The sequence below is a fragment of the Peromyscus californicus genome, unplaced genomic scaffold (genome assembly GCF_007827085.1).
Source record: "Peromyscus californicus insignis strain IS unplaced genomic scaffold, ASM782708v3 Scaffold_8__1_contigs__length_139910024, whole genome shotgun sequence".
NCBI classification, from domain to species: domain Eukaryota; kingdom Metazoa; phylum Chordata; class Mammalia; order Rodentia; family Cricetidae; genus Peromyscus; species Peromyscus californicus.
This window is the reverse complement of record NW_026294606.1, coordinates 57013507-57157284: the sequence shown is the minus strand read 5'-3', so window position 1 is coordinate 57157284 and position 143778 is coordinate 57013507. Positions and strand designations below refer to the sequence as shown.

At 43.8% G+C, this 143778-nt stretch overlaps 6 protein-coding genes across 8 annotated transcripts; 3 read left to right on the top strand and 3 right to left on the bottom strand.

Annotated features, from left to right (window-relative positions):
* Nucleotides 1–8095: 8095 nt before the first annotated feature.
* LOC128104137 (calmodulin-like protein 3) lies at nucleotides 8096–10347 on the bottom strand. Its single transcript, XM_052728898.1, has one exon. The coding sequence runs from the start codon at nucleotides 9242–9244 to the stop codon at nucleotides 8795–8797; it is 450 nt and encodes a 149-aa protein (XP_052584858.1). The 5' UTR covers nucleotides 9245–10347; the 3' UTR covers nucleotides 8096–8794.
* Nucleotides 10348–37724: 27377 nt separating this feature from the next.
* On the top strand, nucleotides 37725–38171 carry Calml5 (calmodulin like 5). 2 transcript variants are annotated; one of them, XM_052727069.1, is made up of 2 exons: nucleotides 37725–37751; nucleotides 37791–38171. In XM_052727069.1, exons 1-2 carry the CDS (start codon nucleotides 37725–37727, stop codon nucleotides 38169–38171), a joined length of 408 nt encoding a protein of 135 aa, XP_052583029.1. The 2 variants fall into 2 exon arrangements, with proteins under 2 accessions (XP_052583029.1, XP_052583027.1); XM_052727067.1 differs by having other exon boundaries at nucleotides 37725–38171.
* A 30246-nt stretch (nucleotides 38172–68417) lies between these two features.
* On the bottom strand, nucleotides 68418–102876 carry Net1 (neuroepithelial cell transforming 1). Of its 2 annotated transcripts, XM_052728612.1 has the most exons (12): nucleotides 102617–102876; nucleotides 94090–94156; nucleotides 89531–89590; nucleotides 73399–73506; nucleotides 72839–73006; nucleotides 72407–72469; nucleotides 72018–72114; nucleotides 71816–71892; nucleotides 71023–71280; nucleotides 70534–70704; nucleotides 69474–69660; nucleotides 68418–68938 (listed from the first exon to the last, which is right to left on the bottom strand). In XM_052728612.1, exons 1-12 carry the CDS (start codon nucleotides 102742–102744, stop codon nucleotides 68535–68537), a joined length of 1788 nt encoding a protein of 595 aa, XP_052584572.1. In that variant the 5' UTR covers nucleotides 102745–102876; the 3' UTR covers nucleotides 68418–68534. The 2 variants fall into 2 exon arrangements, with proteins under 2 accessions (XP_052584572.1, XP_052584573.1); XM_052728613.1 differs by lacking the exons at nucleotides 89531–89590; nucleotides 94090–94156; nucleotides 102617–102876 and adding an exon at nucleotides 77906–78260.
* Nucleotides 86728–87577, top strand: LOC128103927 (COMM domain-containing protein 6-like). The gene has a single exon (XM_052728614.1). The coding sequence runs from the start codon at nucleotides 86854–86856 to the stop codon at nucleotides 87019–87021; it is 168 nt and encodes a 55-aa protein (XP_052584574.1). The 5' UTR covers nucleotides 86728–86853; the 3' UTR covers nucleotides 87022–87577.
* Nucleotides 102877–113975: 11099 nt separating the features above from the next.
* Nucleotides 113976–118520, top strand: Tubal3 (tubulin alpha like 3). Its single transcript, XM_052729169.1, has 3 exons — nucleotides 113976–114078; nucleotides 116000–116100; nucleotides 117576–118520. Exons 1-3 carry the CDS (start codon nucleotides 113976–113978, stop codon nucleotides 118518–118520), a joined length of 1149 nt encoding a protein of 382 aa, XP_052585129.1.
* An 8502-nt stretch (nucleotides 118521–127022) lies between these two features.
* Nucleotides 127023–134558, bottom strand: Ucn3 (urocortin 3). Its single transcript, XM_052729643.1, has 2 exons — nucleotides 134417–134558; nucleotides 127023–127843 (listed from the first exon to the last, which is right to left on the bottom strand). The coding sequence occupies exon 2, from the start codon at nucleotides 127835–127837 to the stop codon at nucleotides 127346–127348; it is 492 nt and encodes a 163-aa protein (XP_052585603.1). The 5' UTR covers nucleotides 127838–127843; nucleotides 134417–134558; the 3' UTR covers nucleotides 127023–127345.
* Between the last annotated feature and the right edge of the window lie 9220 nt (nucleotides 134559–143778).

Below are 143778 nucleotides of genomic sequence, written 5' to 3'. Positions count from 1 at the left end.
CATGGACCTCTGAGTCTTGCAAATGGCAGGGCAAGCTCTTCCTGAGCTTTCACATGCCCACCTTACCATCATCACCACTGACATCTCTAAATAGATCATACTTGGGTGTTCCGTTTGCCTCAACCAGCTTACTTATTTTTTTAATAACAACTCTAAGCTGGGTTCTTTGCTGCTTATTTGGCTGTGAAGATGACTAACCAGAGAAGTAAATGATTTAGAGGAAAGGAAGATGTTAAACATACAGATCATAGAAATGGGATAAAGTGTGGAGTTTATGAAAAGTATGAAAATGTAGGGAGGGTCTCTAATCTAGCCTGGGGCTGAAGTTGGGGCCATTGGAAAGTCAACTGAAGTTCTCAGTACTTCCAACATCAGAATTAGATGCATAAGGATTCGGAGAAAGTGACCACCAGAAAGACAGCTCTGTACCTCTGAATTTTCATGTCTTGTTTGTTTTGCTTAGACCATCCCTGACTACCTTATCTGCTTGGCTGCCTTCAAGACATAGGTTTAGAATCACCTCTGGAGAGACCTTCTCATTTTGTGAGCTGGCACATCTTCCTCTCTGCTTCCAATGCATTCCTCTTTCCTTCTTGCTTCTTACAGCTACTTTCCTATTGCGTTTTCCATTGTATCCTGTATATTTTTTATTGTTTGAATATGAAATGTCCCATCACAGGTCGATGTGCCTAAACAGTTGGTCCCTATATCGTGGCACTGTTTGGGGAAGGCTGTGGAACCTTTGGTACATGGGGCTGACTGGCAGAGGTGAGTCATTGGGGGCAAGTCTTTAAGGGTAATAGCTGGATTCTACTTCTGATCCTATTCTCTGTATCCAGGCCGCCACTAAAAGATGAACAAGTCTCTGCCACATGTTCCTGCTGCCACCGAGCCTTTCCGCCATGCCTTCCCCACCATGATGGACTGAAATCCCCATAAAACCATGAGGCAAAATAGATTTTTCATCCAGTGCATTCCTTTGTTGGCTCTTCCATGAAAGCAGTGAGAAGACTGCTGATAGGATCTTATCTTTATGTCTTCTAAAAGCCTAGCATGTGTATGCATACGGTGCTTGACAATATTTGCTGAGTAAATGCCATATCATTTGAGCACAAGTCTGTGTTGAACCAGTAGTCTTATTCTTTAAAGTACCATGTTCAGGACACGGAGGAGATGTTCTTTCACTATGGATATTGGTTGGATTTTGCTGGGGATCTGGAATCTATCATCATGGAAGATTTTGGAAAGCTGACAGTGTCCAGAGCTGAGCAAGAATCATAGTGAGAGGGCCTGAGGATGGGTCGCATAAGACAGTCTTGAGCGACTGAATGCTCTTCAGCCTGGAGAAAATGGAGTGGGAGGCACAGAATCATCTACAATACTAGAGATGCTGTCGTATGGCTAAGGAGTTCTTCTCTTTTTGGATGCTCTACATTCTATCTAGAATGTGGAAAGAAGGAAAAGTTGGCTAGGTGAAGTCACATGAAGGCATATTTCAGACTAATCAAGGGAAAAATCTTTCTAAGGATAAGAATTATCCACCACTGGGATGGACACTTGATATCACTGAACTCTCTATAATGGTTAGATGAATTCTCTCTCAAGGATATTGTTGCTCTTAAGCTTTTTTTTTTAATCTATGGTGGGAAATTGAACCAAATGACCTTTATAATGTACAGTTCTAAGACTCTATAAGCCTGAATTTTAAATCTCAACCCGATTTTCATCCAAGCTCAGGTTCTGTGATCATAAGGCCAAGGTGCCTGTTTGTGTGAGGAAGAAGAGTGTATCCCCAACTGCTGCACTCTGTATGCTCAGCAGACTTGACTACCCTGGCACTCCCTCAGAAGCAATGATGAAGGGAGAGCTCAGGTTCTCTCAGGGTTGCTAAATGGGTCCTCAGTACGGTCAGTCTTCGGATACTCTCTGAAATCTAGAGTCTAGGGAATTTCACTAGAGGTTATCCCAAGTTTCTTCCTGCATAGCAAGGTAAGTCTTTCTTCCCTTCCCTTTGGATAGTCTCTGGAGCCTCGAAGCTATGAATCTCTGCATTATTCATATGAAACCAGAGCTGGACAAAGAAGGACAGCTTTCCAAAGAGTCTCCAGTCACCCCTGTGGGCCTGGGAGTAAAGAAAAATAGACCATGAATATCTCTCAACTCCTCTTGGAGTGAATATGTTTTTTTCTGAGGCTGCTGTATCAAAGTGCTGTAGGTTGGGCTTCTTAAAAAAAAAAAGGAAAAATGTACTTTTACAGTTCTAGAGTCTAGATGTCTGAGATTTCTTGGGGAGGGGCTTCCTCCTGGGAACTGTAAGGGAGAATCTACTATAAGCTTTTCTCTTTGCCTTATAGCTAGTCAACTTCTTGCATCTTTGCAATGTCTTCTCGGAATGCATGCATTTGTCTAGATTTTTCTTGTTTATACGGACTCCATTAATATCGGATTAGGACTAATTCTAATGACTTCATTTCATTACTTCTGCACAGACCCTACCACCAAAGGCACTCTACAGTGTTGTCAATAGAACTCCAACATACAATGTTTGGAGAGCAGCTCCATTGAAATGGGAACAGGTCCATTATCTGGACCCTCATGATGTATATTTTGTGGGAGTCAGATTCTTCTTTCTGCTGTGGAATCTGAGAAGCTAAGAAGCCTCCCAGTTGCTTGGCAACAATAACAATGGCTTATATTTTTCTCTAGCTCTTCTCTGCTCTCTGATCACAGACCTTTCTGTGGAGGTCTCCTCTGTGGTGCTCTTATTTGAGCTCACAGCCTCTGTTAGATCTGATACACTTGCTCTCGGGCTGCTTGTTCTCAGAACTTCTTTTTGGCACAATGGGTAGGATATGAACATGGGAACCAGTCTGATGTAGGGTCAATCACTAGCTTAAGCTGCTCGACTTTTATGAAACTTATTTAAAGTCTTAAAGTCTCGATTTTCTTTAAAATGAGTGACTGAAAGTAGCTGCCATATCAAGTTATTTGAGGATTTGGTGGTGAGTGGTTTGTGTCAGTGTGCCCCAGTAAAAGCTCAACTTCTATCACGGGAGACTGCAGGCCAGAGTCTTTGGGGCTTTTTGTGGGCTATAAATGACATTAGTGACTATGGGAGGTGAGTGTCTCCTGTGGACTGGTACAGCTACACATGGTCGGATTTCCACAGCCCATCCCTAGACAACCAGCCCCTCTGGTGTGCAGCCTGGGCTGTAAAACACCCCGGGCCTACCTCATATTTAATTTTCAGACACTTATGTGTATAACACTCAGCTCCTTCGCTTAAGTGGGCAGTACTAAGTGATCTAGGAAGAAGTGAAGGATCTGGTGAGGGTGTATAGGAACCGTTGATTGTTTCCATATTATTTCTTCTGATATGGAAGTTCTGTCATCATTCCTAGGCCCACTTCAAGGCCCTTCTCTTCCATGCAGGAGCTGAGCTAGCCTATCCCACACCCAGAACCTGTCAACCAGACTTGTACTTCATTACAGAGTGGATTAGAGGAGTTTCCCAGGCTCCGTGATCAACCCCCTGCCTTCCCTTGTCCAGTTCAGAGTCCTTGCTGAGGACTTGCTCTGGAAACAATCATCAGAAAAGCAGAATGATGGAGAGGTTGACATGTGGGTTGGGTTCCAAACCTTTCTCAGAAACAGTTTTAAATTTTGTATTGTTTTATTTTGCCTTTCTTCTCTCTTTTCTACCTCCCTCCCCCCACCTCTCCCTTCCTTAAAACAAACAAACAAACAAGACATCATTTTCATCCATTGCTTCATTCTACATAGAACTCTTTCATCCAGTATGTGAGTTTTCGTGTTATATTTCTCTAGCAGGAACAATGGGCCATTTTTAGCTAGCTGGTTCTTAGAGTCTTTGAACTGGCCTCTGGAATCTGTAAGGATAAACAGGAGCCAGAGAGGCTGGCCTGTGTTTGATTTAAAATTGGAAACCCAGCAGTCAGAGGCGAGCTTTATATATCTGGGAGTGTGGGAGCCTCGAGTCCTGATTTATGAGGGAGCTCAGTGAAAGCACATGAAAGTCGAGGTAATATTTATAAATTCTTTCCTCCAAAGATAGATGGAATGTTCTGCCAAGCTGGAGTTATATAGCACCTTTTTTGGGGGGTGAAGGGAGGTTGTTTAAATCTGATTATTCAATGTCTGAAAGGAAAGGGGGATGTCAGAGGCACGGCACCTGCTTCAGAGCCTGTAAAGAAGAAACAGGACCGAGCCCTCTCTTGCTCCTTGCATGCTAGCAACATTTGGTGGCTCCTTCCTGTTGCTCCAGACACTGACCTCTCTTTGCCTTTACTCAGTGGGCAAAATCCTACTCTCAATTTGCTGATCACACTGCAGTAAAATAAGTAAAAAGAACTGTGTTGTCTTGTTTCCTTAAACAAACAACAAACAGCATTCCCCTCATTGCTATGTGTAATTAGACAGGATTCTTTGGGGGTCCTAGCCATGGTGGGGAGGAAGAGGGGAAAAGAAGATGAAGTTGTGGAAGTGAGGAGAAGGATGATGATGGACCTTGGGTGCCTTAGATGCTAAGGTTACTGTGTTATGGGTACATTGTTCTGGATAAACTGAGTCAGAGTAGCTGATGCCTAGCTGTAGAGATTAGCATTACCAGGCCTGGTAAGAGGCTTGGGATCCACCAGACAGTTCAGGGGAGTCACAAGCTATCAGGGCTCTTTCAGTGAGGGACAGACCAGAGCAGCAGCCTGGGCTTTGTCTATCTGCTGTGGAATTGTGTCCTCTGAGTAGAACAGCCATCAAGATGATCACAGCGGCTGTTGGTGTCTGCAAGAAACCTTCAAGACTGGATCCGGTGGTGTTTCTCATTGAAGTGTGTGTGTGTGTGTGTGTGTGTGTGTGTGTGTGTGTGTGTGTGTGTGTGTGTGTAGGGGTGCAGGGGTGTCAATAGACCCTCATCTGAAATCTCAGCAACTCCTTCTTGCATCCGTCTCCTAGCTGTATGTAATTCTGTCTCACGGCACATAGTCCTAGGAGGTGCTGGAGTATATAGAAGGAGGACCTCTGTGTATGTAGCTAAGGGGAAATGTTATCTATGCTGGGACGCAACTTTTCAGAGATGTGCCTGAAAGGTTTGGGGTCACGCATGCTCCTTTAAGTAATCCCTCACCCATGCTCCTATCAGTCCAATAACCTCATTGGTTCACCAAGCCAGACTTGGGTGAAATTGTTAATCGGTCTGTCATTGGTGCTCTATTTGGAGTGAGTAGACTTTGGTCACCTCTCCCCAGGAAATGTAGATACAACACTATTTCTCACTCTAAACTGAACAGGTTAGAAAGCGGGGCCAGCCATAGGCCCAAGCAGCAGGTGCTCACTGCTAAATAACCCTGAGTCTCCAAGTAAGGAGGCTGCAAAAACAGTTTTAGTACATTGTATTTGGGAAAGTAAATATGAATCGGGCAGGACCAGGCACAGCCAGCTTGTCATAGGGCTAGCTGGCTTTGACCTTGATGCCTCAGAGCTTCCAGGACAGGAGGAAGCAACACCCCCCTGCCCCTCCCCCCCCCACAATTTTAATTACCACTCTGCTTCTGAGTGATCCGCCTGCTGGGAAGCTCCGGGCCTGTCAGTTCTTGGCTGAGAGCAAGCAGGGGCCTTTCTATTTTACCTGCCAGCTCCTGCCCTAGCAAAAGAGTTCTACATGAAAGGCTCCCAGGCCTGAAAAACGTAAGCATGAGTAGTTTCAGGGCGGTGCGTGGATCACAAATAGAAGGGTTGCTTTAGCTGCCTTGCCAGGAACCGGCACAGAAATGTAAAAAGAGCCCCTCCTAGCTGAACTCTTAGCGCGTATTTTAAGTACCTCACATTACTTACAACGCAGGGTGTTAGGATTCTATGTCAGTGCCCCAGCCAGGTTATCTACAGGGCACAGAAAGACAACCCCTGGAGACCTCTGCTTCTCCCATGGGAGACAGAATACTTGGAGATCTGCATTATGTTTGCCTCTGCAGGGGATGTTGCTTTCTTTGGCAGATGGCTCTGGGATCCATATCCACACGTCAGTCTCAGCTCTCCTGTTTCAGTGACTCCAGGGAGCTGCTATCCGGCCACCTCTGGATGCTGGGTCCCTGGTACTTCTGAGACTCATCCCCAAATCCCTACATGGAAATGTGCAGCCACACCTGACTCTTAGCAAAGTTAGAGGTTAGTCAGCCCAGTCTGAAACTTTCTCCTGCTCTACCGATGGGTGGATTGACAGTGATCCCGGTACCACCGCGAATTCTTACCTGAGATTCAGCAAGATGGCCCAGAAAGTCTTTTCTCGCCTTTTCTCAGCCTTTGTCCCTTGGGGCATTTTGAAGAAGGCAAGCCTTGTTGACTACTGGTGCTAGAAGGGACCCTTAACTGTGGTAGTAACAGTACCTAAGTTTATCAAGGGGCCTCCACTCGTACTTAGGGACCTACTCCATGACAGGTGTGTTGAGAATATTGTTATTGGCCGATGAGATGGCTCAGCAAGTAAAGGGCTTGCCCTGTGGTCCTGACGACCTGCATTCCATCCCTGGAGAATGAGAGAAGTGAGTCCATAGAGCTGTCCTCTGACCTCCACATGTGCGCTGTGACACATGTACTCTCCTATAAACATCATGCACACAGAAGAACAACAAAATTTAAAAATAGTATTTGTGGGCTGAGAACATAGCTCAGTGGTAGAGTGCTTGCCTAGCGTGTATAAGGCCCTGGTTCAATCACCAGTATAGAAAGAAAGAAAGAGAGAAAGAAAGAAAGAAAGAAAGAAAGAAAGAAAGAAAGAAAGAAAGAAAGAAAAGAAGGAAGGAAGAGAATCCCATTCTTATAATCCTTGCCAATGTGGAGAAAGGCCACTATTGTCACAGTGGAGGCAAAGGGGTCGTGCCCAGCCAAGAAGGAGATCAAGCCTAAGATGTGCACTCAGTTGTAAGATGAGAAGCCAAGAACAGTGGCTGCCCCACAGGATGGTAGCGAGTTCCTATACAGACTCAGCACTGTCACTTAGCAAAGACAATGTGTGGGTCCCGATGTCATGAAGGGCACAGCCGTGGAAATAATAGAAGGGCAGGGTTGCAGCCCTAGGCTGTCCCACTGCAGAGCATACCCTCACTGTTTTACAAATGAGGAAACAATGGGGGAGGTGGGGGGCCAAGAAAGAGCAACCTTTTTGATGAGCCCCAGTCCAGGGTCCACCTCACAAAACATTAAACTTCTACTTCCCTTGACACTCAAGTGTTGACTGAAGAGGCCCCTCAGCCTCTGGACAACCTGATCCAAGCTCTGGGCATGGCCGATGTGGACAGGACTAACAGTCTGAATTGCTATGGCACCTTGGCTGGAGCCATCTTGCAGTTAGAATCTCTAACCCTTCCAAACCTTCTAATTACCGGATACTTGACAACAGAGTGGACATAGGGGACTAGGAGTCAATAATAACTGGAGATCCTTCTCTGCTGTGATTGACGCAGGCCTTTTAGCAGCTTTACATATATTTCTTCCTTTTTCTAAAACTAGCGTTTCCAGCACAGGTTGGCCTCTGACTCCTAAGGACAACCTTGAACTGCTGATCCTGCTGCTTCTACTGCCTGAATGCTGGCATCATGCCACTAGGCCCAGTTAACATGGTATTTCTTGAGAACCCAGGGCCTCATGCATGTTAGGCAAGCATTCTATCAGCCTTCTCTCTATGTCCAGCCCTTTACTGAGATGTCTCATTGTTCTTTGCTACCAACTTGGTCGTTACACTGGAAGACTTTTATCCAAACTTGTTCTATATGCACCAATGCAAGAATTTATTGCGTTTACACAAAACAAACAAAAAATGACAGTTGTAGGAAATAGTGTTTTAGTTAGAAGCAGAAAAGGCAACAAAATAGGAACATGGGTGACTTATTCATTCCCTCTCTCTTTCATTCAAATTTCTCCCCTTCTCCTTCCAGATGGATACAAACATGTTACAACTGACCTCCAGCTTTACACCCAGCTCCCCCGCCCCCCCCCCCCCCCCCCCCAAATAAAAGGAATCCCAGAGAAAGAGGAACAAGCCAGAGCTTCACGGAAGGGAACTGATGTTTTCCAGATGGCCTGACCTCAGTCATTGAAGTCTCTATCACTGCCCTTCATTCCAATGTCCAGATGACATCTTCCCAGTCCAACAGCTGATGAAGTCTTTTCTTTGCTCTAAGGTGCTCCAGGAACTATGGTGTGGACTGATGGCTACAGGCCACCTTGATGCCAAGCATTGGGTGCCTGGTAGGACCCTACCCAGGAGGTTCTGAGGTATTACTAGGTTAAGAAGACCTCTTCATTTTTGACACACACATACACACACACACACACACACACACACACACAAATAGAGATTCCAGCCTGGTTTAAACCATGGAGTTAATGATCATTTCTGTTGGAAACAGAAAACAAAAACAAAAAAAGGAAGAAACAAACAAATGGGAGCATGGGTCCTTGGCTCATTGTCCGTGCAGAGATGGGACATTCTGCTTCAGCTCTTGAGGCCTGGGAGGAGTTGATGCGCGTCTCAGCCTGAGGCGATCTCTGTCAAGGGGGTGGGAGCAGGTGGGAAGCTGGCAGGAAAAGAGAGGCAGAAAGTGAAAGTGGCTACAGTCCACTTTGCCTGAGACACAGCAGAGCCCAGAGGAAGCTGAGAAACAGAGAAAGACATCCAAGGCCTGGGTAGGATTCTCACCACAGTGAGGGTAGCCTTTGTCCAGCAAAGCTTGCAGCCCAGGAGCCTCATGGGCACCTGGCTAGAGCAGCCTCTGGTGCAGCTTCACTTGGACACCAGCATGTGGACAAACTCCTCATAGTTCACTTGCCCATCACCGTCTATATCTGCTGCCCGTATCATTTCCTCCACCTCCTCATCACTCAGCTTCTCCCCGAGCCTGGTCATCACGTGCCTCAGCTCAGCAGCGCTGACATAGCCATTGCCATCCTTGTCGAACACTCGGAAGGCCTCCCGGATCTCCTCCTCGCTGTCAGTGTCTTTCATCTTCCTGGACATCATGCTCAGAAACTCGGGGAAGTCCACGGTGCCATTTCCATCCTTGTCAGTTTCATTCACCATGCCCTGGAGCTCAGCCTCCGTGGGGTTCTGACCCAGGGACCGCATGACTGTGCCCAGTTCCTGGGTGGTGATGCAGCCATCCCCATCCTTGTCAAACAGAGAGAAGGCCTCCTTGAACTCAGCGATTTGCTCCTCAGTCAGCTGGTTGGCCATGCTGGCAGGTCTTGGGTGATGTGGCAGAGGTGGCCAGGCTGGTCTCTGCTCCCAAGCACTAACTGTGGGCTGGGCTCCTCTCCCCAGATTTGTAAGGACAGGTGGAGACTTCAAGGGGCGGCTGTCTGTCTGGCTTTCTAGCCCTGGCTTGACTGGCTGGAGCTTAAGAAGGAGCAGGGTCCTCCCCCCGTCATTGGTCTGGCAGGATTGGGCTGCCAGCCACAGACACCCCCGCCCCTGTGGTTGCCTGAAGGCCAGGTCCTGTTTAGACAAGAGTCCAAGAGCAGCAACCAGGCTGGCCTGCTAATTGAGCTGATGCCAGCCCTTGTGTGTGAAAGGCAGCTTTCCTCGTCAAATACCATCAGGGCCGGCAGCAGCCACGGCAACACCTTCATCCAGGTGTAGGGAAAACCTTTTTGAAACACAGACGTGGTCTTCTGCCTCGTGCTTCCCATTTCCTGTTGTTTTCTCAATTTTGCGTGTCCCCCACCCCCACCCAATCTTTTACTCGCCTCTCAATAAAATAACTATTTCCCTTTCTTCCATGGAGCTGAAGTTTTCTGTACACGAAAAGTAGAACTTGCCTGTACGTTCTTTGTCTTTGATTTCCAAACCTGGTGATTTCCTTGGGTTTTCAGACAGGAATGATTTTTTGTTTTTCTTCAGGTAAAAGCAGGGTTCTCTTGTCTTTGGGAATGAATGCCATGGATGGAGAAGAATTTCCTCCAATGTGTTTATTTTCTCACTCACAGCTATTTACCGAGTCCCTTGTGTGTGCAGATGCTGTTGGAGGGTAAGAATACGGGATGAATACAGCATGGGGTCCTGGTCTCCCTCAAGTTCATGTTCAAACTGTGACTGGGTTGTCAAGAGAACTAACAGATAAGCCCAAACAAGGTCACTGCGTGGTTTTGACACTTGCTACAAAGGAAATGAAAGGCAGTGATAGAGAGGACAGGAGGGAGTGGTGGTTTGTGATCAAGGACAAGTCTTCTGCAGAAAGACTCTTGGAAGTGACCTAGGGAAGGGGAGCGCACGGTGGGACCAAGAGAAGGCAAGGCAGTCAGTCTGACTGCGGTCTAGTGAATGAAGGGGAGGCAGGCAGGAAAAACAGATGAGAACTTTGCAGGAACCGGCAAGGATTTCCTCCTCGGGAGCTTTCAGCAAGCACTTGCCTGAGCACTGGACGGAATGAAGCCAGAGTAGAAGGTGGGAGAATCTCCAGGAGGCAACACAGTCAAGAAGGACCCCAGCTCCTTACCTTCTGGGGTGGGAGTGGAGGCTAGGAAAATGACCTTCCTAAGTAAGAGGGATCCAACCAGATCCCTTTTGGGAGAGAAGTACAGAGTTGGCCCTTTTTTCTGTTCCTGGACGGGCAGGCACAGGGCCAGGACTGGGCATAGAGAAGATATTACACTTATGAAGATCTACAGTTATTGAGGAGAGAACATGCCAGACCACCGCTTGGCTGTTAATCGCTCCCTCTTTTAATTTCTCTCCCTCTTCCACGGTGGTATTTATAATACCAATGCAACCGTTTTCTTTGTTCAAGTAGATGATGGCTTTGCTTTTGTTGTCTGGAGGGAGTTTGTCTTCAGGAAAGAATAGGAGTTGCCTATTTGCCAGATAATTTACTTCCTCCTCAAAGGGTCCAACCAAGCCTAGGCTTTAAATGAGTGAGAAGAAGAAAGAAGGAAGGTGTTCACCATGGGAGAAGTGAGGAGGTAACATACTTTTTCCACATGCCATAAGGTAAACACGAGGCCAGCAGGATCTAGACATGGGGTGGCTACGGAGACCCAGGGGTGTAATGAAAGAAATAAGATGGTGGGCATCTTAGAAGCCATGGTGTAGACAACCACTCCATCAGTGTTCAGAACCCACTCTCCTCTCCTCCACATTCCTAAGTGATTGGTGGTATGGGAATGAGGTGCTAGCTAGGAACCCCCAGGGTGCATTTTTTCTTTCTTCATGGACAGAGAAGGGTTGAACATGAAACAGAATAGAATAAAATTAGGTGGCTTAGAGACGATGAGAAGATACCATTAGTTCCTAGGCTGAAATTCATATTCTCTCCTGACAGCCTCCCTTATTGATACTCATTTTCTGCATTAGTTACTCATCTTGTTGCTATAGCAAAATAGTTGACAAAGGTAATTTGGAGGAGATGGCGCAGTGGGTAAAGGCACTTCTTGGTCAGCCTAAGGATGTGAGTTCAGATCACCAGGACCCACATGATGAAAAGAGGAAACAGTTCCATAGATGTTCTCTGATCTCTACATGTATACTACAGTGGTACACACACACACACACACACACACACACACACACACACACACACACACACACACACAAAATCCCCAACAAAAAACCAAAACAAAAAAACCTCTGCACACTAGGAAAATGTAATAAAATTAGTATATATGTATATATTTGTACATTTAAACTTTTCATTAAACCATGTCTTCCTGTTGTCAAGGGAAATGAATGAATAAAGATTGAAAAGCCATTGCTAATAAAATTTATGTTTTATTTTTCATTTGTTCAAGATTTATTTAATTTTATCTATTGGAATTCATTGCATGCACATTTGTATGGACACGGTGTGTGTGCCTGAGGAAGTCAGAAGAAAGTGTCAGTTCCCCTGGAACTCAGGATCTGGAGGCACAGATGCTGAGCCATCACGTGGGTTCTGGGAGCTGAACTCAAGTGTTCTTAACTGTTAAGCCATTACTCCAGCCCTATTTTATTCATTTATTATGATTATTATTTGTGTGTGGTGGGGGGTGCACGTGCCCCAGCACATGTGTAGAGATCAGAGGACAATTTTATAGCATTGGCTCTCTCCTTTCCCCTTTAGATGGGCCCCAGGGATCAAGTTCCAGTTGCAAGGCTTGCAATGCAATCGCCTTTATCCACTGACTCATCTTGCCAGTCCCACCCTTTGTTGAACTGCATATTCTCTTCTTTTTCTGAGGTTAGTTAGGAATTCGGAGAACTAGGTAATCTGAGCAACTTTCCATTTTGGAGGTTATGAGAATATGGTGAGCTGTTGTTATGAAGTAGAAAAAGCAGGAAAAAAAATGATAATCAGTAACCTCCCTGCTCAGTTGATGGCCATGGCAAGGATCTGCTTGAAGAGAGGCTGCTGAGTATCTCCCCTCCTGCATCACTACCTGGCTGCTGCAGAGGGACCAGACTGTACCTGGACATGTGGCCAACTGCCTCCTGGAGAACCAGGGCTGACATCACTGGCAAACAATTAACCCGTGGCAAACAGTCCCAGGGAAGATGAGAGTCATGGTTGGGCAGGGCAATTCTGCTCACTTCAAGAGGAGGACACAGGTAGCTGCGGGGGTTCTGGCTTCTGGGGCATGTTTTTGTGGGTCAAACGTCCAGTCTGCCTCCTTGTTTTACAAAAAAGGCACATTGAAAGAGAACCCAGGAAACACATTAAACAGAACTACTTAGTACCATGACTCACAAAGGGCTGCCTTGTGATGGCCACACTGCTGCAATTCACAAGTTGGGAAACTATGGCAGAGGGAACGTTTCCCATTTCATGACTTAATTCTCTCCTTGTAGTCTCTCACCCCATACACTGGCTCCTTTCTCTCCAGAAAAAAAATTATTTGTGATGCTCTAGACCAGTAGTTCTCAAACTTCCTAATGATGCGACCCTTTAATACGGTTCCTCATCTTGTGGTGACCCCCAACCATAAAATTATTTTTGTTGCTACTTCATAGCTGTAATTTTGCTACTGTTGTGAATCATAATGTCTGTGTTTTCTGATGGTCTTAGGCCACTCCCATGAAAGGGTTGATTGATCCCAAAGGGGTTGCAACCCAAAGGTTAAGAACCACTGCTATAGACACTTAAAAGTGACTGAGAAATGTATTATCTACATGCATGAAGGTATTATTTTTGACCCCATTGTTGTGTATAATTAGTATATAAATAAAATATTAAAAAGGGAGTTGGGAGACCAATTAGTGTGTAAAGAACTTGGCACTTAAGTATAAGGATCTGAGTTTGGATCTCCAGAACCCATGGAAAGCTAGATGCAGCACTGCAAGCCTATAATCCCCACAGTCCTACAGCAAGGCAGAAGGCAGAGTGGAGACTCCAGAAGCTCGAGGGCCAGCTAGCCAGGTATATGCTACCACAAACAACATGAAAGACCTTGTCTCAAGCAAAGTGGATCGCAAGGACCAACACCTGATGTTGCCCTCTGATTTCCTCATGTATGGTCGGCACGTGTGTGTCTCACTCACAACATGAATACACACACACACACACACACACACACACACACACACACACACACACACTTTTAAAAAAATTATGTCTGTGGGTGTTTTGCCTGCATGTGTGTCTGTGTACCACATTTGTGCAGTGCCCACAGGGGCCAGAAGAGGACGTCAAGTCCCCTGGAACTGGAGTTACAGATGGTTGTGAGTCCCCATGTGGATGCTGGGAATTGAACCCAGGTCCTCTGGAAGAGCAGCCAGTGCTTTTAACATCTGAGACATCTCTCCAGCTCCAACAAAGATTTCTTTTATAAAGTATATCTAAAAAGTCATCAAGAACATCAAGGAGCTTGTGGCTATGTGTGGAGATATGTATATCTATCTATCTATCTATCTATCTATCTATCTATCTATCTATCTACACACATACTGTATTTGAAGGTAAAACTGTGAAATATTTATATATATATATATGACACAGAAAATTAAAATACAAAGAAAAATCCCATGACTTGTTCACATAAGTAATATCTTTTTATAAAAAACAAAAACCAAAAAACTTCTTTCTCCAAGAATGAAACTAGGGAAAGGAGTGGCATTCTGAAGAGGAGTTCTATGGGTCTCCTCAATGCCCAACTTTCCACAGTAGATGCCCATCTGGATCAGTCTGTGGCAAATGTTATTCTGAAGCAAATGATGACCCAGCTTCACACAGACAGGCAGATGGGGAGGGGTGGAACATTTCAATGGCTTTTGGTTTTCTTTTCAGAAAGTTGAGTTATTTTTCTTTGATGTCATATCAAAATCTGACAACTGGCTGTTGCTTAAACATCATTTGCAGTGTGGAATCTGAGAACGCATCCATGAAATGTTCATGGTCTCACGTAAAAGTCTGTTGGTCTTGCTCACACTCTAAAATGGTACCCATATGTGATTTTATAATGCTATGCATTGGTTGCTTGGAAAATTTGGGCTCACTAGTTCTGTGGGACTTTTAAATATGAAACCACTAAGTATATAACACAAAAAAACTCAGAATAATAAATGTTACCACCAACCCAATGGAAAAAATTTAAAGCATTGAAGAATCTCAAATTCACAATGGCAAATATCAACAATCCAAACTTTCAATTTTCATTTGGAAGCTCAAATTTTATTGTCAGCAAATACCACCTATTGTTTTCTTTGAAGTGGCAGGCTTACTTTCATTGCTTTTGAGAAAATGTCTGGCAAATGTCAAATCTGGTAACCTTGGCTTGCCTGCTGCTCTTCCAATAAAAATGATTCTATGAGGAGACTAGAAACATCACCTTGGACTCTTGCAGTCAACCACACAAATGTTTTTGTCATGGCAACTGTCATTCATGTTCAGCAGACACTAAAGATGTGTGTACAAAGCTGGGCAGTGTTGGCGCATGCCTTTAAATCCCGGTACTTTGGAGGCAGAGGCAGGAGGATATCTGTGTGTTCCAAGATAGCCAGAGCTACATAGAGAGACCCTGTCTCAAAACACCAAAAACAACAACAACAACAACAAAAAGTGTATGCAAGAATATAAAGCAGCCGGGTGGTGGTGGCGCACGCCTTTAATCCCAGCACTCGGGAGGCAGAGCCAGGCGGATCTCTGTGAGTTCGAGGCCAGCCTGGGCTACCAAGTGAGTTCCAGGAAAGGCGCAAAGCTACACAGAGAAACCCTGTCTCGAAAAAAAACCAAAAAAAAAAAAAAAAAAAAAAAAAAAGAATATAAAGCAAATGTATAATTATCAGCCCTTCAAATAAGACTGACTTTTCTTTCTTAATGAAACATTTAATAATCCAAAATACAGTCATTTGATTCATGCAAAGAGGCTATTTCCCCATGATTGCTTTTGACCTCAGTGTAAATGTCAGGACATTGTAAACAGAAAGATACTGGAATTGTTAGAAAAATAGCTCCCCCATTCCACCCCAGGCACACACAGGTCTTCTCAAAGGGCCTTGAGGTCATCCCCCATGCCTTGTAAAGGTCCATGAAACAAACATGAAGAGCCGTTGCCATGGAGTGCTGAGGAGCAGAGCTCGGAACAGTGTGTCAAATCCTCTGGGCTGCAGGGTCACATACTAAGGATCCTGCACTCACCATGGGATAATTTTGGCCATGTAGAGTATTGTATTGATGAAGACTGGGTAAGCAATCAAAGGTATTCACCTGCTGTAATTACTTCCTTTGGAGAGTAGGAATTGGAAAGTTAAGAGACTCAAGGTATTGTGCCTTGGCAGCCTGAATTAGGATTAGAAATGACTTTTGTTAAAAAGAATGCGTTAAGTGCCTTTGTCAATGTAGCTCTCCCTTAGGGAGCTACAGAAGGAGATTTGGATCAGGAAGTTGCAATTTTCAGTATTCCATTCCTGATATGGAGCTAGAAAGGGTGCATAAGTGACCATGGGACTCTTCTTCCCTTTTCTTCTTCTTCTTCTTCTTCTTCTTCTTCTTCTTCTTCTTCTTCTTCTTCTTCTTCTTCTTCTTCTTCTTCTCCTTCTTTTTTTGGTGGGTTCATACATACATATTTATTTAAAATTTAGCTCTTATACCTGAATTAAAAAGATAAATTCATCATCATCATCTACATTAGTGTGGTGAGATAAATTTACCCCAGCTTATAGTCTTGATCTTGTTTGAATAAGGATTTTAAGAATAGCATAAGAAAATGCCTTATTTTCAGGTTTTTCTGACTATATATCTCATTTAATATAAACTATAAAATTATGAGAAAGAGAATGCTTTTTTATTTTAATGGAGTATGTGTTCTATTCCTGAATTTATACTACTGTAACAAATATAAAATGCCTTCAGCAATTTAATTCTGGTATACTCAACCTATTTCTTAAAATATTATTTTTTTCATTTTTCTTTATTAAGAAATTTTCTACTCACTCCACATACCATCCACAGATCCCCCTCCTCCTTCCTTCCACCCCCCAGCCCTCTTTCCCAAGTCACCCCACATCCCCACATCCCCCAAATCAAGGTCTCCCATGGGGAGTCAGCAGAGCCCAGCACATTGAGCCTAGGCAGGTCCAAGCTCCTTCCCACTGCACCAAGGCTGTGCAAGGTGTCACACCACAGGCACCGGATTCCCAGAAGTCTGCCCATAGACCAGGAAAAGATCCCGATCCCCCTGCCTGGGTGCCCCCCAAACAGTTTGAGCCAAACAACTGTCTTCCATATCCAGAGGGCCTAGATGTGAGGAAAGGGATGGCCAGACTGCAACCTCCCTTTTCTTCTTGATAAAACTCCCCACCTGGTTAACATTTCTCATGGTCTTCCTTTTCCTGTAATAGAAACATCAAAACCTCTATCATGAAATACTTAGGGATTTACTTTCCCATCCATTGAGCAATCACTTCTATCTGCATATTGCTATGTCTCAATATGACAGGTAAGAAGTATGAATTAGAGTTAGACAACTGGCTGGTTGAAGACTTGGACTGGAATCGAGACCTTGTCATTCCTAACCCCCTTACTCAGCATCCTATCTCATTGTCTTTGTATTTATTACCAACTTCCGGCTGCAGATATTTTGCCCAGCGGCTACAAAAGACACTGATAAGCATAGCTGTCTTTGGTGCAGGTAAATGGCAAGTCATTTTTGTTAGTTCAGTATGCCTTTAGCCTGTTTATCCACCAAGCAGCAGTCACCACCTTCATAGGTCCATTACTGTGTTTAATTAGCACCTAACCGTTAACATGACCGAGGGAGGAATGGTTCCTCGTTCCTCACCAGATCTGTTTCTTCTCCAATCTCCCAATCTCTCTTGAAAACAGTTCAGTCAGATATTCAGAGCAAAACCCAAGAGCCACATTTAATTCTTCCCTTCCTCTTATACCACATCCAGTCTTTCAGCTCTACCTCCAAGATGAGTCCCAATGCATCCAGCTCACCAGCCTCACCATCTTGAAGCAACACAGATCAATATTCTTAAAGCAAATCTCCCTTCTCTTTAGCCATTTGCTGACTACCGTGTCTTTTTCATACCCTTATAAGGACATATCTTTGGCTTTCCTGTAAAATCCATACTCCCAACAGTGGGCAGTTACCTCTGTCTTCCATGACCACTTCCTGTCTTCTTGGTTGTCTCTATATCACTGACCTCCATCAACAGGTCTACTTCCTGTTCCTTCAACACTTCTACCCTGATTCCTACTTTGACATCTTTGTACAATGTGTTCCATCTGTCCCCAGCCCTTAGGCAGATGGCTCCTTCTCTTCTCAGTAGAAAATCGGATGCTACTTCCAGGTGAGGGCTCCTCAGAACCTGCTTTAAACTGACCCTGACTCATCACTTCCCCCATTCATTTGTTTTCTTCAGATTTATCATTTCTTACTTTATATTGGTCGTTTGTTTTCTTGCTTATTTTGTTTCTTCCAATAGATAAGGCTGTTGCTGATTTCTTTTCTCATGCTACTCTGTGAGGTAGGACAGGCCCTCTGCCTAGCAATGAGTCAGTCAATGTTTGCTGACTGACACAAGAAGGCTACATCATAAACAGCAACTTTGCTTCCAGCTACATGAGAAGGGTTGCTTCAGCCTTATCTTCCATTCAAGTTATGGTTCAAAAATCTCTGTGGTATGCCTCAAATTGTCTTTCCAAAATGTCAGTTGTATTCATCTTACAAAGTCTGATAGTTTGTCCTTTTTTTAAAAAAAAATTTTTATTTTATAATTAATTTAATTTTACATATCAGCCACAGATTCCCCTGTCCTCCCTCCTCCCACCCTCAGCCTTCCTCTCCCAATCCACTCCCCATTCCCATCTCCTCCAGGGCAAGATCTCCCCTGGGGAGTCAGTCCAGCCTGGTAGATTCAGTTGGGGCAGGTCCAGTCCTTCCTCCCTACACCAACGCTAAGCAAAGTGTCTCAGCATAGGCCCTAGGTTCCAAAAGGCCAGCTCATGCACCAAGGACAGGTTCCAGTTCCACTGCCTGGGGGCCTCCTAAACAGTTCAAGCTAATCAACTGTCTCACTTATCCAGAGGGCCTGGTCCAGTTCCATGGGGGCTCCTCAGCTATTGGTTCACAGTTTATGTGTATCCACTAGTTTGGCTATTTGTCCCTGTGCTTTTTCCAATTATGGTCTCAATATCTCTTGCTCACATAATCCCTCCTCTCTCTCACCAATTGGACTCCTAGAGCTCCACCTGGGGCTTGTCCTCTTTTGTTTGTAAGTTTGTGTATGGCTCCATGGTAATGAGTGACCTCTGTGTCAATCCTTGGGAGCAGCTGATGATGCCGCACACCTGTACACATCTGCCCCAAGGCTTTTCCTGTTGCAAATTTCTGCAATGACGAAAGAAAACCCTTCCCCCATAGAACACATCCTACCTGCAGCCTAAACTCAAGACTTAGATTTATTCTCCCAGCTTCTTGTAAGCACTCTGGTCATGTGGTGCTTTTGTTGGCCTAGTTTTTTATTCTGGTTCCTACCCAAGTAATCTGGCATTGAGTCTCTAAGGACAGATCAGGGACAATTGAAGTGATAAGTGCTGACAGATTTATGTTTGAGGTAGGAGTTTCCTCCTTAATAAAAAAAAATCCATAGAGACGATAGAGACTCCAGGCACAAAGCAGAATTTGAAAGGTAGGTTGATGGGCCAAGCGGAATGGATATAGAGTGCCTTGGTGGAGAAGTAGTGAGGGGGATCCAGAATTGTAGGTAAAAGAACTGAGGATCTGGCCTGGTATATATTGGTAGTGTTCTTTCCTACCATGCTTGAATCCCTGACTTTAATTCCCAGACAATAAAACTGGGCATGGTAGTGAATGCCGCTAACAGCAGCATTTGGAAGGTGGAGGCAGGGGGATCAAAAACTCAAGATTGTCCTCAGTAACATTATAAATTTGAGGCCAACCAGGGATACGTAAAACTCCGTCTCAAACAAAACAAAAAGAACAAAAACAACAAAGAATTGAGTGAGGAGAGGGCCTTGTGAGGTCTACAGAGCACTGGATTCCAAGCTTTACCCATAGTGAGTTGGACACTCCTTGAATGATGATGGGGAACTAGTGAGTACAGTTAAGAAGGGACGTTTCTGAGCCTCTCTGATTCTCAGCCATATGTCATAGAGTAAGTTCTTTGGTTACCTCTTGCATGGGACTGCCTTCTTACTTGGTACATGGCATGGGGAGACCTTGAGGATTTTTGTCTTCAGTCCTCCAAATTTTTATCAGTAACTGTCCATCAGAACATGCCTGTAAGTATTCCTTAAGTAATCAGGCAAGATTGAATTCAGGCAAGATTGAATTTGTAGGGGATGTATGATTTTTTATGTTGATTTGGGTGATCTTTGGGTGACTTTTTGTCATTCTAGTCCAAATAATCAAGACTCCTATAGGGCTACAGGATGGGCTAAGATGGAGACCCAATGAGATTGATGTATGGAATCAAGTTGTAATGGGTGTGACTGAAATTGTATAAGTAGCCAGGTAGAGCATCTTTTAGGATTCAAAGGAGAATGACTTCCCCATAGCTTGAAGGCTTCTGCTGGTCATAAGGTAAAGTTCACTGAGTGCAGAAGAAATAAACAACTTGGTTGTGTTAAGAGAATCCAGGTCTTCTTAGATGGAGGCCCACATGTCAAGTCCTACTGTTTTCTCCAGGAGGCTGGTTTATGTCAGCACCAGGCTGCTCTGCCTAATACTAAGGCTACCTTCTCAGCAATCAAGTTCATTAGGCTACTGGATTGCTGAGGTTATCTCCCAGAGCACCTGAGGTGCATGTTACAGGGAATTATAAGGGACACCAAAGTGGAATATGTCTAATTTATAAGAACAGGTTTGAATAAATTAGAAATGATCATGGATGGGTGATATTGTTCTGTATGCTGTGAATATGTATTGCTCTGAATGGTTGATAAATAAAGCTGTTTGGTCAATGGTGAGGCAGAATAGGGTTAGGCAGGACATTCTAATTAGAGAGGAGGAAGGAGAAAGGCAGAACAGAAGGAACGCCAGCCCACCGTCCAGGAAGCAGCATGTAATGGCACACAGGTAAAGCCATGGAACACATGGCAACATATAGATTAACAGAAAGTTTAAGTGTAAGAGCTAGTCAGTAGTAAGCCTGAGCTAATGGCTGAGCAGTTTTAATTAATATAAGCCTCTGTGTGTTTACTTGGGTCTGAGCGGCTGTGGACTGAGCAGGGCACAGGAAAACTTTCAGCTACAGATCACTCCAAACACAAGCAAATTAGTAGTAAGTATCATGTAAAAACAGCCAAATAAGTAAAAAATCTAATCTCAGACCTCTTACTTTCCCTGGAAAAGGCTGTTTCTTTTATGATATTTGTGAGAGTTGCAACTTTTTTAGGTAAATTGATATGAGCTTACTTGCTGTCTTCTTCTGGGCAAGATGATGAATAAAAGCTGATGTGTGGACAGATGGGGGTGAAGTCAGAGGAAGCAGAGACATGGCAGGCCTTGGCAGTATTACACATGTACTAACTACTAGCCTTTTAAAACTGATGTTGGAGATTTTGAAAAAAAGAAAAGCAAGAAAAGAAATATTAAATAGAATATATTATTGAGCTTTGGGGCTACTACAAATCTCTTTTTACCAAAGTGTGTTCTTTCATTTGTTGTAGGGTCTCATGTAGCCTAGTCTAGCTTTGAACTCTCAGTAAACTGAAGATGATCTTGAACTCCTAATCCTCCTTCCTTTAACCTTCTGATTTCTAAGATTATAAGTAATACTACATCCAGGTGTTAGGGATTAACCCCAGGACTTTCTGCATGCTAGGCAAGCACTCTACCAACTGAGCTGCACGCCCAGCTCCTGATGCATTTGATAATTGGGATAAGTGGCATTGCCCATTGATGTAAGCCTCTATAGCCAAAGATAATTGCACCAAGAAAACAAGTTGATCTTCCCTGAGGCAGAGAGCTCATTAAGAGCTCTTGGTCAAGGCTCCAAGTCTTTGAAGTTTATGGTTGTGATAAATGCTTTAGCATTTAGTTCAAGAATCTGTGTGCGTACATGAGCATCTGGATGTGCACATGTATGCATATGTGCACGTGTGTGCAATCCTGTGTGGCTCAACTATCCATTTGCAAACATGTTTCCTGGAGGTAAACATGTTGATGTGGGCATAAACCAGGAGCATGTAGGGCACAAACTCCTTGCCTTGGTGAGGGGTATAAAGGAAGCGAAGTGATTCAACAAGGTGCCCCATTTTACCAGCACTCACTCTAGTCATTTATCCAGCAGTTTTCAACCATGTTCTTTGACACCATGGACCTCAATAGAGATCCTTTAATAAGGACAGGAGCCAAAGGTTCACTCCACTTCTTTCCTCTCCTCACAAGCACCCCAGTGAAGCTCTGATCTTCATATGTGCCTCAGAATCTTCACGTAAGTAACACAGTCACAAAGGTAGCATACAGGCCACAAGGTAATGTGTACTGAGGCATGGAACTCAGAAAAGCATCTGAGTTACTAGCACAGCAAGAGCTCAAGGAATATGAATTATTGTTTTCAAGTGCTATTGGTCCATTTTAACATAAAGAACTATTTTCAAAGAGCCACACTTTCCTGATTTTATCTCATCCTAATATGATTTCTCAAAGGACTCATTTGTGAATACCTTTACCTTAAGTATTAGGGTTTTGCCATATGGTTTTATGGGAGGTACAATCTAGCCCCTAGTGTCCATAGAAAACTCATAGGAATTTCTGTATGTGTTTGTAAAGTAGAGACAGCAGACAATTTATGACTTCATCTCTGAAGCAATATGGAGGTGATGGAAAGGGCCCCACCCAAGACCGAACATTATATGCTGACAAGAGGCCGAATTTGGTGATTCAGAGAAGGGATGCCCCTGGGGGTGCAGTTACTCAAGTGGTGGAAAGGGCAGAGGCCGGGAAGGAGGGGAAAATGGCCTGAGAAAGGCTTGGAGGCAGGAGTAGGGAGTGGACCCTGAGAGGAGAGAGTATAGAGGGAGGGAAGAGAGTAAGGGTTCAATCTCACTTCTTGGTAGTCCAAGGGAACACAGTGAAGTAATACAAGGTGATAGAGCTTGGGGAAATGAGGGTATCTGGGGTGCAGACACCTGAGATGTATCCTTAGATTGGTCAAGAGCATGCCATGGTGTGTCTCAGCAGCAGGAGAGGTTGGGGAGGAGGGGTAAGATCGAATGAGAAGGAAAGGAGGAAAGAGAAAGGGAGGAAGGGAACCAAGTTTGTCTGAAGGAGCTATTCACACTGTCTCCTGTAATGTCTTCCTCATGGGGGCAGATGAGGAACGAAGAGAAACCACACACTGCTTTTCTAAGAATAAGGAACTAGTGACATGTCCACGGAGACTCTACCATGAATTTCACTGAGATGGATCCAGGCCTAGACTCACATCACATTCTTGGAAAAGACAGAGAACTTGCTACTCACAAAGGAATTAGGTTGGGTGAAAAAGGACTCAATACATCAGAACTTTGTATTAACTCATTCATTCATTCATTCACCTGTCTATCCATATTCATGGCCATTCATCAGCTCACTTTATACTGTGAGACTTTGGCCACCTTCATTCCTGTTCTCAGGATATCCAGGTGGTTTCAGCAAAGCTCCCACTATCAAGAAGCTGAGGCTAGCTAGCCCACAGTGCCCACAAAAACTGTGGGTGCACAGGAAGGGGGTTGACACTGCGGAGGAGCCAGGAAAAGGAACTCACATTTGAGTTCTGCAGAGTACTAACAGATCCCCATTCATGAGGTCTCTGTGTAACAAGATGGAATGCGTCTGCTGGAAGCTGGTGTGTCTTCCCCACACGCTCTGCAGAGCAGCCTATGAAGCTGGCCTGTGCTCAGTTCCTGACTCCTCCACCAGACAGGGAGAAGCAGTTACTGTCTCTTCCAGAGGAAGGACTCACAGAGACGATCCTGATGCTATCGTCAGGAGATGACATGGAAAATGTAGGACAGGTCAAAGCTGGGTTTGAGCTCATTACACTGCCCTTCCCTCCAAATGCCTTTCATTAAGCAAGTAGGAACCTGCAAGCCTGGGGATCCTATCTCTATAAAGAACACTTTGAGGAAGGCATTGCACATGCTTCTTAGGGGGAAAACCTCATGACCGTGAATCCAGATATTTCAAATTGATTTAGAAGACTCACGTTGTAAAAGCTTATTTCCCTATAAATGACAACAGCTTGGAATGCATTGGCAAAGGGGAATTGTACTGGAATGAATCATGGGGTTTATTGGGAAGAAAAAAAGAACATATCAAGAGTAAAAGCAGGACATCTGTCTGATCAGGGGACAGACATAGAATGGAGTTGATGTTTAGAGTTGGGGCTAGGGTGTGGTGGGGTGGGATGGGGTTGAGGAAGATGTGAAAATTCCCATCATATTAGGAAGCTATTAAAACAGAAGACCAACTCTTCCTGAAGGAGAGCTGGGCAAAACCAAGGTGGTATATACCCATGATCCTGACCCATGAGAAGCAGAGGCAGGAGCATCAAGTTCATCTGAAGCCACAGAGCAAATTCAAGGCAACCTTGGGCTATGGCACCTTGTCTCAAAGAAGAGGAGAAGGAGAAAAATTGCCGTCTTTTAAGATACAGAAAAATCTGTCTTAAAGAATAAGTTCTGGGCTGGAGAGATGGCTCAGTGGTTAAGAGCAGGTGTTGCTCTTGCAGAGGACCCAGGTTTGGTTCCCAGCACCCACATGTCGGCTCACAACCATCCCTCACTGCAGTTCCAGGGGATCTGATGCCTTCTTCTGAACTCCCAAGGCAACAGGCACTTGAGTGGTACACTTATATACATGCAGGCAAGACACAGGTACACATAAAACAAAGTAAATAAATCTAAAAAATTTTAACCGAACAAGAAAAAAGAAGTTCCAAAGATCTCCAGGAATCAATTACTATTTCTACATGTTTCACAGCACAGACACTGAGAAACAAAAGTGAAGAATCTGGAACAAAATTAAAGTGAAAAATAAATCAAAGTGATTTGTAACCTAGCACGGGCTAAGTTGTCAAGAAGAGAAAATCCAATAAGAATCCGAGGTAGTTTCTCACAGTATGTTCTAGATTGTATACATTCAGAGATGACAGTTGACAAAGTGATATCACAAACTTTTTATTTCTCAAAAAAGCTATTTTAGGAGACAAGCTCTCACTGTGTAATACTGGCAGGCCTGGAATTCATTATCTAGACCGGGCTGGCCTCAGGCTCACAGGGATTTGCCTGCCTCTACCTCCTAGTGCTGGGACTAAAGGCGTGTGCCATGGCATCCAGGCAATGATGCAGATCTTGATGATAATGCCTCCAAAGACTGCATAGAGATGTTTTGAGAACCTTCTACCTAAGGACTATATTTGCCAGCTCATTGAATTTAAACTATGAAACTGGCTCTAAGCATTAATTACGTTGCCAAAGCCATGTAAGTACTGGTCAGGAGGCAAAGCTGAGACCACATGGCCATCTCCACATCTTACCATCTTACCATCAATCAACAACCATCTTCTGCAAGTTTCTGACCAGTGCCAGGACCCTGATTAGAGCTATGGAGGTGTATTGACTAAGGGACAGTATCCACTGTGTGTCAGGGCAGGAAGCTCTGTTGCCAAGTCTTATCAAGTCTCCAGGTGTGTCTTGCCTGTCTTCAGTGGGTTAGGAAGGAAGCTGAAGTTATAAGATGAACAGGTTATGCTGCCACACACAAGAGATTGGATTCAGTTCCCCAGGTTACCACAAACTAGTTTTGTGACATCAGTAAGCCTCAATAGCTTAGCCTGTAAAACAAGAATAAATGAGGAGGACACAGTGGGGTCATACATAAAGTGCTTAGCATGGCAGCTGGCACAGAGAGGGTGCATTCATTTCACCCCTCTCTCGGGTAAATGGGACAGCAGTGACATCAGTGTGGCCCTGCCCAGCTCAGTCAATGAGGTGTTGCCAGGCTGGAATGGATGTTTAGGTAAAGGATAAAGCTGGTGGCAATTCAAATTCTGGAACTCAGGCTCAAAAGATTTCCAGAAACCCCCTACAAAGGGTACTGAGAATACTAGGGACCATGTTTACATGAGGCACAGAATTGTTCTGCAGCTGGTATGAAAACATCAATGTCACTTATTTATCACAAGCTAGTTAAAGTTGACACGAAGCTCCAGAGCAGGCAAGAGTCACTTCCCCCAAGAAGGAAGCCGGGAAGGAGAACAACTGATTGTGGCTGGCTCGGCAAAACTGTGGGGTGACAGGGAGGCTAGCCAAGGAGTCACAGCAAGAACTTTGAGTTTTATCATGTGGGGAAAGGAAAAAGCAATCTGATCAACTTCGCCAATAAAGTTCAGATCCTCTGGGCATAAGACATGGGAACAGTCTTGAAAGTGTAAACTGGTTAAGAAGAGAAACAGGAGCCGGGTGGTGGTGGCGCACACCTTTAATCCCAGCACTCGGGAGGCAGAGCCAGGCAGATCTCTGTGAATTTGAGGCCAGCCTGGGCTACCAAGTGAGTTCTAGGAAAGGTGCAAAGCTACACATAGAAACCTTGTCTCGAAAAAAAAAAAAAACCCAAAAAACAAAAAAAGAAGAAGAGAAGCAGGCAAAGTGTGGGTGGCAAGCAAGGACAAAATGGATGGATGGTGACAATGGACATTTGGATTTTTTAAAAGATTTTTTTAAAATTATTATTTGTAGTGTGGTAGTGTGTGTGTGTGTTCAGGCGTCCATGGAGTCAGAAGAAAGCATTGGATCACCTGGAGCTAGAGTCACAGGGGGCTGTGAGTTGCCTGACATCATGGAGAGCAACAAACATTCTTATCTTTGGAGCCATCTTTCCAACAACTGACATTTGGATTTGTAAGAAAGTGACACAGGGCTCTTTGGAAAATTTGAGTTGTGGGTAAAAATTGGCAAACGTGTGGCATATTGTTTATGATTGTTCTAGTTTGGTTTCTGTTGCTGTGATAAAACATGGACCACCTTGGGGAGGGGAGGTTTTATTTGGCTTACAGGTTATAGTCCATTGTCAAGGAAAACCAGGGCCAGAACTAGAGCAGAGACGACAGAGCGGTGCTTCTTACTGGCTTACTTCTCCAAGGTGTGCTCAGCCTACTTTCTTCTACAACCCATGACCACCAGCCCAGGGTGGTCCTGCAGTGGGCTGGGCCCTCCCACATCAATCACTAATCCAGAAACTTCCCTAGACATGGTTACAGAACCCTCTGATGGAGGCACTTCCTCCTCGGTTAAGGTTCCCTCTCCCCTGGTGACTCTAGTTTGTGTCAATTTGACAAAAACTAACCAGCACAGTTATTAATAAACATCTCTCCAACACTGTGGAAAATCTAAAAGACCTGGGGGCAGAAATGTACAAAAGATTACAGTCTTCTGAAATAGTACATTACAGAAGCCCACAGCAATGGTCGTTAATGTTGGGAATAATAAGTGGGGGGAGATGCGAGTCCAGAGAACCATCTAATATCTGGGTAGGGACAGGAGCCATGAGCCATGAGAAAGTTATACCCAACAGGGACTTTGGCATCTAACAAATGTAAGTTTGCATCATACATATTTAAATTATGACTTCCTCCTTGAGGAGTGACTTTTTTCCCCCCAGTTTCTCAATTTTTGAAATGGGGCTAATCATAACTACCACCCTGGATCTGGAGGAAAGGCTCATTCACAAAGGGGCATTAGGCATGACCTTATGAAGTTAGGGACCAAAAAACAGATTCCTCCCCTCCAACCCAGCCATTGCAAAGAGTGAAGAAAGGATGGGGATCTTGACACACCATGGATTGGGAATCCTTAGCTGTAAAGAAGAGGCCCATTTTCTGATGGGTTTTTCTTGCTGCTAGCCCTAGAACTGAAGGCTCAGTTCCACCAAGTTGAGGTGCAGCTGCCCCTGTGAGGCTTAGGCATGTTGGCAAAGGGATGGCTCTGCCTTGAATCAGGTTAGGTTACTTGGTCAATTGATTTGATCCTCTGAGCATCATCCATGACAAGGCCAGCCCCAGCTACATTAACAGGATTGCGAAGGTAGTGCCCATCTGTCACGGGTATCTTCCTGCGTACTTCACACCCAATTTGAGCCCCTACCTTGCAATGAACACGTCTGCTCAACTCAAACCTGGTCTGTACATGGATGCTTAGACAGGAAATGAGGCAGAAATGTCTTGGGAAAGACTTGGAAGCAGAAATAGGGTTTCAGTTCCATCGGCAGGGAGGGGATACAGGGAGGAGACGGAACAGAGGCGGGGGAGGTGATGGAGAACTGGCTTTTAGAGGCAACAGGTTTCTTTCTTTAGGATGGGTCTAGTCTTTGTATCCTTACAGGAGGTCATCACAGGCTTGGCCTAAGCTAATTGGCCTCCTGTTGGAGCCCATTTTTACTCTGGTTCATGAACCTACAAACTTGTGGCCACACCTGTTAACTATCTCTGTTTCTTGGTTCTAGGCTGATCTCAGAGAGAAATCTTTAAGGCCGATGTACATCCCTTTTCTCCCTGTCCTCTGGGGTAGCCCATCTCCCCTATCTAGGGAAGACTGGACTAGCTAGCAGTCACAGAACCTGCCCTTCTCTGAGTCCCCTAGGGAACAGACACCCAAGTTAGGAGCATGTGGTGTCTACTGAATGGGCTCAGAAGGTTTGCATAGGAACATTTTCTATACCAGTCACTTCCTCCATTGTGGGTGCCCTGGTTATAACCACCCCTCTCCCATCCCTCTCAGATCACATGACCATGCTCTTTCTCATTTTCCTGAACCAGTACCAAACCTCAGGATCAGTCTCTCTTTGCTTTGCACTGTCCATGTTAGAACCCAGGACCAGGCAGAGATCAGTACAGCCTCCGATACATACTCATTCAATCCTGGTCAACTTGCAGCTCTTCTTAGCAGCTGTTGAGAGGAAGGAAGGTCTACAGAGGTTTGGTCTGCAGATGAAGATGGTAAGTCACCCTTTCATTTTTGTTCCATGAATTACAGCTATAAAGAGTTGCCATACTCACCCTTCCAATTCACTTTTCACAGTGGCCCCATAATTGATAAAGGCTGGAGCTTATTGGCCTCTTTTTCAGTTGCCATAACTAAGGTTCCAAGAACTATCATTTTTCAAAAGGCCTAACTCTGCTTAGGCCTGAGGCTAAATCATCATCGAATTACTCTGCCTCTTGGTTAGGGTCTGTCTTTCTTGGAGACTCGGGAAATGGCTCAGTAAACTGCTTGCCACACAGGCATGAAGACCTGAGTTTAAAAAAACTTCCAGAGCTGGTGGCACGTGCTTGTAATCCCAGCACTAGGGAGAGGAAGGCAGACTGATCCTTGGGCAGGCTGGCTAGCCAGCCTAGCTGAATTTGCAATGAGGCTACCCCAGCCTGTCTCAGACAACAAGGTGTGATAGCTCCTGAGGAATGATACCTAAGATTTTCCTCTGGCCTCTGCATGCACAAATATGTGCACGTGCACCTCCCCAACACATATATGTACTTAAATACACATATAAACATACACAAAATAACAAACATCTTTCTCTGGGACCCAAAGTTCAGGCAGTTTAGCTTCTTGGTCACCTCCTACTCTCCTTTCTCAAACTTTATTCTCTTTGGGGAAAGTCAGTAGGTACCTTCTTCGATGGTTCCTGCTGTACTTCTTTGGCTGTGAGCGAGTTTCTTGGTCAGAGGTAATGCTATGTGCAATAGCAAGCAGACCTGCCTTCAAGTGCCTGCCTTGAATTCCCCCAGTGATGTACTGTGACCTGGAACAGTAAGTTCAATGAACCCTTCCCCGCTTCAGATGCACTTTGGTCAGGGAATTTGACACTAGAATAGACATTGTTCTGTCCTCTTTTCTGGGGGACAGGGCCTGTTTCCTGTTCTTCTTGTTTGAACAAGTAAAGGTTCAGAAGTCTCCACCCCAGTTGGGCTAGGAGTATAGCAAAAGGGAAGGCCATGGAAAGACTTCTCAGAGTCCTGTCACATCAACACTAAGGGTAAAAAAAATTAGCTGCCACCCCCCAACTTAACTGAGTTATTTTTAATATGGAGCTTTAAAAAATGCCTCATCTCTGAGGCCCCCTCTTCTTTCCACAGCTGCTCCATACCTCAACCACACAGTCTCATCTCAGCTAAGCCTTGACTCCATCCTAGCAGATACACAGCCAAGCCAGCATGGTGCCATTTTATGGAAATTTGTATGTTTTTCTAAGCTGGGCTCATGAATTCTGAATCCTTGGGAATGTGACAAAATTGTGGGGTCACCATGTCATTACAGGCCTGGAAAACCAGACAACTTCCCACATGCCAGTGTAGGCTACACATAGTCTATACTTTGCCCCTTTAACAGACCAAGAATTTTCCCAAAGTGAGTCTATTGTCTGACTTAACTTTTGGGACACTTTCAGGACATGCTTTGTTTTTTAAAATATGTAATAAAAATTGCTAAAATTGCCTTAGTATACATAGAAGATTGGTTCTGGGACTGCCTATCACAAGATACCAAAATACAACAATGATTATGTGCTATATGCAAAACGGTGTTGGATGCATATATAATTTAGGTGTGTCTCCTGTATTTTTGTTTAGGTTTTTAAAGAGAGGGATTTACTATGTAGCTACAGCTGGCTCAAAACTCACTATGAAGGTCAAGCTGGCTTCAAACTTGTAGGCCCTCCTGATTCTGCCTCCAAAGTGTCTGTCCGATATGACACTCCTATGCACTTCCAATCATTTCAGATTTACTTATCATACATAAGACAATGTCAACTTGCTATGGGGGCCAGCTGTGTAGAGTTAAATGTGTTAATAGTTGTTATCCCTCATTGTTTGGGGAACAAGGACAAGGGGAAAAAACATCTGGTCAGTACAGATGTGCTTTTTAAAGAAATGTTTCTTGGCCAGGGGTGGAGGTGGGTGATAAAGGATGCCTCGTTTAGGGCTGAGCCCTAAGTCTTTAGGTACTTTGGCCAGTTCTGTGTCTGCATTGACTATTGTCCATAGCTTCTTACAGGGAGCCAGTGGCATTTGAGAGCTGCTGGGGGAGGGAAAAAGTCACTCTTTTTTAATTGTGTTCCCACCGGCAGTTCCTGGGCTCCAGTCTCTGGCCCCACACCATGCATACAGGGATGGCACTATCTAGACTTAGTAGGTTATACATTTTTTCATACACACACACACACACACACACACACACACACACACACACACACACACACAAATGATAAATTTAGGAAGGAAACATGTTGAGGAGATATTGGGGGACTTGGAGGTGGGAAATGGGGGTAGTGGATATGGTCATATTTCATTGTGAATATATATAGGAAATTCTTAAGAATAAGGAAAAAATTACAATTAAGAAACATTTCCTCCCTGTAGTTGGTTGACTTCTTGATCCTAGGAGTCACAGGTGAGATGAGCCAGTTAAGTAGGGCAGATGTTGTAAACTTTTCTTTTATAACTTCTAAGTTCCCGGTTACTTAAGTCTATTCCCTGCTTACACTTGACTTTAGATGTCTGTCTACTTGCATTTAGTTATTCAGATTCCAACTCCCCCAAAGGACTTTTGTGTCTATGTCACAGTAACCAGGATGCTGTGGGCATCCCCATTTTTCTCCAGTGTGCTGGCTCATGTGTTCCTAGATGGAAGTAGCTGATGTTCAAATTGTTTACCTGGAACTTTGCTTTGAGCTCCATCACTGGAAACTGGGAGCCGAGAACACAAGGCTCACAGAGAGAAGGCCGGGGAAGAGGGGCAGCTACCCTCATGACAGCAGGTGACAACAATCACTCGGAAATAGGACAGCAGACTAGGACTGTCCCGGGTGTGGCGGAAGGACGCCGCCAAAGTCTGTGCACAACTCTGCGGTGGGACAGGACTGAGCACGGCTTAGCTCCTGGGGTGCTGATCCACCTGATTCACTTGAAATGACAGGGCATGGAGCACAGGATCCACCTCAGAGAGAGTTACTCTAGATGATTAGATAAAACACTTCAGTTCTGAGGGAAAACCCTGCACTTGGGGCTGGGAGTGAGGCTCAGCTGACAGAGCATTTGCCTAGCAGTCATGAAGCTCTGAATTCAGTCCTCAGCAATGAACAGACCAGATCTGGTGGTGGAGACCTAAGACTAATATTCGGAAAGCAGAGGCAGGGGGATGAGACATTCAGTGTCATTCTAGTGAGTTTGAGGCCAACATGTGTACGCAGGATCCTGTGTCAAAATGAATAAGTAAAATTATGTAAAATATACTAACAAATAAATATATATTTTATAGATCTCTCCAGAATCTTCTCACAGAAACTCCTGGGTGATCAGGGACTGTGCTTGTGGGAGGGGAGCCGATACATGGGCCCTGGGTTTGGGACACAAAGCAGTGTGTGTCCTGCCAAGTTCCCAGGTATGTCAATGATGGTTAAGAGCGGGAAGGACTGCTCTTGCCAACTAACCCAACAAGTCCAGGCAAACCTCAAGGACTGAATAAATAGCAGCCCTTACCAGCCCAAGGCTTCTCCTCCTCACCTCAGAACCCTAGGCTTAAGCTCCGTGAGAGCAGGGCCTCAGCACTCTTCCCAGGGGACTCTAGGTGACATACTGGTGTAGCTCAAGAGTTCACTGTTGGTTGGACAGTCACCGACAATGCAGCAGGGAATCCAGCTTCTGAGCCTTCACCTTGACATCATTTCCTGTCATCTGCCCAATCCATTCAACACATACATAGCAGGACTGTGGCAGACTCTGGGAACGAGGCAGGAAGCACTATCCTTTTTTTTTTTTTTTTTTTCCCAGAGCTGAGGACCGAACCCAGGGCCTTGTGCTTGCTAGGCAAGCGCTCTACTGCTGAGCTAAATCCCCAACCCCGCTTTTTTTAATTAAGATTTTTAAAATTTATTTTTACATACCAACCACAGACCCCCTTCTCATCCTTCTTCCCACTCCCCCACAGCCTTCCCCCACCAACCCACTCCCTCATCTCCTCCTCCAAAAAGGTAAGGCCTCCCATGGGGAGTTAGCCAAGCCCCTCCCCTACCCCTGCATCAAGGCTGTGCAAGGTGTCCTACCATAGGGAATGGGCTCCAAAAAGCCAGCTCATGCACCAGGGATGGGTCCTGATCCCACCACCATCCTTATTATCCGTGAAATCAGTGCTTAAGAAAACTGATGGTGATTGAGCTATGGAAGCTGTGCCCAGTTCTCTACCATAGATCACATCCCAGATAGATGAGGTGACTCCACCCAGACTCCTTAGTTCCCTGGAAGAGAGCCTGTTGTGTCCACTCCATAGAGGCTGAGGTATGAGGAGGGTGAAATCAGGTTCCTGAAAGTCCCAGGACGCAGAGGAGTCTCTACTGTGGTCTATGTTTCCCAACCTGTTAGACTGGTTTCTGTGGAGTGTTTCACACACAGAAGCCAAATAATCATGGAAGGATTGGGTATTTTGTGTATCTGCTCCTAGGATAAAGCCCTGTGGATGCAGGAGTCAGCTTTAACCATTTGTCCTGAATACCTGAGCAGGAATATAGCTATTCACATACCTCCTCCCAATACCTGTACACACACCACACATGCAAATACAAACTCATATGTGTATGTGTAAGTAAGCACACATGTATGTATACAAGGCACATATATGAATACACTGCATACATACTGTTCTGGTTTGCTTTCTCTTGCTATGATAAAGACTGTGATCAAAAACAACTTGGGGAGGAAAAGATTTATTTTAGCTTATAGTTTCTAGACCATCTTGGAGGGAAGTCAGAGTGGAACTCAGGGCAGAAACCGAAGCAGAGGCCGTGGATGACAGCTGCTTACTAGCTTGCTCCCAGTGGCTTGCTCAGTTTATATCCTTATACCTCCCAGGACCACCTGCCCAGGGATGGCACTTCCCCCAGTGTGCTGGGACCTCCAACATCAACCATTCATCAAGAAAAGCCTCTCGCGCAAACACACAGATTTTCCTGCAGGTTAATCCAGTGGAGGCTTTTCTCAACCGAGTTTCCTCTTCCCAAAAAAATTCTAGTGTCAAGTTGACAACAAAACAAAACAAACCCCCAAATGAAAACTAACCCGGATGCATAACTACACATATGTACATACAGATGCAGATGCACACATAAACGAACACACGTACATACTGGCAGTCAGTGCACATATATACATGTGCATCTATACACACGAGCACAGGAACACATGCCTGTGCACAGGTACACTTACGTGCACAGTCTTTTTGCACAGCATTGTCCCATGGCTACTTATTCTCTCTTCCCGCCCTCAGGGCCTGGTCCAGCAGCTTTGGGGAGGTTTTCATCTCTCCTCTGCCACCTGCAGAGGTCTTCTGTCAGCCTCAATGAAGGGCTCACTACTTATCCAGGGCCATGGTCATTCGCACTTGGAAGAGTCCCTATGTTCTTGAGGCTATGAGCTGAGGGGACACGAAAGAGGACATACTTCAGGCCAGAGCTCACCTCCCATACCCAAGCCCAAAGGCTCAAGCCTGCCTGCGCACCTGCTCCAGTCCCTCCCTCTGCTGACTACAGCCTTTCTCCTTCCTCACTTGATTCCAGATGTTTCTTATCAGCAAATCCCACTTGCTCAGGTTCAGTTCCTTCCCCCTTAATGCATGCCCTGTGTCACTCACTAGGGCCAGCCACCCGCGTCACTCACTCAGCCACCATACCTGGAATATCGGGGGCTAGCTTTCCTTCTCTTGATGGTGAGTCTCCTTCTCATACGTCCCCCAGCTGTGGGACAAGGAGTAAGCCTTGTAGCCTTCAGGTACTCATGAATCAACAATTCTCATTGTTTCTTTATTACACGGGTGTCTCATGTGAGGTGCAGGTGTCTTGGCAATCACTGAACCATGGCATTTCTAGCCTCCACTGCTCCTTCCTACAAAAACCCACCACAGAGCCCGGTTGGTGTATTAAACCAGCCAATGAAGATTGGCCTTGATTAAAGTGGGTTTGGGCAGCAAATGACACATTGTCCCTGATCTCAATCTCTAGTTTGACTCTATGAGGTTCCTGTGGCATGGCTGTCACTGATGACTTCCACCCTTGGAAGTTAAGCCATACAGTTGACAACTCACTTACTGAGTCAGGAGACTGGGTGGGAAGGGGTAAAGAAACCATTTCAGTGTTTATGCACGTTGAAGCATGGCCTATGAGAGGAAGCAGAGCCCACATGGCAGAAGGAGGAGGGAGAAGCCTCTCCTATGACTCCCAAGGAGTCATAGGTCCTTCTTCTAAAGATCCCATTACTTCATCTGGAATATGGAATGTGGGCTTCACAAAATGATTGCCTTTTCGGTGCTAAGGCATTACTCACTAGATGTGTGTGTGTGTGTGTGTGTGTGTGTGTGTGTGTGTGTTACTGGGGATGGGAGTCAGGGCCTTATGCAAACTAGGTTTATCCCCAGATTTATCTACCACTGAACTTTATCCCCAGCCCAGCTAGATTCCTTCCTTCCTCCTGCCCCCAACCTCTTCTTTCTGTGTATGTTGTGTGTGTGTGTGTGTGTGCGCGCGCACATGTGTAGTCATTCATGTGAAGGGCAGGGGTTGATGCCAAGTGTCTTCCTCTATTCTCTATTGCTTCCTCTATTGTCTTGTTGTTCAAGGCAGGGTCTCTCGATGAACCTGGTGCTCATGGATTTGACTATACTCGCTGTTCAATGAGCCCTAGTGATGCTCTATCCCTTCCTCTCAACAGTGGGACTAGAAACATGTACCTTTTTACAAGGGTCCTGTGCTTTCATGGCAAGCACTTTGACAATGGAGCCATCTTCCCAGCTTCGTGGATTCCTTTCTAAATAGAGTTCCCATTTTACATGAAATGGCATTGGTTAGCTGAGTGGTGGTGGCACACGCCTTTAATCCCAGCACTCAGGAAGCAGAAGCAGGCAGATCTCTGAGTTGGAGGCCAGCCTGGTATACAAAGCAAGTTCCAGGATAGCCAGGGCTACACAGAGAGATCTAGTCTTGAAAAACAAACAAACAAACAAACAAAAAACCCAAAAACAAACAGAAGAAATGGCATTGGTTGATGCTCAAAATCTGCTAACATTCAGAGACTTGGCCTGTTTGATTTATCTACAGCCTCAAAGTAGATGTAAGTTTTGGCGTTTTTGTTGTGGTTCAAACAAGAAAGGTCTGATGATGAAACAGAGAGGCTCTCCATTCGAGTAGCTATTATTGGAGGCTTCCACCAAAGATAAACCAGCTTGTCCTTGAACGTGAGGTTTATCATAGAGTCAGAAGCATCTTCTGTTGGTCTGAACTTTTTACTTTGCTCTTAATTAATCCCCATGTATACGGGTAGATGCATCCTCTTTGCTTATAGATGAAAACATTGGGACATATTTGACCAGATCAGCAATGAATCCAGAACCAGGAACAGAAAATCTCCTAACATTGAATGCAAAGTATTACTTAACCAAAGGAACATAATAATACAATAATTATTAAGTATTTGGATTTTAATCACAGGCTCTACTAAGAAGATGAGAAGAAAAAGACATTTCAAATATAGATGGATATCTTCAAATATTCTTTAAAAAAATAAACAATGGAACTGGATTGAAGCATGTTATTAAAAGCCCCACCTTTCCTGTATCTCTCACCAAGCAGGATGCCTCCTTACTCTGCTGTCCAGGTTGGAATGACATTCTCCACCCAGAACTGTTTGTCAGCTTCATTGAGAAACTGGTTGCTTAATATTTATTGAGGTCTTTGTATTTTTCCAGCACAAAGATGAGATAGCAATCCTTCAAGAGGTTTTGGGGAAATAAACCATCTACCTGAAGCCTTTCTCTTTCCTGCTCTCTCTCCATCTGAGGCTTCCTGGACATAGGGTGGGAATTGGGGTGGGGTGCCAAAGGGTCTCAGTATTTGTCTGGCTTCACTTCAGAGATGAAGGGAGTGCTTGGTCCATTCAACTGGTTGAACCAGAGACAAGTGGAATTTGTTAAGTTTCTCAGGAAGAAAATGATTAAGTTTATTCCTATGGTTCAGGCAAAGGTGGAGGAGAGGAGGGGAACCTTTAGAGATCAAAAAGGCGCTCACTTGAAATTCATCTTGGGCACTCCATGGCAAGTGTCCACTCACATGTCCACCCACCATTGAAGAGTCTAAGGGACTACCCCATAGTGTTGAGATCTTGCTCTGAATCCTACTGCTCCAGATGAGTTTCCTTCCAGAAGGCAGACCATACACAGAAGGCCATGGGTAGGGGTGTCCCAAGTGGATTAGTAAGCTTAAGGCTGACACAGGAAATCCCCTGGCTGGACTTTGCTGACCACACATTGCCTTCCAGAGCCCAAGCAGCATCCCGGCAAGATGCTCCAGTCTCAGTTGTTTCCCACCCTGTGCATGGAATGACCATCTCTCATCTCCAATAGAGACGGCCCGGAGAACACTGGACTTGGCTGTGGAGTTGTAGGACTCACTATGGGAGATAAAAAGCCTTTCCTTTCACCTCTAAAATCACACTTCACATTTTTTTTTTAAATAAACAATGCCTCTGCAGTAGAATGCAACCCGATCAGATCCTTCCCTTCTAGACGCTAAAGACGGAGAGTCCCATCCTCTCTCCTTGCCCTGGACTGCCCTGGAAAGAAGGCCGTGGCTAAATTTAGGAAGCCTTGGTGCTTCTACCTCCCTGTTTCCATTAACCTCACCCTTAGGACAAGCTTGAGAGGAGAAGTCCTAAGCTGAATCCCCACTAAGGACTGCTGAGCCTCTGAAGGCAGCTTCTTCAATACCTGTGCCTCTTTCCAGTAAGTCTCTGTGAAGCTGGGGAAGCATTTTTGAAACCACCAACTTGGTCAAAGCCTCTAGGGGAAGTATATCCTAGACAGATGTCCATATAGTGGGGTGATCTGCCCTTAGGGCAAAGAGAGGCTGGTAGTCTCTGACCCATTGCCCCCATGCCACTTCCCATCAATTTACCCATGGGTCTTTCCATCCATCCCGATTACTTCATTCCTTGTCTGCAGCTGATCTGTCCCTCCCTGGGAGGAGCATCTTGCCTGAGGGCAGGTAGAGGGTGGGGAGCCTCCTCCCTTTGCTCCAATTGCAGAAAAGGAGGGGATTCTCATGCCAGGGCAAGGCTACCTATAGCTCAGCTCTCCAACAGACACGGCCTCAGATCCCAGCAGCAGCCCTGAACGCTGGACCACAAACCCCAGGAGCAGTAGACTGACATCTGGTTGACAGCAAGCTCAGAAGCTCTGTGAGGTACAGAGGACACAGCCATGTCTCACGGGTTTGCTAAGGAGCAGGTGGACGAGTTCCATGCAGCCTTTGATAGATTTGACAAGAATAAGGACGGCCACATCAGTGTCCAGGAACTGGGTGATGTGATGAAGCAGCTGGGTAAGAACCTCTCAGAGGAAGAACTGAAGGCACTCATCTCCAAGGTGGACACAGACCAAGATGGCACCATCAGCTTTGACGAATTCTTGGCAGCAATGGCCAAGTATAAGAGAGGGAGCACCGAGCAGGAGCTGCGGGCTGTGTTCAGTGTCTTTGACAAGAATGGTGATGGCCACATCACTGTGGATGAGCTCAAGCAGGCCATGGATCAGCTGGGAGAGAAGCTTTCACAGGAGGAGCTGGATGCCATGATCCGTGAGGCTGATGCGGACCAGGATGGGAGGGTGAACTATGATGAGTTTGTGCGCATCTTCCTTGAGAAGTGAGACGGCCAGGCTGCAAGCCTAGCCTGGTCTCTATCTGCCTGACTCAGGCCGGACAGGCACTGTGCCTTCTTTCAGGGCTCCGCTTCTGTGTTGGGGTTATAAAGGAAAAGTCTGTGTTGGTGTGTGGGAAACTACCTCATGAATGAGGAAGACTTTACTGGTCCTGGATGCTGTGCCATCCGGGGCTTCAAACTAGTCTTCCTCTCTGCCTGCTGAGACTCTGGGCAAAGGATAGTCTCCTTGGGCTGGTCCCTCCTCTTCCTCCCGCTGTGGACTGGGTGCTTTCTATCTCTCAGGGCTCTCATAATGGTTTAAATAAAAGGAGTGCAAATTCTGCGTGCTTGGTGTTTGATTAAATAGGGAATTCCCAAGGGCTTCCAAAAATACATTCTTTGGAGCTACAATCCCTTTCATAGAACTGGTGGGAGAGCTGATCCGAGAAGCTTTTTGGTTTACCTCTTGCCTTGCCTACTTCCTAAGGAGGAGGAAAGGTGAGTGGTGGTGGTGGTGGTGGTGGTGGGGGGGGGGGTAGGTCAGATGGAGGAAGCGGGTGTTTTGAGCTTTAAGGTGTGCCTGAGCCCCTGGGTACCAGTGCCTGGCCTAGGATGGGCAGACCAACTGCACTCCCACCAAGGAAAGACATTCCTCTTCTCACACAGCCTGCTGTGCATTAACGTTGCATAAAAAAGTGGTGAGAATTGTCTCTATATTTGTGTCTCTGTTCATGTCTATGTCTGTCTGCATAAGCCTGTCTATGTGTAGTGTGTATGTATGTGTTTGTCTATATTATCCATGTATGTTGACATGGGCCTGGGTGTGTATAAGTGTACACGTAGATGCATGCATGTGTCCCCGTGTGTATCTGTATCTGCATGTGATTTTGTGTGTGCATGTATTCTGAAATACATCATCCTATAATTATTTTTAAAAGAGGTGGCCTTAGTAATGGGATCCACTTTACAAAATCTACAGGCATGTAGCCGGATGAGAAGTGGTCAGGGCACATACACGATGGACAAAGCGTGGGAAGTGGTACTGGACAGGGAGGTGATGGCAGCTCCATGCTGAAGGCAGAAATAGCACAGAGGGCTTTCCAAAGCCGGTAGCAGGACATTCGTGTTTCCTCAGGAAGAAAGACTGAGGGCTGCAAGGGCTCCCTCATCCACACCTGAGACAAAGAAGGTCACTATGTGAACTTGGGTGGGGATACTGCTGCCTAGTTTGGAACACTACACTAAGAGTCTTGCTTGCTGTTTAATAAGCTGGGCGCCTGCTTCCTCCTCCATGAAATGGGATTTCTCTCTCTCTGTCTCTCTCTCTTTCTCTCTCTCCTCCTTTGTCTAGTGAAATTTAAGTTCACATCACCTATGATATTGCTCTTATCTTGTCCCAGCTGTGCCAAGTCAATGGCTTTCATCCAAGGTGGGGAGAGAGACAGAGCTAGCTTCTCTGAAGAGCTGTTGCAAAATACTTCAGCCCAGCCCGCCCCTCCACCCCCTCACTCTGGCACACCTGTGGTGGATGTGCACCTGTGGAGAGTATGCATGCACCTGTGGTGGTGAGTGGCCGCGCCTGTCTTCTGTAGCCCTACTTGGGCACAGAGCTCAGTGGAGTGAGGAACTGGTCGAGTTCACTAAGGGAAATCTGCCGTATCTGTGAGATACATTTATGTCTCCCCAGTGGGTTTACTCTGGGGTTACTCCAGTCTCTTTGGTCCTTATACACTGCTACTTTGTCCCTCACTACTCTGTCATCAGATATCTGGCCCCTTTGGATACCTTCTAGCCTGCTGGGTGGAGGCCTGGTTTGCAGGGAGGGAAAGGCCTGGGGCTGGAGTGCGGTGGTGCCCTGTGGGTGGAGTGGGCAGGAGAGGTCTGGAAACTGACTCCAGGCTCCCCCAACTGAGCATGGGAGGGAAGCAGCATGGACCAAAGGGCAGGCAGAAGCTCTAGGGGAAGGATGAGAAGATGAGGGGCGGGGGAGATCGGGCAGAGAGAGAGCCATAGGTTCAAGTGTCTAAAGTACGGATTACTCCAGGGTCAAAGATTGCAAGGTTTCTGTGGCAAGATAAAAATATATGTAGACAAAATAGGCTGCAAATGTACTTTTCAGGAAAGTACATCTGTGTAATATGTAGGAAGCATTGGTTTTGATTCCCAGCACTCAATAAAATCCTGTGTGGTGGTATAGGCTTGGGAGGCAGATGCAGGAGGATTAAAAATTCAGAGTCAGCGGGGCGGTGGTGGCCCACGCCTTTAATCCCCCCAGCACTCGGGAGGCAGAGCCAGGCGGATCTTTGTGAGTTTGAGGCCAGCCTGGTATACAGAGTGAGATTCAGGACAGACACCAAAACAAAAAACACAGAGAAACTCTGTCTTGGGGGAAAAAAAAAATTCAGAGTCATCCCTGGCTCCATAGTGAGTTTGAGGCCAACTTGGGCTATATGAGACTCTGTTTCAAAATAAACAAAACAAGAAGCTGGGGAAAGACTTTACATTCATTTTTGTTGCTCTGCTACTCCTGTGCTTGCAGTGTTGAATGTCTTTCTGTCAGGAAGCTATCATGATAGCCGAGGGTCATTTGGGGTTTGGGTTGGGTTTCTCGTGTCTCCAAATCTACTTTGAATGTTATTGATCCATGAAATCTAAACATCTGATAACAACTGCTTGAATCTAAGGAGGACAAAAAATCGATTTTCTAAAAAGAAAAAAAAAAGTCCCCCTTTATCTCTCAAGTGTGAATATTTTTGTCTAGTGGGAACAATAAACACAAAATTTGGTAGCTCCTTCTAGAGGGAGGGAGTGCCTCGGAGAAGGAATGAGAGAAGCCTCAAGGGTCTCCTTAATGTGCTCTCTTTTCCAGGTCTGGCTGTAGGCTACATGGATGTCAACTGTTTTATTCTCTAGATGTTAGTTTATTTTAGACTACAAAAATACCTACAGATTATAGAAGATTAGAAATTACAGAGGGGCCCTTAGAAGGAAATCATTCTCCAGCCTGAACCACACCCAGAAAGAATTAGATGGCATATCTTATTTTATTTTATTTTGCTGACTATTCAAGCTCTCTCTGGCTCTCACAGTGGGAAAGCTAAGTTAATTCTCCAACTCTGAATTTATGACCTGTTGGATGACTGGGGATAAAAGAGATGGATTTAACCAACTAGGCATCTAATCTTTGCCAACTTTATCATAGAAGAGCTGGAGACAAAATATCAAGGCATTTTCTACAGCATTCTACCAACCACAGGGCATGTGGTTCCCAGGTTAAATCTAATTTTTCTTTCCAATAGTAACCCAAGGTCCCAGCATTTTACCATGAAAACACATTGGAACTGAAATTCGTGTGTCTTGGAAGGGAGAGCCTAACCCATGCTGGAATTGTACATGTGCACCACCACACACCATTTATACAATGCTGTGGATCAAACCCTGAGCCCTGTGCATGCAAGCCAAATGAGTTATGCCCCCAGCCTTTCTACACTTTAACATGTAATCTGTGTTATATAGGAGAAAACATTTCCCTTCTCAGCTTCAGTGACTGGAGTTTACAAATTAAATCAACAGAAGACAGATTAATTGGAAAGGAAGTTTACTTTGCATCTATACAGAAGAGTCACATAAAAGAAGTAAAAATCCAAAGAAATGCCTAAGTTTGAGAGCCTATATACCATCTTAACAAAGGGCTGTATATTGTGGTAAAAATGACAAGACAAAGGATACAAAGTTTGGGCTTCTGGGGACAGTAGATAGTGGGATGGTGTGTATATGGGAGAGTCAGTTGAGGTACGTTATGCCATTCAAAGCCCACTCTTCGGCATTGTGACCTAGAGTTGGATTAGCCTGGGTCTTAGATGAGCAATGGTGAGTGTTCCCTCACAAGCCTGGAGTGACACACAAGTGATCTTGCACCATCTCTGCCTTGTGGTGAGTAAGTGCTAAGGACTAGCAGTGAGTGTTTATCTAAGTCCCTCAACTGCAATAGTGCCTTGGGTGTGGTTAGTGTTATGATGGTAACAAAAGACCTGTGACAACCAGCTTAATGGAGACAATCGAATTAAAAGAGGAACGGTTTGTTTTGTTTATAGTTTCAGAGTTTTCAGTCCATGCTCTCTGGGCCACCTCTCTGTGTGCCTGGAGTTGCACATCACGGCCACTTCCCTTACTACAGCCTTGGAGCAAATAATGAACTAGAGGAAGAGGTGAGGGTTGAGATACCCCCTCCAGGGGCACATTCCCAGTGATCTAACTTCCTTCCACTAAGCCCCACCTTTAAAGAGGGAACCACCTTCAGGCAGTCCCTTTAGTGCATGAATGTTTGGGGAAGACATTTAAATTCTAAACCATAAGAATGGAAGTGAGGTGTGCATAAATCCCCAGATCTCTCTGTCCCTACCACAGTGGATTGTTTCTTTTTCCTCCCTCCCTCCCTCCCTTCCTCCCTCCCTCCCTCCTTCCCTTCCTCCCTCCCTCTTTTTTTTTTCAGAGACAGGGTTTCTTTGTGTGGCACTGACTGTCTTGGAACTCGCTCTGTTGATCAGGCTTGCCTTGAACCCACAGAGATCCTCCTGCCTCTGGCTCCTGAGTGTTGGGATCAAAGGTGTGTATCATCACCATCCAGCTCACATGGATCATTTCCTAGGAGTTAATTTGAATTCCCAGAGCCCCAGCCTCCTCCAGTCTGCTATCTGGTACTAGAGAGGCCTGGTGGCCACATGAAGGCTGTGTCCTTGCAGCTGGAGCAGTGGAGGGGTAAGGCCCAGTTCACACTGGTTATCCCAGCACTCAGAAGGCGGAGGGAGAAGAATCGGAAGTTTGAGGTAACCTCAGCTACACAGTGACTTCAAGGCCATAAAAATAACATCCTAAACGAGGCAGTGGTGGCACACTCCTTTAATCCCACCACTTGGGAGGCAGAGGCAGGTGGATCTTCAAGTTTGAGGCCAGCCTGGTCTACAGAGAGTTCCAGGACAGCAAGGGCTACACAGAGAAACCATGTCTTAGGGAAAAAAAAGATACAAAGGAATGATAAAATTCATCTTAGATGAGTAATTCTGACAGTGTTTGTAAATTTCTTTGGAGTTTTATTTATCCAGGTTAGGTTTTTGGGTTGAGCTTAGTAAATTATTTTAATTGTAGTCAACTCACATAACTATTGTAGCACGACCCAACTGAAATTAAAGTTCTCTGGGTTTTTATTTGTTTTTATACTTTGGATCTATGATTTGGGCAAAGGAGAGCTGCTGGCTCATTTCAATTGACTTTCAGTCTTCCTGCCTTTGACTTCTGAATGCTGGAATTGCAGGCATGTACCAGCCTACCCAGTTCTTAGTGCTTCTCTTAATTTGCAGGTTTTTTTTTTAACCTCCTTGGTCAGTAGGCATTTTTCATGCATTTTAATTATTTGGTAGGTTCTCAGTGTCTGAGATATGAATCACACATGCACCACTGACATTTAGCTGAGCAGAACTGACCTGAACATTCTACTGGAATTGTCTCTAGTGAAACAGCTGTGATGAAAACGAAACTAATTAAACTGAAAAAATTTCCCCAAATCTTCCAAGTCACTAATTAGTAAACTGATTTGAGGTGAATGATTCTGCATGTTTTGAACTCTATGTGTGCTGTTTTCATTGGATTACCCCATAATTATTTAGTCCTCATTTTTACGTTCATTCCCCTCCCCACATTCAGGGTGTTATATAGTCTAAGCTGGTTTCTAATGTAGTTTAAGATAATCCTCTTGCCTCTGCCTCCCAAAGGCTAGGACTGTAGGTGTGCTACACCACACCAAGTTTATGCAGTGTTGAGATGAACCCAGGGTTTTGTGCATGCTAGGCAAGCACTCTACAACTAACTGGGCTATACCTCTAGTGTCTACATCCATTCTTGACAGGTCTGGTGACTCAATCCCCATTCAAAGTCCCTGTCTCACATCTCCTCCTGGCAGCCTTTCCAAGCTGCGTCTGGCACACATTCGGTCCTGAGTGAGGTCTTTCTGAATGGATTCTCTGGTTCTTTGCACACTTCTTAGCCAAGTGTACCTGTATCATAATTTCTGCTTCCTCCAAGTAAGAAAGCTCCTCAAGCCTAACCTAGATCATGAGCTCTCCAGCATGCTTGCTGTAAAGCGTAGCCTTCTCAGTACACGTACTGTTACCGCAGGTCCCCCTGGGCTCTAGTACCCATTGGCATGCTCTCTAGTCTGATAGGGATGGTTTTCAGAATCTTGTCAAGGTTAAAAGGGATGGTGACACAGCCATACTCAGCAAGGAGGAGAATTTGAGGTGAGACCAGAGAAAGGGGTTTCTTTCTTACACTCTACTCTCTGGGAACCATGGCTCTCATCCTTGTGTAAACCTCCATTTCCAGCAAGTCACTCCTCCGTTTAGAAATGTGGAGATTCTCCACTATGTGGGACAGATAAGATTCAGACGTCAAACAGGCAGGATGTGGTTGTGCAAGCCTGAATTCCAGCACACTGGTAGTTGAGGCAGGAGGACTGAGAATCTGAGATCAGCCTAAGACTACACACAGGGAGTATCTAAGAAAATATAAAAGAGAGGGAGGGCCCGCCAGACGGCTCAGTGGTGGAGGTACTTGCCGGCGAGGCTGACAAGCTGAGTTAGAGCCATGGCGTCTACAGAGAGGTGGGAGAACAGCTTCCTCTGTTGTCCTCTGTCCTCCACTCACATGCTGTGACACGGGGACACTCTCCCGATAAATACATGTGAACTACAAACACACATAATAAATCATACAGATTGGACTCCTTGGACTGGTTTATAGAATTTCAGGCTGTGGTGTTCACCCCACCACCCTGGCGATTCTTTGTGTGTGTATAGGCATACACATGATACTTGTGTTTGTCATATATGTGCATTTGTGTGAATGTGTGTGAGTACCTGTGAGTTCCTGCAGAGGCCAGAGGAGGGGATCAGAAGTCCCCTTCTATCATTTCCATCTTGTCCCTCTGAGGCAGAGTCCCTCCCTCAATGTGGAGCTTTCTTTCTTTAGCTAAGCTGGCGGCCGGCCATCGAGCCCTAGTGATCTTGTCTCCACTGCCCTCAATGCTAAGGTTATAGGCAGGAGGGGGATGATGTGCAAGTTTTGTGTTGACGCTGGAGTCTGACCTCTGGTCTTCACACTTGGGCAGCAAACATTGCTAACTACTGAGACTTCTCTCCAGCCTCTGAATTATTATTTTTAAATGTGTTATTTATTTATTTATTTATTTATTCATTCATTTATTCATTTATTTATTTATTTATTTATTTATTTATTGTGTGTGTGTGTGTGTGTGCATGTGTTTATGCCATGTGCAGGTGCCTGTAGGGGCCAGAAGACGATGATGGATCCCCTGAAGTTGGAGTTATAGGCCACTGTGAGTGGCCTCTGTGGGTGCTGGGAATTCACGTGCGCTCCTCTGGAAGAGCACCACACCGTCTAACACAATCGCTCCAGCCCCTCGCCCCCAGTAGACGTTCCAGATTTTCAGAAACAACCTAAACAAAATATTTTTTTCATTTCCTCTGAAATTGTAAGGCCATTAGATGTGGCTGTCATAACCCTCCATTCGCTAAGAGCAGACTCAGTTGTCCTGTAGGAGGCGAAGATGGAGTCTTTTCCGAAGTCTCCACCCTGCTCAGCCCACAGATGACCTCACCTTGCCCCTCCCTAGGTTTCTCTCTGTCTTGACAATGATCTGGGAAAGGGTCCAAAGGCCACTTCTGCAAACAAGTTCTTGCTTATCTATAGGTGTTTACTATCTCCGGGATGTACAGCTGCTGCCCCACACTGACCTCTACATTGGGGATTAGCATCTGCTTCCCATTTCAGCTCTGCTTTCCCAGTGACTCCCGCCATGTGCTACATTGACTTAACAGCATCACGACGGTCTTGGTGGTCAGGGGAAGAAATCTGAAATTCTCAAATCCTGGTGAAGCTATTCCCTAGCTGGCAACTTTGAGTAAGTCTGTGAGACTTGTGTGCCTCAGTTTACTCACCTGTAAAACAGGGTAAATGTCATGGGCCTTAATGTTGTGAGGACAGCAGGAGTGTTTTAAGACTTGTCAGTACTGCGTACACGGAAACACCCAGAAGCTTTTGGAAATTGCCACCCGTGTGCCCACCCCTGTGCTGACCCCCCCAAACAGTGGGTATGGGAGAGGCTTGGGTGTGGTTGTCTTTTTTAACCTCCCGGGTGCTTGCTCAGCCAAGACTGAGAACCTCTGCTCTAACTTGCCCCTGGAAACTCTGACTGTACTAGGCACTCCCCCACACCCAACCTTGCTTTCGGTCCCCTGGGCAGGTTGCCTCCAAGGGGGTGGAAAGAATCTATGGAGCAAGCCTTCAGCTGCGTAGATCTCCATCTCCACTAGTGGGAGGCCTGTGGGTTGGCCAAATACAAGTTTGGGAGCAGGGGGCGTTGTATGGGTGGCCCGTAGCCGATGCCCACTCACCACCTGGAGACAGGTTTGTGCCTGGCACTTTTACTAATCCCAGAGCTCTGTCTTCACACCCCAGCAGACTTTCTACCTAAATGGGCATTGACTCTTCCTTTATTATTGGAGCCTTAGATCATGACAGTGTGGCGGAGGTGTTGGTGACCTTCATTCACCTATTCAGTCAACCCACAAGTGATTTCTTGGGTGCTCTACATTCTTGTGGGACTTGGAGGAAGGTACTACAAAAGCCTGTGCCCTTGAAGGGAGGTGAGATGATTTGTAGCTATGAACAACCACATACGGGGAGGGGATGGAGGTGGGCAGGCACCTGGTTATAGAGTCTGGGGCTGGAAGACTGCTCAGAAGGTGACACCAGTCCTGTGAACTAGAGGTGGGGCAGCTCTGAGCAGGCAAGGGGCATTCTTCCAGGGTCCTGTGTGAATAAAAGCAAACACCCTTTTGAGGGGGTTACAGGACCGAAGAGACGAGGCCCAGGGTGGAAACTACTACAGAGAGTCTCAGCGGTCAGACATGTGGAATTCTTAAATCTGGATAGAGCCATTCACTAGCTGTGTAGCCTTGTGCAGGTCAGTGATACTCACATGCCTCAGTTTACTCAAATGTAAAGTAAGAGATAGGAGTCATAACTGCCTTGACTTTACGAAGAGGAAATAAGCAAAGAGAGGACTGAGGGTGGTGTGTGGAACAGCAGCGCATACTCCACCGAGTTCTGTGAAATGAGACGGTTCAGCGAGTGACGCTTGCTGCCAAGCCTGAAGACCTGAGTTCAATCCTTAGGGCTCATATGGTGGAAGGAAAGAACTGACTTCTGCAGATTGTCCTGGGACCTCGACACCTGCACTATGGTGCACCCCCCCCCCACACACACTGTGCACCCAAAATAAATAAATAAACATGTAATGAAAATCTATAGACGGAGTAAGTAAGAAGCATATCAATCACATTTCTCGTCCTTCTGACAAAATGCACAAAAGAAACAATGTCAGTGATCAAGGATGGCTTTGGGCTCACACTTTTAGAGGGCTGCAGTCCATTATGGAGGGGAAGACAAGAGAAGACTCTGTCCTGTGGTGTGAGCCTAGGGCAGAATGTGGAAGCAGAGAATGCAGGTGGGAAGCAGGGATGTGTGAACCTCCAAAGGCCTGACCTTACAGTCTTACCTCCTAAAGGCTCCACAACCTTCAAAATAATGCTAGAAATTGAAGACTGGGGTTCAGAACGTTAGCTTTGGTGGGGAGTCTAGATTCACGGTAAAACTCAGAACCTTCTGTATGCTGGGTACAAACTCTGTCATTGAGCTGTATCAGCAGGGCTCAGGAGAGGCTTAAGAATACTTTTGTATTAGAAGTATTCATTTCACGTGTATGTGTGTGTGTGTCAGTGTAACACATGTGTAACACAGTGCTCATGTGGAGGTCTGGGAACAACTTGGAGGAGTCGGTTCTCTCCGGTTCTCTCCTGTGTAGCGATCTACCTCGGGTTGTTAGGATTGGCAGTAAGCAGCTTTATCCACTGAGAAGTTTTGCTGTCCCTCAAATAAGGTTTTTAATCAGGGATGTCTGTCACATTTGTTCTTTCAGGGGATGATTCTGGATTGAGGTGTAGGTTGGAGTAAGTAGTGAAGGCAAGCGAGGGCCCCCAGGAGGTGAATGTGATCACTTAGTGTGAACAGATAAACACCTTCTGTAGGCCAGAGGAAGTGAAATACAGCGTGAAGCTAGCCTGGAGAGGGCCTGCTTTAGTAATCTGTGGCTCGGAGAGGAGAGCTGAGGGCTGAGTCAGAGGAAGGGCTTCTAGGAATGGGCGGACTTAGTAATCATCTGAGCCGAAGGAAACCTCTGGAGTTTGGGAGGAGGTGAGTGTGGACTGGGCATTGAGGGACCAGGCTGAGCCTCACCCCTGCACTCACAGCCCAGGTCAGGTGTTAGTGCCGCTGTTTGCTGCCCTGGCTAACACGAGGCCATGTGGGCCTCTTGCCTCATCTGATGGTGAAAGCTTGTCAGAGTTCTCAGAATCCTGTGGCTACTGAGAAGCTAGTGGGTCTCTTGTTCAGTTTTTTGCTAGAAACAGGGCAGAACGTGCTGTTTCTAAGCCCTTGAGTCAAGCCCAGGATTTCCCTGGTGCCTGGACAATGTTGGCCAAGAGCTGAGAGCGTGGGAGGCACATGTTCCTCGTACTCAGTTCAGGGAATCTGGCTATCAGGCCAGCCTGTCTCATCTCTCCCTGCAAGCCCAGGGCTTTCCACCTCCCCATCACATCCCACCCAAGATGAGTTCTGAATCCCACACTCTCCTCCTTCCCCCGACCAAACATCCTTAGAAGGAAAGGGGAGTTTCTGAGATATTACAGGCAACTGTTCTGTGGCAGGCTGACCATGGAGAGCTAAGAGTCAGGCACTTTCCCAAACATGAGGACAGAAAGGGCTGCCCAGTCCAGAGAGGTGAGCTGGTGTGGGAGGGGCAACGACCTCGTCCCTCTCCTCCTCCTCCTCCTCCTCCTCCCTCGGTCCCTTTACTCTACTTCTTTGCTTTTCTTCCCTCAGCAAAGGCTCACCACTACCATGAAAGACAGCCACCTGGTCTTCTAAGAAGAGTGCTAGACCCTGGGGATTCAGGAAGAGCTCTCTACGGGGGAGCTGGACACAGTCCCAATGGCATTACTAAGATAAAAGTTTCAAATTGATACTGCCATTGGGGTGTTGGAGACTCCAGGTGGTTCCAGGCTGGCCTTAAACTTGTCACGTAGCCCAGGATGACTTTGAGCTCCCCACCGCCACCTCTTAAGTGCTGGGATTAAGGTGCCACCATGCCTAATTGATACAGTACTGGGGACTGAACCCGGGGCCTCACCTACACTAGGTGAGTTCTCTAGCAACTGAACTATACGTCTCCAGCCTCTCGGCTAGTTCTTAAAGCATCTAATAGCTTTATAGACCAATTGGGCATTGTTGGCTTAGGGGAGTTGGGAGTTTCTTGGATATTTGGGGCTGCCTTGTACTTTATTTCTATCCAGTCTCTCAGAGAAGATGACCAGGCAGAATGCCGGTGACTTTGAGAAGAATCTCTGGTGGTATGTGGATGGGAATGGAGTTACACTGCCTTTAAGCTACTTAATCCTTTCTTCAAGCTCCTTGAAATTCTAGTCTGAAATTACTATCATTAATGGTATCCAGAGGGCTTTTAAAGATGAACCTCCTTTCCAGGGTGATTATCAGGGCCGGTTTGTGCCTAGCCTTCAGCCCCACCCTTCTGGGTTGATCTTGTAGGGGAGAGGCCAGGCGGGCTGACAATCTGGAGAACTCTCAGCCAGGGTGGCTCAGAGGGTGAGCTAAGTCATCTGGAGCGGAGAGGGTGGGGTGTTCCCTGATGCCTCCGGTTCTCTGTTTTAACCGGCCTCACCACCAGGCTCCTTCTTACCTCCCAGATCTCAGCATAAGTGTCAGCCCCTCTAACAAGAGCCATTAGTCATCGTGTTGCTCTTTAACTCAAGGCCTTACTTAACTCTCTCCCACTCTGCTTTTCTTCCCGTTCCTCATTGACTTTGTCACTCCCACTAGTGTGGGAGCAGTCACAGCAATGGGACAGTTTGTCTTGCTCACTCAGCTTATCCCAACACCAAAGATTCTGCTCTGTATGATAGTTCTCGGTTCTAGGCACAAGTGAGTCTCCGGAGTCTGCCCAGACAAGAATGACAAGAAGACCTACCACGTGAGCAGCAGGGAGATACTGAGAAGTCATTCAGCCAGCTTCGAGAAGACCTGCATAACAGTAATGGAACAGATTGAAGAGCACCTAGCTGCCCTTGAAAGTGATTCCTACCTGCTCCCAGTAGCCTGAAGGCTAAAATAAGGGCTTTGTGTGGAAGCCTCAGGACGCTGCATTTTAACTCAGCAGGACAAGGGGGTGTGGTCTCCTTAGGAGATGGATAGGTGGGAGGCAGGGAGCACACAAAGGAGATGGGGGGGGGGCACATGACTCAGACATCTTTCCTCCTTCTGAGATTCATAGATTATTTCAAGAGCCTTGTTTCACTGGAAATAAAGATTTTGCTATAATTCTCAACATTGGGCACCTGGGTATTTGCAACCATTATAGTTTCTCAGACATGGTCCTCTTCATGATTAATGGATGTTAGAGTGGGATTTTTGTAACTGAAAGCAATGGATTCACACCTCTTAATGGATGCAAAATCAAAATTATGCACAGTCAAGAAAAGTAGAGGGTAATTTATTACCTGTAGCAGGTAAGGAAAACATGGGGCTTATTTCCAAAGCAGTTTTCTCTTTCTCCTCCTCCCGACACCAACTCAGTATCGTGTAAGTCAGGCTGTCCTTAGATGTTCTGTGTACCTGAAGATGCTCTGGAATGATGAGCTTCCCACCTTTACCTTCCTAGGAGTACAGGTACAAGTCACCATGCCTGGTTCATGTGATGGTGGGGACTGACCCAACCGGGGCTTTGGGCATGCTAGGCAAGCACTCTACCAACTGAGCTGTATCCCCAACTGGAATTCTTAGTTTATAGATGAAATATTTTAGATTACTCAACAGATACACTATGTACTCTTTCCATTGGGACTGAAAAGTCCACATCAACTTTGAGAAATTTCAAGATGCCTGTAAACACCACTTAAGGGAATTCTCATACCAGAACAAAACAAAAAAATCATGAAGAATTTTAAATTTGCAGGGCATCTTTCTAAAAGTCACATGTTTGTACAAGATGATGTTAGTTATTTTTCATGCCGTTATGGTTGTTTTTTTCTTTCATAACATCTGCTCTTCCTCTGTCTAACTGAGAACTGAGCTAGACCCCACCATGCCCCCCTTGCTGATGCTCAAGAACAATCATACAGTCTGTCTGTTGTTCTACAGGTCCAATCTAGTGTGGGCAGGGAGGTGACAGAAGGAAGTGACGAGAAAGAGAAATGTTGGATGGGGATAGAGTGGGATGAGGTGTCACCAGCAGACTTCAGTACAGGAGCCAGCTGCCCAGTGTGCTCGGGGCTTGATGCGCTCCAATAAACATTTCTAATGCAAAGGTGTCCAACTGCAAACATGCCCAGAAAATGGAAGAAAACACATATATGTGGTGCTTATGTATCACATGCAATTCAGGGTGAAGTTTGGGGAGAAATAAAAGGCAGAGGTGTGTGTTCTTTCACCAGCACTAGCTTGAAGACAGCTGGATCACCACCATGACTAGCATGAACAAACTGGTCTTGTCATGTGGTCAGGCTCTTGTTGCCTGAGCCCTCTGGTCCAGAAGAGGTGGATGATGATGGTCTCATCCTCTATGATATATCATTCCTATGTTCTTTTTGGTGAGGTCATGGATGCCGGGATAGATGTTTATACGAGTCCCTTTAATAACAACTTTGTGATTCTCATCTTTCTGGTAGTGAGGCTCCCAGAGAAATAATCATCTGCTACATTTTAGAAAGCCTCTTAGTCCATTTGATGTTGCTATCACAAAATATACGAGTGGGTTCTTTATAAGGAAGAGAGGTTTCTGGCATTCATGGATTTGATGGTTGAAAAGGTCAAAGTCAGGCAGCAACTTCTGACGAGGGCCTTGTGCTGCATCATAGTGTGGTAGATGGCATCATGTTGTGGGGGCATGTGGGAAAGCAGTTGGTGATGCCTAAGGAAGATGCTGAACATTTTGTGAGGAAGCCTTTTTTTGTAACAACCCATTCTCAGCAACTGATCCAATCCAAGAGACATAACCCACTCCCTTAGGATGTACATTAATTCCTACTGAGCATGGTAACCCATGACCAAATCAGGCCTTAGGGGTTTTTGTTTGTTTTTGCTTTCTTTTCTGTATGCGTATGTGTACATGGTATATGTACTTGTGTATATTCATGTTGGCATGTCTGTGAACCCACATGTGTGCGGAGGTCAGAAGTTGATGTCAGATGTCTTCACCATCACTCTCTACTGTATTTATTGAAGTAGGCCTCTCACTAACCCTGGACCTCACTGTTAGCCCGCTTCCCTGGGAATTTTCTCTCTCTGTTTTCTAAGTGCTGGCATGACAGGATGTCTTCAAGCCTGCCCAGCTTTGTTCAGATTCTGGGGATCCAAATTCTGGTCCTCACACTTGCACTGCAGGAACTCTATTTACTGATCCTCCACCCCACATTTTAAAGGGCCCATCACCTCTCCACACCATTACTCTGGGGCCATGCTTCTACTACATGAGCTCTGGGGCATAAACTACATCCAAACCATAGTAGAAAGCACTACTTTCACCAGCAGACTTCAGTACAGGAACCAGCTGCCCAGTGTGCTCGGGGCTTGATGCGCTCCAATAAACATTTCTAATGCAAAGGTGTTCAACTGCAACAACTTCCTGCATCCAAATAGGATTCTAGTCTGTGCTGATGGAAAATTTTCACTTATGGGAGCCTGGGTGGAGGCCAGTCACCTCCATTGGGTCTGTTCTGCTTCTTTCTCTGGTTTTCCATGAGGCAGAAGGGGATTTCCTATCAGGAACCACCATGGTATCTGTCTCAGCCAGCAGGAGGGGATTTTGGAAACAGGGTCCTTTATCTCTCTCAAAACACAATGCTGGTCTCTTGTGCTGTGGGCTGGCTGTGGAAAAAAAATAAAGGTTATTTAAAGCGTGCACTTGCAGACCAGGGAATTGTGTTTTTGCATGTGTTATAATTAATGCAGGAAAGTGTCAGGAGCAGCTGGGAAGGAGATCTGAGGGGTGGAATCAAGACGGCAGCTCCAGAAAAGACAGCAGAGTTGTTCAAATGCCGTGTTTTCCAAAACTGGGGACATGTTCTCCTGTGGCATCTGAGATGATTTTAGAGCTCTTGTGGGCAAACAGAAAGAGGAGCGCAGACCTTCCCTATGACGTCAACAAAAGTAGCCAGATCTCATTAACATGATTTTGCTTGCAGTAGCTTATTGTTACTCTTTCCTTCTATTTTCAGCAAAGGAAGCTGGCTTTCCACTTATAACAAAGACATCAAGTGCTCATTTCAAATCCACTTCTTAAAAACGGGAAGTGTAGATTAAAAATGTCAAGGAGATAATGTATTTTAAATGTGAAAGTGTGATTGTGCCACTCCAATAAATGAGAATTTGAAAATAACCCTAATCTCTCATGCTACTGAGAAAGATCAAGGCATGGTGACTGGCCAGGGTCTCCTGGAGATCCATAGTAGAGACAGGATGTAAGTGAACTGGAACAGCTAAGGTCACAAGTTCGCCATTTCTGTTCTTGGTCCTGCACACTGTACGCAGGCTTGGCTCCTGCCTCTCCTCCAGTGAGGAGGTCCCTGAAATGGAACACAACACCACGTGTTTCCCATTGGTTGCTCAAATCCAGACAAGAGGTCATGATGTGTATCAGAGGTGGAAGCTTGGCCCCAGCCACAGAAGGGACTTCCTGAAGTTTCTATAGCATATTTTCTGATTCATTTCACCAAAGCTTTCCCAGAATTTCTTGAGGCCTTAAAATTGCTTTCTTTACTCATCAAGAAAAGTACAGGGAGCCACTTTTTATCTGTGATGTACAGATTTTCAGCATACCCAAAGGGAAGCAGGGACAAAAGGAGACTTTTGGGGCTTGACACTATGTGACCTAAATTTAAAAAGGAGAAACATTTGAGATCCAGGAAAATTTGACTTGAAGTTCAGTTTAACTAAAAGAAGAACCTGGGGTCCATGTTCAATAAATCTCAACAGTAATTGAGTCATCTAGTAATGTGTGTGGGTCCTGAAGCCAGGTGATTAGACTAAATGCCTCCTACAAGTTTATTATACCCTAAAAGTCTCTCAAGAGAGAAGTTTCTGACAGAGGTGGCTGGGGAGATATGTTAGTAAAGTTCTGGCCATGTCGGCATAAGGACCCGAGTTCAGTCTCCAGCCACCGTGTAGTTTAGTAGAAGGCTAGGTGTGATAATATACACATGTAACCTGTGTAGGAAAGGTAGACAGTTGATGCCTGGGGCTCCAGGTCCCAAGGAAAGACACTCTCAAAAAAACAAAGTGGATGGTTATACTAAGGAACACCACCTATGGTTGGCTGAGCACACACACACACACACACACACACACACACACACACACACACACACCTCCTGGGGAAGAATGTGATTTTCCCCAAGGTCAGTCCTTCTCTCTACATCTTATTTTCTGCAGGGGGAGGACTAATGGTCACTCAAGGTATGAGGCCTAGAATAGGGTTCCCCAGGTGCCTTAAGGTAACATTTGTGGAGGACACTAATAGCCACTTTAAGGTGTGAGGCCCACACCCTCTGAAACCTTGAGCCTAGGACAGTGGTTCTCAACCTTCCTAATGCTGAGATCCTTTCATATCGTCCCTCATGTGGTGGTGGCCCTCAACCGTGAAACCTCATGTGGTGACCTCCAACTATAAAATTGCTTCATTGCTACTTCCATAACTGTAATTTTGCTACCGTTATGAATCACAATGTAAATATGCAGGATATCTGATATGTGACCAATGTGAAAGGGGTCGGGACCTCCACCTTGACCTAGGGCCTAGTGAACTGCAAGCTTTCCCAGAGGGATCCTGAAGGACAGGCAAACACAGGGGCCATGACCTTCCCTGGAGGCCTAGGGTCTTCAGATGACAGGAGTCGACAAGCAAGCCAGTGTTTCAGGCCCATATTTAGTTGCATGGATTAATATCTCTAGGGAAAGAGGTTTCTCGGTCAGGGAGGTGGGAGCAGGAAGGGCGTGTGAGGCAGCGGGAATCAGTGAGCCCAGTGAATAGAAGAAACTGAACACACCTCGGGTGATCTGGAGGGGCCAGTGTACAGGAAAAGGCGACCTTGACTGAAATTCTTGCAGTCCTGTCATCTCTCATATGTCACCTGAGCAGCCCAAGAACTTTGCTTAAGCTTTTGTGAATTCCCTTCGTTTTGTATAGACAACTCCCTCCTTCAGATATTAAGCATTTTAGCAGTGGTTCACCTTTTTAAAAAAAAATCAATTAAGGTCTGGTGAGACGGCTCGGAGTAAAGACACCCATTGCCAAGCCCGATGACCTCAGTTCAATTCCCGGGACCTACACGGTGGAAGGAGAAGCAGTTCCTGAAGGTTGACCACGAGTTGTTGTACATCTGCACCCTGCCTCCGCACAATAAATAAAAAATGTTAAAAAAAAAAAATCAAATCATGTGTAGAAGGATCCGGGAAGAAATGGTTAGGGACTGGCCTAAATTTATTCCTAAAATGAACATGAACTTGGAATGAACTGGCTTCGCTGGCCTTCTGCAGACGAGTCATCAGATGAGGCTAAAGGAGTTTCCCCCATAGCTTTTCAACCTGAGGTACCAGTGGGAACTCAGAGTCCCCCTGGCCACCCTGAGTAGGGCTCACAGCATCGGAACTTCAGATTCAAGCTTATATTTGAAACCCCACTTTGCTATCTCTGTCTATGACATCTTGACATGTAAGTCACATGTGTCTCCATCACAGATCCTTGAGGAGGGTGGGGTATGGGGAGTCACTGCCTTTGACATGTCCTGTAGGTACCCTCCTGGTTTCCCAAAGTACATGGCGAGAATATCTCATCTGTGAGTTTAGGTCACATTATTCCAACACTGATTTCAAAGTTCAGAGAAAACAACAACTCTCTTGTGATGTAGTAATAAGGACAATTATACTTATGGATACAAGTAGGCATTTGGGCAATGCATAGAACTAAAATGAGAAATAATGAAAAGGATCACAGGCTCCTACCTGTCATCATGCCCCCAACTTGACCCCCTATGCTCCTTCACTACTACAAATTGTGGGGGAGGGTATCCTGGCAAGCAGTCACCACATCATGGACTCCCTGAAGAGTTGGAGACTTAGTCATGTGAATTGTTGAGGCTTTGCCACAGTAGCCACTGACCGTCTCAGACCAAGACTAGCACCAAGTAGGGCCTTGAAGAGTCTGAGATGACACTGTTGGATCACATTTAGGGTAGCTTATTTCTAACTTCTAGAGTAAACATAGAGTGGGGTGGTTACTTTCAATTATCAACTTTATACAGCCTAGAATCACCCAGGAAGAGAGCCTCAAGAGTTGTTGGAATTTGCTCTGTTAATGACTTTGGGGTATCTGACCTGACAGAGGTGTGGTTTTCTCTGGGTACATGACTGCTTAAAACTGAGGAGGGGGCACATGCTTGGTCTCTCTTGAGGTGGTCGGAAACTGGACGACTGGTTCCATTCACCCCTGGGCAGAATGAAGGACGACGATGGCTGTTTACTTTGCTCTGTATTCTTGAGTGTATTTCTCCCCATGTTATATCTTAGTGAATCCATTGATACCCTTTAACAGACTCTGGTGGATTCACTTAACAGTCCAGGTCAGGGTGGCCTGTGAGTGTGCCTGTAGGGGATTGTCTTGATGACTTTAATTGATATAGGAAGACTCTACCCTACAAATAGAAAGTGCCAGTCCCAGTTTTTTGAGTACTAAGAATGCAAATATTCATTTATCTCTGTATCTGGATGTCACATGGGCTTGATTCCTTGAGTTCCCCACAATTACAGGGCATAACCTGGCATCGTAAGTCAAATCAACCTTTCTCCCCCACGTCGCTTTTTGTTAGAGTATTTTATCACAGAAATGAAACTAGAGCACACGGCTTAGTCGGGTGGGAGTCGGGGTTGATGACTAGGGAGTTTAGGACCTGAAGATGAACGTCAAGGATATCTCTGAGAAGAGTCTCCTCAGTCTTCCCACATGGCCATGTGGCTGCCATTGGCATGATGAGAAAAACTTTGTATTGTTGCTGTGCATTGAGGGCTAGGATGACCAGACTGCTCTGCTTTGGGAGAGAGGTAGACAGCAAAGAAGCAGGGAGGGAGACAGAGGCCTAGGGAGGCAAGGAAGAAAGAAGGTGGGGACAAAGAGGCTCACTGTAATAGGTCGTCGACTTGACACACAACTGAGGCGTTACCTCCATCAGATTGCCCTGCTCGTGTGTCTGTGGGGCATTTACTCAACTGAGGATTGATGTGGGAGGACCCAGCACACTATGGATGGTACCAAACCTGGGCAGGTGGGCCTAGAGTCTACAAGAAAGGTAGCTGAACAAGCCATCGGGAGCAAGTCAGTAAGCAATGTTCCTCCATGTCCTCTGCTTCAGTTCCTGCCTCCAGGTTCCTTCCTGTCTTAAGTTCCTGTTCCGACTTCCTTTCATGATGGACTGACTCCCCAAGCTGCCTTGATCATGGTGTGTAACACAGTAACAGGAAATAGACTAGGACATCCACTCAGCAGGAGCCAGACGCAGCTCCACTGCCCCTCAGGAGCCATATGTGCAGGGACAAACTGACTCCCTTCAAGGTCTGCCCCCTGTTATAAACTGAAGACAGACTGAGTACAATTGGGGAATTTTAGGTCAGATTAATCAGGCTTTAGGCCATGAGCAACACCCAACAGATGTGTCTGTGGCCTGTTCCTCTGTTTTGGGTCTTAGGAGATAAGGCCTCTGTGTCTTGTCCTGAAATTTACTTCTTGTTCATTTCCTCGGGTTTGACTGTATATTAGGGGACTGATGATCTGGCTGTCTACTGTTCTGCCACCACAGGTACAGCCTGGTATGGTCTTTAGGACATGAATTGTTAGCACACACACATATATTATAACCAACATTACAAAAGCTTCATGGCCTAAAGCAAAAATAAACACACTGTTTCTCTAATGCAACAGGGTGAGGTTCCATTTTTTTTTTTTTTTTTTTTTCACTGTGTAGTTTTGGAGCCTGTAGACCAGGCTGGCCTCGAACTCACAAAGATCTGCCTGTCTCTGCCTCCTGAGTGCTGGGATTAAAGACATGCACCACCACCTCAAGGTAATTTCCATTTTAACAGCTTCCATGAGCATCAGCTGAGGCACCAGTGGGTGGGACAACATTGGCTGAAGGCTTGACTGGGTTTCCTCACAGAGGTGTGTACTGGCTGTCTGCTGTAGGCCTTGGTTTCTCCTGACAAAGACCTGTCCATAGGGCAGCTTGAGTGTCTTCATGACATGGTGGCTTCCTTCAGAGTAGAGAATTAAAGCAAGAGTGGCAACATTTTTTTATGACTTGGCCTCAGGAACCACACTATCACTTTACCACGTGCTGTTGGTCTTATTCTAATGTGTTAGCCCCAATGCTTTGTGGGGGTGCACAAGTCTCTGGAGCTGGGGTCCTTGGGTGCCATTGCCTGGCTACATAGGGTCGTCTTAGGTATGAAAGGCTGAGTCTTTGATCAGCTTGCTCTTTACAATAAATATAAACTCCTGTTAAAGCACGCTAACTAACACCATGCAGCCTTTGTGGTTCACTCAAGGAACAATTCTAAACGTATTTTCTAAGTCAGGAAAAATAGTAAGGAGGAGATTCAGAAAGACCTATAAACGTGTAGACTAGTAGAAGCAATACCTTGCCTGAAAAGTAAGATCGAAGGAGTAGCAATGGAGACCATGGCAGGGTGAGAATGGGCGAGCATAGGCAGTGACCAGCTCTGCAGCCCACTCGGGGAAGGCTGCTTCAAAAGAGCACGGGTCAGCTGGGTGCTGAGGGCTGGGCAGATCACTGGACAGTGGGAAGGAGAGAAGTGGCATGAATGGCTTTCCAGCCTGGAGTAACAGAATAAGAAAAACTATAGGACCGTCAACCCCCTGAGCCTGGCTGGAGTTACCAATCTCGGACTCTAGAATCATCTCAAACAATACATTTATCATCCTGTGAAGCCAGCAGCTGCTCTTGTCTGTTATTGCCAACCAGAAATTCATCAGAAAGTTCTGGGGTGATTCCACCATGGTGGACCTGCCTGTCATGTTAGAACAAAAGAGAACGCCAAAAACAGTTTCCATTGTGGAAATGATGGTCTCGTGCTCCTTGGCTGGAGGCAAATGTAATTCCGTAAATTTGGACCCCTCCCTGTTTGCTCTCAGAGAGGGAGTGCATATATGTGTATTTATAGGCCCAAGAATGATTTTCCTTTGTTTTGGAAGAGGCCCCTACCTGCTGGGACCAGAGGCGGTCTGAAAAGAGCATGTGAGGCTCACAGGCCTGCTGGGACCAGAAAGTTTAAAAGCTGTTTTGGGTTTCAGCCACCTCAGAAATGCAATTCCACGTGCCTTTGATTGGCTGGAAAAATGATACATTGTGCTCTCGTTCTAATATTCAGTCTGTGAGCCTGCGTAGCTTGCCCAGTGGCCTGCTTTGTTGCTGCTGTCTTAGCTTACATATTCCTTCAGGGGAGTGACTCCACTAAACCTCTCCCCTCTGTCCCGTGTACAGAGGGCACTTCACACGCATCTGAGATGAGACAGAAAAGGAGAAGTAAATGGAGGCCATGGTCTGCTGCCCCACACCTCCTTCCCTATTGTCTGGAGTCAGCCCAGCCTCACCTGCTTCCCTCTCCCTCATGGCTTATTTACAATGCTCTCCTCCTCCTAATTCCTCACAGAATATCCATGGCCCCCAGGGTGGGGAGCTGAAGAGTTGAGAGCTGAGCTCACACCTGGCAGTACCCCAGGAGAGAGACTTGTTCAGGCCTGAGCCCTGGGTGGGGAGATGCAGGGACCAGCAGGCCTGCACTCCACATGTTGGCAGAGGTAAACAATGTCAGATAACAAACAGCCTCTTTTTTTTTTTTTTTTTTTTTTCCAGCCCTGCAGCACTTTCCAGGTGTCCCGAGAGGCCTGATCCTGATGCCAACCTCCCAAGTCACATTCGACTGACAGGTGAGGTTTGAAGGGCTGAGACAGAGGCCCGGCAAGAAGAGAGATGCATCCCACCACAGACAGGCAGCCTACTGGCTCATGACTTCACCATGGGGGCCTTCGACGGGTGGGGGACAGGGCTGTGCTGTTGATGTAGTCCAGTCCCAAAAGGTGCCCTTGACTTCAGTGAGATGGCTGCCTCCCTCTCCCTCACAGGCAAGGGAGAGGAGGGAGGCATAAAAGCAGACAGACATAAAAGCTGCCAGAACAGGTCAGCCAGAAGCAGCCCCAACTCCTGTCAGCCTTGACTGGTGGAGGACGAAGAGAGTCTTGGGTCTCCTCACCCAGATGGAGACCCAAGACTCTCTTGTTCTGAGACTCTCAGGAAACCTGTCTCTTCCCCTCCCCCGGCTGTTCTGTCCTCTGCCTTGAAGAACAAGTCCAGTCAGATTTCTGCACATGGAAGGATGGCCAGCGCCTGCTGGCTGTTCTATCAGATTCTTTGCCTGGGTTAGGCCCTGGGGCTCTGATCCTCTGGACAGTGTTCGCTTGGGAGCCATGAGAGAGTGAAGGCTGGGACCCAGACATCCAGGACAGGCTCAAATCACCTTGCTGAGCACTGACATTCAGTTTCTGCCTATAGAGTTTATATCGCGTTATTCTAGTTTGTGGGTATTAGTTGAGGGAAAAACACATGGTTTTTGAGTCTGGATCATTTCTTTTGTTAAAAATAGACTATCTTTTGGAGGCTGAGGTGGTGACCCAATGGGTAAACGCTGGGTGTACAAGTCCGAAGACATGAGTTCAGTCTCCAACACCCATGTAAAGCAGGTGACGGCACATGTCTGTAATCCCAGTGCTGGAGGGGCACAGATAGGAAATACATGGGACTTGCTGACATCCCAGACCAACAAGTCAGTGTGCTTCCGGTTCAATGAAAGACCATTTCTCAGAAAATAAGGTGGAGGGATGGAGGAAGGCACTCAGCATCGATCTTTGTACATGGACACACACACACACACACACACACACACACACACACACACACACACACACGATTATGTTTCAAGAACAGGTTTATAATCACAGCTGAATTGTGTACCAAGTATAGGGAATCCCTATATGCTCCTGCCCACATATATGCACAGCCTCCTTGGCACTATGGAAGTATTTGCTTTCACACACAGATTTATCTTATTTCATTATCATTACCTAGAGTCCATGGTTTACATGAGGGTCTACTTGGTGAAGAGTGTTCCATGCGACCAATTAGAGAAGTTCTATATTGACCATTGCAAATGAATCATGTAGAACACTACCACTATCCCATAAATCTCCCATTCTCTGCCTAGTCCCCTTCCCTTTCCAAACAACCGCTAATCTACTGTCTCCATAGTTCTACCTCGTCTGCTGTGTGATACAATTGAAATCTGTCTGTGACCTTTTCCAGTTGGCTTCAGGCCCCTGATAGATCATACAATTTCTGTTTCTTTGTGTGCTTTCTTATCTTGCTAGCTCAGTTCTTTTTAGTGCTGAATAATATTGTCTAGGTGCCCTATAGTTTATGCATTTACTTAATTCATTTGTATTGCTATTACAAAATTCTGGAGACTGGATAATTTATAAAGAACACAGATTTGTTTCTTATCACTCTGGAGGCAGTCGACGAAGTGCAAACAGACCTGATGCTGTGGAGGGCTGCTGTTTGCTTTCAAGATGCTTCCATACGGGAATAAGTACATGGAGGAGTGACAGAGGTAACACACTAACTCCTTCAAGCTGTGTGTGTGTGTGTGTGTGTGTGTGTGTGTGTGTGTGTGTGTGTGTGTGTGTGTGTGTAGGCCAGAAGTCAACTTCAGGTGTTGTCTCTCAGGAACAGTTCACCTTTTTACAAGATAGAGTCTTTCATTGGGACCTGGGAATCACCAGGTAGACTAGGCTGGATCATGGATCCTCCTGTCTCCTCCTTTCCTGTGCTCATCAGTGTTCACCACCACACCTGGCCTTTTTACATGAGCACTGGGGATATGAACTCAGGTCTTCATGCTTGCATGACAAGCACTTTTCTGTCTGATCTATCTTCCTCCCAAACTCTTACTACAAGCTTCTTTTAATTTGAAATTTTAAAAGTGTGCGTGTGTGTGTGTGTGTGTGTGTGTGTGTGTGTGTGTGTGTGCACGTGCTTACTACTTGTGGGAGTGGGTTCTCTTCTACTATGATGGTCTCAGGGATTAAATTCAGCTCAAGATTGGCAGCAGGAGTCTTTGCCCACTGAGCCAGCTCATTGGCTCACAAGCTTTTAAGGAATGACCTGAATCACCTTGTAAAGGCCTTTTTTTCTTAAGGCTATCAAACTGGCCATTAAAGCTTCAGCACATGAATACTAAGAGATAAGTTCACAAAAGGGGCCAAGCAAAGGTGCTGGGGAGGAAGGAGGACTCCGAGAATATGCAGGCACAAAAGACAAGAGGAAATCTTCCCACAAGGGAGCCAGGCATATGCTGCTGGGAGACTGGAGCTGAGGAACTGTCTTTGGAAGGTTGTAGGCTTCTGGAGTGGGAGGCACGGTGAGTTTCCACCGAGTGTAGGAGCGGCTGGAGAGTTGGGATGCAGGAGTTGGGGCACTCAAACACAAGTGGGATGGAAGTGTAGATGTGAGAGCTCAAGACCGCGGGGCTGAGGGAGATGGAAGAGGAAGATGCAGATTTAGGAGGCTAGTCCTCAAGTCCTGAGTGGTGGCAGCAGAGGAGACACAGGGTGGGAAGTTTGCTTGTCTCTAGAGCAGTTCGAGGATGGGGCTCACCGAACAGGCCACTTGCTGGTTATCTATTTGGACTAGTGGAGTAGGGTTGGGAGGAGACCTCACAATGGAAAGTTGCCAGGGACTCTACACAGCGGGACAGGCTGGGGAGAGTGAAGGGTCTGGAGGGATGACAGGGACTCTACACAGCGGGACAGGCTGGGGAGAGTGAAGGGTCTGGAGGGATGACAGGGACTCTACACAGCGGGACAGGCTGGGGAGAGTGCAGGGTCTGGAGGGATGACAGGGACTCTACACAGCGGGACAGGCTGGGGAGAGTGCAGGGTCTGGAGGGATGACAGGGACTCTACACAGCGGGACAGGCTGGGGAGAGTGCAGGGTCTGGAGGGATGACAGGGACTCTACACAGCGGGACAGGCTGGGGAGAGTGCAGGGTCTGGAGGGATGACAGGCAAAGAACTGCGGGGCCCCAATCTTGAGACAGTTTGTTTTCCACCATTGGCCAGTGTGGGACCAGGAAACCACCTTGACAGGCTTGTTGACTCTGACAGTCAAAGACTCTAGGAACCAGTCAAATGGAGAGTGCAGGTGTTGTATTTTAAAATGGGTGGGAGAGAGACCTTGTGGGTTGGAGCTGAGGGGCCCTAGGCCAGTAAGAAATAGACACACCATGTGGCGGTCACAGAGGGCAGGACCTGGGGGAAACACTCACTACACAGGCGGCACTCACATGAACAGTTTTATTATTAAAGGGGATAGGGAGAAGGGAAGAGAGGAAAGAATGGGGAGAGAGAGAGGAGAGAGGAGAGGGGAGGGGAGGGGAGGGGAGGGGAGGGGAGGGGAGGGGAGGGGAGGGAGAGGAGAGAGAGGAGAGAGAGGAGAGAGAGAGAGAGAGAGAGAGAGAGAGAGAGAGAGAGAGAGAGAGAGAGAGAGAGAGGCTTTTCTTAAAGGGGAGTTTACATAGGAGACGCTGGGTGGGCCAAGGTATTACCTGCTTATTGGCCAGGACTCCAAGAAGTGAGCGTGAATGCTAACAACAGGGTCTTACTGAAAGCCCTCAATGCTTCATTTCAGGATCTATCCCTGGTGCACGAGCTGGCTTTTTGGAGTCCATTCCTATGATGGGACGCCTTGCTCAGCCTTGATGCAGTGGGGAGGGCCTTGGTTCTGCCTCAACTGAATGTTCCAGGCTTTGTTGACTCACCATGGGAGGCCTTATCCTTTTGGAGGAGTAGGGGTAGGTGGGAGAGGGGGCACAGGAGGAGGGATGGGAGGGGGATCTGTGGTTGGTATGTAAAATGAATAAAAAATAAAAAAAAGCATATAATAAAAACAAACAATTCGGTTTGTCAGGGTTAGTGGCAGGTGCCTTTACTCACTGGGCCATTTCCTTGGCTTAAAATTCATTTTTGAAAGAATTATAACACTGTGGACATTGACATGTTCTCATCAACGGTAATTTCATCCTAATTGATGCTCAGCTGTACTCAGATCTTTTAAATCAGTTCCTGCTCCATGACAGTTCCTGCTCTTGTAGTTGCCAGACTGTGTCTCGTGGCCAGGGAGAGAATAAGGCTTTCTTCAGATCCACATTTATCACCCCCTGAGCAGTCCATCTTCTGCAAAAGCAGAGGGAGGACATTGGCATCGAATTCAGTTTTACAAAATAAGAAAAATGTATTTTCATGTTATCTTGGAGAAATTTTTATCTAGAACAGTCAAATGTGTTACAAATGACTTAGAAGAGGTTTGACTGTGGAAGATAATAGATTTCAAACAATTATTTACAAAGTGAGGATAGGGCAATGCTTTGATAAACTATGGGCAAGACAAGTCCTTAACTCTAAAGGTTCCCAGAGTCCTACCAGGACAGACATGGGCAGATCTGAATGTGAGTTCAGAGCGAGTTTGGGGCATGCCCAAGGTTCTTAAGTTGTGTGGGTGTGTGCATATGGCTACACGTTTTCCTGGAGAAAGGGTCAAGATAAACAGGTCCTAAGTGATTTTAAGTTATCACTGCATGAGTAACCATGTGCTGGTTAGCTTCTCTCAACTTGACACAAACTAGAGTCACCTGGGAAGAGGGAACCTCAGTTGAAGGATGCCTCCATCAGATTAGCCTGTCCGGCAGCTCTTGATTACTGATTGATGTGGGAGGGCCCAGGCCACTGTGGGTGGTGCTAGCTGAGTAGGTGGCCTGGGTTATGGAAGAGAGCAGGATGAGCAAACCAAGCCAGTGAGTAGCAGTATTCCTCCATGTCTTCTGCTTCAGTACCTGCCTCCAGGTGTGGGCTCCTGCCCTGGCTTTCCATGATGGTGGACTGTGACTTGTAAGGAGCCCCAAGTTGCTTTTGCTTGTGGTGCTGATCATAGGGACAGAGAAGAAAACTAGAACACGGCATGGATGTGAGATCTGTGTCCTGTGGTTGGCTGGAGGTGGCTGAGATATGTAGAAATTAAATCTCTGCATTCAGAAGTTCTAGCCTTCCTTCAGATCTAGGGAGATTCATATTCTAGTACATTCCTCTCAGGGGAACTAGGTTCTCTGGACAAAGGGGCATTAGGTTTGTCGGCAGAGTTATCACCTTGCTTATATATCTGAAAATAAGTATTGTGTTGGATTTGCATACTCAAAACATTAAACACAAAATAGACAGCTAGCACAAAAGTTACCCAACACCCATCAGGTCAGTAGAAGTGTCTTAATTGATTCTTGGGTGTCCTGGTGATGCCATGATCAAAACTACTGCTTGACAACTGGCTTCCCATCAGCACTTTGTGTGCGCACACCCTGGCGGAGCACCGAGCACCTAGGAAGGGATTAGCCTTACAGTTAAGTGAACTCACTGGAAGTAGCTAGGGAAGAAATCAGACCCCTCAGCTTCAATTCTAAACAAGTTAAGGTGATGCAAGAAGACAGATACATTAAGGTATTATTTATCATTCATGTATAGGGATTGGCTAGGTCATCAGAGCATCAGCATTACTAGGAGGGAACATTTGAAAACACATGATCAGAGCTGCGTGTGGTGACATGCACCTATAATCCCAGCACTCGAGGAGAGGCAAAAGGATCAAGCTTAGAAGCAGCAGCATGGGCTACATGGTGAGTTCTTGGCCAGTCAGGGATACCCAGAAAGACTGTCTCAGAAAATCATTACATATACTTGAATGAAAATGGCCTTACGTAACCATAAAAACCCATGGTCAGCTCTCTCTTCTGATATCTGGATCTAGTGAAATGGTGTGAGGGCTAGAGTGAGGCCTAGTCACTTTTATTTCTGAAAGCATCCCTGACTGCTGGTGATGCCCTGACAAGTCTGAGGACTGAGCCGAGGTCATTGAATACTGCCCAACAGAGGCCACTCCTGAGAATCCTCAGCTCATGTTATTACTGTTCCCTTGAGGAAACCAAAGCAAGATACCTTTAGATAAAACATCATTCCATTACACCATCTGAAGCACTTGCTTCTCTAACTCGGGAAGCTGAACAAGGCCACTCGGACAGGAACTAAACTCCATGATACCCTGGATGGGACCAGCGCCTTGTTTTCTGTTGTTACAGACCATACCACAGGTATAAGAGACACTTCTGAATTTGGATTTCCAAAGTGAGGACGTTGAGACACCTACATCAGAATCCAGGATTAACCAAATTAATGAAGACATTTGCTATTTGCTTTACTACTGTATCCAGAAGACGGGCATATGGTCAACTGTCTGAAATACAATGGTGACTTCTGATTCCACTGTGTCCTTTAAGATCACATGACTCACAAGATAAACTACTGTCCTTTCTTACTCATCAACAAATTTCGAAAGGATTTGGTATTTCCTTAACCATTGTAAGTTTTACACAATCTACCCCCTTAGCTAAATCCTCATGTTCCAGTGGACTGACCACCCCCACAAGATATCAACCAGGCAAGAAATGTTTTGGGTTATTATGTGTGTGCTTTTTTTTTAATTGTATAATTCATTTATACAAAGAAATCATTTGATTGATCTATTTACAGCCTTTTCCGATTTTCATTTCCAATGGAGATATATTTCACATGATGGTTAACAATGACTTGAACTGATTGCCAGTGTAAATCTGGGCTAACACGGAACCTCAGTCCCCCTCCCTCCTTTAAAGAGCACGATCCCATTTAAACACAAATACTTTGCAATGAAGAATCACCAGCTTTTTTTTTTTTTAAGTGAAGAAAACCAATCTGGTTTTAACCTAATATGGTCAAATTTCCAACACATTTTACAGTTTCTTTTCCAATTCAGTATTTGCAGGTATGAGAAACCAAAGCAAATACAGTTCACACCCCCCTCTGGCCTTCTTCAACTTCCTACACACCCTCAAGCCAGGCTTTTCCTGTCTCTGCTCCTCTGGTTCAGTCAGACATTTTCACTCTAGGCTAACTCCTTTCCCCTGTCCTTCTCTTCACTATTCCAGTCTCCTGCCTTCTCTCTTGCTTTCCACACAACACCAAAACTTTCACCGAAGTCCTTCTTGTGGTTTCTTTCAGTAGTCTAGAACATACTAAGTCATTTCATGGGTCTTTACTACCCCAACATGATACACCGTAAAAATGCAGTTTTCTTAACTGGCTCAACAGTATGGCTTGGTTTCACTTAGTAAAATTAATACGATTAACACACACACACACACACACACACACACACACACACACACACACACACACACACTTTAATCAGGAGGAAAAACTTTAAGGACATGCCAATTTAAAAAAGGCATCAATGTAAAAAAATAAAAGCAAATACTAAAAACTACTTTACAATAAAAAATTAAATAGTTGGCAGAATAAATGAATGAAAAATGATGAATGTGCAGTGAAAAACTGATAGAAGGCATTCCAGTTGATAAAAATGGAAAACATACCAAGCTGTAGGATTGTTTTCCAAGGAAGCAGTGCTTCACTGTAAATACTCAAATATTTCAAACTCAAAAATCTTCCATGTAGATTGTAGGTGTCATTATTAAAATTTCATTCATCATTTGAGATTTAACAAGGAACACTGATAGAATTTCAGCATTTACAAAACTTAAGTTTGGCAAATACTGTAAATATCACATTTGGTTGGAACTGGAAAGTCATGGTGAACCTCTAGTCAGGCCAACACTAGTTTCATACATATTTCTTCTGATACCAAATACCAGGTTGGTATGTTCCAAATAATCCATGAAAATACCCCTTTGAAGTCCGCAATTTAACAGTAATCTGTGTATCTTTAGCTGCCATTAACAACGAAGACAAGAACAATAACAGGAGGGGAGGGAGGGGGAGAGAGTGAGAGAGAGAAACCCAAACCAAGAACACATCAGAGCTGGCACAGAGTACCCTAGGATGCTCCCATTATAAGACGAAAACTGTACAAATTTATAAATAAACAGCCTCCCACCAGAGAGCACACATTTACACCAGAGTCTCTTTTCTGCCACCGCCTGACTGGGCTCTGTCCCTTGCTCTTCGTAAGCCAGGCTGGCCTCGAGGTGCCTTCACGCTCTTGGTGTCTTCGGCCGTCTGGACACTGGAGCCACATTCCAGCACGCTTTCATCATCTACCTGAGTAAACCCGGGCACCATGGATGACCTTCGCTGGGCTTGGAGATTCCCAACTGATGGGTTGTTCTCCTCACACTCCTCGTGGAGCTCCGGCAGGCCCTGCAGCTCCAGGGGGCTGGCAGCCCGCTGGAAAGGGGTGATGGCGGTCCGGATGCAGTTGACCCATTGCTGCTTATGGAACACGTCGTTGGCTTGTAGTGTGTGGGACTGGCCTGGAGAGGGGTCCCGGAAGCGGACTCGAAAGATGTTTTTAGCTGAAGGGAGAAAAAGGGAGTCAAGACTAAGAAAGTGGTCATGCAGTCTTAAGGAAAGTTCTAGTGTTTATGTGACACACACACTCTTTTTTTTTTTTTTTTTTTTTTTGGTTTTTCGAGACAGGGTTTCTCTGTGTAGCTTTGCGCCTTTCCTGGGACTCACTTGGTAGCCCAGGCTGGCCTCGAACTCACAGAGATCCGCCTGGCTCTGCCTCCCGAGTGCTGGGATTAAAGGTGTGCGCCACCACCGCCCGGCGACACACACACTCTTAAAGACAGCCTCTAGCCAGAGGTCCCTGACCAACTCAATTTTGTGCCAGTACAGGACTGGGGAATGGTTTTATTCTTAAAATTCTTAAGGGTGAAGTCTAATTTCATTTAGGTACATTTGTTTTTTCTCTTTGGTAGTGTTTTTCGAGATGGGTCTCACTCTGTAGCCCAGGTTGGCTTCAAACATGTGGCTGTTCTGCTTCAACCCTCCTCTCCCCATCTAATCCGGCTCCTTTGCGTAACTGTTCTAGAACCTCTAGCTTACCTTTGTCTGAGTTGCCAAAGGCCCCTCGGAAGGAACCACCCATGCGCACATCCCCATCCTGCAGGTCTTCCAGCACCAGCTCCTGCACTGGGATTGGCTGCCGGTAAACCTGGTAGGAGTGACGCTCATTTCGTGTGACAGGCCGAGTCAAAACCAAAATGTCTTGAAACAGGAAAATGTACAGTTTCTGCAGAAAGGAAGAAAAAAACCCAAAACTTCCTAAATAAGGAACCTGATTGTTAAACAACTGGACTTGACATTTAGAGTATTCCGATTTCTCCTTTAAAAATGGTGTCATAAAACAGTGGTCTCAAGGCCATGCAGGCTTTACTTGGAGCACTCAAGCTCAGTCTCCCTAAAGCTCTTTTCTTTCATTGGGCTGCACTAGCAGGTTGGGCAACAGCTGAGTAAACACGATGTATCTCAAAGACCTGGAATCAGCAGAAACAGGTTTGAAACTCCAGTACTGTATGAATGCTGCTACAGTGTTCATGGTTCCGCTCTGTCTACACAAGCTAAGCCTTTATAGAATAATTTGGCCTGTGATAGATATCAGATAGGCTGGATTTCAACTTTTTTTTAAAGAACCCCTAACTTATAAATGCAACTTTTGGAAAGCACATATAAAACAAAAATACCATTCCTGACTTCTTATCCAGAAGGTTCTTTTATAATTAATATTTAAAAAATAAAATTGCTTTTATTTAATCTGCTGCAGAATTTGAGTGGTGCTAAAACTACTAGCATGACTCATTTCCTGAGGTGTGTGTTTATGAAACATTATGAAGCGTGGACAGGAGACGCCAGCCACACACATTGGCTTACAGTTCACAACTGGACACGAAGGATTCCTGGCCGAGGCATTTCAGTCTTATTTATTCTGCAACTACAGAACCAAATGCTTGCTTTACCAAAACTGGTCACATAAACAATCAGGAACCTTCCTGCAAGCAGCAGGTTTATTTTTACAAACCTGCCTCATAATTTATGTGTGAAAATTAAGCAGGCTGGGAAGAGGAAAGTAACGGCTTCCTCCTGGTTCGTACTCGAATCCACTCACATGGCCACTTTTATTCTTCAGCTCCCCATGGCACAGCAGCACTTTGCTAGCTTCAATCCTGGGGTCCTTCTGCTTCTCATCCAGGTACTCCAGCTTGTCGATGTAATACTGACACTCGGATTCACCTTTCTTCAAGTTGATATCAGAAAGAACCCCTTGTATTATCAATACCTAAAAATGATGAAGAAAATGAAACCAGATGGAGCAACTGCTGTATATCAACCTCCCAACCTCCGTCCAGAGCAAACATTCACACAAAAGGACAGGGTCTAAAGTGGGAAGGGACTCGAGAAATCAATCAGTTGGTCTCTTCATTATTCATATGAGGAATTGGTCCCAGCCACACTAGGTGACTAGTTCAAGGCCATCAGACAGTGGAAGGAACCAGAATAAAACTCAAGTCTTTTGATGACATGAGATTTGAGAATACCATGCTATGCTTTCCTAAGGTTATTGATGCTAAACTTGAAATACTCATTTATTACTTACTGCTTCCTCCAGAAGCTGAACATCAGGATGGTCTTTTGGAGTGTGTCTAAGGATTTCTTTTAACAGTAAAGGGTATTTGACAAGGCGACTTCGAGGGATATCTAGGAAACTCCAAAGATCTAGTTTCCGACTGAAGGGAGACTCCAGACAGCGCTGGAGGAAGTCTTGGACTCTTGGGTCTTGTTTCTTCTGATCCAGAAGAGCCTTGGCCGCCAGCTGGTTACTACAGTAGCCTTTGTAGGCATTCAGGCCTGGTAACTGGAGAGCAAAGACAAAGTGTGACACAGTGCCATTAGGACCAGGCGCTTAACAGGCGGTGGCACAAACCACAAAAGACTCAGCTACTACTTCCAAGTCTCACTAAGATGTTAGCTATTTGTGTTCCCAGTCATCCGAGTTGTTTCTATGACACTCCTCACAATCTTGACACTCTATGGGCCTGCTCCTTCTCCTGTGAAGTCATACACGTAGAAACGACCTTTATCACTGAGTCCCCAGGAATCCTCCTTGAACAAGGCCCAGCATACAATAAGCACTCAAGCATGCCCATGAAAGATTGCAACAGATGATAAGCAGCATAGCATTATGGGAATTTTGCTCAATCAGGGATGTTATTTGTAAGCAGGTCTGTAACACAATCAAGCTCTGTATTTTTTACAAGATTATAAACTCTTATCACCACAACTTTGTTGGAGTTTAATGTCTTGTTTTTAGACTCTAGTGGTACGACCAAACTGCTCTGAGTGACGCCACAGGCTGCAGCACTGCTTGTTATATACGATGACTTGCTTACCCAGTTCACGAGAATGTGACCGATCTGTTCCACTGTCCCGTCAGGCTTGGTTGCTTCTCCTATTCTTGCCAACAAATCTGAGTGTACAAGAGCAAAGATACACTTATTGAAAAAGAACTGGTGAGTTCCACATTATTATTAAGTTAAAATTACTTGTGTTAGTTCTATTCAGAGATGAATGGAAATTAAGAGCCAAGCTGACCTTCATGCAGAGGTATGTAAGCATCCAAATCGCCAAATATGTGTGTGAGTTCCTCTTCTGACATGATGGACAACTTTAACATGGGGTCATGGTAGGCCTATCGGAGGGGAAGAAATACATCACACAAAGACTGAGCGAAGAAACCACTTGAACAACCTGTCGTTGAGTGCACCCCAGTAACTACATAGAAGGACACAGATTCTGGAGAGACACTACAGTTACGTTCACCCCTAAAGGTTTACTAGTGGTCACCTTTGAAAAGCTGTGTTTCATTCTCGAGTCAAAGATGTCAAACACTTTTACTTTCTACTTCAAAGGTTAAGAAACTACCCTCTAGAAGCTGTGATATGTCACCTGTAAGGACTGGTGTGTGTAAAGTGACTACTGACCTTTCTAGCAAGCTTGAGATCCTCGATTAAGTCCTGTTCGCCTCGGGACAATTCATATATTGCCTAAAAACATCCAGAAATAGCAGAAGTCAGAAATGAAAATGATGTAATTGACATTTATACTGCTTGATGTTATATCTCTTTTTAAGAGACTTGGTCTGAAAATTCTAATTCAGGATGGACTCTCAAGTACGTTTGCTTTTTTTCCTATCACTTATCTACTAGCTGTTGAATCTGATGAGCACCACCCACTATAAACTGTTATGGACTAGGTGGCTATGAATAATTGCTTAAATTAAAACAAACAAACAAACAAACAAGCAAACTAGCATTAGTTAGTTTCTATTTCTTCTGGCAAGACCTGTATTTAGAAACTTTTTCTTTCCTGGCATAACTCAATAAATACGGTCTGAGTACTGAGAGCCAGCCTACCTCCTGACGTTTGATCTCTCGAGTGGTCAAGGACTCCTTCATACTGATGTCTAGCATCTCCGACCATAGCACACTACTTCTTCTCTTTGTGGGTGTTGGGACTGTAGACCTGCTGAATGACTTCTGGGCAGAAGCTGGAGATCTGTGGTCACCACGAAGGGTAAATGACTTAAAAGAGGCAAATGAAAGAGAAAATGAGATTTGGAGGCTACAACAATTATCTTGTATTAAAAAAAATTATAAAAAAAATTGTAACACATTTTTGAGAATTTCTCAGTATGTAAAACAATCATTTAAGTTTTAATCTAACAGGTAAAACTACTTATCAACTCCATTTAGTTTTGGGGAATGAAATGGTCTAAGAGGAGCCTTTGACAAAGGATCCAAGTGAACACAGCTTATACAAACACTAGTCTGGTAAGATATTCCCCGCCAGCAGATCAAAACCAAACACTGTGGTGTAACAACGCAAACATGTTTGCACAGCTCGGAGGAAAACAAAGTTTAGGCGTCTATAAAAGCGTCCTAAGCACACCCCTCCCACCCACCCCCCTTTTCACCTGTATGGTTTGACCAAAGCGCCTGACTGCTCCATTTCTGACGGGAGAGATTAAGTTTGCCAAGGATGTGACCCGAGCGAGAGGCCGAACTCTTTTATTGCTTGGCTCCTGGGAAAACAAAAGCAGATTACAATACATATGTGTTGAGGTGTAATGATTTCATACAAGCCCAGACAAAATTAAACCCTCTTACAAAACAGTGTTTGTGTAAGACAAGGAGACAGGGAACTAAAAAAATGACTGCTGTTCTTCATGTTAAACTAGAACAATACCAAATAACAACAGCTTAAGGAAATCAACATTTCTTCCCTGTCCCAGGATTATGTGATTCCATTCTTAACTACTTCAGTTGGAGAACAACCTTTAAACATGTCTGACACTGAAATGGGTCAACAAATGCTCAAGCCCAGGCAGAGGGGAGGTTCAAAGGACTCCTAGGCTTGGATAGGCCTAGAATCCTGGCTCCAGCTCTTGTAATGGCACAGCCAGAGCCTCGCTTGTCTGGGCAAAGAACTGGCAGAGCTTTGAAAATAGCAAGAGCACAGGAAACATGTGTTAGCATTCATGCATTTCAGAACTTCACAAAGCTAGTGTGAGATACATGGGACACATCATCAGAGGACGTCACACAGTTACCGAAATAAAAGTGGATCTGCAGAGGGAGCATAAACTATTGGCATGTGGTGCCTTTGACAGGTGTCACACATGATAAAATAATTCTGACGCGAATTCAGAAGGATATATAATGTAAATTATATTAAGATCACCAAGGCCAGGCATGGTGGTGTACACCTTTAATTCCAACACTTGGGAGGCAGACTCAGGCAGATCTCTTTGAGTTCAAGGCAAATTTGGTCTACAAAGGGAGTTCTGGCCAGCCAGGGCTACAGAGACTCTGTCTCAAAAAATGATCACCATTAAATTAAGAAGTAATTGAAGAACATTTTCCCCCCTAAAAAGTTTTATGACAAGACCAAATTACTTTAAAAGAAAGGAGAAAGGAAATCAAATAAAAATAACCCTTATAATTAAGAACAAACAGGGAGAAAACTTTGAAAGTAGGTAGAAACTTCAATGAGTCAAACAGCCCAAGCAGCATGTTGGCTTCTAAACTCCTGATGGGCACACACGCACGCAGCACGCACACACGCACGCACCAAAAAGGAACACCAGTGACTGAAGAGACTTCAAAGAGAATTCAACTTTGGAGGCTTTAAGAGGTAGAGTTGTAAACCACTCCCTCCCTCCTCCAAATAACTAACTGCGAAGCAAAACTTAAACTATAAAAGCACGATGAGCTGAAAAAGAAGCCTTTGAGACGTGTAGTAAAACAGCACACGCCATATACGACGAGGACATGTGTGAATGCCTTCACCACACATCTGTGCAGACTGAGTGACACAAGCGTGTGCAGGGGCAGCTTGAGGCATTCCTTTCCATTTAGTAAAGACAGCACAAAGAGTCTCCTGTGTGAATGGAGATAGGATGACCTCACCAACAAGATCTGCCAACATGAACTAGACACGGAGCAGCTGCTGTGACTCCTGTCTTCTAGAGGTTAGCACCTCTTCCCTGGTCAAAGCATCAACATTTCACTGCCCAGTAAATCACCAAATATTTAATTTCCATTTGAGGGTCTTTGGAAAGGTGCACCTCCCAGGGAGTGAGAAAGTAAAAGTCAGTTCAGTGAAGAAGAAGAAAGGGATTTTGATATTGTTGTATTAAATAAAATTATTGATAGAGTCTTGTCTTTATAAGATTATTGTAAAACTACTAATTTCTTGGTAATTAAAAGTTATGTCATGTTTAAAATAAAAGCAGAATTATTATCATTATGATTATTACTGTGTTGAGGACTAGCCCAGGCCCCTGTGAGATTCAGGCAGGCATCCTCTCACTAAACTTAGAGCATTTAGACTTAGGTAACTAAACATCATTTATCTAAAACACTTTTATACCACTATTACAGATTTTGCTTATGTATTTCTTTCGGCTGCACTTGGTGGCTAAACACATTCACAGTTCTTTAAAACTAACTACAATCGCCCTTCTTTAAGGATGTCACTATTCAGTCTGCCAAGTCTAAAATGCTTGGTAAGAAAGTATATTATACTTGGTGGGTTTGGACAGAGGACCACCAAGAATTCTGGGACAGCCTTGCCTAGCTTGGGCGACCTGAGAAAAAACCAAACCAAAATAAAATAAAATATACAAACAAAAATGTCAAACATGGTGGAACAACCATTTGGGAACTCATATTCAAATAATAAAAAATCGTAATGAAGGGTAAAAGTGGAACACTGGAAATGGCCTACTGTCAACTTCAGGATATAGATACTATCTGAAGAAAAGATCATACATACAAGTTTTTGTGGAGAAGTAAAATGGATTAGGCACTCAAGAGTCACTAAAGAGGTACGGGCAGAAACCTGTATCTTTAGAAACATGGGTTATTAATTTGGGCTGTGTAAATTATAAATAAGCAATAGTTTTTCTTCTACAGGTCCAAGAGAAGTACTTTAGTTATGTAGATTTCTTAAGGACATGCGCATCTGTATCATAAGACTGTTGTTACAACCACATTCACCTCTCCCCAGACAGGACTCAGCAGGGATATTTGGAGGTGATGAAAGTACACACCCACAGGCACCCACACACAGACACACAGACATACTCCCCCACCCCCATCTCCAAAGGTAAGGCTTAATTATATATAATGGTGGTGGTGGCGACTTCTTAGAGTGCTGGAAGCCTATTATAGTAAACATAAACAGCTTATAACCAGCCATGGACACTAACACCATCCACTCTCCCCTAATGACAGGCAGCCAATCTGGGAATCAAAGTAGCTACGAGGCTTACCCTCAAGGAACTTCTGTAGGCAACCTTTTGTGAGGGCTAAGTTCACTTGGAAGGTTCTGCTTCCATCTGAAAGTTCACATCTGCTCTCAGAAGTCTATGCTGTTTACTCAGGTTAATCTTTAATCGACTATCTAGTTTAGACAGCTAATGCATCTATCACCTTAGGAAATCTGCCTAAGCCTGGGCTTTTAAGTTACTGAGTTTTCACAATTCACCTCCACTCACTTTATGTCCTAAGATACTTTCCGAAGATCTATAAACAGAAAATTAAGTCTACTTTAAAGCTTAACTGGGATGTATCTTACTTATAAACAGCAGCCTGGATGAAACTCTTTGGTGAACTTCTTATAAAGTTTTTTTTCCCTAATAATGTCATTACAGGGCATATTTTAGAGTCAATCAAATAATACTTTAAAAAGTATGTGTCTTAAGTTTATTCCTTTTGGATTGCTTATACATAATTTCTCATTTGGTAAGAACTTTAAAACCAGAAAAACAAGAATAAAAAAATTTTTTTTGAGAAAGACAAAGACAAGTTTTGATCACACAGTATTCTCTCTTTTACACTGAAGTCATTAAGGCTGTGTGGACAGTTCTAAAGCCTGGACCCCATTCCTGGTGATTTTAGTGCTCCAATGAAAGGGCCAGGAAAACAGCCCATGTTTCACACTAACCAAAAAGGGTCAGCCTTGATTGCCCAAAAGATAGCTACTTTGAGTATTTTTAGTCATGGCATTATATGAAGTATTCTCTTTGAAGAAAATGCTTATTCATTTTATAAAATGTAAGTACATAAGAAAAACTAAAACCAAACAAATAACAAAACTCATTATCAACCCTCAGATAAAGGCAGACTTTCTGAAGATGGCAATTTAATACCCCAAACATAAGTATAAGAAACAGCTTCCTTGAGACACAACAAACTGCTCATGTTTAAAATGCACAATTACATATATTTTGGCAAAAACCATCACTATCATCAAGAGATTCGGTTAGCTGAACCCTTAACCATTTCTACCACGTAAGCGATCAGGCAGCAGGGCACTGAGGGATACAATGCAGTGCCAATCAACTGTTAAGATTACATAAAATGACATAAAATATTTTTTTCATAAATGTTCATAAAGACTTTCGAAAGCCAAAATGACTTCAAAGCAAGGCAGGCTGAGCATCAGTGTTCCATGGGCTGAAATCCTTTCAGGAGAAAAAAGGGCACGGGGCAAACTTAACTACATGTGGGTCAGGCTTTACTCAGTTACTCACTGGCATTGAGAGGAAAATATTCTTATTTTTACTTCCTCCCTTAAAACAGTCCCTAAGACTTAATAATGAAAGTTTTTTTTTTTAAAAAGGCAACCCACAAAAGCACAACCATATCAAACATGAGAAATATGTTAACCCAGAGACGCATATACATTTAAAATCTTCTTTGTATGTAAGCTGTACACAATCTAGCTATGTTTTATACAAAAAAACAAAAACAAAAACAAACAAACTGCTTAAGCTTAGACCAGCTCCTAAACACATTTCAGGCTTGCTTAAAAAGTTACGCACTTTAAGATTTGATACGATTAAAAGTTTCAAATTTTAAAGTCTTAGAAGTTCTGCGGAGTTGGAAAACATTCCTTTGGTCTGTTTCTCTTACCTCCTGCTCCCTGAAGGGCTGGTTATTAACATCTAAGACTCGGATCGTCCTTTTAATGGGCAGGAGACCTCCGATCTCATCATGAGCCACCATGCTTCACAAGTGTCCCTTCAAACCTTTCGGGTTAGTCCACCTGCGAGTCAGCCCCGCAGGGCAGCACCGCCGCCGAGGCGCCCCGGCTTTTCTTCCCAGTGCTCAACCTGGCCCGGCAGCCATGCGCCCATGCCTCCTACCCGCGCTGGAGCTCCGTGCTTCTGCAAAGGCAGCGAGCACGCACGCAGACCTCAGGACTCCGGGGCGGGGCCAGGCCTCACGTGACTCCAGATAACAGCGGCAGGGGCGCACCTAGGCTGCCGCCCGAGCTGGGCAGGTTGCTCTGAATCAAAAAAGGCCTGCAACGTGTACAGGAAGCGCTGAAGCCCACAGGAGGCCGCGGGAACGCCAGAGCAACCTACCTCAGTTACTTCTCTAGCACATAGTTACAGACAGGGACCCTTTTCTCTAAAACTAATGCCTTGGAAAGACCCGAGTACAGGTTAAAAAAGTACGTAATAAAGAGTTCTGGGTTTAAAAACTACGTAGTAAAGAGCCTAGTGACCCAGCAGGGCAAGCGCATGCACGACTGTAAAATTATCCGCCTCTTAGAACGTGGTTCCCATGAGGGTCAGAGGGAGGCTGCTGCCGCCCCACAGCCTCACCCTTCACACCCCCCCCCCCCCACAGCCCGCCCCCCCGACTGACAAGGGAATAGATACAGCTCGCTCTATTCCTGCTGAAACGTCCCGGTCCTAGTTAGTATACGAGGCTAGTTAAGATTTCCAGGCTCAGAATATCTGTCATCAGACATTTCCGTTTTAAAAAATTTAAGAACTTGGTGTGAGACATTTTATGCCATGAAAACACACAACAGGAACCTTCCCTAAACTTATTTATTTATTTATTTTTGGTTTTTTGAGACAGGGTTTCTCTGTATAGCTTTGGAGCCTGTCCTGGATCTCACTCTGTAGACCAGGCTGGCCTCGAACTCAGAGATCCGCCTGGCTCTGCCTCCCGAGTGCTGGGATTAAAGGCGTGTGCCACTGCCGCCTGGCTTGCTAAACTTATCTTGATTTGGCACTAATATCATCAAAAGACTGGCTGCCAAAGCCTTGCATTTTACAAGGGAAGAAATGGGCCCCTCCTGAGGGAGATGAAGTCACACCGGAGAGGCAAGCCTCTGACTTTGCCAAGACTTTCCTTTATGGAAGGGCACTATTTCTCAAGGTTGGACCTAAGATGAAGTGGACTTTCTTCTGCATTTGTTTTGCAGAGCAGGCTCATCTTAATCCTAGTAATTTGCAAAGTTCTTTTTCTTAGTATTTACAAGCATAAAATCAGTCTTGTATGGAAAAGGCACTATTCTAGATACTTGGGTGATAGCATGTAGGCTTTGTAGCTGAGATCCCATGGTGTAAAGGCGGGTCACGTGAGGAGGCATGGATGGATAAAAGGAAGTTTTTGCAGGTTCCAAGAAAGCTGTGCTGCTAGCAAGTACCACTTGGGGCAACCCTCTGACCTCACCATGGGTGGGAAAGCTCCCGGGGAAAAGTCTGAGGATGGTGTTTCTGTGGGGCCTTGAATGCCATATTGCAACACACAAGTTTGAGTAAGAGTACAAGGATGAGGGACAGACTCTTACAAGGCCACAGGCTAAGGACAGATAGATGCCTTTGCTCTGAGCCAGGCTGCTAATGTCTGTGTGTCTGGAGTTGAAGGTGGCTAAAAGTTGACTGGGAAAACAAGGCAAGACTCACAAGGCAGTACCAAGAACTTTGCCTAAGGTTGGGGCAGCGGGAAAGAAAAGGATACATGCAAGATGTCCAAGATTTTAAACACATGAATAACTGTTTCACAAGTAAAGCCATTTTCCATGAAAATCCTAAAGTTCATTTTGATACACTGCATCTGAAGAACAGGGAACACACAAATGTTCACAAGAGCTGAAGAACACACAAGTGTTCACAAAAACAGAACACAGGGGTAAAGCTGTTGACAAGAACAGTGTGTTCACTAGAACAGAAGAACATACAGTGAAGCTATTTAGTATCTGGGACTTAGAAAAGAGGTTTGCATATTTGGAAAAATCTGGATGAAAAGACCACAGGCCAAGTGGTACACCACCAGAGGAATGAATACCAAGGGAAAGAGAATTCTGCACACAGGAGAGAGAGAAAGCAGGGGAATGCATGGTGTTAACCATAGCAGACGTTAAAGAAGGAAGGAGAAGATCCATGCTCTTTAATGAGGATCTCAAGTGACCTGTCAGTAGGACAGAGGTAAACCCTGGGAGATGAAGAGTGAGGAGAAAACGGTGACAGAGACTGCCAGTGACAATCTCTAATGGACTCACCAACTGACGGCCCCGTGCCACCTCATCCAGGAAGCGCCCCTGCTAGCCCCGAGGCTACCAATGTGGTTTTTATGACTGGGTCTCACTCTGCAGCCATGGCTGGCCTGGAACACTGTGTAGATCAGGCTCGTCTCTGCCTCCTGAGAGCTGGATCACAGGCCTGGGCTACCACATCCAGGCAAACACGAGGTTCTCACAAGATGATGCATCTGGCTGTTTTGAACTTTTAAACTTTTGAGAGGTGGACACTGTTATATTCTGTCATTCACTCTTTGTTACTTGGTTACATCTGGGTGACATGTGTCATGTGCTTGGCTTTAAAGCTGGATGGCTTTTTGTATAAGATGCTTTTTTATACAGCACCCCTCGAGGTGCCTGGAGATGGTGGACTTTCAGATAAGGTCAAAGGTCTGCTGAAGTTCTTCGAGCTAATACAAACAGTGTAGGCCAGGACCCACTGAGTAGTCTGGTCCTGTTAGCTTCATCTGTTAAAAACAATGCAAGTGAGGCCAATACTATGGGCACACAGTCTCACGAGGGACTGGAGGATGAAGTGCAGTAAGAGTTAGGAAAGAGACCGCCAGGGAGTTCTCAGGGGTCTCTTACCCAATGTCTTCTCGAAACTGTTTTTCTAGTTAGTTGTTTGAAGTATGGCCAAGATAAGGAGGGGAGAGGACAGCTTTCATTTCCCTCTTTCAGCTGGACACCCAAGAGGTAAAGGCACAAGCCTCAAACAGAACGTTTACATAAAGCAAATAGGACTGAGCAGTAACAGACCAGTTTAAAAACCAACCAAACCAAACCAAACCAAACCCCTTGGCTCACTCTAGTCTCATTTTCAATGTGCAGGTCTGTGGGCAAGACAACTAGGAAACACCCCCAAAGGCACAGTGTACACATGCACACGTTCAACTGGCACAGACTACTAACCCACTCTCTTCCGTTTACTCAGGGGAAACTGAAAAGGGTGACGAGAACAGGAGGCCCTTTACGGTCCTACCCTGTGCTACAGCTCTATGCATGCAACTGTATTCCACAATGCTACAAAAGACCAATCACTGCCACCATCTTAAAGACTAGGAAGACGGGCACTCAAATTTAAGCAATTTGTCCAAAGGGGTCTGGTGACTTAGTGCCTGGGGAGAGTTGAACTGGTTTAACTTTGTTATGGTGTACCTTTCAGATAAGGGAACAGACAGAAAACCCTCAGCATATGTTCTGGTACCTATAAAGTGTCCAGAAAGCATCATCTACAATTCAGTTCCATACTGATGTTCATTTAATAATTGCCAATATCTTACAGAGAAGGAGACCATAGGCAAAGGCCAGCACATTAGGTGACTTACAATAAGAGGGTAGGCACAGAAAATTCTAGTTGTTGAACTTTAGGAGAGGTCTTATTTCAACCAATGCTAGTTAGTGCCTTATCAGGCTGCCGATGGCAAGTATTTCACAGCTCTTTACTGACGGCACCACGGAGGTACAAGCTGGTTGAACTTTCCTTGTATGGGAAATAAGACTTGTAAATTAAAACTTAACAGTGAGTTACCTAAAAATAACGCATTCTGGTAAACAGGATCAAGTTTCTGATAAAATTACTGGTTTCCAAGACCCTGGTTTAGTTGTAGTCTTTGTTCTGCCTGGATAGAGAGGGCAAAGAGAAAGGCCATGCTGTGTCCTCTCTCTACAGAAAAGGGACTGTTAGGCTGTGCTTACATCCCTCCCACATTTAATGTTAGAATCAGAGTCAAGAAGTAAACTCAACCTTGAAAGTAACCACTACTTTTTGCTGTAGAGACTGCTGCCATTTTCTTTTATCTGAAGGAAGCAATTGGCAAGTTGGCGAACATTCACAGGCCAGCCTAAGACCAACTAAGTTCTCTTCTGCCCTCTACAGGAAGTATTGTGAAATGCAGGGGCAACCTGCTTTTCTGAACTTAGTAATGATGTATGGGTTGTTATACAGACGATTACATTAACAAGTTTTTCATCTCAAGAAAAATATGGATGACAATTAAATTTATACCTTCGGCCTCCATGTGACTTATGTGTCTATATTACTAAACATATTTAAATATCGTATAGTATATGAAACACATTCCACAGGTCACAAGAAATACGTTAGGACCTTTTTTAAATGTAAGGAACTATTTCATTTTAAAACTCCAGAGTTAAAATCACGAACATCTATTATTTAATCTAACTAAGTTAAATATAGATAAGTTAAAAATATTTGAAACCTTACTTAAAAAGGAAGCACCGATTAAAAAATGGGAACTTTTGAGAAACCAGCGTTCCAAAGTATGAATAAGCTACAAATAAAAACAGGCAGATGTATTATGAATGAGTAATGAAGTTATTTCTGGATTTGCTTTCAAAAAATCACTGGATTCAAAAATTGAGTGTAAGCCTGGTGGTGGTGGCAGACGACTTTAATCCCAGCACTCAGGAGGCAGAGGCAGGTGGATCTCTGTGAGTTCAAGGCCAGCGTGGGCTACAGAGTGAGTTCCAGGAAAGGCTCCAAAGCTACACAGAGAAACCCTGTCTCAAAAAACAAAAAACAAAAACCCCCCAAAAACAAAAAACAAAACAAACAAACAAAAAAAGAGTGTATCCAAGCTTTAGTAGGAACTTTGGTTCAGGAAAAAGCTCAGTTGAAATCAACTAAGTGCTATTAAACCAAATAGTCCACAAGATAAAGAGTTTGTATCTTGCTCTTTGCAATGACAACACAAATAGCAAATGAAATGGGTACATATGCTATTAGTGGTGACTTTGTCTCAAATACACAGGATAATGACAATTTCCAGTAAAATGTGTGTCCTCTCTTACTCGTTTTGAAATCTTTTATAATTCTGTGTGTATGATACTTGTGTGCTCCCAAGTATGGGTGCAGAAGTCAGAGGACAGCTCTAGGGATTAGTTCTCCCCATCCACCACGGGTTCTGGGGATCAAACTCCGGTCATTTGGCTTGAATGGCAAGTGCCTTTACTTCCTGAGTCTTCTTGCTGGCCCAGGATCTCTTCTTATGCACCAGGATGCTGGATTCCTCCCATTTTCCCATTCCTCCCTGAGCCTCGCTCCAGGGCCCCAACCGGACCCAGGCTGCCGTGTCTTCAGCCTAGACTCTTGACTCTGCTCGCTCCTGTTTCAGCCCCAGCTTCCTCGCAGCATCATGTCCCACCTGCGCTAGGTATTGCTTGCCATCCACTGTGCTTGCTAAATGCTGCTGTGTGCAATATGTGCATGGGCTCCGAGGAACAGAGACTCGGAGGGCACAGACTCATGGCACAACAAGAGCTGGGGGACAGTAAGTGCCCCTCCAGTTCCTTGAGAAAACAATTCTGTGGTGTACTTTACATGGCTCTTCAATGTGTCCCGGCAAGAACAACTCTGCCTAGAGTGGTCATTAGCTTAATTACACACATTGCATACACAGTCTCCTGTCTCATTACTCCATCCTATTGCCTGTGGTGAACACATCTCAAGACAGACACCTGTCAGTGAGGGCTCATTTCATGGGGGGATCTCAGGCCAGGACACCGAGGGATACAGTGGTGGTAAGGACTATAGGGCTGGATTGAGACGAGGTACTGCTGATGCAGAGGTAAGACCATGGCTTATGAAAAGTGGTCACAAATGATTAGAGGGATAGTTTTAAGAGTTGCAGAACTGGCTTTTATTAATTTTTAAGAGCCCTGAATAAATATGTGGCAGATCCTTCCTAATGTTTTCAGAATCATGGTGGCAATAGCCAACTCCCGAGACCTTACATTTCAATCTCTACATTTAGGCTAAGATCTGAAGCAGAACTGCACACTAGGAATGGACAGAGAATAGCCATTAGCTAAGGAACTAACTGGGCATGGTGGTCTCCTCTATAAACACTCAGCTTATGAGTGCTTCTGGTGGGACTATGGTGAATGACAGCAGATCATGGTAAACTTAGGTGTTATTTCTTACTTCATCCATTGTGCAAAATGCTCAGTCTTACTGAGACAGATCCTTTGGCATCTGGTCTATGACTGTTAGTGTGGTCTGTGTTCCTGTAACCTCCACTTGTATGGATGACCACAAACAGTTCGTTTTATGAGGGAAGGACAGCAGTCCATATTTTCTTCCATGCTCTTAGGTTGTTAACTGTTCTGTTGTTTGTCACAGACTTTGCAATGACCTTGACGGTCCACACATTTTGTTAGTCTACTATGCCAATGGCATCAATATTAAAAAGGCTCAGTAGCCACCTGTGGCTGGTGGGAGAGCTGGCCCGGCCCCTCACCAGCTGTAGCACACCAGAGTGAACCCTGCATCTCGCCTGGGCAGCACACTAGAGCTGACCCTGTTGGTGGGGGTGTAAGTGAGCTGGCCCTGAGGGGAGAGCAGGAAAGGTGATCCCACCCCTGCCTCATACGTCATGTGGTATCATGGGTGAGGGAAAGATGCCCCCCCCCCCCACCAGAGGCAGGTGGGACAGCTGGCCCCAGGGGCATGAGAATGAGAGAGCTGGTCCTGCCCCTCACCAACCGCAGCGCTCAGGAAAGTGGGCCCTGCATCTCACCTGGGCAAAAATAGTAGAGCTGGCCCACTCATTTTTAAGTTCGAATAATGTTCTATTGTGTGTATATATCATTTATTTATCCTTTTTACTCCTCATTACGGTGTAGCAATTGGAAGGTACTGGATTATATCTCCTCTCCCCTTAATTCTGTTAACTTGGTGTGTTCACTGACTGGTTTTCATTTATTGTACTACTTTGTACTCTAGGAGTGAGACCCACATAGTTATTCTATGTAATCCTTTTAATATGTGACTGAACCTACTTCATTAGTATCTTGTTGCTGAGATGCTACAGATTATATTCATAAGATACTGGTTTATCATTTTTTTCTTGTACCATCTTTAGCTTTGGTATCAGGGTGATTATGGCTTCAGAATGAATTAGGGGATATTCCTTGCCTTTCTCTTTCAATCTTTCTTTCTGGGGAGTTTGAGAAGGACTTGTGTGGTGATATTTTATTTGTACTTTGATAAATAAAGCTTGCCTGGAGATCAGGGGAAAAGGCCAGCCATTTTAAGTAAACAAAGTCAGGCAGCACATGCCCTTAATCTGATCACTTAGCAGGCCGGGTCTCTGTGTGTTCAAGGCCATACTAGGGAACAGAGCCAAGTGTGGTGACACATGCCTTTAATCCCAGTACCAACCATAGAGACCTGGAGGTCTGTACAGACAGGCAGTGACAAGGAAGTGATGTAGCTGGGCTAAGAGCCAATGAGAAGGCAGAAAAGCAAGGCATATAAAGGTGTGGGCAGACAGGAAGTAACTCACTTTTGGTAGCTGCAGAACTGGAGAGGTAAGGTTGGTGGCTATCACCATTTCCCTGATCTCTAAGGCTTTCACCCCTATAATGTGGCTCCGTGTTTTTTATTTAATAAGACCATTTAGAAATTTGTCTACAGACCTGTGATAATTCTTGAAACACTGAGCATAATTTATCAGTGAAACTGTCTTGTTCAGGGGTTTTGGCTAATTCTTCTTACTGGTCATAGGCATATTCCACTCTTCTTACTGCTGTTTGGGTTGGTATGTCTCTAAGCACCTGCTGTCTGTCTAGCTTCTCATAGTGCTGCTGTAACAATGCTTTTGCTTTAATATAACTGCTAGTAATATTGGCACAGCAACGTTTCTCAGAACAGCATCAGTCTTTTATTTAACTTCTGTTTGGCTGAGAACCATCACTTTCTTGTATCTATCCCCAGGTTTTCTTTACTTTCATTGCTGGCACTGGCAGCTGGCTTTACTTTATGGACCTTGTCACAGAGAAGTAATATTCTGTATTTTACAAGACAGCAGAGATAGAGGAGTTATATCAAAAGGCAGATGGCACAGGCCATTTACCAATTGAGAGTGATTACATCACTAGCTTTAACATGCCAGCTCCCTTCAAACTATTCATATGTATGACTAGGAAGATTGTCAGATTCCTTACTATGGTTCCAAGAAGTCATTTTTCAAAAAAGGTGTTTGGATGTTAAGTTGAAAACTGCCAAAACATTATTTTCATTCAAAATGATCATGATGTTTTAAAAATAATTCTCATTTATGTATTATTTTATTATGAATAAAGCATATAATTCATTATGATTAATCCCAAAATGGCAGATATACTAAACTCAGGATGTAATCCCTGATATACCTTTAAACTTTTAAAAGATCCAGGCTCCCTACATATGAACATCATAAAAAGAACTAAACATTCACATAGCTAAAAATGATTTCAATCACCTTTTCTACTTAAAGAACACTTCCATAAAAATGCAGTTCAGCATTGCTCACCCTAGAGCCTTCCTCAGTAACAAAGTCAATGGCCACTTTTGACATAAAGTCAAAAGAAAAAGGTGAGTTTACAGCTGGTAGCAATATAGAGGTGAGAAATGCCTTTAAAAAAACAAAGCAGGAGTTCCGCTCTGGCTATGGAGGAGTCTCTGATCAGGGAATGGGTGCTGGACGCCAAATCAGAGGTCACCTGCTAGCTTATAGATTTTCAGTGGAAACTGGGCATGGCTGTGAGCTCTGACAGCTGCAAGTGTCCGTATGTGGCAGTGATGCTGAAAGTAGCCGATCATTCTGGCCAAGTGAACAGCAAGTCCATCGAAATGACAATCCCCCAGTTTCAGAATTTCTACAGACAGTTCAAGGAAATTGCTGCTGTAATGGAAACTGTGTGAGAACTGACTTATGATTCTAAAGTAATGGACTCTACTTTCCAAAAAAGAACTGCATATCGATCAAAGGATATTTATACAACGAAAATTGCACTTCTGGGGCTGGAGAGATGGCTCAGAGGTTAAGAGAAATGGTTGCTCTTCCAGAGGATCCAGGTTTAATTCCTGTACCCACATGGTAGCTCACAACTGTCTGTAACTCCAGTTCCAGGGGATCCTACACCCTCCCACAGACATCTATGCAGGTATAATTTTTATACCAATGGTATAAAATAAAAAATTAAAGAATTTTACTTCCTAATTTTTTCCCAATTATTAAAAAATCTGATAAACTCTAATTATTTTAGTGGTGACCAAAGCTTTGCCTTTTCAATGAGCTAAAAGTGTCTGTGTTGAATACTGTGTGTATATGTAATTATATCTTAACAGATGAGTAAATAATACTCTTAAATGCAGCACAGCTTTGTATATCAGGAGAAAATTTTCAAATCTTATTGATACAGATCTAACTTTATGAATAAAATCTTGTCTGGAACTTAAAAGAAAATAAATAAATAAACAAAGCATGGGGCTGGGGAGATGGCTCAGAGGTAGAGGGCACTGGCTGCTCTTCCAGAGGTCCTCAGTTCAATTCCCAGCAACCACTGGTGGCTCACAACCATCTATGATGAGATCTGGTGCCCTCTTCTGGCCTGCAGGCATACATGTATATATAATAAAAACAAAACAAAACAAAACAAACAAAAACAACAACAAAGCATGTACTCCTTTAGAAATAATATAGATGAGTAGGGCTCTTTTGTAACACACACACACATATATATGTGGTATAATTTTATCTGAAGAAACATAATAAACAATCACAGTTATAGAATAAAATAGATAATAATGTCCAACATGAAAATTCAACTACCATCAATATTAAATTCTTAATACAAGATGTCCAAAATCAAAACACATAACCCAATGATCATACTACCTCCTTAAGATCATCTGACCTTCATTACTTCATACATTCATCTGTCAGGTGTTTTCTGATCACTGACTACACATCAGGATATGTGGTTCGGTTACTGAACATAAAGGTAAATAAAGTAAAACAGACCCCAGCAACAGGACAGGTATCAAATAATACACATTAATTACATTTAACAAAAACAAAAAGAGGGAGCTGCTGGCAGAATACCATTTTTAATGTTTGTTTTTTTTTTTTTTCTAGTGAGAATGCCATATTCTAATCCAGTGGTTTTCTATTCTGGCCACTTATGAAAAAATCATTTGGACAGAAAAAAAAAAAAGCAAACCTCGCCGGGCGGTGGTGGCGCACGCCTTTCATCCCAGCACTCGGGAGGCAGAGCCAGGCGGATCTCTGTGAGTTCGAGGCCAGCCTGGGCTACCAAGTGAGTCCCAGGACAGGCTCCAAAGCTACACAGAGAAACCCTGTCTCAAAAAACCAAAAAAAAAAAAAAAAAAAAAAAAAAAAAAAAAAAAAAAGCAAACCTCACTCTCCAAAAGCAGGTCCACATCACCTATCCTCACTCTCTACCCACATCCTACCATTCACTGACCGACAAAAACTGGTTTATTCCAAGGACACTAGGCTTTGGATCTAAGAACAGTTTTACATTAAAAGAGTACCCAAGTATTTTATACGATATTGAGTTTCAGTTTACTATAGGCTGCATATTTGAAGTCCGTGGGGCACCTCTGACTTGTAGATTTGCTTAGCTTTTGTTTTAAAGAAAAAAAAAAAACCTACCGATATTTAACATTTGGGAAGTGTTCCAGGGAAGTTTCAGTTCTGCTGAGTCTCGCACATACCAATGGGCTGGTGTGCAGAGCGCTTGCTTGTTCTTTTGGGAAGGGCATGGTGCTCTTCTTATGACTAGCCCGCTGTTACCTCCTTTCGATGCACAGATCATGGCCCTGGCTCTTTATTACTCACTCACAGTTGACTACTGTTTGAGAATGGTATTCCTCTCATTCTTAACCAAGAAGCAGAACCACAAAAAGAGGGTGTCTTAGGGTTCTATTGCTGTGAAAAGACATGGTGACCAAGGCAACTCTCATAAAAAGCATTTAACTGGTGCTTGCTTACAGTCTGAGAGGGTTTAGGCCATCATGGCAAACAACATGGTGGTATGGCGGCAGGCATGGCGCTGGGAACTAGCTAACAGCTTTACATACTCATCAGCGGGCAGCAGGCAGAGAGGGAGAGAGAGCTGCTGGGCCTGGGGTGGGCTTTTGAAACCTCAAAGCCCACTCCCGGTGACACACCTCCTCTAACAAGGCCACACCTCAATTTAGGCCTTTCAAACTGTTCATCAACTGAGGACTAGGTATGATATACACGAGCCTATGGGGGTATTCTCATTCAAACCACCACAGAGAGTATCTGTAATTTAAAAAAATGCAATGAATGCCTTTCCCCCTCCCAAACCCAACACTCTTCCAAGTATAGGAATAAAGTGCTATTTGTACACCTTTTCTTTAACATGGCAGCAGGGCTTACCTTCAGATCGAGGCTGCTAAGGCTTACAACATCATCCTCTTTCTCTCTTCGCTTTCTTTTCTGTAAGGGAAAAGAAGAGATTTGATTCATACATAGAACTAAATGTTACTGCATTAAACAAAGATTCCACGCAACTAGAAAAAAATCACTCCAAGGAGCTGGAGCAGTTAAAAATGCTGGCCGCTCTTTCACTGGACAGGAGTTCTGGCCTCAGCACCTGCGTCAGCAGCTCACCATCGCCTCTAACTCCAGCTCCACACTGGACAGATGGACTGACAGACAGACAGGCAGGCAGGCTTACACACACACAGATCCCATGCCCTCTTCTGACCTCTGTGGGCATCTGCGTTCATACACACACACACACACACACACACACACACACACACACACACACACACACACACACAAAAAAAAAATATTAAAAAAAATCACTTCAAAAAGGAGAACCTTATTTTGATTAGGGAGATTCACAAATTGTCTCTGGAATATGCATTGTTTAAACAGTACCCTCTGACTAAGTGCTCTCTTGCTAAAGTGATTCTTCACCACTAAAAATCTTACTTATGTGGTATTTTCAGACTAGAACTCATGTAAGTTATGAGCCATCCGTACTGCTACAGGAAAAGGAAACTATAGAAACACAGTGGTTTTATGTTGCTTGTTTTTTTAAGGAACTTACTGTTTATCAAGGGGTGAGGGAAGTCTTTTTTTTGGGGGGGGGGGGGATCCTTTTCTTATAGTCCAAACTCAGATTTATTGCCTGAAGCAGGATTTATCAAATGGAAGAGGAACAATTATATCCTGGAATGATCTGAGTAATTATTCAGCTCTGCTTGGTGCCAGTGGTAGCAAAACTGTATACATATCTATCATTTATAGTTCTTAATCAATTATGAACAAACACCATTGAGCAGCATTTTTATCATTCCACATCTCAAAATAACAACACATTCCTTGGGATCCAGACTATCTCTTGCAAATACCTAAAACTAACCATCTAAGGCTCTCTTCAGTTCTTGGCCTCATGAGACGAAAAAGCTTGGAGTCCAATTAGAATCGAGCAGAGTAGTTAAAAGAAAAGAAAACATCTGGAGAGATGCAGGGGGAATAATACAGCGAGAAAGCAAGCTACCATGAAAATAAGAGGAAGTCTGTGAAGTGAGAAAAGCTATCTAAGCCCCCTTGCAAAAGGGAAAGAAACAAATGTAACTAATTTAAATGGAAAAAAAATTTCAAATCAAATCCTGTAAGAATGAGAATAGGAAGAAGCAAAGTGCTAGAGAGGCCCACAGAAATCCACAAAGATACCCACACAACAGACTGCTGGCAATGGTCGAGAGACAGCCCCAACTGACCTACTCTGGTGATGGGATGGCCAAACACCCTAATTGTCGTGCTAGAAACCCCGTCCAATGACTGAGGGAACTGGATGCAGAGATCCATGGCTAGACCCCGGGTGGAGCTCCTGGAGTCCAATTAACGAGAAAGAGGAGGGTTTATATGAGCGAGAATTGTTGAGACCAAGGTTGGATAAAGCACAGGGACAAATAGCCAAATGAATGGAAACACATGAACTATGAACCAATGGCTGAGGGGCCCCCAACTGGATCAGGCCCTCTGAATGGGTGAGACAGTTGATTGGCTTGATCTGTTTGGGAGGCATCCAGGCAGTGGGACCGGGACCTGTGCTCATTGCATGAGTTGGCTGTTTGAAACCTGGGGCCTATGCAGGGTCGCTTGGCTTGGACTGGGAGGAGGGGACTGGACCTTCCTGGACTGAGTCTACCAGGTTGATTTCAGTCCTTGGGGGAGAGGGGCGGGAGCGGGGAGACCAAGGGAATCCGTGGCTGATATGTAGAACTGAATTGTATTGTAAAATAAAATTAAATTAAAAAAAAAAAAAGAATCATCCCTTGAGAGCTGGAGAGATGGCTCAGCTGATAAGAGAACTTGTTGCTTTTGCAGGGGACCCAGGTTTGATTCCCAGTACCCACATGAAGCTTTACAACCATCCATAACTCCAGTTCCAGGGGATCCAATACCCTCTTCTGACTTCCACAGGCACCAAGCAGGAATGTTGTGCATATACATACATGCAAGCAAAACACACATAAAACACAATGAATAAATCTAATTAAAAAATTAAAACAACCCCCAAATACAAAATTACTCCGGGGGGAAAAAGGAGCAGAATGCCACACTACTAGGGAATGAAGGCACACCAGAAAGAAATGTTCAAGCCAACAAAACTGCAACTCCATTCCCAACCGAGCTTAAAAGGCACTGAGAAAATGATACAAGAAATGAAGGAACATTATAAATTAGAACTGGGGAAAAAACTTCAAAACTAAAGTGACAGCTTTTAAGAAATCTTTATTGATTCAAAGGTCATGTTAAAAAAATATAGGAAAGTATGAACAATGTGATCATAACTTTGCAAAGCTAGCTAACCCCAAATCCTAAATATTTCTACCTGTCTGGAGAACCTATATATTAACAGGCAAACAACACGAACAGAATCTAGAGCAATACATGTGGAGTTGCTGACATGGGTCAGGAGAGGCTGCAGATGGACAGGTCTACATGCGGGTGTGTGTGTGTGGGGGAAACTATGAACTACCTAGAAGTTACTTTTGTTAATATGCAGCATGTGGTTATACATGCCTCCTCCCACCCTAACACACTTATCATACCAGTGGATGGAGTAAGTTCTCAAGCATGCATGGTTGTCGTGGTTTGGATACGAAATGTTCTCTGCAAACTACTCATGAATTGAAGGCTTGGTCCCATCACAGACAGCATTCAGAGAGGGGACTTCTGGGGAAATGACTGCATCAGGAGGCTCCTACCTTCATCAGTGATTAATCCATGATAGAAAAAACCCAAGACAATTGGGAGCATAGAACTACAGGAGGAGGAGCCTAGCTGGAGAAAGTGGGCCACTGGGAGTGTGGCCTGGAAAGACAGACCATGTCTGGTCCCTTCCTGTCTGTCTTTCTCTGTTTCCTGCCCGCCACAGATGAGGAGATTTGCTCCTGCAGGCCTCTTTGCTCAATGTGGCCCAGAAACAACAGTTGCCGACCACTGGCTGAAGCCATGGAATCTGCCAAAAGAATGTTTCCCTCCTTTCAGGTATTTACTACAGTGAAGAAAAAGTGACGAACAGAGTGGATCATTTTCTGGATTCTTTTTTTTGTTTCTTGGTCTACTTATCAAATACGTGTCCGTATCACGCTGTGCCTTAACTAACAGCAGTTACAGGCACCCTAATCTGTACACTTGTGTTCTGAATCTCCTTCCATGGGAAATGGGGGCTAGTAAACTCTAATCAGATCTCTTTCAAAACTATACAAAATACGGAGTCATGCCATGAGAACTGACTTTTTTTTTTAAACAGTCTTTTCCTGCATGAAGGTAGAGTGTCTCTCTTCTCAATCAGGTCTTCCATGTTCTTCAATGCTTTCCAGATTTCCCCATAAATGTTACACACATCTTTTCATGGGCTTATTTCTATTAAATTCCATCCTACTTCTACAATAAAAATATTTCAAATGAGTGTGCAGATTGTGCTAATCATGGAACTTTCTATGAACATTGGATAAATGATACATGTAATTAGTAAAAAAAAGTATAGGAACGCCCAATAGAAATAAGTATAAAATACAGAAGAATAGAATACGGATTAAGCATGTCTTGTTGAATCCACTGGAACATCCAAACATATGAGCAACACTTGGCAAACTAGAAAATGAATCATTTTTTTTTGCCATTTTCCTTAAATAAGCATAAAAATCATGATTTATTTATTATATATGTATTATGATGTACTAAGTTTTAAGTATAAAAAGAATCAATTTTCTTCATCATATCACAGAAAATTAAATGCTTGTGCAAAATCTTGTCCTAGGTCTGGAGAGATGGATCAGTGGTTAGGAGCACTGGTTGCTCTTCCAAAGAACACAAGTTCAATTCCCAGCACCTACATGGCAACTAACAACCACATGTAACTCCAGTTCCCGGGGATACCGGCTTCAATGGGCAATGCATACACATGGCACACAGACATATGTACACGCAGGCAAAACACCCATAAACGTACAATAAAAATAAATAAATCTTAAAAATAATCCTTGCCCTAAGATGGTGAGGCAGTTCCTGTCTTAAAGTAACCAAGAGCAGATAATCATTCACTTATATATATGTAAATACATATAATTCATAGTCAAGCATTTATAAATACATATAATTCATAGTCAAGCATTTATAAATTTTAAACATAGTATAAAAAGTTGTCAAAGAATGTATACTCAAAGGAACAGAAAGGTTCAGTATTAAAGACAAATTCATATGAGTGCTTTAAAAAAATCTTTTATTTACTTGAAATAAAACTTTCTTTCAGCTTTTGGCAATAAAGGAGTAAATCAGGTTGCCAAATATGGCGTTAGAAGTTCTGCTTCCTGAGTGATTCAGTAGCACAACTGAGCTGTACAGCAGAATGAAAGATAACCGAGGAATGGATCCCAAGTTCTGAAATGAAAACCCAGGCATCTACTCACCAAAGTAAAGTCCCACGAAGGACCGGGTGTTAAAAATGTGAAGGAGCTGCCTCTCCGAAGGGAGCATCTATGGACAGAAGCGTCAGATAATATAGTAATTTCAATACAATAAGGTGCTTGACAGATAAAAAGCTATCAGGTTTGCAGTCTCAAAACTAGTTAAAAAAGTGATCCAAATGTCAGCAGCTGGAGAGAGCAACGTCCTTCTGAACAGACACGAAATATACGAGGGTGTATGCTATCCCCAGAATCTTTACGATGAAGAGACTATATAAAATTAGTGGAGAGATTACTATTCAAAAACAATCCTCCAAACCAAACAGAGTTCATCTTGGGAGTCTATACACAACAATATAAAATCTATTAATATACAACAACAGCTTTAACAATTATTTTTATTAATAATAATAAAAGACAGCAAGAGAACTCATAGTTACATTTGGCACAATTCAAAACTTATGCCCAATATTTTTAAATAAATAAAAATTAACACAATAAAATCAAAATCATGTTATTTACATTAATGCAAATCTCTTTTGATTTTTAAAAATTTGAATTAAAGCAAGAGAATCTCGTTACAGAACCTAACTTTACCCTTCTAAAACACCACTCTATGTTTGATCTCCAGGACCCACATGGTGGAAGACACACATGTGCCTATACTGCCCCCCCAAAACAAAAACAAACCAATAAAAATGAAACAGAATTTTTTTTCATAGCATACACTTTGATCATATTCTTTCCCCTCCCTCAACTCCTCCCAGATTCCTCCCATCTCCCTACCAATCCAATTTCATAATTCTCTCTCACAACAAACAAACAATAGGAAAAACAACAAAAACAAAATCGAAACAAACTTAAAAAAAGACAGTAAGACAAAAATACCAAAACAAAACTCGTGCATGTGTAACACACACACACACACACACACACACACCCCACCATGGCATCTGTTTTATGTGGGCCAAGTACACCTGGTGTGTGGTTTGGATAAGAATGGCCCCTCTAGGTTTATATATTTGAATGCTTAGTCAACCAGTGGAACTCTTTGAAAGTATTAGGATTAAGAGGTGTGGACTTGATGGAGGAACTGTGTCACTCAAAGGGATGGGCTTGGGGATTTCAAAAGCCCATGCCAGGCCTAGTCGCACTGTCTTTCTGCCTACAGATCTGGGTGTAAAACTCTCGGATACTTCTCCAGCACTGTGTCTGCCTGCATACCACCGTGTTCCCCATCATGATGATAATGGATTAACATCTGAAACTGTAAGTAAGCACACAATTAAATGCTTTCTTTTATGAGTTCCCTTCATCATGGTGTCTCTCCACAGCAAAAGGTCAGTAACTAAGACACCTGGGCATGGGGCTGGGTCTGGAGTGTGGGTGATATATCAGTAACACTCCATTGAAAAAACAAACAAACCAATTTTCCCTTTCCCAGTAGGTATCAATTGCAAATAGCTTCTTGGTTCTGGGTGACATTTCCCATTTTCAGTGCTGGATTTTGTCTGGTTTGAACCTGTTGCAGGTCTTGTGCATGCTTTCAGTCTCTGTGAGTTCAGATGTGTATCAGTCCTGTTGTATCTGGAATATACTGTTTCCTTGGGGTCATCCACCAACTCTGGCTCCTATAGTCTTTCTGTCTCTTCTGCATAGAATTCCAAAGGGGAGGGGCGTGACAACAACATCTCATTCAGGACTGAGTGCTCCAAAGTGCCTCCACTGCCAACTTGACACAGACTGGCTTATCTGGAAAAAGGAACCCCAAGTGAGAAAATGCCTCCATCAGACTGGCCCATAGCAAGTCTGTGGGAGCATTTTCTTGATTAACAGTTGATGTGGGAGGGCCCAGTTCACTGTGGGTGGTGATGTAGCTAGCCAGGTGGTCCTAGGTGGTATAAAAACGGTAGCTGAAAATAAGTCTGGAGAACAAGTCATAAGCCATATTCCTCCATGGTCTTTGCATCAGTTCCTGCCTCCAGGCTCCTGCCTTGAGTTCCTGCCCTGACAGCCCGGGATGATGGACAACAAGCTGTAAGATGAAAAAACCCTTTCCTCTCCAAGTTGCTTTTGGTCATGCTGTTTATCATAGCAATACAAAGTAAACTAGGAAAAGTATGATGGAGAATTATAACACCAAAGCTATAAATTAATTACATAGTGACAATACTAACCTTAGAATTTGATGTCTGACAGTTGGAAACAAAAACTAGCTCTTGAGAATCTTAAAACAAAAACAAAACCTAACTGGGAAATGCTGTGGGATGTTCTGTATGGCAAATGTGTTGCTCTGATTGGTTAGTAAATAAAACACTGATTGGCCAGTAGTCAGGCAGGAGGAAGTATAGGCGGGACAAGGAGGAGAAGAATTCTGGGAAGTGGAAGGCCGAGTCAGAGACACTGCCAGCCGCCAACATGACGAACAGCATGTGAAGATGCCGGTAAGCCATGAGCCACATGGCAAGGTATAGATTTATAGAAATGGATTAATTTAAGATATAAGAACAGTTAGCAAGAAGCCTGCCACGGCCATACAGTTTGTAACCAATATAAGTCTCTGTGTTTACTTGGTTGGGTCTGAGCGGCTGTGGGACTGGCGGGTGAGAGAGATTTGTCTTGACTGTGGGCCAGGCAGGAAAACTCTAGCTACAAATGGCGCCCAACGTGTTGGCAAGAGTTTCCACCTAAAACCTGAGAAAAGATTCTAAAACGGAGCTAAAAACAGCTTCCTAATTGTCTCTCTCAAATGAGCAGCAGCCTGCCGGTTTGAGCTACTGGTGGGTTCCTAGCGTGCGCGCTCGACCTGCTGTATGGCGGGAATGAGGCCTCTGCAAGTGGTACATTAAGCTGCGTGGTGGATTTAGCCTTTGCTAGTACAAAACAAAAAAAGAGGTTTCTGGGCTACATGCTGCTTGGATAAAAGCACAGACCCACGATAGCTCCCAGAGCTGGCGGTAAACGTACCACTGCCATGTTGGGCGGAGCCAGCAGCCATAGCGCCGTTTCAGTCTTACAAATGCTGCAGTTTAAAGCAACAGATTCACAATAAGACAGATTCAGATGTAATAGTTTACAATGTGTGTAAAATATATGTAGGCTTGAAAGAGACAAAAAAGGTGATATATACAGTTATAGAAACAAATACATAGTTTTAAAAAATAAAGTCTTTAAAGAGACAGTAAAATTAATATAAAAAATAAGCCACGTAAAGATGAATATTACACAGAGAATCTGGATTGTGTTGTCTTTGGGATTTTTAACTGCAGAAAAACATTTGATTGTAAAAGATGTTGAGTTAAACCAATATGTATATTTTAAAGATACCTTGACTTCAAAATTTGGATCTAAGGATATGTTGCTTTGGAAAGCAGGCTCTGCTTTTGTTTCCACAGAAAGCAAGAGGCTATGGATTTGTTCCAGATTAAGATACATCAGGTTTGACCAGCCAAGACCCCCTGAAAGGTCTCCGATGACACCATGGCCCAGATGATCCAACATCCAGAATGGTTTGAAGGCAACTGGCTCAGACAATACAGCCTCATGGACTATTCCATAATCCTAAAATTTTCTTTGTGTCCCCATAAGATACAGCACCCCCCTCCAGCAGGAAGTAGTAAGAGAAGCTACGCCCAAATTCCCAAATTATATGTAATTGTACTTTGTTAAGGTTAAAACCTTCCTTTTTGGAAGAAAAAAAAAAAAGGGAAGTGCTGTGGGATGTTCTGTATTTCAAATGTGTTGCTCTGATTGGTTAGTAAATAAAACACTGATTGGCCAGTAGTCAGGCAGGAGGAAGTATAGGCGGGACAAGGAGGAGAAGAATTCTGAGAAGTGGAAGGCTGAGTCAGAGATACTGCCAGTCGCCACCATGACAAACAGCATGTGAAGATGCCGGTAAGCCATGAGCCACGTGGCAAGGTATAGATTTATAGAAATGGATTAATTTAAGATATAAGAACAGTTAGCAAGAAGCCTGCCACGGCCATACAGTTTGTAAGCAATATAAGTCTCTGTGTTTACTTGGTTGGGTCTGAGCGGCTGTGGGACTGGCAGGTGAGAGAGATTTGTCCTGACTGTGGGCCAGGCAGGAAAACTCTAGCTACAGGGAAATACACCCAGTTTAATGCCAAGATTCTTTTATGCACTATCAACAATCAGTTTACAGTAGTAACCCCCTCCCCCATTTCAATAACAAGTTTCTATTTATTTTAAACAGCATGGAAAAAATAAATTGAAAAAAAAATAAGAACTGTGCACAGAAAACACATGGAACAGTGTCCAACTTTGAAAAATTTTGGAAAATACTCTTTTATTTTTCCCTTTTTAATGAGAGTTAGATTCAAAATATAACCACTATCTTAAAGTCTTGTGGAAAAAAATCATTTTCATAAAACATTAACATCATAAGTGGTTTTTCTAGAAGAACACTGGACAACTCACTTCCAAAGGGACAAAGACTGAAATGTAGTGCCATAGAGCATCAGTCTCTCTATCCATATAGGCATACTATTCTTTTATATACCAAAGTAATTAAATCATTTAAGGCGTAAGATAAACTAACACATTAAGGAGCCAGTTTGGTTCATTAAGCTGAGTTTTCTTTAACTCCAGGGTGACTTTCACTGGGCCTCTAACATTTCTTTTCCTATAATGTGCTCCTGAGCACTGTAAAGTACCATTATACTACATTAGTTTTAGTAGAAATAAAGTATTTTGCCTGTCTGCATGTAAGTAAATCACATGCATACATGCCTGTGGAGGTCAGAAGAGGGCATCAGATCCCTTGGAACAGGAGTTACAGATGGTTGTGAGCTGTCATGTGATCAGGAATCAAAGCCTGGTCCTCTGCAAGAGCAACAAGTACTCTTTTCACAGCTGATTTACCTCTTCAGAGCTCCCCATCCCCACTGGTGCATTGTATTTTATCCCTTCTTGGCCTTGGGATCCTTGACTCCTTTTTCTCCTCGGCCTGGACTTCTTCACAATGAAGCTTTTGCCTCAGTGTAATTTCTCATTACTCCCTCTATTTCAGGAAGTAATAGCCCTATTCCAGGTTCTGCAGCTACAGTGAATGAGTACATTCACCCAGAATTCACCATGCCCATTTATTTCAGGGCCCTTTTACATGAGAAGTTATTCATCTGTCTACCTGCTTACTTACTAATCTGTTTAGTGTGGCAAGGTTTCATCTTAGATAGCCCTGAACCTCTCTGATCTTCCGGCCTCTACTTCCAGGGTGCTGTGATTACAGGCAGTGCCAGCATGCCCAGTACTATGAGGTGCTGGAGATCAAACCCAGGGCCTATCTATGCTTACTGCACTCTACTTACTGGGCTACATCTCCAGCCTTATAGTCATCTATTCACTATGCACCCCAAACCAACAATCCTCCTGGACTCAGGGATTACAATAGGGAGATATCTCCTGTCTTCTCTAGCCAGGATGAAGTACTCCTTTTATTTACATCTATGCTACTCTGTCTATCACTAGAAGCTCTCACCAAACACTATTTAACTTGCTTATTCGTTCCTACTAGATTACTTTCCATCTCTATATTCTTTGTATCTGGCATTCATTTATTTTTTGAACAAATCACACCACATTTTTCTTCAATCCACTGGAAACAATTCTTGGCTCAATATTTAAAGTAAGATGGGGTTAAAGCCTGATAAGTTCTTATTTGAAAGGGCTGAAAGTAGCTAGTCATGGTGGTACACATTTGTAACCCCAGCACTCTTTAGGTAGCAGCAGGAGGATCAGGAGTTCAAGGTTATCCTCGGCTACATATTGAGTCTCAGGCCAGTCTAGTGAGATTTGGCCTCATAACAAGTGAATGAACAAACAACCAAACCCAAAAGGCTGAAAAATGTGTAAACAAATTTAATACACTCAACCAATTTAACACTCTTAGAAATACAATCAGATAAAAATCCTCTAACATAGTGTTGAGTATGGAATACCTGTATGCAAAGCCACTAGCAAGAGATACCATATACACGAGCATGTGTGTGTCTATACCATTTCCTCTAACTTCCTAATTAACTAAATCAAATTTGAAATTCTTTCAAAAAAATATTTTTACATTTACGGATGTATGTATGCATGTATGTGTACATATGTGTATGTATGTGTGTGCAGGTCAGAGAACAACTTGGAGGTAGGCTCTCTCTTTCCATTATGTGGGTCCTGAAGATCAAACTCAGGTCAGCCTTGTCAGCACATGCCTTTACCTGCTGAGCTGTCTCACTGGCCTGGATTTGAAGTCTCACGATGAATGTCCACCACGTGCTTGCTAACTATTACAAGAGCACCTCCGTCACTTCATTTCCCACATCCCCCACTGCCTTTACTTCACCCCTCACCTGTTTCAAAGGCCCCTGGACATACCCAGTAGGATTCTTCATCCCAGAGGAGCACTTGCTGCTCCTCTATGCTTAGAAACATTTCTTCCAAATTCCCTCATCTCCACCCCTCCCTTCCCTCCAATTGCATTATCATCAAGAGACTTTCCCTGTGATCTCTTAAAAATAGTAATGATCTCTATGCCCCTCACCAGGCTTTCATTTACTTCCTGATGTTACCAATCCTTCCCAAGAGAATTTCAGCTTCCTAAGAGCAAGAGCTCTAGCTATTTTTTTTTTTTTTTTTTTTTTTGGTTTTTCGAGACAGGGTTTCTCTGTGTAGCTTTGCGCCTTTCCTGGAACTCATTTGGTAGTACAGGCTGGCCTCGAACTCACAGAGATCCGCCTGGCTCTGCCCTCCCGGCGAGCTCTAGCTATTTTTATTCACTAGAATCCCCATTATCTACAACAGTGTCTGGTGTTAGGATGGGTGCAATAGTATTTATTACTGAATGAGTGTAAAACCGCCTCCATCCATCTTTTGGAATCCTTTTCTTTTCTCTTAACTAGTCTTTCCTGATTCTCCTAATTCCCAGTCTCAAAGATGACTTCCTTCTGCACATAAGACCTCTTTGTAAACACAGGATGACAGGAAGTTTCACAAGGCAAGCATTCAGGTAAATAGTTCCTTAAACTTCAAACTAATAAAAATCAGCACCAAGTGAGAGAATCTACCTCTTTACAGAGTTACTTAATACACTGGGTTTACGCGTGCCTTGTTAATGAAAGTAAGGTGTTTGCTTATTCCTCAAAACCATATAGCACAACTGGACTATAAGTTATATAAAAGATTAGTTTAAAATCATATCAAGTGATCTGGGTGTGGTAGTACACATTGTAATCCTAGCACTGGGGAGCTCAAGGAAGAAAGACCAGTTTATAGGCAGAAAGGTTTGGTGCCTGCTCAGGTGACCATTCCTCTCCTCTCCACCGGTTCCATGAGTTTTGGTCTGAGCACCTGCAGTCTGCTAGTTTCAATAGAGAACAGCTCTGTGCAGAGTACGGTATGAGTTTCTGGCCAGTCTCTCTACGTAGTTGAGTTCTAGGATGACCAAGTTACATAGTGAGAACTTGTCTCAGAAACAAAACCACCACCACCACCACCAACAAAAAAACTAGACTTCTGAAAAGATGGAGCAGATACAGGATTGTTACTTTTACAGATTAAAAACTGACAGACAAGGCTTATGCAGAGACTTCTTTGCACAAGCCCATGCTAAGCACCGAAGTTCACAACGCCTTATATGAAGTAGACACTATCACATACTCACTGCACATACGCAGAACTCAAAGTTATACGATCTGTAACTTCAACAGAATCCAATATTATGATGGGAACCACTATATTCAGTATTTTAAAACAAAAATTTCATATTTCACAGGTCAAAAGACTTACAGAGCAGTACAGACAAATGCCATTCCAATTCCCTATTTGATAACATTGTGATTTCCACGGCCTCTCTTCCAGGCACAGATTCTGAAATCAATCTAGCGTCCACCTTTTCCAGACACACAGAAATAAAGACACAACACAGACTATGAAATGTGCTAATAATCGAAAAGCCAGAGAGTGTCTTTCTCCAATCTCTTCTTTCCGGGAGCTTGGCCTATTTTGGTCTGCAAAAAAACATTTCATTTCAACAACAGCTTTTAGGCTTAAAGGGCTGGTGCCTGCTCAGGTGACAATTACTCCCGTCACTACAGGTTTTCCATGACAGTTTTGGTCTGAGCACCTGCAGTCCACAACTAGATTCCTGCAGGGAACAACAGCTCTGGTGCAGAAAAGTATGGTTCCCCGGAAGGGGTTAAAGGAGACTGTCAACAAGTCCAATGAGTCCGCCCCTTCTAAGCGGGGCCGAGCAGTCGCTGTCTGGGGCCTCAGCTGAAGGCAGGCCCTCGGTGCCTCCGGCCTGGCAAGCACACTCACCTCCCGTGGGTTCCCCCATTTCTGCCCGGCCTTCCCTTACCTCCCCTGCTCCATTCCCAGTACGCGGTCACCTCCCGGCTCTCTCGTCCACCCCCTTCCTGAGTCTCTGGACTCCATCCCTGATGCTCCCCATCCACCCACTTCCCGGGTCTCCAGCATCCATCCCTGGCTCTCCCTACCCATCTCCTGCCACACTCACCTCCCGTCCGCCGCCGGCCCGGGGGTGTCGGCCGGAGGCCCTGCGGCTCGGTCCTCGCTGAGCACTGAGGCCCTGCGGCTTCTCCTCCGCGGTCGGGGCTGCTTCTGAGTCGCTGGCTCTGGCTCCATGTCCGGGGGTAGGGGGTGGGGCGGTGGCCCAGTGCCCGGGAGACCGACCGTGGCGGGCACGGTGCCCGCCAGCTTCTGCGAGGCAGTAAGCTGCCTTCTAGCAGGGAGCTGCTACCGCCATCATCCGGGGATTTGAAAATGGCGGCGGCCCAGCGGTCAGCCAACCAGAGAGCGGGTAGCGGTTGCTAGGATATGTGGGGTCCCGCCCTAGTCTAGAGGACCTCTCAGCACACTTCTGGAAGCCGGAGAGAAAGTAGCGGAGTGAAAGTTAAGGGTTTGGAGGTTTATTCTAACTCCGTTCCTGAATCTCCCAAAGGCAGTCTCTATTCACTAGAACCTTTGCTGCAGACCAGGCAAATGGATAGGAAGCCGGTTACCATTTGATGTTGCTTAGCATTAGACAGGTTCAAAGTAATGACTCCAAAGAAAGGTTCAGTTGCAAATATAAACACTAAATTATTCGTGTGGGATATATGGCCAATTGCCAAAAACAATACCTGTGTTCTCAGGGATGTCTCCGGATAACCAGGGAAGTCTAGTCATGTCCTCTTGTCTTCCAGTACTTTCTCTGGTTGCAAGACTGCAAATGCGCATCGTGAAACAAAGGACTTCTCGTGTTATTTTATGAAGATAGGTAAACGAAACGTTCTTTGGTTTTAAACGTTGCTAACAGCCTTAAATGTAGTCTCTTCTTTTTGTGGAAGGTTATCCTAAAAAATAACACTAGACAGATGTTAATGACTTTGTGCATAATAGAACAACTGAAGGCAATCCAGATGAATGATTGGGAAATGTTTAAATACAACTCATTGACTGGAAAGGCTGTCTTCAGCCTATAATGAAATAGTCTTCCCCAGGGAAGAACACACCAACTGGTTATCTAATACCAAGTAGTCAGGCCTGAAAATATATACAAGTAACATCATACAAACTGAGCAGGCTGTATTTATGTATTTATGTAACAACAATTTGCAAAAAAAAAAAAAGTCACGAATTTGAAAGAGAGCAAGAAAGTGTATAAGGGAGCATTAGGAGGGAGGGAAGGAAAGGGGGGAAATGATGTGATTATATTATCATCTCAAAAAATAAAGGAAATAATTAAAAATAAAAGATATGCTGGGTGGTGGTATCATGCGCCTTTAATCCTAGCACTCAGGAGACAGAGGCAGGCAGATCTCTGTGAGGGTGAACCTAGCCTGATTTACAGAGTGAGTTTCAGGAATGCCAGGGCCACACAGAGAAACTTTGTCTCAAAAAAAAAAAAGGAAAGAAATAAAATCAAACATTATAAAAACACAAAATATAGATCTGTGCTGACTAGTTTTTATGTTACCTTGACACAAATGATAGCCATCTGAGGGAACCTCAACTGAGAAAATGCTGCTATAATATTGGACTATAGGCAAGCCTGTAGAGCACTTCCTTAATTAGTGATTGATGGAGGAGTACCCTGCCCATTGTGGGTAGTGCCATCCCATAGCTGGTGGTTCTGGGTTCTATACTAAATAAGGCTCAGCAAGACATGAGGAGCAAGCTAATAAGCAGTATTCTTCCCTGGCCCCCTGCATCAGCTCCTGCCTCTTGGTCCTTGCCCTGCTTGAGTTACTGTCCTGACTTCTTTGATGGTGAACTGTGATGTGGAAGTGCAGCTGAATAAACTCTTTCCTCTCCAAATTTCTTTGGTCATGATGTTTAATCACAGCAATGTAACTCTAAAGAAAACAAGAACTATAATCAATTTTAAATCACTCTATAATTATACTGAAGAAAAAGATGAAATTAATACATTAAGTTTTCTCTAGGTGGTAAGACTTTTGGCACTTAAAATACTTTTTGTTTTTGTTTTCTTTGCTCAGCCTTGGTGCAGGGAGGAGGGGACTGGACCTGCCTCAACTGAATCTACCAGGCTGGGCTGAATCCCCAGGGGAAACCTTGCCTTGGAGGAGGTGGGAATGGGGGGTGGATTGGGGGGAAGGCTGGGTGGTGGGAGGAGGGAGGACAGGAGAATCGGTGGCTGATATGTAAAATTAAATTAATTATTTAAAAAAATGTGTCTCCCCACTTCAAATGATTTAATTAAGAAAAAATTCCTCACCAGAACATGGTGGTGCATGCGTTTAATCCCAGCACTCGGGAGTCAGAGGCAGGCAGATCTCTGTGAGTTGGAGGCCAGCCTGGGCTACACAGTGAGTTCCAGGACAGTCTCCAAAGCTACAAAGAGAATCCCCATCTTGAAAAACAAAACAAAACAAAACAAAAAAAAAGAAGAAAGAAAAGAAAAGAAACAAAAAGAAAAAATTCCTCACAGTTGTACTGAGGCCTTTGTGTTTTAGTTAATTCCCAATGTAGTCAAGTTGTCAACCAAGAATAGCCATCACAGTATTTGAAACATAAAAAATAATTACTGCAGAGATCTATTAAAGTGTTATTTAAGAATCTTTATTTAAATAAAGGTATGCTTTTTTGTGTGTAACTCTGGCTGGCCTGCAACTTGCTCTGTAGACCCAGCTGGCCTCAAACTCAGATATCTGCCTCTGACTTCTGAGTGCTAGGCTTACCACACCTCTTGTGCTTTGTTTTGTTTATAAGCGTGAAATAAACCCTCATTTGTGATTAAAAAAAAACCAAAAAACAAAAACCAAAAAAACAAAAAACAAAAAACAAAACACCATGACCAAAGCAACTTACAGAAGGAAGAGTTTATTTGGGCTTATGGTTCCAGAGGGACAAGAGTTCATCACGGGGGCGAGACATGGCAGTGAGCTGCAGCCATGGTGTCAGGAGCAGAAAGTTGAAAGATCGCATCTCTGACTGCAAATATGAGGCAGAGAAAGCAAACTGGAAGTGGAGTGAGACTACAATTCTCAAAGTCCATCCCCAGTGGTATACCTCCTCTCTACCTAAGGCTCCGCCATATAAACACCTCCAAGGGGCACCACCAACTGGGGACTAGGTGCTTGAAGACTTGAGCCTATGAAGGACATTTATCACTCAGACCATCATAACTACATACTGAGATTTGGTCATACAAACCCAGGAAAAGGTCGGTGCTGGATAGTTTTATATCAACTTGATACAACCAGAGTGATCAGAGAGAAGGGAACCTCAACTGAGAAAATGCCTTTATATGATCAGGCTGTAGGCAAGCCCAGAGGGCATTTTCTTAATTAGTGATTGATCGGGGAGGGCCCATCCCATCCTGGGTAGTGCCATCCCTAGGCTGGTAGTCCTGGGTTTTATAAAAAGAAGGCTGAGAAAGACATAAGGAGCAAGCTAGTAAGCAGCAACACTCCTCCATAGCCTCTATTCAGCTCCTGCCTCCAGGTTCCTGTCTTGCTTGAGTTCCTGTCCTGACTTCCTTTAGTGATGAATTGTGATGTGGAAGTAAAAAATAAAACCTTTCCTCTCCAACGTTGTCTCAAAAAACCAAAACCAGCCCCTTAAAGAAAATAGTATTTTCTTTCTTTCTTTTCTTTGAGGGAAGCCCCAAAGGTGGGGTGGGTGTGGACCTGGGAAGACAGGGAAGTGAGTATGGTCACGGTGCATTGTGAAACTCCCAAATAATAAAAATATTATGTTGGAAAAAAACAAAACCAGGGCTGGAGAGATAGCTCACCAGTTAAGAGTATGTGTTGATCTTGTAGAAGATACAAGTTTGGATCTCAGTACTCACATCGGACCACAGCTCACAGCTGCCTGTAACTCCAGCTCCAGCTTAATCCAATGCCTTATTCTTACCTACATGGGTACCTCCACACATAAAGTACATGCCCACACTGACCCACACAGATAAAATAAGAGTAAATCTTAAAAATCAAAACCAAAACCAAAGCCAACAGAAATTCAATGATACTTTTTTGGTTTGTTGTATGTAGTGAACTGGCCACTGAAATCCCACTTATTGAAAACTATTTAAGAAAGGAATGGAAAAGGAAGGGAATTCAAATAGCAAGCACCATGTTTTTATCAGTTTAATTTTTTTCATTCTTTCAAGACCTAAGCATAGCTACCAAGTGTGTCCAAACCAGTACTGTATGACTGTATGATTTCTTTCAAGTTCTTGTTTTCCGTAATTGTTGGGGCTGTGAGATCTGCCGTGACTAGGTGGCCTGCAGGCTGGAACTCTAGACTAGGAGCTGGTACAGATGCTGATGCTGTCACCTACAGCAGAAATGTCCCCCTCAAAGCCTCAATTTTGCTCTTGTGGCCTTGCAACTAATTGTGTAAGGAGAGCACACTTGGAGGATTGCAGTAGTTTGTATGAGAAATGCTTACCTGAAGCCTTATGAGTATGAACTGGCTTCCCAAAGAAAACAAATATAAAAAAATACAATACTATATTAACAAAATTATTTGCAAAAGTCTAGAAAATTCCCTCATGTTTGGGAGTACTGTTGGATGAGGTGTATGTGTGGGAGGTGATGGTAAAAGAAGGTACATCTGGCTAAGCTTGGTGATGTAAGGCTTTGATCTCAGCACTTAAGAGGCCAAGGTAGGATGACTGTGAATTTGAGTTTCACATGATCTACATAGTAAGATCCTGTCCAGAGAGAGAGAGAGAGAGAGAGAGAGAGAGAGAGAGAGAGAGAGAGAGAGAGAGAACAAAGCAAAATGATATTTTCTTTGTTTCCCCTAAGTATTAGAGAGTGATCTATGTCCATACCACATTGAATGTGTCTGGTATTGTCTGCATTTAAAATGATTTGAACCTTATTCAAGGAGAAGATACTTGTAAAATGCGTATGAAAGAGAAAGGGCTGATTTGGGGCCGCATAGATGGCTCAGTGGTTAAGAGTTTTTGCTGCTCTTGCAGAGGACCAAAGTTTGGTTCCCAACACCTTTTAGGCTGATTTGCTATTGTAGCAAATTTTAACTCATATGCTTTCATTTTCCCCATTAATGCTGACTCACTTCTTTTTTTTGCATTTTATTTTATTTAAAAAACTTTTTTTTATTCATTTTACATACCAACCACAGATACCCCTCTCATCTCTCCTCCTGCTCCCTCCTCCCCTAACCCCTCCCCCCTCCCAGACCCTCCTCCAAAAGGGTAAGGGATCCCATGGGGAGTCAGCAAAGCCTGGTACATTCAGTTGAGGCAAGACCAATCCCCTCCTCCTCGACCCCCCTCCCACATCAAGGCTGAGCAAGGCATCTGACCATAAATAATGGGATACAGAAAGCCAGCTCAGGCACCAGGGATGGATCCTGATCCCACTGCCAGGGGCCCCTCAAACAGATCAAGTTGCCTTGTTTATGCAGAGGGCCTAGTCCAGTCCCATGCAGGTTCCACAGCTGGTTGACTCAATTCTTAATTTCAGAGGAAAGATTTTGGAAGACATTTGTGAGGGCTGGGAAGATGATAAGGAGGGTGCTGGCTGCACAAGCCTGAGTCGCAGTCATCTGGAACTTGTCACACCACTGTGGTGGTTTGAATTAGAATGGCCCTCATAGGCTTGTAGATTTGAATACTTGGTCACCAGGGAGTGGCACTATTTGAAAGGATTAGGAGGTGTGACCTTGTTGGAGGAAGTATGTCACTGGAGATGGGCTTTGAGGTTTCAAAAAATCCATTCCAAGCCCAGAGTTTCTCTCTTCCTGCTGCCTGTGGATTTGGATGTAGAACTCTTGGTTACTTCTCTAGCACCAAGTCTGCCTGCGTACCACCATTCTTCCCACTGTGATAATGGACTGAACCTTTGAAACTGTAAGCAAGCCCCAGTTAAGTGCTTTCTTTTATAAGACTTGCCTTGGCCATGGTGTCTCTTCATGGCAATAGACCACTGATTAAGACAACCAGTGATGTACATGTAGAGGCAAGTGGATCCCTAGGGCTCACTAGCCAACCAGTCTAGCTTAATCAGCAAATGCCAGGCCAGTGATAATCCCTCTAACAAAACCAAGGTGAATGTCTCCTGAAGACCAATGCCTGAGCCTGTCTTCTGGGCTCCACACACATGCACATACACCTGAATGTACACCCACACAAACACCTGTGTGCCCACACACAGTGATTTATTATAGTCAACATACATATGGTTTAGAAACAGTTGTGGGGAAGCTGTCACTAGCTTAGTAGACTAAGCTATAGTTGGCACAAACTTTAGCACAGCTTGTTCAGGCCCAATATAGCTACGTTGCCATCAGAGAACTGAAAAATTAAAAATTGGGTGTGTTGCTTTAAGTGAAGAATGTTTTCAGCCCTCAGGTGGAGTCATTTCCGGGCCCAGTTGATAAGGCTGTGTTAGAAATGACTTATCCTCAATCGTCACCACAAGGCTATAGGGGCACCTTCAGACCAGCATGGTAAGTGGGCACAGTATACAATCAATAGTGTTGATTTGGGATGGTGGCAGATTTTGTAGGTTGTATTTAGGCACTTTCCTCCACCCTAAATCCTTAATAAATCACAATGTGTGGCAGGATAAAGGACACAGCATTTTCTCTACTCTTTCTTTAGCTTTTTTTGTGAAAAGGAATATAGTTACTTCTAGCAGTTCTGTTTGGGACTACCTTTAGAGAACCACTTCCCCTTTAATTTCCCCCCTCCATGTGGAAATCACAGTAGTTTTCAGTATCTTAGAATTTTGAATTCTTCAATGGAAGCAACCTTTCAAACTGCTTTTGCTTCTTTGCCTTGCCCCAGTGGACTTTCTCTTCAGCATTAAGTCATTTCTGTCTTAAGAATCAAGGCTTCCAACATGAAAGATATTTGTAGTAGAACATTCTGTGTCTTGACTTGATCAATGTCAGCATTCTGGATGTGATGTTGTCTTGCAAGATATTTCCCTGAGAGCAAGTGAGCAAAGGGTATGGGAGGTCTTTTGCTTATTTCTTAGAATTGCATATGAATCTACAGCTATCTTCATATTAAAAGCTTAATTGAAAATTATCCTTTCTCAGTAACTCAAATCAGTTTTGGAATGGCATTTATTAGTGTGCTGGGGCTTATTGATGTTGACATTTAGTGGATAGTTTACAATCGTAGACTATTTAATACCATGACTAATGTTCGAGGAGAGAGCTTTGAAAGATGGCAGAGGCTAAGAGAAGAATAAGGTTAATCTAGTTCTCTATACCCTCAGATGTGGCTATATTGTAAAGTCAGACGTTTCTGCAGCCAAGAACAGGGCTTGTCAGGCCAAGCTATGTTGTGTTGAGAGGCCCGCTATGTTGAGAAAGAATGGTACCACTTACTGTGTTGTTTGAGCACACGAAGGGCAGCAATTTATTTTTGTGATACCTCTTGGTGATTGTATTTACTGTGACTTACTGTCAGCGAATACGCCTCTCAGTAGAGTTCCTCGTGTGTCTACTGACAGCTGGAGAAGGGAGGTACTGGGAGCTGTCTGCATGTGAATTTTGTAGATTAAGAGTTTCTTTTGGGTACAGAGACGATGAACAACCCTTCTTTTGAACTCGATCTTAAGCTTAGAGGACAAAGGTCTGGTTTGGTTAATGTGTTTACAGCTTTTAAAGTCCAAGAGGAGGGGAGAGGAATGAAATTGTTCTTTGGCAGATAAGGATTTACGAAGCTTGTTCATAATGGAATGTTCTGTTTTGATTTTCACATGCTATTTGTTTGTTCTGAGTGATATGAAAGTTAAGTTCATAGCCATTGTCACCGGAAACTGAGAGTCACACAAAGAGAAAAGATGAAGTTCTGAGTATTGAACCTGAAATTCTCAGCAACAAAGAAGCCTATGGTATGCCATGCCAATGGAGACAAAGTACACGTTTTTGATGCTGCTGAGCACGGCAGAGCCCAGATCAGATTGCTGGGGTGTGGCAGATCAGAGTTCTTGACCTCTGCCTTCTTGCTCACATAGGCCTGGACAGCAATTTGTAGGAGGTCTGAGGTCTGTAGTTGAGTTTAGACTTTGAGACAGTGTATTTATGATTGTCCCTCAGCTTATAAGGCCAAGCAGCTTGAAGGACTTGAGGATATAGAAGGCAGTGCAGACCAGCACAGACTTGGTCCAGGACCACTGGCAATCAAAATGCAGATATTGCTCTATATTTCTAGGATTCAACTTTTCTTTCTCTATGTTAAAAAGTAGTTAATATGGTGTACTGATGATTTTGTGTGTCAACTTGACACAAGCTAGAGTCATCAGAGGAAGGACCTCAGGAAGGAGTCTGAGGAAATAATTCTTTGAGCTCCAGCTGTAAGGCATTTTCTCATTTAGTGACCATGGGGGAGGGCCCAGCTCATGGTAGATGTTGCCATCCCTGGGCTGGTGGTCCTGGGTTCTATAAAAAAGCAGGCTGAGCAAGCTATGAGAAGCAAGCCAGTGAGAAGCTCTCCTCCATGGCCCCTGCATCAGCTCTTGCCTCTGGGATCCTGCTCTGTTTGAGTTCCTGTCCTGACTTCCTTCAGTGATGAACAGTCATGCTGAAGTGTAAGCCTAATAAACCCTTTCCTGCCACCTTGCTTTTTGGTCTACCCTAACTAAGATGTATGGTCTGTCCCAACTACTTAAAAAGTTGTTTTACTTTAAGAAAAATAATGAATGCTGATTAGAGCAGATGAAAAGAGTAACCTTTACATAAGAAAAAAAAACCCCTCTATTATTCAGAAATAACTAGAGTTTGTTTAATCATGAATATCTTCTCTCTCTCTCTCTCTCTCTCTCTCTCTCTCTCAGTGTGGGTGTGTGCGCGCGCGCGCGCACGCACACACACACACACACACACACACACACACACACACACACACACACACACGTATATGGGGTAGTACGTGCAGATGGAGGCCGAAGGTTGATATTAGGAATCATTTTCAATTGTGCTTCTATTTTATTCACTGAGTCAGGTTCTCTCAATCAAACCCAGAGTTCAGAGATATGGCTACCCTTGCTCCACGGCTTGTTTTATGGATCTTCTATCTCTGCCTTCCCAGGCTAGAATTATAGGAGAGTTGCCTTACTCACGAAGCACTTAAGTGGGTTCTGAGAATATGAACTCCCACACATATTGACACACAAAATAATAAAAAACCTAAGTACTTTAAAAAAAGTATTTGGAAAAATATCCTTTATATAATTATGCATATGATAGGGGTTTCTTTAAATTATTACATTTATTTTGTTTATTGGGTGCAGAGCAGTCAGAGCATTGGTGTGGGGTCAGAGGGCAACTTGAAGGACTTAGTTCTGTGTAGCTGGAAGTTTGTTGGTCCCACCTGGCCCCACAGTCCCGCAGCTGTTTATAAAATAATAATAATTATTAATTATGATTAACTCATTATTGATTACAAACTGTATGGCCTATGGCTTCAGCTTCTTGCTAGCTAACTCTTTCATTTTAAATTAACCCATTACTATTAACCTATATGTTGCCATGTGGCTATGGTGTCTGCTGGTATCTTGTTGCTCCGTTGGCAGCGGCTGATGTCTCTCCCAACTCCACCTTTCTTCTCTCTGTAGCTCTCCTTGGATTTCCCACCTGCCTGTAAGCTTTCTTGCCATAGGCCCAAACAGTTTTATTTATTATCCAATGGGAGCCACACATATTCACAGCATACAGAAAGACACCCCCACAGCAGTTCTGATTCTCTCTTTCCACCGTGTGGATCTGGGGATCAATCCCTACCCTTCAGGCTTGGTGACAGGCACCTTTACCCACTCAGCTACATCTTTAGCCTCCAATTTTTATGCACAATGACTTGTTTGTTTTGGAAAATAAGTGAAAATTTTTAATAATTTTAACCTTAGAATATTTTTCCTTTTGGAGAGCACATATGAATAACAAAATTTCAAGGCTTGAAGAGATAACATTTTTAATTTGTCTGCAATGAGTTCTACTATTTGACAAAGCTGGTCAATTTAAAATCTATTCTTTTCCAGTAACTTTTCTTCTGCATAAATTAGCCTGATGTAAACACCCATTTACCACACCCACAATTTACCCTCAATTATAGTTATGTGTAGGTTATATATGATTATACATGTGGAGTCTAACTCAATTGTTCATCCAGCACACAGTAGTAGTAGATGCTTTACTTATAGGATAGAAGAAGTTTAAAGACAGTTTTTTATCTTGTTTATTATGATGGCGTGTATGCACGCATGCGTGGGTATGATGTGACTATACAAGGATGCACATGTCACCAGCCATGTATGGAGGTCAAAGTATGGCTTTGTGGAGTTTGTTCTCTCCTTCTGTCTTTACCTGGGTCCCAGGGATCCAACTCAGGTCATCTGGCTTTCAAGGTGAACGATTTTAGTCACTGAACTGCCTCACCAGCGTGAGAGAATTCAAGCACCATTTTAGTCCTCGGTTCAGTTTTCCATGAAATGTGACTGCTCCTTGGAACTTGTTTTTCATGGAACACTTCTGTTTATCTATTTATCTATCTATCTATCTATCTATCTATCTATCTATCTATCTATCTATCTATCTATCTATCTATCTATCTATGTATCTATCTATTATGCATGCAGAGTTCTGCCTACCTGTATACTTGCATGTCAGAATAGGGCACTGGATCTCATTATAGATGGTTGGGAGTCACCATGTTGCTGGGAATTGAACTCAGGACCTCTGGAAGAATAGCCAGTGCTCTTAACCACTGAGCCACCTCTCCAGCTCCCATGGAACACTTTTGTGAAGGTGGTTATCTTCTTCCCCTTGTGTATGTGCTCTAGGGATTATATTCAGAGTGCCAGGCTTATGTGGCTGGCAATTGCTTTTACCTGCTGAGCTACCTAGCTGGCCTCCTTTGTAGAACACTTTAGCTCAGTGGTTCTCAACCTGTGGGTCATGACCCCTTGGGGGGGTAAATGACCCTTTCTCAGGGGTTGCCTAAGACCATCAGAAAACACAGATATTTATGTTATGATTCATAATAGCTGAAAAATCACAGTTATGAAGTAACAGCAAAAATAATTTTATGGTTGAGGGGTTATTACAACATGACAAATTGTATTAAAGGGTCGCAGCTTTGGGAGGTTTGAGAACCCCTGCCTTAGATTACAATGAATTTCTCTTGTGATTTCTAAGTGAGTTTGGTCTTTGTCATTTATAATCAGTAGTGCTCATGTTGTCCAAGCTCCTACTCTATTCTAATCCACTGTGGCTTATTCCAGAGGGAGTGTCTCTCCATTCACATTGGTCAAGCTGGTGTGCAGATCGGGGATGCTTGTTGGGAACTGTATTGCCTGGAACATGGAATCCAGCCAGATGGCTTCATTCTGGACAGTCAACACGATCATTTGGAAAATACTAAAATGGAACATAGGAATGCATCTTTAGACACTTTCTTTCATGAGACAAGAGCCGGAAAGCATGTGCCCAGAGCGCTTTTCATGGACCTAGAACCAACTGTTATAGGTAATCTAAATTTGACTTGCTAGTGCTTTAACCAAGTCCCAACTCAAACAAACCAGGCAGGTGAGATTACAAGATTGTGCTAATCTATATGAACAGGATCATGTAGCCCTTTCCCAACCGCAGTCTGTACCATGACAAACATACCCAAATGGATGGTAGCCTCCTTTCCTGTGGGATTAACTAGGTAAAGCTCCAAATTTATCCATCCACAAACTTCAGCAGAACACTGAAGCTTTTTTTCCTGGGTCTGAGAGCAAAGCTAGAATCTATTGGCAAAGAACCTGAAAATTTGTCATTATCTTCTACAAAAGAGTAGATTTTTTGAAAATTATTCCACAGAAACAAGGTACCATATAAATCTTAAATTTATGGGGGAAGCTAATTTTTTTTAAATTTACACTTATTTATTTTCTCTTTCTCCTCCCTCTCCCTCCCCTTCATTTTCTCCCTCTAGCAACCCTCCCCTCCTCTCTCTCTCTGTCTCTGTCTCTCTCTCCCCCTTGGACCATGGTGGTGCTTGTGTGGAGGTCAGAGGGCAGCTTGAAAGAGTCTCTCTCCTTCCACCATACAGATTCCAGGGATCAAGCTCAGGCTATCAGGCTTGGTAACAAGTTTTTACCCACTTTGCCATCTTGATAGCCCAAATGCTATTTTATCATTAACAATGGCAGACTTTGAAATATCCTGTCCTAAAACTTCTAAAATGCAGCTAGAGAAATATTGGAGATAGAAAGGAGGCATTGTCATACGAGAACAGCTAGAGAGGAGGGTAGGTTTGGATCTGATGTATATTAGTTTTCTAGTCCTACACAACAAATTGCCTTCAAATGCAGTGGTGTAAGGCAGTAGCAACCATTATTTTGTTGACGAATTTGTAATCTGCGTGGGGCTCAGAAGATACAAATTCTCATTGTTCCATGTGATTTGGAGATTCAGGTGGGAGCCAGGGGATTCACTCGGATAGTGGTTCACTCACCTAGCTTTCAAGTTGGTGTTCTGAGTCCTGAGCTATGGATACTGCTGGGGCTTTGAGCCCTCTTCACATGGACTGTCTTTGTGATGCTTAGACCTCATTGTAGCATGGTGATCAGGTGCCAAGACCAAGTATCTCATGGGTACAAGGCAGATGTTCATGGCATTTGTCACCCATCCCTGTAAGTCACACAGTGCCATTTCACCTAGTCTCAATGAGTTAAGATAGTTATGAAGACACAAGGAAAGGTATATGAATCCCACTCCACCTTTTAATGCAAGCATAACAGGTTTCTAAAAGCAAATGTATAATAGGAAGTGTTTTTGTGACTGTCTTTGGAAAATAGTCTGTCTTATTAGAAAAATGCAATCTGTCTATACTAGAGTAGAGCTGCTTTCCTTATTAGAATAGAGTTAGAATACATAACAAATTGATGAGACAAAGTGGATTGATGCCAATGAATGTTAATATAGTGGAAATATTAAAAGTTTTATTTAAATGGATTGGGTAAAAAAGAGTAAGGCCAAAGATGTGTATATACAGGCTCAGTATTGCTCTGCTGGGTGTTATGAACAAATAAAAACTAAGAAACTATTGGGGATGTAGCTCAGTTGGTACAGTGCTTGCCTAACATGTAGGAACCCCGTAATCAGTTCGTAACTAAGCTCAACATTAAAGCAGATATGGTGGTATGCACTTGTAATTCCAGCCCTGGAAAAGTGGAGGCAGGAGGATGAGAAGTTCAAGGTCTTTTGGAACACATAGTACTTTGCCTAACAACACCAACAAGAAGACTTCTTTGTTTTTCTAGACTAAGAAAAGCCATTTCTGCAGAATAAATTCCATTCCTTTGCCATAACCCTAACATGGGAAAAGGACTTGTCAGGGTTAGAAAGGGGCCAGCAGTTAGAGTGAATGCAAGCACTGACCACACCTCCCTCTCTGCAGATGGGATCCGTGTGGGGAAGTACCACTCACTCTTCCACCCAGAACAGCTTGTGAATGGAAAGGAGGATGCTGCAAACAACTATGCACGAGGTCGCTACTCCGTGGGCTCAGAGGTCATCGAGCTTGTGCTAGAAAGGATCCGAAAGCTGGCAAGTGGCTCCTCTTCAGCTATGAATGGGTCATGCTGGATGCTCGTGATCTTGTGGTAGCAGTCACCAGCCTTACTTGCTGGCCTCTTCCCTCCCCAACCCTCTCACTCTGGGCCTCCTGGAGATACTTAGGTGTCCTGATGTTGGCTTTGGTTACACTGCTACATGGGAAGCCTTTACAATTGGCAGGTGGCTTCCCATTACCCTTGTTTCTACTATTGCAGGGTATGTGTGTTTGTTAGCAGAGACTTCCAAAGCTCTCTAAAATGTACTGTTTTCCAATAGTCACTACTACTTGTGGAGATGACAAGGGGCAGACCTTTTGTGACGGATACTTGCTGCTCTTTCTCATAGTTCTTTAAGGGTTTGAATCTGCAGATCCTTTGTTAAGTTTGGTTTGGTGTAACCACTGGCAACATAGTGCCTTTCATATCATCCTGGATGTAGTGTGTAGCTTAAGAGGTACACTGTCTCCTGTGGAGGGGACTTTATTTTGCTTCTGTATATTGATAATTTTCTTTTATTTATTATTGACAAAACCTTCAGATCATATGTAGATAAATTCATGGAAAACAATGAAAGATGGTCAATTGCTCCTATAGGCTGAGCTTCCCTTATCTGAATGATTGGGACTAGAAGTACATGAATTTTAGGGGAGCCAACAAGTCAAATGTAAAATTCATTTACATTTCAAATAACCCTTTTAGTCATAGGCTTCAGGCAATTTTATGCAGTACTTTTAGTGTGCCGGTGTGTTGACTGCCACCCTTTGCTATGAGCTCAGATATGGACTTTCCATTAGTGCCATCATGTAAGTACTCAAAAAAAAAATAAGGGAGGATTTTGGAGTATTTTGAAGTTTGGAATTAGAACTGCTCAAGCAGTAGTGAAACTCTAAAGCCTTCCCCAAAAAGATCATTCAGGAACCTTTCAAAGAAGCTGTTTGTTGTGTAGCTGACAATGGCAAAAGGGGCCATTCTGAATCAATTTAAAGTGTGTATTCCTGTGTGTATTTGTGTACACAGGTGCATGTGGGGACCAGAGGACCCCTTGTCTGTCATTCCGCAGATTCCATCTACTTTGTTGTTTGTTTGAGACAGGGTCTTGTATGACCTGGTCCTGGCCAACCAGGATAAGACGGATAGTCATCAAGTCCTGGTGATATGTCTGCCTCCACCTCCCTAGTGCTGAGGTGATAACTATATGGCACCATGACCAGCTTTTTTTCTTCTTTTTTACAGTGTAGCTTCTGACGATCAAACTCAGACCTGCATGCTTATAAGGCAAGCACTTTGCTGATGGGGCCATCTCCCCAGCCTCCTTTCTGAGTCTTTTGTCCTTGAGAATTCATATGCTGCCATTACCATCTAGTTCACTAGCTCTGAATATATCTGGTGGAATTTTCACATCGCATGTTCTTTCCACAGGCAGAACAATGCAGTGGACTTCAGGGCTTTTTGATTTACCGAAGCTTTGGAGGAGGCACAGGGTCGGGATTTACATCTCTCTTGATGGAGCGACTCTCACTAGAGTATTGCAAGAAGACAAAATTGGAGTTCTCTGTCTATCCATCTCCTAGAGTCTCCACTGCTATAGTGGAGCCTTACAACGCCATCCTCACCACTCATTCCACCATAGAACACTCAGACTGTACCTTCATGGTGGACAATGAGGCTGTCTATGACATCTGCCATCACAAACTTGGTGTTGAACGTCCTTCCTATGCTAGTATCAATAGGTTGATGGCCCAGGTGATATCTTCCATTACTGCTTCACTCCGCTTTGAGGGGCCTTTGAACGTGGACTTAATCGAATTCCAGACCAACCTAGTACCTTATCCCAGGATACATTTCCCCATCACAACCCTTGCCCCCATCATCTCTGCTGACAAAGCCTACCAAGAGCATCTCTCTGTGCCTGACATCACTGCTGCTTGCTTTGAGTTCTCCAACCAGTTGGTCAAGTGTGATCCTCGGCTTGGGAAGTACATGGCTTGCTGCCTACTGTACAGAGGAGATGTGGTCCCTAAGGATGTGAATGCAGCAATTACAGCCATGAAGTCAAGGACCTCTGTTCAGTTTGTTGATTGGTGTCCAACTGGTTTCAAGGTGGGCATCAATCATCAGCCACCTACAGTGATTCCAGGAGGGGATCTAGCCAGGGTTCAGCGGGCTGTGTGTATGTTGAGCAATACCACGGCAATTGTGGAAGCCTGGGCCCGTCTGGACCACAAATTTGACCTCATGTATGCCAAAAAGGCATTTCTGCACTGGTATATTACAGAAGGCATGGAACAAGGGGAGTTTATAGATGCCAGGGAAGATCTGGCTGCTCTGGAAAAAGATTATGAGGAAGTGGGGCTGAGTTTCTGATGTAAAGATGACTATGCAAACGAATGCTGAGTTAAAATGTTATGGTTTGTTTCCAAGCTCTTATATACCTGATGAATAAAAGGAAAGCAAAAATCAAATCAGCAAGATCCAAAATTCTGCATTGAATTAAATATATCAATAACAACAACACAGTCATATTTTCTTGTGTACAGTAGAATTCAGCTCTGCTAATGGAGAACCTTCTGAGGATTACAGTCATTTGAACTGCTAGGTCTCTTCTAGGTAGAGTTATTTTGTATTAGTTCTTATGTCACAGTAAAAGCCTGACTTTATTCTTTGCCCCTCCACCTTAAAAAACAAACCAAACCAAATCAAAACAAAACACTAATAATATAGTATGGAACCTTAATGTTTCTGCTTTCCCTGTCCTGTATCTAAGGTGGAAAACACAAAGATTATGAATGTTATTCTCTATTATCTATGTATTATGCATCAATTAAATCACAAATTCTTTTAGAATTTTTCTTTTCCTTTCTCCAAGTGTGGGCTTTAACTCCTTAGTTTGGTATTCAAGCAAACAAACAAGCAAGCAAACAAACCACAAGAATATTGTTGGGCATTTTTAGAATTTGGGTATGAGTATTCTGCAGGCAAGAAACTACATACCCTCTCTTCAATTGCCCTGTCCAGGATTGGGGTTGTGTTTGTTTTGCATGCATATATATGTGTGTGGTGTGTGCATGTGTGTGTGCATGTTTGTATGTCTGCAAGGAGTATGGGTATGTGAGCATGTTCATGTGGCAACCAGAAGCTGAAGTTATGTCTTTCTCAATTTCTCTCCACTTTATTTGCTAATGCAGGGTCTCTCCATGAACTGGGAGCTCACTGATTTACCTAGTCTAGGTCTGTCTTTGCTCTCGGGCACTGGTGTTACAGGTGGGAAGTCGTGCCCACTTTGCATTTATATGGATATTAGAGATCTGAACTCTGTTCCTCACACTTGTTCAGCAAGCCCTTTTATCCACGGAACCATCTCTCCAACCCCAGAAGTCTTTATTAGCTCATTTTCTCATTGGTATAAGGACATACGTGACAAAAGCAACTTAGAGGGGGGTGTATTTTGCCTCCTGGTTTAAGGGATAAAGTCTATCACAGTAGAGAAAGCAATTGCAATTCATGTGTCACACTAGAGGATGGCATTCTGCAGCTCTTCTCCCTAGCTTCCTGCTCACTCATCCGAGGTGCTCCCTGTGCCTTAAAGGGGATGGCTTAGCCGGGTGGTGGCGGCGGGCGGCGGCGGCGGCGGCGGCGGCGCACGCCTTTAATCCCAGCACTTGGGAGGCAGAGCCAGGCGGATCTCTGTGAGTTTGAGGCCAGCCTGGGCTACCAAGTGAGTTCCAGGAAAGGCGCAAAGCTACACAGGGAAACCCTGTCTCGAAAAACCAAAAAAAAAAAAAAAAAAAAAAAAAAAGAAAAAGAAATAAAGGGGATGGCTTAAATGTCTTGTTTAGAATGAGTGTTCCATCAGACTCCTCTTCCACACTGTCTTTCCCTAGTGGAGACACTTCCGGCTCTCTCTCGTTGTTTATCCCACAGTCATATGATCTGAAATGGGACTGTTCACTCTCTTATCTCTAAGTTTTATTTCCCTGTTAAGTCTTACACTGAACTTTCTACTTTCTAGACACATTCTCCAAGATGCTTTAGGTACACTTAAACACTTTCTTCCTAAAAATATACTATATTCCTGAAATGTGTTGTTTCTTTAGTGGTCTCTACATCTGTTTGTGCAGATTCTAAATGACACTGTTAATTTTTACTGCCTCCCCTGGTTTCTTATATTCTATATAGAACCAGCTACTGTTGATTCTGCTTCTGTAATTTTTTCAGAATTTACGTCTTCCTTTTTGAGTTATTAAATCCCCCACAACAACTTTCCTGACTTTTGTCCTGTCTTCCTGACCCCCCTCCCACTGTCCCATGACTGAGCATTCTAAGCACAGCTTGCATGATCTTGCTCCCTTGCCCCAGGATTTAATGACTCACCATTTCTTAGACTTAAGGTATAAACTTCTGCACATGGTGGGTAGTCTTTCCCAACTCACACCAACTACATTTCCACTCCTACCTGTCACAGTGGTCTCATAAATTCCAACCAACACAGTCTCTCCCCATTTTCTAGTATATACACGCTCCATGGCCAGTGATGTAACTCTTACTGTAGAATACAATTCAAAGGTTACTTGTTCCCTGAAACCTTGGAATTTTACAGTCTTGTGTCCTCTTTGAATAACCAGAGCAATCTAGAGCCTCCAGTCACTCCCGTCCAGGATTTAGGAATAGCTGAACTATGCTATGGAATTCCTCTCCATATTAAAATATGGTATTAAGTAATAGGTGATGATTCTTCTCTTTGCATATACTATACAGGGCTTTACAGTTTTGTTACAAGTGTACCTGTTAGCTTTTTTCTATAGCCACTAGAGGGCACTAGTGAAGTGCATATTTCTCTCTCTCTCTCTCTCTCTCTCTCTCTCTCTCTCTCTCTCTCTCTCTCTCTCTCTCTCTCTCACTCCTCTTCCCTCTCTCCCTTCCTCCCCTCAAGAAAGAACATTTGTAGATTTTATTTTGTTTTAGAATTTAACAACATAATAATATTCAAATGAACATTGTTTCTTAAGATTTTAAATAAACTTTGTGGTTCCCACTATTTCTAAGTCTGGTTTGCCTTTTCTCATGTGTATGTGTGTGGTGTGTGTGCTTATATGCATATGTGCATTCATATGTGGGAAAGCATGCGTGTGTTCAAGTGGTGTTCCCATGTGTGCACAAGCGTACAGAGGACAGATGTTGTGTATGCCTTCTTTAATCACCCTCTTCATTATTTTCTGAGGCAAGGTCTCTTAGATGAATGCAGTTTGCTGATTCAGCTAGTGTAGTATTCAGCCTGCTCTGCGATCCCACCTTTATTTTCCAGTTGCTGGGATTTAATTTCTGAGTACAGGCAGCTGCTATACATGTCCAGCATTTAAGTGAGGCAAGCTCACACACCTGCTTTTAAACAGGATCCACATACATTTTTGGTACCATTTTTATACTTTAATAAATGGTGTTAAATATTTGAGATTGGCTATAAAATTTAATATATGCCATTTCCTTTTAAGGACTGTAGTAGTATGACAAACTTTCCCACAAACCCTTAGTAATTCCTTTTAAATTTAAAGATTTAAACTGTAAATATGGTGGGTACCCTTAACTGTCCCAAGATGTTCTTGAACTAGAAAAATCATTACTTAACCTTTTAAGCTTTAAGTTACTTATGAAATGTTCATAATTAAAGTAGGAATTAAAGGGCTTAATGTGCTTCTTCTAAGCCAGCTGCTCTGAAATGTTGTAAACACTGTATTTTAAAATATGTACAACTTCTTTATCACAAGAACGTTGAGACATAGTCACTTCTACGCCATACGCTTATCCTGAGCATCGCTACTGAGGACACAACACTGAGAATCAACATTGTAACCCTTGTTCCCATGGAGAGCAGACCTAGTGAAAGTAATAAATGGAATTTAAGTCTGTTAGCACGCCAGAGAGATGGCTCAGCTGGTTACGGTACTCACTGCCAAGCCCAATGACCTGAGTTTGTTCCATGAGAATTACATAGTGGAAGAACAGAGTGACTCTTGGAAGTTACTCTCTGATGTCCACATATGTGCTGTGGAATAGCATGCTGTGTATGCGCGCATGCATGCACGCAATAAATAAAATGTAATTAAAAGTGTGTTATACAGCATCATGAATGAATTGCATCCAACTGGGTGCTTCCTCTTAACACAGTCTCACATGTCCATGTTACAGTTGCAGGATTTTGAACCAGACATGGTCCTTTAATATTTCCCTAAAAGATGATCAACCAAAAACCTGCTCATAGAGGGGATGCCTGAAAATCTGTGGATTTCTACATTGATTAGTAATTTCCTTCTGCTTGATCAAAGAAAACTTAAGTGACCCCCTTCAAACTATTCATCCTAAGAGGGTGCATGGCCATCACTAGAGATGACACAGTCTCTGAGAGGACACAGAAACTGGGGAATTTGTTCAGTTATCACCAGATAATTGAATTCTTCATGCACATCTGTCTTGGAGAATAATTCAAAAATTGTGTCTTAGGAAAATGGCAATTATCGGCCAAGAGTTCATGGAAGTTCCAAGAACAGTGTTTACTTCTTGTGCACTCAAAGCTCCCTTTGCCACTTACTGGGGCTGCTAGAGTAGTTAAAAGCTCTTTAGTCATAGCAACTTATCATTGAATTGGATTGCTATGTTCTTGCAGCCACACTTACCCAGCACAAAAGTGAAATTTGGCATGATAAAAGTAACGGTGGTCTGTGGATATGGCCAGGTCTACCTCCCATGCATTGAAGGCATCACAACTAGCTTGCTTAGAGGTGCTATTTAATTTCAACTCAGGGTTTGAGTGTGCACACAGACAGAACTCTGGAATCGGAGCTTGCCAAAAGAGAATCTTGTGTTTTATCTACTCTCACTGATGAGTTTCAGATTTGGACAACCTTCCACATTCATGAATTATCTGCACATTTTCATCATCTATAAACTCACATGTTGGGGACATACTACTGACCCCCAGTACCTACATGGGGCTCTTTTGATGCCTCCACATTTGCAGATCATTTGAGTCTCATGATAGCTCTGTGAGGTGAGGGATAGCTGGTGTTTCTAATGCTTACAACACCGATTAAGAGAAAGTTCATGAACAAATGGATGTGACTCTGCCACTTCACAGAGGGGAGACCTTGGCTTCTAACTTCTCTGATCTGTAATCTCTGTCTTCAAAACTGAATATATACATATACCTTGGAATATACTTGTAAGAATTAAGTGAGATATTATTACAGTTTCAGGAACACTAGTGACCAAGGAACTTATAAGATTTACTCATAAACATGTAATATTCAGAAAAGTATTCATTTCTCTGTGCTTGGAGTATTGATCTAAGAGATAGGATGACTAAAATTTAAAAATATTTAAAGTTAAAATTTTCAAGCAGTGCCAGGCGGCGGTGGCACACACCTTTAATCCCAGCACTCAGGAGGCAGAGCCAGGCGGATCTCTGTGAGTTTGAGGCCAGCCTGGTCTATGGAGAGAGCTCCTGGACAGGCACCAAAACTACACAGAGAAACCCTGTCTTGAAAAAACCAAAACCAAAACCAAAATAAAAAAAAAAATTTCCATTAATGCTTGCAAGAGGATGATTGTTAAATCGAAGGGTGTAAAACTTTGTAATTTCACCAAATATTGCCGAATTGTCTCTCTCTGACTTGCAGGGACAGGGTGAGTAACAGAAGAGAGTGGATGCTAGCACCACCAATGCAGTGTATTGAGAAACTTACAGACACTTGCTAATATGACAGATGAGAAATTATATGTGGTAGTTATAGTAGTATAGCTGTTATGAAGCTGAACACCTTTTCATAGAGTTCAAGCTCATTTGTATTTGCATATGTATATGTGTTTATGTGATCTGTCATGCCCTTGTTTGTTTTTGTTTTGGATTAGTTCCTAATGAGTTTTTTTAAAAGTAGCTCTTTATATATTTGATCAGAAAGCTGTATGCCTTTTACATGAGTGGCAAACATTTTCCAATTTTTTATTACTCTATCTGCATGTCTCTCCATCTCTCTCTGTTTTCCTGTCCCTGTCTTTTTTTTTTTGTCATTTGATTATTCTGAGATTCAGTTTACTAATTTGTACAGATAAGGCATCATTATCTACGCTGAAAGATTCTCGTAAGAGTTAAAACATAATTACAAGGTTATACAATTCCACCTTGACCACCACAGTTAAAATAACATAATTTTTCTAGTGTTACAGTAACAAAGGGCAATGAACTGGGTGACTTATGAAAGAGAGATTCGTTGTATCACAGATCTGAAAGCTAAACATCAGAGTCAAGGAGCCAGCAGCCCAAACTCCCTCTCTAGGTTCTTGGGAGGGCTCTCCTCCAGACCACCCTCCTAGTTTGTGGTAATGTCTTGGCTTGTGACATAACTTCAATCTTCAAATAGTATTTTCTACTTGTGTGTCTCTATGGCCAAAATTCCTCCTCTCCCTCTCATAGGACACTGGTCATATTGAATTAGGGCTTATGCTACTCCGGTATGACCTCAACTTAAGTAATTACATTTGTACTGACTGAGGAGCTAGGGATCGATGATTCAAAATGCCAATAGGGGAAATAGGAATCATAGTTCAGCTCACCAATTAGAGCAAGAAACCTTGAGAGCCTAAAAATTTGATAAAAATCATTTAAGTGCTGAGGCCTTCAAGAAACTGCCCAGTGGCCATGCCTAAACTGTTCAGCCACATTTCTAAGCTTTTATTTTTATTTATTTTTACTTTTTTATTTGTTCTTTGTGTCTGTCACATTATGCCTCCCAATCCCACTCATCTTCTGTCCCAACCCAAAATAAAACAAAGTAAAATTTAAAAGAAAAAGAGAAAAAGAAAAAGAAAAAAAAGAGGGGAAAATCTCATCATGGAAGCTGCAGTGTGACACAGTGAGTCACACAGTAAACCCCTTTATCTGTATATTTTTACCTGTAGACGTTTATTGAAAGGAATCATTGGTCTGGTTTGAGGCCCCTGGTCTCTGCTGCACCATGACGCTGGGCGCTTACTGGGACTCCTCCTGTACATTCCATTGCTGCCCTGTATGGTGGAGATCCTGCAGCCCGGGGTCCACAGGACTGACCTGCCTCTGTCTTTGCCTTTCTCTCTGTGCATGTATTGGACATTTAATCAAGGGCCTTGTACATACCTAAGCAAACATCTACCATTGAACTACAACCCCAGCTTCATTTTTATTTTTATTTTACCTCTGGTAGTGTGCTGATGTTCATTGTGTGTGTGTGTGTGTGTGTGTGTGTGTGTGTGTGTGTGTGTGTGTGTGTTGTGTTGTGTTGTTTTGTCACTCAGAAGTTCATTTTATTTATTAATGACTTGTCACCGTGTGGAAGTCAATAGGACAATGGTCTCTTTTCTGAGAATCTGTCCACTGAGTCTTGCTGTGAGGTGGCCACAGAGTTTTTTAAATGTGGTCCAGTTTTAGGAGAATTTTGTTCATATTAAGTATTCTCATCTTTGAATTTGTCATATAAATCTATGAATATGTATGTAATTTTAGACAACTGCTCTTGCTCTCAAGTTCACCATTTGTAGCATTGTGGTAACATTGACCTCTTTCCAAATTTGCTTCATTAGCCTATTGGTTTTCAGACAACAGAAGCCTTGCCTTGCATCACAGAAATACCAGGATCTGCCACAGTGCCCTGCACAGTACTGGGCAGGTATGTGGGTTCAGTGAGAGTTCAATGAAGGGGTCAGAGAGATGGGTAAAGTACTTGCCATGTGTGGTGGTTGGAATTAGAATGGCTCATATGCTCATATGTTTGAATCCTTGGTCCCCAGTTAGTGGAACTGATTGGGAAGGATTAGGAGGTGTGGCCTTATTGGGAAAAGTGTGTCACTGGGGGCAAGCTTTCAGGTTTCAAAACATATTTTTCTATTCTCTCTCTCTCTGCCTCCTTGTCCTGTCTCAAAATGGGTGCTCTCTGCTACTGCTCTAGTCCCATGCCTGCCTGCCTGCTGGCCTGCTACCCACTATGACCTCTAACCCTCTGAAACTGTAAGCACTAAGTAAACACGTTCTTTTATAAATTGCCATGGCCATAGTGTCTTACAGCACTAGGAAGCATTAGGAAGTAACTAAGACACCATACAAGCTTAAAGACAGGAGTTTAGATCCTCAGTATCTCTATAAAAATGCTGGGTAGGCATGGTGGCCTCCTTGTAATGCCAAATTCTGCAAAGTAGAGACAGGATCCCTAGAGCAAGCTGAATAACTATACTATGTGAGTCAGTGAGCTCTGGGTTCAAGGGAGAGATTCTGCCTCAGTATATAAGGTGGGGAGTTACCCAGGAAGACAGCTACATCAGCTTTTACTCTCACATGCAGGTACTTCCACCAATATACAGGTGCCCCCGCAATGCTAACATGCTTACATATGTGCATGCATACCTACACACATACACATAAAACTCAATAAGAAATTAAGAAATTAGTGGCTCTGTGCTCTAGTGAGCTACGGAGGAATTCGGAATGGTACAGTCTCCTGCTCGTAAACATCCTGATGCCCACTCTGAAACAAATCTCAAATTATGCTGCTTTTTTTTGGGGACCAGCTTACAAAGACGGTTTGAGACGGAACCACAATAGCTGATCTTTACTCTTTAGCAGCGCCGCCCCTGGGAGGGATGGGGAACTGACCCCCTCAGCAACATCCCTCATTAGCAGTTCCTGTTCTATGATCAGTTTGAAAGAAGAAAAGCAGAGACAACAGAAGTTCAAGAAGCCACTGGTTTTAATCCAGATGGGGACATAAAGGGAGGTATTTGGTGGCAAGAGGGTGAGCTGTGCCTCTCCTTGTCTCTGCCGAGGTACGGGTGGAACAGGGAGGGAGCCTCAACAGTCTCTCCTTAGACATGTGGACAACAGGGAGGAGCTTGGAGAGGAGAGGCACTGTGTGAAATCAGCCTGTTACTGCAGGGAACCAGAAAGCAGACACAGGATACAGGAGAGACGCTAACCTCCATCATTTGCACAGGCTGGACAATACTGCACTTAAGTGTATATGTACAGAGGAGAAGGGAAAACCAGGATGGAAGCAAGAGGGGACCAGAGGGGCACAGCAGTCCTTTGAGATCAAGGGCACGCCCTCAGTTTCCCCGACTCTCTATTCTGGGGCTCTTGTCTCAGTGGGCTGCCCTCCCACCAGGTCTCTGCTTTACTTCTTCCCAATCTGTGCCATCAGCTGCGCATTGGCAGCTGCCTTGGCTCGCAAGTGCTTGGCCTTGTCGATGTTGAAGAGTATGTTCATGATGTTAGTGGGAACATCAAGGGACAGAGTGAACTTGGTGCCCCGGTCGCTTTTGGCCTTGTCCTGGTACAGCTTCCCCTTGTGCTGTGCTTGAGACTGGTATCTGTACCGGCTGCTTCCAGCTCCACTGCCACCCGAAGCGCCTGAGAAAGTTCTTTTGTTCTTGCCGGGCTTTCCTCCTTCCTCTTCTTCTCTCAAAGGGTCTTGTGGGGGCAGGTGGTCGAAGCTCTTCTTGCTCAGCAAGGGCACATCCTCCAGCTTGTTCTTCTTGACCTCAGACAGGGCTGTGTTGAGGCAGCTGAAGACTGGTCCAGCGTTGTAGAACTTGTGGGAGAGGCTGGTCCCCGGGGCCCCCAGAAGCAGCAGGAGCAGCAGCGGGAAATAAGTGGGCATCAGCATTGCTCCCTGCAGTAGAAAAGAAGGATGTGGAAATAGGTGTGAGAGGGACTTAGGTCTGAGAAGGACATGGAGTAAGGTCCAAAATAGATTGTTTCTAATGTTCTTCTGGGAGGTTTCTCTAAGTTGACCTCAAGACCAGCAGCATTACCTGGAAATTTGTTACAAATTGCAATCCATTCTCAGATCCTTGCCTAGAACCAGGGAATCATATAAAGAGCCTGACCACCTGTGTTTTAGCACAGCCTTCTGATCGTCTGGCTGTGTACAGTATCCTGGAGGCTTGTGGATCTGAATGCTTGGTCTCCTGATTGAGCTGCTTTTTTGGGGAAGTTCTGGAAACTCAGAAGGAGAAAGTAGGTCACTGGGGGACAGGGGTGTTCCTAGGAAGCATATCATGCCTGGTTTGTCTTGCTGTCTGCATTTGCTCCATCATGATGGAAGCTTCTCTATGCTGCTCTGTCATGATGGGCTGAAACATCTCAGACAGTGAGCCCATACAAACCTTTCTTGCTCTAAGTTGCTCACGGCTGAGCAATGCAGAACAGTTCACCCTCTGTTAGTTCTGATGGTCTCTACAAGATGAGGATTTGCCAGTCTGGTGTCTCTACCTTGTTTGATTCAGCCTTGCCACTGGCCCCCAAAGTGAATAACAAATGTACTAAGTAAGTGTGTGGCCGCCTTCCTGATCTTCAGAACTAGTCATCTGTGCTTGTTCTCTAGACCAATCGGAGAGTGGGCAGAAGTTGTCTCCTGTGTACAAGAGCTGATTCCATTTCCACCCTAGCCCCTTTTGCCTGGTCTGTGGATGTCCATTCTCTCCCACCGAGAAGTAAAGACATGGACTTAATTAACTTCATTAAAAACTGTAGTGGAAATGGCTGGGGCTTGTTAATGGCCAGGGTTTATCTAAACACCCCACAGAGTAACCATGGCTGCTGTTCTGCAGACCTTGACAGGCTGGTACCTAGCATGTGTGTTCTCAACCTGTCATCAGAACATACTGTCCCTGGAGTGCATGCAGGCACATACAGAGCAGGTTTCAACTGCTTGCATCTGGATGTGCTCCTGAACTTTACTTTGGGCTAGCTATGAAACTTGGGTAATTATTTTCTAATGGCAGTATTTGAAAATGCAAGGAATATTCTGTAAGTGAATAAACACCGGGATTCTGCTGAGCACTCAGCAGTGAGGAAGGAAAGTTGTTTCGTTAGCTGAAGTTATAGTGTACAGTGGCTTTAGCTGCAGTTGTTATGGTGTACAGTGGCTTTAGCTGCAGTTGTTATGGTGTACAGTGACTTTAGCTGCAGTTAATGGTGTATAGTGGCAGGGGGCATGTAATCAAAGGCCTGAGCTCTAAATCACCCTAATGCCAATATGACCTTGGCTGTGTCCTTTCTCGGTTTGATGAGTAGGAATGCACCCAAGGCTAACCCAAACTTCCTTAGGCTGTAAAAATCAGTCTTACTCTTTAGCTCAGGCTGGTCAGGAACTCAGTATATAGCCCAGGCTAGCCCCAGACTCCTGCTTCAGACTCCCAAGTACTGGGATAATACATACAAGCCACCTCTCACCCCCCAGCTCATACTGCATTTACCCCTGAGTTCAGGTCTCTGAAGAAACCTAAAAGTCCCACACATATTCATCACACACATACATTCACACATATGCATCTATGTAATACATACAGGTACAATTATCCACATGCATATATACATGTATACACATGCACACATATACACACATGCACATAATACTCCCTGTACCCACTGCAGTTTCCTGTAAAAGTTGTTCCTTTCCTAAGTGTACATTGTGGTTGCTACCTTTCTTTCTTTTTAAAGTAATTTATTTATTTGCTCCTTTTTTTTAGCACCACAAGCATTTTATAAATTTTCATAGTATTTCATGACAAAATACATGAACTTTGCTTTAAATAATCTAAATATATACAGAGACCAGATATGAGCCTGTCACAGGCTGTAGTGACAAGCACATACGTTGGAATTAGACAGAAATTGGCTCAGATTCCATCTAGTCCTTTAGCTGAAGGCTAGAGCAGATTCCTTAGCCTCTGAGAAATTAAACTTCTTCATCAGACAAATGGGTGACAATAACTATCTCACAAAAGTTAAGGGATAAATTAAAGTTAAAACACCAGTGTGTGAAAATGTGTGCTCCAACTATACATACTCACTAGGCTACTTCATGTCTGTTCACACATAAGTAATCTCTATGTCTTGTAAGGTGGAGGTGTAGTCTGTAGACAGCCCTTTCTGTCATGCATTTTACATACATGAGCATGCTGGATAGTCTGAGTCAATAATTTGATCCTCCAGACTAATATATTTGTTGCAGTCCATCTCTGGCTTATGTTTTTTGTCTGCATAATGCTCTTTCTACCACAGTCTACGCAGGCTTGCCTTACACTTAGTTCAAGTAAGTACATTGCTGTGAGTTAGAGTGCTTCAAAAGCTCATGAAAGAATCATTTAAGCACACACTGGCAGTGGTGGTGCACACCTTTAATCCCAGCACTTGGGAGGCAGAGGCAGGCAGATCTCTGTGAGTTCGAGGTCAGCCCGGTCTACAGAGCGAGATCTAGGACAGGCACTAAAACTACATGGAGAAACCCTGTCTTGAAAAACCAAAACAAACACAAACAAACAAACAAACAAACAAAAACAAAAGCACACACCATGGACCCTGGTGCTGAGACTGAGAGCTTGCACCTGCAGGTGATGCTGATGCTGTGGGCCCATCTCTGTTCTGTTCTGTTCAACTCCTCTTTGTGATGTTTAGAATTTCTAGAGCTGGGTGTGGTGGTGGCACACAATTGTACAGCACACAAGTGACTGAAGCAGGATGCTTGTAAATTTGAGGCTAGCCTGGATTAGCTATTAAGAGTTTGATTCAAGCAACAACAAGAATCTTGTTGGAGTTCCTGGAGAATATTTTACAGAGCTGTATCATTGTTCTCTGTGAACAAAGACACACTGCTCAATGGCTAGATCTTTGGCTTTACTATGTACTGAGGATCCAGCTAGTTCTGTGTAGTTAGTGAATGTTTGTTGTCTGATGCTTTGAAGACATCTTAAAACTTGGGAGTAATTTTAAGTGACTTCTTAACCCTGAAAGAATTTAAAAAGCAAAGCAAGCAGACAACAGTTCAGAAAGTGTTAACACTGGTGGGAATGTTGTAGAGAAACTTCCATCTCTTCTGTGGCTTTGTTTACTGCTTCCTCCCAGAGATTGCAAATGCACTCTTGTCTAAGTGCTAAGAACCCCATTTTCACCTGTGAAGTCAGAGGACTGAATTCTGAGGGTCTCTTTGTCCTGTTTTCTTTCTTCTTTCACTCTTGAAAGCAAGAGGTCCTCCTCTAAAGAGGATGTGAAAGATGAGGTGCCTTGCATCAGTTTAGAGTTGGTTAGACTCTTGAGTGAGTTATGCTTATGAGGGGATACCAAGGCACACAAAACCTTGACACAGTCCAAGTTCTTCCTACATTGTGAGGCTCCCCCTGCTCTCCCTAAAAATGCTTCAGCATAGTGGCAGGGACCAGCTTAGATTTTTATACAAGAATCACAAATATTGCTGAAAACCCAATGTATTTTGTGTTCAAGTCCATCTTGGGATTGACTCTACTGATACTGGCTGCTCCTTCAGTGTGAACTAGCCCCTGAATTTACAAACCAGTCCTTTGAACAGGGCTACTTTGAACTCTGTATTTCTTTGCCATTTCTAGTTCTTCAGTGATGCGTCAGCTTTTTTTGTGATGCAGAGATTCTTTGCCCCTGGGGTTCCTTGGGGCTCTTGAGATCCTTGGTAGCTGCTGATAGGGTCAACAGAGCTTTATATTAAATCATATCCTCAATAAATATTTGTTATATAAACTGACATGCAGATTAGCATTCAGACACTTAATGAAATTAATTTTCCCTAAGGTAGAAAGGTGTTTTCAATTCTCTTTTTGGATGTATTTTCTCTGTGCAGACATATGCTATTATGTATTACTGAGGAAAAAAATACTTGATGAGGCACAGGGGTGTTGTTGTTGTTGTTGTTCTTATTTTCAAACCATGCATGTGTGTTTACATGAAAAAAGTTCTGCCAAAATTACTGTGCATAGTTTTCCCAGGAAAAACTTTAAATTTTTTTTTTCTGGCTATGTCCTGGCCTTCATGGAGCTCCTGCTATGGATTTGTTTGTGTCTTGCTCATCTCAATTATATGAGTAATTGACCCTGGGCTGAGAGGTGAGACCCCTTTTTATCTACTTAGATCCTTGTGTGTGTGTGTGTGTGTGTGTGTGTGTGTGTGTGTGTGTGAGAGAGAGAGAGAGAGAGAGAGAGAGAGAGAGAGAGAGAGAGAGAGAGAACAATTTTCTAAAAATATGTTATTTTCTTATTCTTTAAACCATGTGTTTCCATCAGAGAGGAAAATCATGGAGAGGAGGCCAAAGATGACTGAATGATACATAAGCTGTGTCTGTGAGCAAATATCCTGTCTGGGACTTAGTTTGCAGACCCTGGGTCTTAGTGTGTGTGTGAGACTGTGGGTGTTTTGGGTGATAAAGACATGTCAGCCTTGACACTGATGAAAAATTGTTACAAAGACAGTTACCCAGAACATTGTGCATTATAGAGAAGGCCCAACTCTAGCCCTGTATTATCTAAAATATAAGGGTTCTTTACCATTCTGGGTATTTCTACCATCAAAGTAATGGGCAGGAGTTGGGAGACAGCGTCACATTTCTCTTCAGGGCTTTTCTTGTAGTGATTCTTTATATTTTTCTGAGGCTTATAGAATCAAAGGGAAAATGCTCTTTATCAGGTATAATGGCATATGCCTATAATCTCAGTACTGGAGGGAGAGATAGGGTGATCAGGGTTCAAGGTCATACTTGGCTGCATAGGGAATATCAGGCAACCCAAGACTGCGTGTGACTCTGCTTTGAAAAGCTGAAATAAACAAATAACTAATCAAAATAAAGCAAAACCACAAAAAAAGGTGCCCCATGCTCCCTGGAGAAAGCATCGTTCTTGAACAAATTTCTCTAGTTAACTTCTTCAGGACCATTTCCCTTAATTGAAGCGACATGAAGTTTCAAGACGCCCCTGTTCTTCCCTCTGGAAACATCAAGCCCCAGTTAGTTAGATTTAGGGAGTAAATCTGTACACTTGTTTTTTATCTTCAGACATTTGAAACTCTTTGGGGTTATTTCAACAGCACTTTCCTATGGGTCTTTAAAGAGATACCATCACTCTAGACAACTGTAACACAATCAAGTGTAAATACGAAGCAGTGAAGGACCTGGCCAGACCCAGAAGAAAGCACAGGACAGAGAAACCATGGATTCCGCAGCTTCCCAAGTGTAGCAATAAAGACAGAGCTGGACCTCTGGGGCCCAGAGTGTCAGCAAACAGATAAGAAACTCAACGAAGAAATGAGCCAGCTAAAAACTTTTTGTGAATCCACACTGCAGAACTTAGGGAACACTCAACATTTCAAGTATTAGAGGATGAAGCTTTTTGAAATATTTTACTTTTGGAATAGTTTGTGTGGAACACTGTCCAACCTAGATCTAGACCCAAGCAACTCCTCCTCTGAACATGAAAAGTGAAGCTGTTCTCTCCCCTCAAAGATGGAGGATACAATTGTCATGTTATAGACCGGTCATGGGTGTATCTTAATTATTCCATTCCTAGAAGAGGCTCCCCACCTCCACTTTACATAGCTGTGTTTAGAAAAGGATAAAGCAAATGGAGTTCTCAGGAAACTTGAACATAAAAGGTAGACATGAAACATTCCTCTCTATTCTTCCTTGCTCCCTCGCTCCCACAAGTGGTAGTCATTCAGCTATTGCACCCCAATCTCTAACCCCCCATATTCCAGCTTTGCAAGATGGAAAGGATTCTGGGCTGGGAGAATTCTTCACCTTTCATGTTGTATTGGGCTAGTCTCTTAAGCTGTCGGGGATGTTGTAGTAACTGCCCCCCCTTCCCCACCCCGGCATATCAGGAAAGGGAAGGAGATGCCACAGGCAAGAAGCTTGTACAAGTGAACAACAGATCCATGCATCTTTGCTGCTCTGACGCAGCATGAAATATGGGACTCTAATTTCTGGGCTTTGGTATCCCATCTAGTTGTAAGCTATCACCAAAGACTGCTTTTTGTGTTCATAGATGGACTGTATTCAGAGACAAGATGTGTATGTGTGTGTGTGTGTGTGTGTGTGTGTGTGTGTGTGTGTGTGTGTGTGTGTGTGTGTGTGAGAGAGAGAGAGAGAGAGAGAGAGAGAGAGAGAGATCTGGACAAACTGTATTGGACCTGCCACCTCTTCAAAGCAGGTCTCTGTATACTAACAAAGGAACGGTCATTCTGTCCCCCGAATAACTTCTCCTTGGTGTCTTTGGTACCAGTTTCTGCTGATTTAAAACAAGCCTGGCCATGGAGGTCAGCACCCTCTTCCCACGAGCTCCCACCAAGGGCTGGTAGTCACTCTCTCTCAGCTGTCTAGCGCCCAGCCCTTATTGAGAGAAAATACATTTACACTTTATAAGTCAGTCCCTAAGAACAGCCTTACCTGTAAGTGGACTTTCTCTGGAGTGGAAATGCTCAGGGTGAGGGCACAGCTCCAGGGTCAGCAGGGCTGCTCCAGGCAGGTCCTCTGAACTTCTGTCTGCTCGGGGTCGCAGCTCTGTCTTCTTTGGTATTGTTCGTAAGTGGGCTGTGATATTTCCTCTCTATGGAAACCGCTCCACTCCCCTGTGCTTATATATATAAAAGTGACAGATCACAGGGTGGATCGTAATCCAGACGTGGTGTCTACATTAGGGTGAGATTTCATTTAAAATACAACTAGAGCCAGCTGTCCACGTCACAGAGATGACAGGTACTCGGGAGACTGGAACCCCTCCTGCCTCTCCCTCCTCTGGTCACCTTCTTCCCCTCCTGTCTTTGCAACTTGCTTCATTAATTAAAAAACAAAAGACAAACAGCAACGGAACCCAAACCACAGGTAAGCGGAGAAGCAGTGTCTTTGGACAGGGTTTCATTACTGATATTAATTCCGGCTGATTCCAGCTTCTCCTACCTCTCCCTCCTGCTAACCCTCCCATTGGAAATCTGGGGCCAGAAACTGCTTTGCAAGCAGAGAAGGTGGTTTGGAGTTCATCTGTTGCCCTGTCTTTTTGTGAGTTCTGACAACAGTGTTAGCTGGCTACTCACACAGCTCATTATCATTGTTTGTGTTGGTCAAATATCCGGTGTCCAGAGCGTTTTAATAGGAAATCACTTAAATTTTACTAGTTTATGCCCCCAGTATTTACCGGACACCTACTGTGTTCCAGGTATTTTTCAGACTCTAGAGAATGATAAGCAAGCTGAGGCTAGACTAGAAAAGCACCTGATAGAGAGAGAGAGAGAGAGAGAGAGAGAGAGAGAGAGAGAGAGAGAGAGAGAGAACCCGATTATCAGGCTGCAAATGCCATAGTTTAGAAAGTAGCAGGCCTGCCCCCTTGAGAGTTCCCTGTGCTCAGTGAGAGGAAAGCAGAAGTGTGCACACAGGAGGGCGGTGGTCTGGTGTGGACTGAGCTAAGCGAGGGAGTCAGTTGGGAAGGAGCCAGGCAGAGGATGCTAGGAGCTGGTCCACACTGAGAAGTGCTTTGGAGACATGTTTATAGAGTAAACATCACTTGATACGTCCTAGGAGATGTGAAGGGGGCGGGGTTCAGACAGGTGACCCTTAGTTCATAGATGAGGAAACAGAGGCCATGAGAAATAGCTTGCTGCTACCACATAGACTCTGCACCACAGGGTCAGGATGCAAACTAGCCTCACGCTAGGCACAATGCTGTTTCTAATCCACCTTAGACCTTATTGTGTTGAGTAGATTTTTAAGGAGCCATGTGACTGGTTGGGTCTCCATGGTCTGTCAGGCAAAACCAGAGGCCAAGACCCAGATGACTGTTCCTTAACTGAAATTCTTCTAGGTTAGTGGTTCTCAACCTTCCTATTGCTGCAGACCTTTAATACAGTTCTTCATGCTGTGGTGACCCCAACAATAAAGGTTTTTTTGTTATTGTTGTTGCTACTTAGTAACTGTAATTTTGCTGTATGTGTTTTCTGATGTTCTTAGGTGGCCCCTGTGAAAGGGGTTTGAGAACCACTGCTCTAAGTGAAGAGCTAGGTGATCTTAGATGATCGAGACTCTTCAGTGTCCACAAGTATTTAGAGGGAAAAGTAGAGAAGGATTCCAAGGCTTCTGGTCTCTTCTAACATTCTAACCCTCTTTATAGAGATATGAAATTGAGGGCTGGGATGCAGTTTGGTTATAGAGCAGGCCCTGGGTCCTACCCACCAGCACCACAAGTTTCAGAGAGGTATGAAATTGGACCCCCTTTCCAAGTCCTTTCCCCAGAGAGATCTGGGCTGGGATTCTCAGGAGGTTAGAGGTAAAATGCAACTAGATTTGTGTTTGATTCAAATCCACTGGTTCTATCATTAATTAATTAATTAGTATAGACTAGTCTAAGAGAAGTCTTTTTTCCCCCCATTTGGGATATTAGGCAGTCATGGGACTCATGTTGATGGAGAGCAGGTGGTTGGAGACTCGGACTTGACTCACTTCTCTTCTTTTAGGAGTTCTGGTATGGCAGGGGGGAAGATTTGTGAAGATCGAAACCATGGGCACATGCAGAGCAGGGCTTCTCAACCTTGGTTGGACTGACATTTGGGTCACACAATCCCTTGATGTGGTGGTCTTTATGGAGCCCCATAGGGTATTCCACAGCATTTTGGCCTGTTCTCAGTGATGACAATACCACCCCTCCACACACTATTTGTGTATCCAAAATAGCACTGGAGGAAAGACACTATACCTCAGCTTCTTTTCTTATGGCTCTGTCCTGCTTCCTCTGGACTTCCCAGAAACCCTCTTCCCTTGAGTCCAGACCTCCATGGGGACTCAGGCATCTTTGTGTCTGTGACTGTCTCTGAAACCCAGGGTTCTCTTGCTATGGAGAGCAAGCACATCAGTTTCTGTCGGCTGGTGGGAGTTGGCTTTCGAATCCACCACTATAACAGAGTTCTGTATCTAATGGCACATAGACCTGGTGTCTTAATTTGGATTTGTATTGCTGTGAAGAGACACCATGACCACAGCAACACTTATAAAGAAAAACATTTAATTGAGGGGACTCGCATACAGTTTCAATCTATTATCATCATGGTGGGGAGCAAGGTGGTGTGTAGGCAGATGTGGTGCTGGAGCTGAGAGTTCTACATCTTGACGCAGAGGCAACAGAAAGTCGACTGACAGCCACACTGAAAGAAGTTGGAGTAAAAGGGATCTCAAAGCCTGTCCCCACAGTGACACCCTTCCTCCAACAAGGCCACACCTCCTAATAGTGCAACTCCCTTTGGGGGCCATTTTCTTTTAAACCACCACACCTGGGTAGCATGGTAGGCATAGTCTAGGTATACACTTCTGTTACGGATGAAAACCTCACTAAGTAATCATTTGTTTTACAGCTTGAAGAACAGACCTGAACAACACAAGGATGATTAGTGAGTAAAACTCCCCAGGTGTCACTTAGAAGTGAGGAAGCAGTGATTTTCTTTCCCACCCTCTGCTGGAACCTTAGCGAGCTTGTTGCTGAGTTTGCACACCTCTCTGGCCTCTGTGAGCTGTTAGGATCTTTTATGAGTTCAGCAGCAACATTTAGAATGCTGTTTAAGAGTGTAAATACTCTGTTGAGAATATGAAGAGGGCCGGGGTGAGAAGAAAAAGCTACCCACCCTCACATATGAGTAGAAACGGCTTATATTTATAAAGTTCATTTTCCAGTGTGCTCAAAGTGCTTACATGAACAATGGAACTATTAGAATCTGAGCTTGTCAGTAGAGAAAAAGGAACAAGACATTAGGGAACTGTAAGAAAGTTTCACTGATAAACAGATTTTACCTTGGAGCCAGGATGGTGAAACTTCCATTTCTGCCTCTTCCCAGACCAAAACATAATATTTTATCATAAAAATTATGTTGAGTTGAAGGCAATTAAGAAGAGGCCCAAGAAAAGCTCTCTACCCCTTTGTTATTTACCTATGGCTAATTTTTGTCCCACAGAATTTTGAGGCTCTGTTATGAGCACATGGCCCTTACTTATTACCTCTCCTTATCAATTGACATTTTTGCCATTATAAAATTTTCTTCATCTTTGGTAACATCCCCCACTTCCCTTTCTCTTTCTCTTCTCAGCTTACCCACTCTTCTTTTGGGGCAGAGCCTCACTATTATAGCTTAGTCTTCCCTTGAACATTCAGTCCTCGGGTCTCTATTCCCAGAGTACTGAAACTACAAGTGTGCACCACACCAGAACTCACTTGAATACTCTTTTTTCTTCAAGTTTGTTTTGACTGATTTTTTTTTAATGCTGAGTATCAAGTTCAGCACCTCATGCATGATATAGTGTATTCCAGGTCATCTTGGGCTACAATGTGAGACTCTGTCTCAAAAAACAGAAATAAAACAAAACAAAACCTTTTCTGATGGTGAAGGCTTTCCCATGAGAACATACCTGTTGAAAAGGATCTCACTCATCTCTCTCCTAAAAAGACAAGGAAACACAAGAAGTATATGGTGCAGAGCCCCAGTTCCTTTTCCATGGATATGAAGTACCCTGGATGCTGTGAAATCATCACATCTTCAGCTGTGTACAAACTGTAGTCTTATGTGTTAACTCTTCCATGGTCCTCTAGTAACAAACAGGAAGGAAAACAGGAGAATGTTCCTCAGGGGAAAATGGTACATACAGCACCATGATTTCAGATGACTGGGAAACCATCCTAGTAAACACATTTTGAATTTTGAAGTCTCTCTATTTCTCTCCTTTTCCATTTATCTATCTATCTATCTATCTATCTATCTATCTATCTATCTATCTATCTATCTATCTATTGATCTATCTGATCTATCATTCATGGTTTCATTTTTACTTGCCAAAATTTGGCCACTTAAAATTGCATTGTTACCTACAATTTCTTTTGGTCAGTTGCTTTTCTAGATAAATAGTATATTTAGGGTGGTCATAAAACTGTCATAGATGCTCTGCTATGAAATTGGACAGGCTGACTGTTTCAACAAGCCCTGTGGTAGTTTAATGTGGATGGTCTTTTGCCAGTTACCTGGATTCTCTGTCTTGAATTCTCTTCAGCAGCAAAAGTGAGGAGCACTGAACCTAGAGGGTTCTGTTCTTGTGAGAGTTGAAGAAGATACGTGTTAGGACCTAGCACAGGATCTCATCTGGGAGGGGTGCATTTCCTCCTTCTCTTTTGGCAACTGAAATTAAAAAGTCCATCAGCTAAAGCAAACAGAGTCCTAGTGTACAAGAGAACTCCACTCTTCATATCCTTGCTGGCTTTGAACATGGAGAGCATAAGTTTCTTTTGTTCTCATTTACATTTCTTCAAATTAAAGATGTGGGCATTTTTCATAGATAGTCTTGGCAGCAGAGCACAAGTTTTCTGAAATGATTTCATTAAGAATTTGGAAAAGTTCACTTAATATTTTCTCTAGTAGTGTACATTCTGTGAATTTATTTTAAAAATCAAAATGAATGTCAAGTAATCCGGGGTATGCTCAGAAATCTTCATGTTAAAGATCATGCTTAAAATTGGTAAGTCCAGGGACTGGGGAGGGAGCCCAGTTGGTAAAGTGCTTGCCTTGCAAGCAATTAGGACCTGAGGTCAATCTTCAGAACCCATGTAAACAAACAACCCCCGAAACTCTACTTTAGGTAAGGTAGAGTGACTGTAATCCCAATGCCGGGGAGGCAGAGAAAGGTGGATTGTGTGGCTGTTTTCCTAGGTACCCTACTCAGTCAGTTGCAGGCCACTGAGAAACGCTGTCAAGAAAGAAGAAAACTCTTGGCTGACACTTTTTCTTGGGACACCCAGGCATAAGGTGGGACAACAGCCTTTTCTTGCCTATGTGGCCACTTCTTTGGAGAGATGTTTCCGATTGTCTTGAGTTGAATAGAACTACCCACCTGTCCTCTTGTTTAAAAAATGTGGATGCAACTGAGGAAAGCTGATGTTTCCTCAGGCTCCCACATCTCTAACACGCGTGCACCTCACCCACATGCGCCCCCCCCACTCAAGCTGGTAAAAGTTAAAGTGTTTTTAAGGGTGGGATTTATTTATTTGAGTGCTGGAAATAGAGCCAGGTCCTTGCACAGCTCCACAGACATGCTTTTTCCAAAACTCAGGAAGCAAGAGGCCAACGACAGATGTGTGTTTCTGAGGGGCAGGCAGTGTTAGGGCTTGAGATGAGGCTGGGACACTGGTGGCCTTTTGCTGGAATGGGCACATCTTTTCTTGCCTGCTCCTTTTAACCTTTCTGTCTCATCCCTGCTCCCTTCATGAAGCTTCTTCTTTCCACCCACCTTTCAGCCAATGGCTGTTTTTAGTTTGTTGTGTAAGGGAAGCCTCTGGTGTTTAAAAAAACACACTGTGACTTTATTAAACCTTTGCTCTAACCCCTGGGCTCTTCTTAATTTTTGAGGATTTAAAAGCCGGAAGCCAAGAAAATGTTGGTTTATCAGAGTGTCCCATCTATTTCTTGAGTAACTGACAATAGACCAGACTGACCCATCAGATGGGAGACGATAATCACAAAACTTGTCAAGTGTGGTGTGGTGGTGGTACATGCTGTAATCTCAGCACTCTGGAGGCTAATATGGAAAGATTGCAAGTTTGGGGCCATCCAGGGCCACATAGTGAATACTGCTCCTAAAATAAATAGGTATGTGTTATCATGAGGCAAATGACACAGCTACTTTAATAACGTCAAAAGATTGTCTCTCTACATTTTACAAGAATGCAAAGGAACAGACCTTTGCTCAGTAAACCATCTCTCAAGCAGGAATACCATATGGCTACAGGGTAATTAATTCCCTTATTTCACAACTGTGATAAAGAAAATGAATTGTCATTCATACAAAGGTGTATTGATCATTTGCTCACTGGGGTGGGAACAATATGGAGACTAGTTTCATTATGGAAGCAGAATGTTTTTTTCTGAAACACTCTAAACCTTACTTTCTAAAAAATTTAAATTATTGCCTGGAGAGATGACTCAGTAGTTAAGAGCATTGGTTGCTCTTTGCAGGGGCCAGAAGTTGGTCCTCAGAACCCATGTCAGGCTGCTCACAACCACTTGTGACTCCAGCTCCCAGAGATTGGGCTCCCTCTTCTGGCTACCATGGAGATTGCACACACATGATGAAGATACAAAAAGCAGGCACAGCACATACACACAATAAATAAATAAAAACCTTAAAAAATATAAATAAATTCAGTAGTACTACTAATGGAGCAGGCCTTAGGAAGATGTTCTCCCCAACCATGGGAATCTTAAATTGAGGTCACAAACCTCCTTCTGCAGTGAATGAAGGAACATTAGGATTTCCTGCAAAGATCAAGACTGGCAATTGAATATTTGTTTCCAACTGTGTCCTCAATAGACACAGTATTTTCCTTTGTTAAGTTTTTCTAACACAAGTGCATCAAACTTTGGTGCTTTCACTTAGAGTAAAAAGTTCTAGACAACAGGATAATGAAAAAAATGCAAAACTTTTGGTTTCAGCATGCTAGTTAGGTACCTTTTATTCAGAAAATGGTGTGTGCCTGAGCAGGCAAGCTGTTTGATGTCAATAACTTGAGATTGACTTTGTGTGGCTAAGATAATGGAGGACTGGAATATGCCATGGTCATCCAAAATAAGAAAGTTAAGAATATTTTTGTTTGCAAAAGACAGAAGTAGACTTTTAAAAAACTGTGATCCCAGTTGATAGAAGTATTTTTAAATATTATTTTTGTTGGTGGGAAGATGAATTATAGTGAATAAAGGAACCCACTGCCAAAGCTGATGATCGAGATTGGATCCAAGACTCACATGGAGGAAGGACAGAACCAGTTCCCATTAGCTGTTCTCTGACATCCACATGTAGGGCACAACACATGCACAGGCAACACACACACACACACACACACACACACACACACACACACACACACACACATTACTCTTAAAGTGCTGGGATGGAAGCTAGGTTTCAAGCATGCTAAGCAAGCACTGTATCAGTGAGGTGCAGCCCCAATCCATTGTTTTTCTATTTTGAGACAGAGTCTCACTAAGTTACTTAGGCTGGTCTCGAGCTCACACTGCACTCCAGGCAGGTTTTGAACCTGCAATCCTGCTGTCTCAGGCTTCTGTGTTTATGGTCCATTTTACATAGAAATTGTTTTAATAAAAAAGAATCACCAAGGAACAGAATTGTTAGTTTTGAACCAATTAGATTTACCTCCTCTCCATTTCCTCTTACTGGAAATGGACAACAGTTGGGGGGAGATGGAAGCTTTGGGCTTCTGTGAAATGTTCCTAAGAGAGGATGGGTTGGGATGCAGTTTGGTGTGGACTGAAGAGTTTCAGTCTGCTTTCCACACAGTCAATAGGATTCCAGCTTTTCTGCTTTGTATAATAGAATTCTGTACAAAATTGTGTTTGGAACACAGCTTTGATTACTAAATTAAATTGAATGAAATAAGCCCAAGCCAAACCCAAATAACCTCTCCTCCAGCCACAGTTTTGAAAATACCATGGCTGAAAAGATTGGAGCAATGCAGGTGAAATGTGGTGCTTGGGGTGGTTGTGTATGTGTATTTGTATGTATATCTATGTGTACATGTGTATGTGTGTATGCATGTGGGTATATGTCTCTCTTTCTCTGTCTCTGTATGTGCATGTAGGTCTCTCTCTCTCTCTCTCTCTCTCTCTCTCTCTCTCTCTCTCTCTCTCTCTCTGTGTGTGTGTGTGTGTATGTAAGTGTGAGTTTATGTGAGACCCCTCAGGTATCCATCACCAAGTGGGAAAGAAGGCAGTTCATTTGAATGTCTTTGTGATATGTGGGCTGGGGTAAAACTAACAAAATTGCCTGTTTACAGTAATCACATCATATACCTGAACAGATATTCTCTAGGGATTTGATATGTTTCTGAACTTTGAATAAACTTTTCTAGAATCATCGAACATTTGTCCTCAAAATATAATTCATTTTTTTTTTCAAAAGAGGAAACTGAAGGCCAGGTGTGTTAAATAACTTAGACAGGACCACACATGGATGTATTAGATCTCAGGCCCTGGACACAGCCAGGTCTGTGGCTTTGTGTTTTGTAGCAGCAGTGACTTGGCTTATGACCATGAGGGAGAAACTTAGCCCTGCTTTGAGAGTGAGTGATTGTTTTAGCCATGGAGACTATAATTGAAGATAATACTATTGAAATAAGGTAAAGATGAGAGATTATTAGATATTTATCCAGAAAGACAAGTGTGGGGAGTCAGATGGCATTGTGATTATATTTTATCTCTAACAATACAGGAAGAGTGTAGGGGGTGTATTTTATTTTATGAGGATCTGGGGCTAGGTAAGAAAACATTAATACCACTAACAGTTTGCTCTTGATAGCGGAAAACCATGCAAAATTAACTTCCATTGTAAAATTCAAAGGGGAATTTGTGTGTTTGCAAGTGTACATGTGTATATGAGTGCATGAGTTTTTGTGGAGGGGACAGATGTTGATGCCTGGTGTTTTCTTTAATCATTCCCACATTTATCTTTTGAGACAAGATCTCTCACCAAACCTGGAGCTCACCGACTCATCTAGACTGATTGGCTTCCAAGTCTTAGGTTTCTTGTCTCTGCCACCATAGGGTTGTGATTACGGGTGTTTCCCACTGTATCCAGTTTTCTATGTGGGCTTTGGAGATCTGATCTAAGGTACACATGCTTCTGCCAAATGAGCCATCTCCCAGCCCCAGCATTACATACCTCTTTTTCCATTTTATTTTTTCTGTTTATCCATGGTTTGCCTGCATGTATGTCTGTGC

Bases quoted from the DNA above. Each gene is read 5' to 3' on its own strand.
- LOC128104137 (XM_052728898.1), bottom strand. From the start codon at position 9,244: ATGGCCAACCAGCTGACTGAGGAGCAAATCGCTGAGTTCAAGGAGGCC.
- Calml5 (XM_052727067.1), top strand. From the start codon at position 37,725: ATGTCTCACGGGTTTGCTAAGGAGCAGGTGGACGAGTTCCATGCAGCC.
- LOC128103927 (XM_052728614.1), top strand. From the start codon at position 86,854: ATGGCTGTGAGCTCTGACAGCTGCAAGTGTCCGTATGTGGCAGTGATG.
- Tubal3 (XM_052729169.1), top strand. From the start codon at position 113,976: ATGGAACATAGGAATGCATCTTTAGACACTTTCTTTCATGAGACAAGA. The intron at 114,079-115,999 runs GTAATCTAAATT...CCCTCTCTGCAG, and splicing joins CCTAGAACCAACTGTTATAG to ATGGGATCCGTGTGGGGAAG. The intron at 116,101-117,575 runs GTGGGCTCAGAG...TTCTTTCCACAG, and splicing joins ATGCACGAGGTCGCTACTCC to GCAGAACAATGCAGTGGACT.
- Ucn3 (XM_052729643.1), bottom strand. From the start codon at position 127,837: ATGCTGATGCCCACTTATTTCCCGCTGCTGCTCCTGCTGCTTCTGGGG.
- Net1 (XM_052728612.1), bottom strand. From the start codon at position 102,744: ATGGAGCCAGAGCCAGCGACTCAGAAGCAGCCCCGACCGCGGAGGAGA. The intron at 72,115-72,406 runs GTCAGTAGTCAC...CCCCTCCGATAG, and splicing joins ATCTCAAGCTTGCTAGAAAG to GCCTACCATGACCCCATGTT. The intron at 69,661-70,533 runs GTGAGTGGATTC...TCCTTTCTGCAG, and splicing joins TGAAGAATAAAAGTGGCCAT to AAACTGTACATTTTCCTGTT.